Source organism: Erithacus rubecula (genome assembly GCF_903797595.1).
Source record: "Erithacus rubecula genome assembly, chromosome: 10".
NCBI classification, from domain to species: domain Eukaryota; kingdom Metazoa; phylum Chordata; class Aves; order Passeriformes; family Muscicapidae; genus Erithacus; species Erithacus rubecula.
Genome location: NC_136662.1, coordinates 8,912,405 through 9,025,631, shown reverse-complemented (window position 1 = coordinate 9,025,631; position 113,227 = coordinate 8,912,405). Strand labels below are relative to the sequence as shown.

Here is a 113,227-nt window from a genome sequence, read left to right as displayed (position 1 = left end):
GGGGAACAGCGGGAGGCGCGGAGCTATTTTCGAACACTGGGCCCGTTCTTCCGCCTTTCCCCTTTGGAAAGAATTGGTAAGTGCCAAAGAGAGCAGAGTGCCCGTCTCAGTTTTACAACTAAAGGAGAGGTTCCTTGAGGTGAGAAAAAAAAAGGGGTAAAAAAAGTCATTCTTCCCCCAAACAAATTAAAAAATCCACATCTGTAACACTTCTGAAAGATGTTGTAATACAAAGCCATATGTAGCCCTGAGGTCCACATTAGTGTCACAGCTTTCCCTTACACTATAAATAACCTACTGTAGCCACCAGTTCATTTAACTAATCTTGGTGTGTCTGCTAATGAGGTTAAAGATGGGTGTGAAACTTCTGACTCTTCAGTTTTTAATCTGGTGTCATAAGCAATGGATAATCTTTAAAGCTTTACAAACAAGGTGAAGTACAGAAGACAGTGTGGTTGTTTTGTGTGTGCTTATTTATTTTTGTGTTGATTCTAATGCTTTGTACCTGTGTTCTTACACTGCTTTTTTTCAATTTTTTTTTTAAAAGCTCCAAAACTAATATATTAAATATGACTGTTCGTGCCCGATTCTGAAACCTGAAAAAAGCTTCATTTTCAGTAGTAAGTACTATTCCATACAAGATGCTTACAAGAATGAGACTGCAGTCTTATGTAGCAGCAAATTAAATAAAGGTTGTTGGACAATATTTGCTTTTCATGGAAATCAGTGTTTGTTTTTCTTTAGATTGTTCTTTACAACTTTTACTTGTGTGTAACCCTTAACAAAATCAAGTATTTCACTGGTGTTTTTTTATTTAGAAGCAATTCTCTGAGGGGTACTATATACTGTATAAGAGATGGGGTATTAAGGTATATTGTCAAGAACTGCAGGTTTTTTAATGCCCTTTTTACTCAGACTTTCACTACAGTTCAATGGAACACATTTCTAAGTCAGTGCTGCACTCTGCTCAAGGGGAGTTTGAATGAGCATACTCAAAAGAGCTTTAGCAGCACTCTTATGTAACAGAAGGAAACATGGACCAGTCTACAGCCCACTGTCCAGTGTTAGAATCTGCAGAAACAGAGTTTGTGTTAAAGCCTAAGCTATGTAAACCCATCCAGCTAGACTGGTGAATCTAGGAGACAAATATGACTAGAAACTGAAGCCCAGCTGTCAAATTTTTGTATACTGCTTATATGTCTTCTGCGAAGTTAAAAATACAATTTTCATTAGAGAAGAGTTCTCATTTGTGGGAATTAGCTGCAGCCTTTGTAAGCATCAGAAATAAACTAACCTTAATTTTCTTCCCTGTAAAAATATGTACAAAATAACATATATGTTTTTTTAAATTCCAGTATTGTGTCTTTTAGCTATTGGTATGATTATTTAATGAATTTCACTTTGTAAAATGCTAGCTTGAAGAATATTTTCAAGTAGTAAAACTTAGTTATTCTAAGCAATACTATGTACTCGTTTTAACATTTGAGATCAAATATGAAGGCTGCAGTGACATCTTGTGGCATTTTTTTGTAAAGAAGCAATTTTCTTGTCTTGATTTATCATTTTAGCACTATATCCTGATTTTTTATCAAGGATTTTTAAAATATATATTTTAGATACCATATTTAAAATCCTTTTTTGCATTAACAGTAATTTCAACAGAACATTCAGAGGTGGTGATGATTGTTTGGACTCCAAAATATTACCAAATGACATATGGATAATCTCTCAGAAGAAATAATCATATACATATTATTTTGTTTAAAATACAATCTTTGGTAATGTATTTTCAGTCAAGAATCTTAAGGCATTTTTATAACTACCAAGGAATAAAAAAATTCACTTTTAAAAATAAGCAAATAATTATTTTTGGTTCCAAAGTATAACGAATTACAGCTGGAGCTTAAGTCTGTATTTTCTTTGCTAGCTAAGACTAAATGATTAAGAACTGTTGGGTTTTTTATGTCTTTTCTTCATAAGTAGGCCTGACCTAAATTAAATTAATGCATGTGCCAACAAGTGCACATTTTTTTAAAAAAGAAATCTTGGTGCTGCTCATGAGTATGCAAACTGTGAACTTACTTTAGAAATCTTAACACTGAAAATTTTGGTCAATAATATGAAAATAAATACAGCACAAGTCTGCTTTCTGTATTTTATTTTACAATGGTGCAAATTAAGTTTAACAATATCATTATAAGCTTGTTCTATTTATTCTCTTTCACTGATACAGAAAAACAAAAAAAACACCCTTAAAACCAAAACAACTCCTTTGCTCCAACAAAGAGCCCAGTACTAAGATTTGGCTGAGTTGACAGTTCATTTCACATTTCAAAAATAAGGTTAACAACAACTGTGAGTCTTCACAACTCTAGTTGATACTGCACAGAAAAGAAACCATGGTAGACAAGTAAGTAAATGAAATACAGGAAACTACCACTGGGAAATGTGCATTTCTGGAAAGATCATAGACCTGTTTTTATACTACTTAGCACTACAGCACAATAATTAAAACTACTTTTCACTATTACAACAAAATTAAGCACACTTTACATTGCCATATTAAGATTCTGCCCTTTAAATCTTGCAAAAGTACTAGGAAGACTTACTGAACAGAAATCAAATCCTTTAATACTGATAGAACAAGGCAAAAGAATCCTTCATTTCCACCAAAGATTCACACCCTGCTGAAAAGAACTTGTCATATTTTTCACTTTTTGTTCAGCTAACTTATTACAAAAAATGGTCAAATTATACACCATTTGTGCAGATGCTATTTGTGTACTAGGTGTTAGCTGTGACTGCTTGCCCACAGCTACCTTTGAACTGATTCTAAGAATCAATTAAAAGCTGATGCAGATGAAAACTAAATCTGCTTTGGATGCCAGATCTGATTCTGTGATCCAGGAAGATCACTGTCTTTTATTCTCTCCTCCATACCACGAGAAAAGCCCAACCTTCTGCAACTTCATTGGAAAAGGTTTGCCCTGTCTATGTCAATAGCAGGTTTCCAGAACTACAAAGTCCCAATTGAACAAAAGCCATTAAGAGCAGCTCTGTTTCTTGCTGTAATAAAGTCAGGGAATTCAGAGACTGATCACAGTCCATTCCTGTCAAATATCACTGTACCTTAAGATACTTTTTTTTAATAATGCTTTACCCATTTATTGTACATTTTTGCTCTGCTGTCGTAGCCATCAAAAACAGAGGGGAAAAGGAACTAAAAAGTAAACACTCATTAAACGAGTTGCTAAAAAAACAGACCTGTAAAATTACAAAATGTACACTGTAATAAATGTTAAACACCCTGATCTTACAGGGAACTGTAAATAAGAAGTTTTTAACTAATTAAGGGTTTTCCTGGGTGCATGTTTGTAACCATGTACATGCAAAATATCAAAATAAAACCAAGTACTAAAGAGAGTATTAATACAAGTAACATTCCATCCAGTTCTTCTGGCTGCTTGTATAAGTTTCATATTTCATGTATTCATATTTCTTATATTTCCAACCACTAGGATTTACCTTTCAGCTTGCAGTGTTTCAGCAACTCAAGGCAAATCAATAATAGAAAAAAAGCCACATCAGGGATCATTTCCCATTAACTCAGCGGGAGTAGATATTGTAGGCAATGGTTTAAGGACTATCTGAGATTAAGGTGAGGTACTCTTCTGGCTTTCATAGCAGCTTCAAGAACATCTCAGAACACCAAGTAGCTTATATACAAACTTCAAAGGGGTTTTGTACAGGAGGCCAGAAGCCTGGCTAGCAGTTCACTGTAGCTCTTCTACAGCTTCACTGGAAACTGGGTAGGAGCAGGTGAGGAGTGGGAAGGCAAGGAAGCATCCCAACATATAACTGTCTAAAATATGCCTCGACCTTATTTGACTGGATATGTATATTCAACGGAAAAAAAATCCAAACATTAAGATCTGATGAGTAGGAGTGCATTTTTGTCTGCATTGTTTCTGAAGAACTGGCCTAATTAATTAGAGTAGCTTTTCAGGTTTTAAGGAAAGAGGATGATTTTATCACAGCTAAGCATGATTATACGTTCTTTAAGTTTTCATAAAACTTAGCTTTGTGAATCAGTTAGAAAGGAAAGAAAATGCATTAAAAGCATAGTGGAGCAAAATCAGAGGCTGCAAAGAGGGATGGCCAAGATGCAGTAATTACACCTTCTTCTCTCCTTGAACTCAGTACAATTCACTGAGTATTGTTTAACATTTAACACCTTCAATTCATTGGCTTACATTTTATTTTTGTGATTGGCATAATTAGGAAAACCAAACTGAGAAATCATGATATTAGAATATTTTAAGGGCATGCCATCATAAATATTAACCAGTTTATTTACACAGTAGGATCTCTGTAACAAATGCTCTGCTCGGTGCCACATTCCAGAATAGCCACTGTTAGTGTCTTTTTCTAAATTTCTTATGTCAACAGGCTTCACAAACACTCCTGAAGGCTTTCCAGTATGCTTGGCTACCAGAAAATTCATGGCAATATCATCACAATTTTGAGTTTCATCTATTAAGGCATAAACTGCTTCTGGCTGCTGTTGAAAGTCTTCTAAATACCCACTGTGAAAAAATGCTGCACCAATAAGCACCATAGAATACTGATCTCCATTCCCAAATCCAGGGTTCTGCAATTCAAAGCTGCCATAACTGTACACGCCTGAAGGAGTAGAAATGTGCTTTCTAGGAACAAATCCCACTATATGCTCTGGGAATTGCTGAAAGAAAAAAAGAAATTCAACACGTATTTCACTGTGTGGAATTCACTTAAGTGCGTTCGTAAGACAGATTTACGCATTTTTTAAATGAAAGGAGGACAATATTATTGCCAGTAAATAATTAAATTGTTGGCATATGGTCTTTTGATCTGCATAAATGCTGCAATTAAATACAGTTTCACAAAACTGACAGTCTGCCTCATTCCACATCACATAGTGCCAACAAAACATCCACCCACAATTGGCAGCTGTGTATCTGGCATTGAAAATAACTTTTCAGACAATTTCTCGTGTTTTGAAAAACAAAACACACAGACTACTACACATTCAAATAAATTCAGCAGTGAGCAACTTCATGGTCTTCTAAAGTAAGAGTTAAAATTTTAGTTATGGATTACAGATATAGATACTATAAAGAACAATTTTGCAATTTCTACTATTCAACACTTCAAACTTCCTAAAATCTAACTTTAAAGCTAGAAAACCAATGGTAAAAAATATCGTACAGTACTGCTCTAATTAAAACTATTAATCTCAAGTGGAACTCACAAATACTGCTTGCCAAGATGCAAAACATTACCTGCCAAACAGAAAAGGCAAAAGCAAGGTCATGAGCACTGACTAGTGTGTCATCATCCATCATTAAAACAGCTGAAGGGAGAAAAACAAGAGAAAATCTTTTAATTGATAAAAGATTAAATAAGCACAATATTCAGCACAGTATTTGACAAATGAAATATAAAATTTCTACGACTATTAAGCTGAATTGCAATTCCTTGAAAGTAGAGTGATAAAATTAGATTTCAAAGCTAAAGCAAGATTACAGCTTTGTGGTAACTGGTAACTAGGTAATCTAAAAATAAATTTCAGATTATTTTCCAGGCTCTTACAAAACATAGCAACCTTTGATCACCTGTTGTACAGCTGGAGAAATATGTGTCAGAAAACTTGGGAGTTGTTTTTGTTTCATTTTGTGTAAAGATACAACTAGAATAGAGTTAGATACTTTTCTTTAGCATATGAGACTTAAAAAGGATTCCTAGTATAACATGTTACTTATCTCACTACATAAGCAAGTTAAAATGCCCAGGCAACATTCAGTGTTAATAACTACAGAAGGAAAGCTCTTTGCCTTAAGTTTTAGACAAAAGACTGCCAGGAAGTGGAAAAGGAAGGATATTCTTAAGATCTGAACTGTAGATGTACTAAAGCTTTTAAAGTTTACAGTTAGAATAGATCTTATTACAGTAACTAAAACAATTGGGAAGTTGAAGTTTCCAGAGTTTTCCTAGAAATCATGTGTCTGGACTAGCAGGCATGATAGGAAGGGGCAGTAAATAGAATTACCTTTACTAATCATGAGTAAGGTCAGGTCTGTAATGCAACATATAGGGTTTTTTTCCACTTGAAACAAACAGGATTTATTGTTGTACACCTCCTAGAAAGAGCTTAGGAAGAATATTTAGATGAATACCCAAGAGACTGGGGAAAGTACTCTTAAATAAAAGGGTGTGAAATTTGAGATAGCCAATAGCAAGGGAGGGAAGTTTCTCAGAAGAGCAGAACATGCTTGAGAGCTTAGTCTTAAGAGGAATGGACTAAATCAAGTCCTTACCAGATGACTTGAGTCCAGATTAGTGCAGACATTAACAAATACATGCATTTTAAATTTCAGTTTATGCTACAGAAGGAAGAGAAACTTAACTAACTACCTACGTCTGCCTCACAAAGGAAATGGTGAACTGTTGCACAAGACCTTGAAATGCATTTGACATTCCTATTTTTTCCTTTACTCTTCACTGACAGCTTGGTGGTATGCACCTGATATAACATATTTCCTCTGTACTACCCACACTCTATTAAGTGGTCCAAAAGATCCATTGATTTATTACACCGTATAACTCAACCATCTCTCTTCTAGAATTCAGGTTTCAAGCATGAAAATAATTTTAGTAATACTGATACTGACTGCTGCTTACCTTTTGTTTCTAGGTCAGGGAAATTCTGCAGTCTGTTTCTCATACGATTTACAGTTTGAACTTTAAAGACAACAGGGACAGGATGGGGCCCCAAGGAATTCCACATTTCCTCTGGTGTCTTCTCACCAATGTTGTTCCACACAACAATTACTTTATGTAGGTGGGGGATTGCTTGATAATGATTTAAAAGCTTTAGCAGTAAGTCAGTTCTGTTGTATGTCTGCATAATAAGAGTGAATGAATCCAAGGCAGACTGACTCTGGGTTTTTGGTTCCCTTCTCGAATTGGGCAACTTGTCATCTTTGATAGTGGGAAGCAAAGCTGTTAAAGCACCTGCCACAAGAAGCAAGACGATGATCACCACAGAGGTGAAGCGTAGTAGGCGGATTCCCATAACTCTTCCTGGAAGCTTACAGAAGTGAAAACACCTTTAAAACAATTAACAGGAAAGGATGTCAATAAACCTATGTACAGTTTTCTCTCTTGATCAAAACTCCCAAAATATTAAGTACATTTTCATTTAAGTAAGTAAATAAGGAGGACTTTAGCACATCGACAAATTACTTTCAACTATCAAGACAGTTGTTTCTGGTACACAGTTTCTGTGTTACTTGCTTTTCAATTTTTTGGGTAACTTTAGATTTGTTTTGTGAAAATAAATCTAGACTAGTTCTTGGGAGTGTTCAATGAAGTAGTAGTACTATTTTCTTAGTACTACATTTTTTGATTGAACATTTATGTACCGTATCAAATCTATGCAGCTGAAAGTAGAAAGCAAATTTGTACAGAGATTCAGTGTTCTCAGCATTGCAGGAGCTCTACCTTAACTGGGAAGCAAAAAGGAGAGCAGGTGCCTTCTCAAAAGCTTTGGCAGGAAGAAGGAAATAAAATGCTCACTCTTTCTGTTGCTCAGGCACCATACAGAAGGAACAATCTTTATAACTGATTTGCTGGATATGCTGTCAATAGTTTATATATTTGCTTGATAATGGTAATCACTACAGAAAAGATGATGCTCATCATACTAAGGTTATAACACACGGGTGGAGTAAAAGAAACACACCAAATGGAGTAATAGAGGAATGCCACAATCTCAGCAACAGCTGAACTGATACATCTAGAACTCGTGAGAAGATGGCAAGGTCAGATGCTAGGTGCTACCTATCAGCTAACAGTGAGTGCAGATTTAGTTTAAAGCAGAGGTTTCTGGATCCTCAGGATCTTGGAACTACACAGAAGCCCTTAGAAAGCAGCTTCTAGAAAGATAGCCCCTCAAGTGTTCTTCACAGAGTGACAGGATATCCTGAGTTGGAAGGGACTCAGGAGGGTCATTGAAGTCCAGCTCTTGGCTCTGCACAGGAAAGGCCCCAAAATTCCACCATGTGCCTGAGGGCATTGTCCAAACACATCAGGCTTGGTGCTGTGATGATCTCCCTGGGGAGCCTGTTCCAATGCCCAACCACCCTCTTGCTAAGATGGTTAGGTATTGCCTAATACCCAGCCTAAACCCCTGACACAACTTACTGCCATTTTCTCCAGTCCTGTTACTGGTCACCAGAGACAAGAGATTGGTGCTTTGCCCTTCCACTTCCCCTAGTTAGGAAGCTGTACACAGCTGGGAGACCTCACAGACCCTTCTGCAGGCTGGACAGACCAAGTGACCTCAGCTGCTCCTGAGATGGTTTCTTCTCAAGGCCCTTCACCATCTTTGTGAAGCTCTTCTTTGGATACTCTCTAATAACTTTATATCTTTAAGCTGCACAGAGCCACCAGGAGGTGGCTGCATCAGCGTAGAGCAGGACAATCCCCTCCCTTGCCTGGCTGTGATGCTGTGCCTGGTGCTCCCAGGACAGGGCTGTCCCTCCTGGCTGCCAGGGCACTGCTGGCTTGTGTCCAGCTTGCCATAGACCAGGACCCAGGTCCCTTTCCATGGCTCTGCTCTCCAGCCTCTCATTCCCCAGTCTGCCTGGACAATGGGTCGCCCCATTCTGGGTGCAGAGTTTGGTACTTGCCTTTGTTGCACTTCATACAGTTTTCCTTTCTCCTTTACTTGCAAGATTAGTATGAATTGACTAGAAGATGAACATTCTAAGCTTGCTATTAACTCATCTATACATATTATTGTAATATTATTACTCATCTATGCATATGATTCATGTTACTCTGTGAGTAATTTCTAGGTTTTCAGTGGGGAATTCTGATCAAATTCAGTGATCCAGGACAGCCAAACAAGTACAATTTTCAACAGAGTATCTGTGTGGGCTTTTTTTCACAGAATTTTGAATCATTGTTTTCCAAAGTGCTTGAAAAATATGAATGTAAATTATTTTAGTCTAAACCACCTCATAACTTACCTCATCATTGCCACGTAGGATTGTTTTCCCAGCTTGTTTTTACAGGGCAGCTTTTTGTGATCTTTGAATCTGCTGGAAATTAAAGGGACTCTATAACTGCAGATGAACAGTTACCCACATGCTACCCAGCATTCTTTTGCAAGTAAAAGTTCCCCTCAATTATTGACTGATACATGCATTCATGGCAATTATCCCATTCCTTTCCCTATTGCTCAGTTGAATAATTATCTCTGCCTTCCAATGAACACTCCTGAAAGAAATCATACACCAGATGGTTATAAAGAAAAGAACAGTCTGTTTATCTGCTTGCAAAATTGCTGCTTCTTCCAGTGCAATGTCTGTGTGTTCTATCCTTAAGTTCAGTTATGGAGATACAAATAGGTTTCCAGAACCTGACAGCTATTTCTTTGTTCATCAGGTACCACTAAAATACATATTTGGCTACCACAGTCAGGCAAATAAAATAAAATTTTATCCCAATAGTATTTTATTTTCTGGATCATCCCCTTCACACTCTCACTAAGATTATTAGTTTTATCAGAGGTTTAAGACACGACATTTTGGTTTTCCCATGAGGTTTGGCAGCTTGGAAAATATGAGTGCAAGCACATAAAAGAAGGATATACAGAATGCAGGACAGCAATATAAGAAAGCAGTGCACATAGGTTGTTGGAAGGATTTTTGTTCCTTTAAAACTAGCTGAACAACCAAAGAGTCACTAATTTTGATTTGAGAATGGTATTATGAAAACTCAGAACAAGAATTTGTTGAACTTGTTGGATAATTGAACCACTGTGAAATTTCATAAGAGTAGTTTCTTTGGGCTATTTAAATTTGCTTCTTAAAATTACTGTTTTGTCATTTGTGTGTATACCAATCTGAACATGTATTCAGATATCCACATATACAGGTCTTTACAAATCTGAGATAAAATCTTACTTTGTGACAAGAGGTCACTGAAACTTCTTCCAGAAGATAATTGCTTTTTCTGGTTGCTTCATTTCATAGGAACAAACATGCCTGACTTCTAAAAACTATTAGCAGCAGTGGCAACAAAGCATTTATGAGGTCTACTATATTCCCATCAAATGTGCTTCTGAAAAAGTGAACTTCAGATCCTATTTCAGCAGTTTGCAACCTAGTTGCAACACCTACCAGTGTTATTGTAATGATTAAGTAAACTTTAAAAGCATACCTGAAAAGGAAATATAAATACTGTTCGATGTTTATGAGACCTGGCTTGCCATACTTTCTAGTGTTTACAATAAGTGCAGTGATAGGCAATGATGACATTACTGTATATTCTCAAAATAAACGTCTATTTAGGTGTTTTAAAATTAGCATCACAGCACTTTCCAACAAGCAAATGCAGGTAAATGCTGCCATTTAAGTTATGAAATTGCAATGCCAGATTGACTTCTTTTTAAAAATCACACAATACTACCTGCAGAGAATGCAAAATTGACGAAAATAAAATCCCTACATTGAAGACTAATATTTGAATTCTCATTCCAAGAGAAAGAGTTCTCGAACAGTCTCCTCCCTTGGCGGGCAGCACCTCTGAACAGCATCCCGCAGTAACTGGGTGCAGCCAGGCAGCAGCATCGTCCAGCACCGCGCAGTATAGCACAGCACGGTATAGCACCGCGCAGTATAGCACAGTATGGCACAGCATCGTCCAGCACCGCGCAGTACAGCACAGCATAGCACGGCACAGCACGGCCATAGCACGGCACAGAACCGCGCAGTGCAGCCCAGCACCGCACGTCCCGCCCGCCGCCCCTCGCCCACAGCTTCGCTCACGTTCCGCAGGCGCCGCTATCGCCGCTCCCTCCGGCCGGGCTGCGCTTCCCGGGTGTCACCGGCAGCACGGCAGGGCAGGGCGAGGAGGCACCAGCCCGGCCCCGCCGCTCAGCCCCGCACAAGCCGCTCCGGTGACTCAGGGGCGGCCGTGCGGGACCGCGGCAGCGCTACGGCGGCGCCGCCGTGCCCCGCTTCCTGCGGCGCGTCCCTGCGCTTCCTCCCGGCAGGCTCCGGGTTGTAGTCCGGGGTCCTGCGGCGGGCGGAGCGCTCCGGCGGCTCTGGCTGTCACACACCGAGCGCGCCGCTCCGCCGCCCCCGCCGCGCGCCGAGCGCCGCCACAACAGCTGCCCCGGGAGCAGCCGGCATCGCAGGCGGGACGCGAGCGAGCGGCCGGCACGGGACGGAGGAGAGCTCACGTTCGGGGCGTGTTGTGTTTCATTACCGGGCGGCGCAGCCTCCGCATCCCCGGCCCGGCCCCCGGCGCTCCCCCTCAGCCCCCGGTGCCGGCGGCGCAGGCGCGGTGCTGGCCGGAAGCGGCGTGTGGGCCGGCCGGGCAGCGCTCCCGCCCCGCCTGCCCGTCCTGCCGGCCCGGCGCGCCGCGGCCCCGCCGCCGGAAAGATGCTGCCCCTCTCCATCAAAGATGATGAGTACAAGCCGCCCAGGCTCAACCTGCTCAGGAAGGTGTCGGGCTGGTTCAGGTGAGTGGCCCAGCGCCGGCCAGGCCGGGAGCTGCCGGCGTCGCGGCCGAGCCCCCGCGGAGCGGCTGTGCCGGCTGCTGCCGAGGCCGCCCGGCGAGCGGCTCCGGCCTCCTGGCTCTGTGCCGGCCGGTGACCCGCGGTTGCTTCGTGCACAGGTCTATCCTGGCGGACAAGACTTCTCGCAATCTCTTCTCCTTCCTCTGTCTTAACCTCTCCTTCGCCTTCGTGGAGCTGCTCTACGGCATCTGGAGTAACAGGTAAGCGGGCGGGGGCGCGGCGGGGCGAGCGCGGCTGCAGCGCGCAGGAAGCGGCGCGTCCCGCCCGGCCAGTGCCACGTCTCCTCTCGGCGGGGCCGGGCCTGCTGGCCCGCCGGCCGGAGGGGCCGCTGGCAGAGCCTTGGGGCCGCTGCAGAGCTTCCCCACACCGGCACCGCTGTCGTGGGCAGCGACCGGCGCCGCCGGCCCCTCCGCCAGGTCCCGGAGGCGCTCCGGCCGGGGGGCGCGACTCGGAGGAATGGTGTTGGGAATTGCTGTTGTGCTCGGTGCTTTGCTGAGGAGGAAGCCTGGCCTTGGCCCGATTTGGCCCGGGACTCGGCGGCTGTAGCTGCTGCTTGCCACGGAGATCCTCTGTCGGGGAGTGTGGTTTTATCCGTAGGTTGATACCTGGATACCTGTCTCAAACATCCTTGTCTCGAGGAAAAAACAGGATTTGACGCATCCTTGAGTAGTTGAGCTGTACTTTACATAGCACCAAAATTCACCGGAGTGCAAAAAATGGAAGAGACTTGCCTAAATTGCTACTGAAAAATCTGTAGCAAAATATAAGAAGAAATGCAGAATGACTTCTGAACTGGTGTACAGTATAAAGGCTGAGAACAGGCAATGGTGCTAGTATTTCTGTCATGCTTCATTAGTGACAGAGAAGTGTTTTATGATGATATTTCAATCTCTGTTAATAGTTCAGTTCAGAGTGGACTTGTGCAGAAATGTCATTTAAATCCAGCAGTGTCCTCCTTACCCAAAGCTGTAATATGGACACAAATTACTGGAGCTCTTAAAAGTTCTGAGTGAATACAGTGATGTGAATTTGGAAACGGTTGCATCCTAATATTTGCTATGTTGTTCTGAATCTCTCAAATGACACTATAAAATCCTCAACTTTGATTACAGTAATTGCTGCTGTGGCACCAGAGAGCATGCAGTGCTGTCATGGGCACAGACTATCTTGGCAGCACCCAGACCATTTTGCATGTGTTTGGTTTTGGCTTTGATGTTAATTCACTTTGCAGTTTTGAGAAGGTTGTTATTGAATGCATAGTCTGTCTATTTGAGTATGGATTTTTTTTTTTCTAATAACTCAGCAGATGTAAATATTTTTCTTAGCTGTTCTGATATAAATAGCTTTGTGTTTATGTGGCTTTTTTTCTGATGTCTGTCTTTAAAAAAACCAGGTTTTTTGTAATGTGACCTTAAACAGTCCTGTGTATGAGATAACTAAACTGGAAAACTTTAGTGACACTTACAGAACTTTGTCACTGAGGAATACTGCATATTGGAATTCAGAAGACACTTCTGTATGTACTTGAGATTAAGAATTAGGATTTACTGCATAGCCATTGGTTGAACCTTTTGTTCTATTTCAAGTCACAAGTTTTGGGTATCTCTAAGTCTAGATTTCTGGGCTAGAGCAAAACAGTGTCTTAGCAAGTACTTGTAGGACATGATGAGGAATGTCTTAGTCAAAGCAGATAGGGCATGCCTTAGAAGAGGAAACACATACCAAGCAGACAAGGAACCCTATAGGGTTCATTTTGTCATTTGGAAACACAGTTCCATTGCTCCTCACATGAGAAATTCTCCTGAGCTTCTGTTTACCAAATAGATTATTTCCTGAACTCATATAAGAGTGTTGTCCAGAAGCTTCTTGAACTCTGTCAGGCTTGGTGATGTGACTACTTCCCTGTGGAGCTTGTTCCAGTGCTCAGCCACTGTCTGGGTGAAAAACCTTTTCCTAGTGTCTAATCTAAACCTCCTCCAACTCAGCTTCATGCTGTTCCCTCGGGTTCTGTCACTGGTCACGAGTTTGCTGGCTGAGAGCTTGTTTGCTTGTTTAAGGTTGAAATTTGCTATGTGTGCACATTTGTTTAATTTGATGTTAAACTAAATCAGCTGTGGAAGTGTCTTTATTTAGACCCAGTGTGTTTGAGTACAGGGTTTCTACTAATTTATACTCTGGATGATGTGTTTGGTTCTACAGGAGTTCTTGCATGCATCCCGTGTTGCTGGTGGTTCACAGTATTGCTGGTTGTTGACTGGATCACTTGATTACTTTAGTAATCACATTGCACCCTTTTTTTCTAAGGTTTTGTTACTTTACAGGTCACTTTAAAAAAGCCTCAGATGAAATGAGATTGGTCTCTCTCTTGCCAGGCTTCCTGCCATTTGTGCAGCTCAATCACTTGTAGCTGTACCCATGATACAGAGCATGGTTATGCTATGAGGTGAATTGCATGGCAGATGCAGTCTGCTGACCCCTGCTGATAAATCCACGTGCCTCTGGCCACCTGGAATTGTTAGCTTAGGTCTTGAAAGCAGCACAGCTATATTGGTTTTGCACTTAAGGTAAGTCTTGCCTTAGTGAGATTTGCAGTTGTGAACACAGTGCCATGGTAACTGGCTGCATGATTTCTGCTTCTAGAACTTCTATGGGATTTTGTTAGCATAGCAGTCCTTATACACTTCTCTTTCACAGAAGGTTTTATTAAAAAATAAAAACAAAAAAACAAGGAAAAATCCCCCACCAAAACCCAAACACCTCAGAAAGTAGTAGCTGTCTCTGCTTAGCTGTGCTTATTCCTTCCTTTTCATAATCAGTACAACTTAGGGTTACTGTCACTAAATACCTTCTACCTGAATGTGTGACACCTTTTGTGGTGGGTTTTTTCCCTCTTCCTAAGTGTTCACAACTGAACCTAAAATGAGTTTTCCTAAAGATATCACCTGGTTTTGGGGAGGGGGAAGATGTCAACAAAACCCTTCAAGAATTCAGTAGCAGATTCCATTTTGCTGCTTCATGGGCATTCAGCCTGTGGGTCTTGTTTTAAAGTTGGTTCAGAGCAGCTTCATCTCTCCTGCTTTGGTGGCTACAGTACCTGAGGACAATATACCATGCCATCATCCCTTTGCCTTTAATGTTGTGTGTTAGGTATAACTCTGTATGTGTCCATAAAGTACACACATAAATATACAGAGCAAGACAACTTGGTCTTTCCTCTCCTTCAAACCCACTTCTTCCACTGTTGAGTGTTTCATCTGAAACACTTAAGATTAACCTTGTAATTGTTTTCTGTAAGGCTGAAATGGTTCTGCTTTTCAATGTGAGGTGGTTGGAACTTTGGCTAATGAAACTTTGTATTTGACTTCAAGGTGAATATTTGTCTATCCTCTTGAACTTGTTAAACTAGTAATTTCTTCCTGTGCTTCAGTTTCCAAGAACTGAGTTGTGTATGTAATTATTCTTAGATAATCAAAGAACTGGGAAAATGGAACTTTTGGAGCTGTTGATTAACAATTGTTCAACAGTACCTCTCTATCAAATGTCTTTTAAAATAAGAAGCTCTTTTTTTTTTTTTTTTTTTTTTTTATTTCAATGCACGTACTTCCCTACAGACTTACAGAACCTGTTCATGAGTAACTTGGGAAACTTTGGCAATGCTTGTGTGAGGTGTTAACCCCAGTTTACCTATAGGTTACAAACTGATACAAATTCTACTGACTGACTAACTCATGAATTAATTTAAGTTGCTTTGAACTTTTTAGCGTGCTGGTTTACATTTATTGTTTCTCATTCAAGATTGACAATCAGTTGTTCATTGGTCTTTGAAACAAGCCATTTAAGATGTGGTCTCTAGCCTCTGATTCCTTCAGCCTGTAGATATGAGAGCTGTGTAACTCCTGGTCAGTGCCTTGCCACTGCTAAGGCAAAGATTTGAAGCTGAATTATGTTGATGAGAGATGTGGCTGTGGGTAAATCCTACTCCAGGAATTTTGGTTTTTGGTCACCACCTTTCACTATTACCAAAATCATATGCTAGGAGGACTTTTTTTGCCAAGCACTCTTCCAAAGTACTTTCTCTAAGCTGACAAAAGCATTTGTAGCATCATATTTGTGTTGGTGATGAAGTGTGGATTTCTCCTCGGTGCTAGCAAAACCATGCCTGAAGCTTAGAAACACAGTGTATTCTGCAAGTGTGTAAAGGATTAATGTCTGTGGGGTGGTTTCTTCATACTCAACATGTACTACATGGAACATAACACTTTCTTCCTATTCTCTTTCAGTTTAGGTCTAATATCAGATTCCTTTCATATGTTTTTTGACTGTACTGCTCTATTGGCGGGATTGGCAGCTTCAGTTATTTCAAAGTGGAGGTCAAACGATGCTTTCTCATATGGGTAAGAAACTTCAGGCTGTTACCTTAATGTACTGTAGTAAATGCTTAGGTAGCCATTTTTCACTTACAAACGAAAGCTTTTTGCAGAACGTGGAAAAACTATGTTGAAAGTGAGGGTTTTTTTTAAGGTGAGCTATGTAAACATCTGAGTTAATAGAAATAATAAAAATATGAAGGCATTGCTTTTGGAAGAAGGTTTATCACTTCAAGATCTCTCTGATCATACCAGTGGAAACAAGTTAGAGAGCAGAAAGTTGCCCTGCATTGCCGTGTATTAATGGCACAAACAGCCACATCCTGGGTTTGTCCTCACAGTGCAGAGAGGGGCATTACAGGGATTCCCAGACTGCTGGTATCCCATTCCTCCTTTGGAACAGAAAGTTACAATTGAAAGGAGCCAAGTGTCAGTGATGCTGCATTGGAGACTATAAATCATTAATCTCAGAAGCAGCAGGATTCAGAGTGGTGACTGCCATTCACACAGATCCTCAAGGCTGAGGTGTGTCATCCCATACTGCCCTTGGTGGATTTACCTGCTGCAGCTGGCATTTGACAGGCACTTGTTTCCACTGAACGTGGCAGTTGTGCCCTATAAAACAATACCAGTGGTACAATATTATTAATTGGTAATACTGATCACCAGCAAATGAGTTGTAACATAGGCATTACCCATACCATTCTTGACCTGTCAGCATTTAGCTTCAGCTGCCTTGCTTAAGTGTGAATCATATAGTTTGAAACTTAAAGCACAGTTTAATTTAGGTGCAAGCTGCAGTGTGCATAGAAATCAATTCAGAGAGAATCACACCATTAACTAATTGCAGTGAAGGCACGTTCTGTATTAATTACAGCTGAGCGTTTAAACAGCTGGTGTTCCATTTATTGGAGAACAGCCTCACTTTATTAACTCTGATATTTGCTACCTTGAAATTACATATTATTCTACACCTGGCTGTTTGTTATTGTCAAAATTTGATGTTTGAAATAATTAATTTCTACTTAAAACTTTTACTGAAAATCCACCTTCTAGAGGGGAAGCAAATTATGCATGCCTGTTTGATATTAAACATAACACCAGACAACTTTGATTAGATTTCACATGCTTATCTTAGTTTGTAGCTTCCAAATTACATTTATACTAACTTTGAGTAGAGATAAGTGGAAAGTGGAAGGATTTTGACATATTTAAAGATTTCTTTCATCTGGATCAGGGAATGGCTGATCTGGATCAGGTAGTTTCTGTCAAAGTACAATGTGGTCAGTTTTATATACTCATCTGTAATTTTTATGCCACTTCTGTTTAGCAAATTCCTGTGTAATGTAACTGTTTGAGAACTAGAAGATTTCAATCCAGTCTCTTAAGTTCTGATTTTCAGCATTTAAATGGAAGTGGTAATATCTGCTATTACTTTTTTTGTTTCTTGCAGTTATGTTCGAGCAGAAGTACTTGCTGGTTTTGTAAATGGTTTATTCCTCATCTTTACAGCATTCTTCATTTTTTCTGAAGGTGTTGAGGTATGTTATGAAATCAATTACAGTACTACATTCTATAACTAATATGGACAAACATTTTTGGTTTTAATAGGAATAAATTTTTGAAATTTATGAAGTGAAAATTCAAATTATGTTAATAATTGCTAAAAGAATCTGTGATTTGAACAGAGAATAGGGCCGTCTGAAATTGTTGTTTAATGGCAGAAAACCCCAGCTTTTTCAGTGTATCTGTACTAGCTTCTTAAATAGTGTATTTTGTTTATGTGTAAAGATTCTGTGAGATGGAGCCTGTCCTTTTTTCAGCCAGTTAAGGATGACTTAGAAAGATCTTCACTTCTCATTGTTAAAGAACAAATGAGGCCAAGAAAGAAAGGCCCAAACTAGTCATTGAGAGAAGTTAGTCATAAGTAGCATGCTGAGAAGTTGAACTATCTTGTTAAAGAAAGAGCACTGTTCTCCAAATCTTGAAGTCTGATGTAAATGGCAAGTAGTAATAGCTTAAACATATACAAGAGCTCTTTTCTTGCAATTTTTTTACATGGTGGTTCAGGTAATAATTTCAAGATTAAAATTTAGACATTAAGGCAATATCAAGGATTAAGAGAAAAACTGATAACTATTTTTAATCAGCTTGAATTAATGCTTTTACTTTTTAATGGGAAATATGGTATAAATTTGTTTAGACTTCTAGTTCAGAGACGTCTATTAAGGTTTTTTTATTAACAGAGAGTTGGGAAGAGCTTTTTCTTCACTGAACATTTCTCTACATTGATAGGCTTGTAAATACTTTGAAATCAGTTAAAACTGGGCTGAAATTGCTGCAATCAGTTAAAACTGGGCTGAAATTGCCTAAAAGCCTGGAAAGACTTCAAATCTAAAAACAGGAGCAAAACTTACTAAAAAAATTAAAAACCATGACAGAGTTATGGGTAATATTGAAAAATAATTATTTTCCTGCTGATCTGAGCTCCCATGTTAAGTATTCTCTTTGCTTGTGATGGTGACTATCTTTCTCTCAGTTACTTTAAAATTTTATTGTGCTAAATGTTTTATTGTCTTGCTGTTTACTGCCTGTACCTTTCATCCTTGTGGAGAGATAGTAAATGTTTTTCTCCTCTGTCAGTAGTAATTTACACTTATCTACACTTAGCTTTAGATGCAAATTGCATTAGGTCTATTATGTCTCTGAGAAAAAAATTCCAGAGGAAGTAGGGTAAAAAAAAATTGAAAAAAAAATGAATCTAGATTGGAGAATTTCTAAAAAATGTCATAATTTGTTCTGAGTCTTTATTTTATTCCCCTCATTGCCTGACCTTTCTTAGGAGAAAGGAAGAAATGGCATTCTAGACTCTTAGAAGTCTTATAGGTGACTTAAGCAATCCACATACTGGAACAAGCCTGGTGTGTTCCACCATTCAGATGGTGTTGAGCCACATCCCACAGCATAACCAAATCTTATGATAAAACTGAGCTAGACTCTCAGAATTTCTACTGTACTTTCACAGCTTTAATAATAGAACTTTATTTTCAGACACTGAGAATTGGTCTGTGTGTCATCCCAAAAACTGGAAGTCCTGGGTAATTTTTCATTATGTCTATATATATGTTATGTATGAGAATGCTCCTGTATCTAAGCAGTTTAATGATGTAAAAGGATTGTAAACTCTACATTTGCTTTTTGGTTTGTTTCTGTTTTTTTTTTTTTTTTAGAGAGCGCTTGAGCCTCCCGATGTGCATCATGAGAGACTTCTTCCTGTTTCTATACTGGGATTCATTGTAAATCTTATAGGAATATTTGTTTTTCAGCATGGAGGTCATGGGCATTCACATGGCTCTGGTAGGATTTCCTTTCTGTTTCCTTTCTTGGCAGCCTGTTCCAGGTCCTTACTGTCCCCCAATGAGAAATCTATATTACATTTGATGTCTTGTTCATGGCAATCCCAGCTAAATGTGTATATGACCTCTTGCTATGTTAACTTGTGTTTTATTACCAGCCCTGCTATTCCACTGTTGTACTCCTCATATTAATATCCATTAACTGGAACATCTAGGAGTCCAGAAGCTGCTTTCTGGAGTTCATGTGCTCTCCTGCACTTTATTGAAAGAGGTTTACAGAGCAGCTTTTTGGACAAACTTAAGCAAGGTTCTGGCTGGAAAAGTTAGAAGCAGTACTTGAAACAAATTTTAAGAATGAGATGGTTCTGCTTCAGATGCTTCTCAGCTTAGTGTCTTTTGAGTTGAAATGCAGAATGTATTTGCCTAAATATACATGATAAACACTGAGTTGTTTTCTGCAAAGCCTGTGGGTCTCTCTTTGAGCTTAACATACAAATTCACATAGACTGGTAGAAGAACATAGTCTTTGGTCTTTAGGCAGAAATCTAAGCTTGAATTTTTAATCTACAAATGACAGTCAATTTCTGCTTTCTTAAAACAGCTGTTTTTAAAGTGCTTATATCTAATGAGGTATATATTTTTCAAATTCTACTAGAAGGCTAGCACAACAAGTTTCAGAAGTGGGAATGTATAAAAGCACTTGATTTCTAAAACCTGGTAAATTTATATATATATATATACATATATATAATATGTCTGTGCAGTAGTGCTGCAGATGAGAAACACCTTGTGTTAAGTTTTTTATTTAAAGCCATACCTTAAGATGACCTAAAAGATGAATAGGTTTTGAGTAGCTGAGAACCAAATGTAAGTGTACTTTTATTCATCATTTATGTACTCATAAGTTCTCTCTGATGTTTATATTTGTTTATAGGGCATGAGCACAGCCATTCTCTGTTTAATGGTGGTCTCAGCCATGGGCACAGTCACGGAGATCATGGACACAGCCATGAACATAAACATTCCCATGGACACACTCATGGTCATGGCCATGGACACTCTCATGGTCAGGATTATTGTCATGGTAAGTACTGAGTTGATACCATACACCATCCTGACTCAATCTGAATCTGCAATTAATAACTTACTGAAAAATAAAAAGTGTGTTGTCTGCTTCTTGTGATCATACATGGAAGTAGCTTCATTAAATGTCTGGTATGCTCTGCCACCACTATGTTTTGTGACTCGTTTTGTGTTTCATTTGCAATCATTTCAATGTTATTTTTTAAAGATTTTGCTTTACCTCTGGTTTTTGAGTGTGCACTGTAATGGTGTATAGTGACAAAGCTGGAACAGCTGTATTACAATATAGTGAAATTAGTTATCAAGTGCCCTGTTTCAGTTTTTTCATTAAAATCAATTGACAAAGTTGAGCTGTTTTGCTATTGTTCTGCATCTTTTCTGTATAATTTTACAGCTCAAGACATTAGAAAAAATGAACCAGTAATTTTTGGGTACTTATGGATTGTTAGTTGTACCTGGATTGTGATCTCAGATAAGACTTTCCCCATTTTGTATAGTTGTAATCTGTTTTAAGGTGGAAAAGATACTTGCTATGTTAGCTATGCCAAGATCTTTTCTATGAGGGCAAACAGTCTGAGAAGAGACATTCATGTAAAATGTAAAAACAGCAACCTTCACTATGGGTGAAGGGGCTGTGTAGGTACCACCTATTTGAAACAATGCAAATGAAAGACTTGTGGTAATGCAGGGCTCTCAGTCCTTCCTGCCTAAGCCATAAACTGAGATCTGATGTCACTCAAAATGTGCACATTCAGAGCAGGGAATAGCGTGGGAGCTGGCAGACAGGAGGTGACAAAGAGTATAAAAATATTTACTTGTCCCTTCCTTGCTATTCTTAGCAAATTGATGTTTGTTTCCCAGTAGTTCTCCTGGAATTTGCTTGGAGAACAGGAGCTCCCTGCTTCTGCCTCTTCCTTGCCTTCCTCATGGTCTACCCTTGTAGACCTGTGAATGTAGCTGTCTGTCTTGTCCAGTTTGATACTCAAATCAGCTGTTATGTAAATTATTGTGTATCTTCACTAGAAGCCTTTTACTGTCCTTTAAGAAGTTTTTCTTAAAATGTCTTTTAGATTAATGCTACAAAGGCATTAATCTGCTTGGATGAGAAGATTTTTTATTTGTTCCTTCTCCAAGTCTTATTGTTTGTTTTCTTTTTTTACATTAGGTATACATGCTTGCTTAAGTGAAATATTTCTGGTTAGCAAATTTATTTGAACCTACTCTTGTGGCTTGTGTTCATGGCTTGGGTTCTTAAGGGGTCTCATTTTGCTATATACTATCAAGGTCTTACCTCTCTGTTTTAATTTAGAACAAATAATTTATTTCTATATATACCTATGTAGAAATGTGTAAATGTGTAAAACAATGTTATATTTTTAAAAATGCACTTTAAAACTTTTAACTTAATTGCTGCATTAAAACACAATAGCTTGAGTAAAAGCTGGTCATTGTGAGCAGCCTGTCTGTCTAAGACATTTCTGAAAGGAAGAGTGTAACAGAAGGACCACTAGAGAGAGCCTTTGTCTAGGTTAACATGTCAATAATTGCCTTCACAGATGACCATTCCCTTGAAGTAATGCCTGGATCCAGCAAACAGATTTTACAAGGTACACTGAGAATAAGTATGATGGATTATTGGTTTTATCACAGTCTGCCTGCCTGGGTCTGTCACACATCTATTTTAGAGGGTTTCTCTGGATAAATGCCACATTTTTCCTAAAGAAGCTATTTAATGAAGTTCCATTTTCCCTGTAAACAGCTCTGCTGTATCCTGTGCCATGAAACTAGGAAAGAGTGGTTAAAAGCAGGAACCTAAGGAGCCTAATTGCAATATATGTTCTGTAACACAAGGATGCAGATTGATATAATTGTTAAAGAGTACCTGAGCTTAAAAATTGCATTTCATCAAGTTCTTAGGGTTGGTTTAAAGCAGATGGTAATGCATCTAAATTTCTTGAAGTAGTATTGTAGTCTCTGATATCCTGGGTGTTAGTTATGGATAATTTAGATTTTGGTTTTAAGCTTTAGTTGACTTTTTGTTGGGGTTTTTTTTTTTTTTTTTTTTTTTAAATATTCAGAAGTTAAAGAGGAACAATTATGAGATGTAGGAGGTATTAATTATTTGGCATACCCAAATGTCCATAGGATTTTCTCTTATTGGATGATTTTCTGGTTTGTTTGTAGTCTTTGACAAGGAAAATTTACAAGTTACTTCCAGAATTTACAGTACACTGTATTGTGTATGTGAATACTCAATACTTCGGTTGAAGATATTTGAAAGTCAGTCTTTTTATGAAAGACTAATTTTAATTGAAACATATTTAAAAGACCTGATTTTATTTTAGTTTCTTCAATACTGAGGGAAAAACCCAACCAAGTGGTGTGAAGTGTCTTGACAGTGACTATTGCTCACAAGCAATCACATCCCACCAGCAGATCAATGCCTAGGGAAGTCTGAGCAGCAGCTATTTGGGAAAGACAACACTGCAGTTTTATTGGGGAGCATGGTGTTGGATGCAATGTCCCTCTGTCTGTTTGGATCAGCTGTGTGCCCTCCCAGCAGCTTACCCTGCTTGCCTTCCTGCTGTGGAGCCATGAGAAGCAGAAGGCCTTGATGCAGGCTGTGGAGAAACCCAGCTCTGTCCCAGCCAGACCCAGTACAAATGCAGACTTGGAGAAATCCCCAATCCCCTGGTTTATAGTGTTGTTTTTACAAGAGGAGGTTTTCAACTCTGGAGAATTGCATTCAAAAAGCTGTTTCTGAGTGACTTCCAGTCACTGCCAGCAGAGAGCTCCAAAGGCCAAACTTTGACTAGCTGCAAAGTGTATTTGTTTCTTTGTAATTGAAGGCAGTGTTATTCTTCAGAATAAGAGTTGTTCTTCAGAATAAGAGTAAGGCTTTTCATGTCTGCAGTATTGTTTAATTCTCAAAACTATTTGTCTTGGATTTCTTTGCTAAATAACTTCTAGAAGGTGTTGTCAATTATACATTAGCACGTGTCAAACCTTTACAGAACTGTTCCTATTAACAGTCTGTCCATCTTACATAGAACTCACTACTGTAGGCATCAGGGGGTGAGTTTCTGTACTATAATAAGGGTGAGTATTGAATGAAAAAAGTCTAGCTGCAGCTGTTAATCACTATTGAAGTTAATAGCCTTGCTATGAAATACTCATTATTGTTAAGAGTGTTACAGAATGGAAATTCTTCAAATGGCCCATATTCTATGAATGCATTAAAATCTTTGTGTGTTTGACCCAAAACTAACCACAAATTTAGAAAGTATGGATCATATTATCTAGTTCTTAAAACTCTTTTTTTGTAAAATATCTCTGAGGTGCTCCATTAGCTTTAAGAAGAGTAACTTGTAATGGTATCACTTGATCTCTTTCAGGTGTATTTCTGCATATTGTGGCAGACACGCTGGGAAGTATTGGTGTAATCATATCTGCTATACTGATGCAGAACTATGGTCTGATGATAGCAGATCCTATTTGTTCAATGCTGATAGCACTACTTATAGGTGTAAGGTAAGTGTTGCTATCACTGGTATTTGGTAGGATTTTGATGCTAGTTACAGCAGAAATTGCAGCTCAGAAGAAGAAGGGAAGTTTGTTATGCTAATGACTTAAAATATTTGCTTTTCTTCCAAGAGTGGTGTGTTACCTCTGTTCTGTCCAGCCATTCTGGTGAGCTCTTACATGACCTGTCTCTTTCCTTTTTCTACAGCTACAACTTTTGCTCTTAAATCTGCATATTTTGTCCTTCTTTGGATAATACTACAAAAATGTCTTTCAGGTTCAAACTGTAGAATGCTTAATCTCTGTATTTAGTACATGCTTATATAAACCAATGTACTCCAGTAAATGGAGCAGAATGGTTTCAGGGCAGCAGAGTTGAGTCTGCTGGCACAGGATGTGCCCTTGTCCTTGACAAATCAAGGCTGCTAGGTTTTAATTTTGTTTTCTTGTCTCGACAAGAACTGTCTTTTTCTTTGTATTTGCCTCTGAGACATCCTTACTCCTTTTAAGATCTGATGAAAATGCTTCACCTACTTCTGGATTTCACAGTTGTTTCTTACCAAAATCACTGTGAATGTGAAGCAAATATTTCATTCAGTGATATTATGAGGCTTTTTTGGCAGCAGTTTCAATGGTGCCATAGGGCAGTGTGCCACAACTCCAGTTACAACCTAATGACTGAACACCTTTGTCTGTTCAGCAGGGGTGAGTGTCATCTGATGAACTGCAGCTACTTCTGCTGATACCATGTATGGCATGTTTATGGCTTGTGCATGGCAGCATTCACAGGATTATTGATGTGAATCCCCCTGTTAGTCAAAGTAGGGCAGCAGGCTTCAGACACAACACCCACAGAAATGGCTGTGCAAGAATTCACTATTAAATCACCACTTTAATATAAACTCTGGAGATTTTGACTTCAATATTCTGTAATTTCATAAATTATTACAAACTACTTCCAGTACTGAAATCTCAAAAAATGGGAAAGAAAATGTGCAAGTTTCCAAGGGGGCAGAAACTATTGCTGAGGTAGAGGTAGAGCTGAGTAAAACACAGGTTTCCATGCACTTTGTATTTTAAGGGTCCAGCTTTATGTACAGCAGAAAATACCACATGAATGACAATTCTTTTTTTTCTTCCATTCATACACTTAAAATAACACTGAATTCCATAATATAATAGAGGTATCATAATAATGTTGTTTATAGTTTTTCTAGCACAGATAGAAGAAACATTTGAGGCCCATGTTCTATGCTGAAAATACTGGAGGAGTTCACTATTTGATGTGCCTTTTGATCTGATGCCTGTAACGTTACTTTGTTGGTCTGCAATGCTGTAAATGATCAGGAGAATAATTCTGCTATCAGTGCAGTCAGCTGCATCATAGTTGATAGAAACAAGCTTGCATTTCTTGCCAACTGACACATCCTGGCACATCAGTGAAGCAAACACTAATTGCAGGGTTGGGTGCTTTTGTGTTGATATTTTATTTGTTTTCTAAGCAGTCCAACAGAACGGCCTATTGATGGTTTTGCTTGAAATGCACTTTAAGATCATAAATAAGATCACTGACAGTTTCAGATGGCTGTTGAGAACTTGAGTTCATTTTTGTGGTGTTTGACTTTAGTAATCTTCATTTACACTTCTGGATATAAAACCATTGTTAATTTTGCCTTGTTCTTCACTATGCTGTGTTTGAAGTGTCCTTTAAGAATTAGTGCAAAAAGGTTTTTCAGATTTTCCCATAAGATAGTCTTCTGTAACAGTAATATGGGAGCCCAGGTGATGCTTGTTGGATATATACTAGTTCTGTACTTAATCTTTTAAGTCACCTAAATCTAACCTAGACAACAAACAAACAAACAAAACCTACTAAAGTTTTGTGAAATTTAAAATTTGAGGGAAATAACATTGCAAAAATACTTTAAATTGGTAATGGCAAGAGCTGTGTCTAATTCGGGGTGCAGGGGGGGATGTTTGGGTTTTGGGGTTTGTTTGGTTTTTTTTTTAATTGTCTGCTCATGGGATACTTGTGGATTTGAGGTGGGAAGGACTCAGATGTTCAATTTCTAGAAGTAGCTGTCAATTTCTATCGAATTTGAAACTTGGATAAATAATTTTTGGGGTAAATTTGGCTTCAGATTAAATAATTATCTTTTGTTTCAAATGAATGTTTGTCAATTTTGTTTGTGTCCCTTTTACTGTTAAATCAACTTTGGTAAGGTGAAGTGGAGTAGGAGTATGTGTGTGCCCCAACAAGCAGACCCCACTCGTGTGTGTTTAAAAATCAGGATCTGTTCTGTAATCAGGATCTTTGTGGCTGAAATGCAAGAATTACAATTTTGAGCCAGAAATGCAAAAGCCAGTGTGATATAGTCACTCAAAAGTTTTAATGGTGTTTGAGAACTTTGCCCTAAATGGAACTGTATTCTCCAAGTTATTGATTAAAGGCCTGATTTTGACTTACAGAGTCTGCAGTGTATGAGTAGGGGGTAGGTTGAACTTCTGTTTCTCTCCTGTTTTGTTAGGGTGTTTTGTTGTTGTGGGCTTTTTTAGTTTGTTTTAGTTTGATTTTGTTTGGGGCTTTGTTTGCCTTTTTAAATCTATATTCTTTCTGTGATACTTTTGTATACAAAGAAGAAATAAAGGCAGAACAGAAATTCTTACTGCCTTTTATGGAACTGTGTCTGGTGAACCAGTAGAATAACAAAACTATTGCATGAGAATGCAGAGGAAAATCATTGCTCTTAATCCAGGATTGCTTGTGGCTATGTGAGATAACTGTTCATTCATTTCATATTGAGTGTTTGCTTGCTTTAGTGTTAGGCAGTTCTCTCTGGTTTATTTGAGCCTTGCCTACTCCTGTTAGTGGGTCATCTCTGTCCAGCTTTCTGCAATGATGGCCACACTCTCCAAAGAAATCACAAGAACACCTCTATAAGATGAATAAAAAACTCACTGGTGCAGTAAAAAGCTGAACAGACTCCACTTTGTAACCTGTTTTGCCTTGTGCATGTGCAGAAGGGTTAAGCAGTGCTTCTTCAGACAAGTCAGGCAGTGCTTTTAAATGAAATGGTGGAGCCTTTTTGTAGACAACATCTCTAATTAGTGCAAATTGTCAGCTGCTGACACAGTTGCTCCTGTGATCCTTTGCTAAGAGTGCTATAGGGTGACATTCTCTGCCTAGCTGCTCATGAGTTAGCACAGAACATTCTGGCTGCAGTGAAAATCCTGTGTGGGATCTGAATTTCCCTGGATGCAGTCACTGATATCTAGTGACTCTTTCTTCGATTACTCTGTACTGTCTCATGCAAGTAGAGCATAAATAGGATATCCTTAAAGTAGGCAAGTCTGTCTTACCAGCATTTTAATTTTTTTTTAACAAAAGCTTGATTGTTTCATTGTAGTTTAGGCTGACACTCTTCAAGCACATGATTATATGTGCCTTGAATCAATAAAAAATTTCCCAAGTCTCTAAATTGCTTTTAATATTTAAAACTATATGCTCAGTTAGTTTTTTAACCTTAATATTCTAAACCTTATTCTGAAATGTTGAAGCAATTTTGGTATTTCAGTCAGCTATATGAAACTAGTCACCACACAAATGCCACAACTCTGGTATAAATCAAGCTTGTCCTAAACCACTATTAGACCCACATGTTTCTAGAAAGGCACAGTAGACTAAACCTGATACTAGATTGCACCAAGCATGCAGACTGCATATTAAGTGGTCAAAGAAATGAGGCAATTTACTTGAGTCATTTAGTGGAGTGGTTTCCATGGGTTACATAATTTTTGCATAAACTCTTGAGCTGCTGGAACATGATAGAATATGAAAGAGCTTTGGAGGAGGATGTGCCAGTAATATTTGAGGCCTTTCATGTTTGGGGCATAGCAGTATAAAAAAATCACTTTTTTTAAATGAAGTGCTGCATTCATTAAGATTCAGAAGGAATTTTCTATAGCAAAACTCCTCCACACTAGTGTGTTTGTTGTTGGTGTTATTTTAAGACATTATTGCTAAATGTGAAGCACTACCTTTATTTACAGGGTAATGGTACCTGCCAACCTTGCTTGAGAATGACGGTACTACGTTTTTATGGGAACAAAGAATTCAAAATCAGTAAAGTATATGTTAAATCTCTGGTCCTTGTCTTGAGCAAAGCTTGCAGTCTGATTAACATTGCCATTGCCTAATAAAAACATCTTATTAAAATTCTGAAATAGGCCAAGAACAGTCTTCACACTGTGGCTGTGGATGGTGGCTGGGAAAATCCCCAGAATTTGGAAAACTGGCTGTAGATTTTTGAGCTCTATTCTTTGAAGAACCCTAGCTGGTCTTGATCCTTAGCAATGTTTGTTTACCTTCCACAAAACCTGTCACAAATACCCCCCTTTTCTGTAGTGCTGAGAGCACTGAATGAATTTCCTGCTGCACTCTGAGTGCAATGTCTGTCTAAAGGGTTCTTTACCCTGACTTGTTTTCAGCTTTGCAGTCCAAGATCATGACAATGCCAGTCTTGCTGGCAATGCCCAAAAACAATGGCATAAACAGGATGACACTAGAATGGGCATGAGTATTATCTGAATGTGATGCAGCTTAAAGAAAAGTCTGATGCTTTTACTCTTAATTTTTAATCAATCCATGTGTAATAGTGTCAGGCTGGATTTATTGGATTCATGTCAATAGTTTGTTTTGATTTGTTTGAGCACCTTTCACTTCTGTAACAGTGTTTGTGCAGATGTGATGTGCTGTAACATTTGCTGCCTTTGCTTTTCTGGCTTTTGTAGAGGATATATTTTTATTCCAAATCCTGCTGTGGGTTAGTTCCTCTTTCAAATTTTATTGTCTTGTAAAAGAGTGTGATATTTTAGATTTAAGGCTTGGTAATCAGAAAGTAATGGAATTGTGTCTGCTTTAATAGCAAAGCTTACTAACTGCTTATGCATGAGAAAGCTTTCTACTTGGTGAGAAATCAGCACTATTTGTTTTCCTCAATAATCTTATAAATTAAAACAAACAAGGGGGGAAGCACCAGTGTAATAGTTGCTGTGGAGGCAGCCAATTTTTTTTTTCCCTAATGACTAAGCAAAAAAAAAAAGGAGAAAGCTTGGTTTTATCATCTTCCTTTATGTTTTCTTCAGTCACATGAAGTGGAACTGATATTTTCCAGTGCTTTCTAGTGATTAAGCAATACTGGTTTTAGTTAATGTTTGAGAAAAGAGCTTACTTTGTGGAGTTCTGGTTTTTAAATTAAAGGTTTTGTACTTCAGTAGCATGCATGGAACAATGGAGAATACCAGGCATCATAACACTGGATTCTGTTACTTGTTGTGTTAGTTTAGCTTACAGTAAGATACCATGTGAGTTAATATCATTTTGGATGCAGATCCATGGCTGCCTTTGGTCTGCACAGCATTTCTGAGGGCCTGTCACATCACTGCAGCTGTCTTTTGGCTTTTCAGCTTTGGGAAAGATAAAACTTTGTATCTGAACACTGGCTCTAGGATAGAGGAAGAAGGTGGGACCTGGGATATGCTTCAACTTACACCAACAATATCAAGCCACATTCTGATTTACCTCTATTCTTTGGACTTTTAACATGTTCTTGTTTCATAGCCTGTCTCTTCAAATCTACTTTACAATTATTTTCTCTTCCATCACATAATGTACATCAGTTTTATTAAATAGTGCAAATAAGTTATACAAATTAGACATTTTTGTTAGCTTTCTTTCATGGCTTTTCTCACTCTTAGTGGTATGTTTCAATATCAAGCAACTACTAAATTCTCTCTTCCTTTAGTTGTTTCCCTGGGAAAAAAAATATGCAGCCTGTATGCAGGTGGTTTTTGAAGCCTTTGGATGCATATGCTGGAGAGGCCTTTTTAAATTTATGGGAATGGACTAGTGTTCAAAATACTTGCATTCAGTTTGCATCCTGAACTTGTGTATTGGTCTTTCAAGGTTTTTATTAAGAAGCAAAGCTGCATTTTAAATAGGGAGTTAAGCTGAAATCAATTCATCAGTGGAGTGTGTTGGCAGCTCCAGCTCCCTTTGATGTAATGCTTGTGACATGGACATTATTTAGTGAGATGGGTCCATTAATAAGAGAACCTTTTTCCCCTTAACTTCTGTAATCCACTGTAGAATGTGACACTCCAATTAAGCTTCCTTTGGACAGATTGACAGTTATTGCATTGCTAAATGTTTGTCCTGGTGACAGGTCTAGTTTAGGCAACTCCTCTTGTCCCTAATTGCTTCTTCCTATTTCTGAACTGATGCCTTGGTGGCAGTGCAAACGTGTGAGGCCATGTGCTGGAGAGCACCAGGCAGTGAATTTGGCTGGAACAACCTTTGTGCCTGCAAGAAGATTTTGTTTTAGGGTGGTGGTTTTTCCAGGGGTTCATTAGACAAGAGTCATGCAGCCTCTTGCTCCCTCCCACCCTGTCCAAGTCTTAGCCAGGGAGTGAGCTGAGCAATGCATGAGCTGCCCCATGTTCAAATGGAAACACTTTTAAAAAAGTGATAGGTCATTTGTTCACATCTGGAACTACACAGCTGGTCTGTGCCTTGCATTCCACATCACTTCATGAGATTTTAAACAAAGGTTCTGCAGTGTTCTTTAACAACTGATCCAGTTAATTTCTTGCAAATGTTTTAGCTGTGCTTTTAATGCCATAACTCCATGTACTGCAGCTGTGATGCCAGTGCTGAACTCTGAAATGCAGTTTACAGTTTCTGAAATACAGAATCACTTTCAGTCCAGAATGTTAGGTGATTTATATGCTCTTGAAATTAAATTGCTATTTATGCTTTATTGTTGGGCTATAGATATTTGTTATCCACTTGAAAATTTTAGAATGCTTTACTGAACCAGGCCTGATGCACTATTCCTAAACAAAAAATCACCATGCTGAATACTTAGTGTATAGCCTTTTAGTAGTAGCTTCAGGGTATAGGCTTACTGGTCTCCTGGTTTCATTAAAAACCAAAAAGTAATAATAATAAAAAAAGGGTATTAAATATCTTCTTAGTTTGCTGATTAAACAATACCATTTGGCCAGGAGGGAACCTCTAATTGCTTCCAAATGTTTAACCCTTGAGCTTGGAAGAGACCCTACACTTAGTTCACTTCAAGAATATGCCAAGTTGTCTGACAAAATAACTCTGTTGTAGCTGGACTGTGCCATGTTAATTTTGTTTTATGAGAACCCCATTATTATCTTAGTTCATAAGAAAAATATGCCTTAAACACAAAAGCAAACCAAATTTCAGTTGAGTATTTTTATGGTTGCTTGTGAATGATTTGCCATTGAAGTTGGTTTTGAGCTATACAGCTGTTTTGTTGTATAACTTTCAAGATACCAAGAGATTTAATCTCAAATCCTGTGATTAAACCATTAATCTTTTGTGACTGACCACCAGTTGACTCTGGAAACCATAGGGGAGAAATAATCCTGCCTCTGATAGGACACCATAGCAATTTTGTCAATCCTTTTATTTTCTGTACTGGGTTTCATGGCTTTCATGACTTTCTCATCTTTTGATGGAAGAACTAAAAAAAAATTTCTCAGCATTAAGAAATCTTAGATTGCTCCTTGCACCTTTTGAAAATGTAATAATAGCTAATATCCTTTTTCTTTCTAGTATTGTTCCTCTTTTAAAAGAGTCCATTGGGATTTTGATGCAACGAACTCCTCCTTCCCTGGAAAATGCTCTTCCTCAGTGCTACCAGAGGGTGAGCTCTTCAGCTGTTTTTGCTCTGACTGATCAAGCTGTTGACTGACTGAGCCTCAGCTGTGTGTATGAGGATATTTTATGATTTTCCAGTAATGCCAGTCTAAGGCACCTTAGAATACACAAATGGAGGTACCAGTTTATTTAATACTTTTCCCAGAGTTCTAAATTGCATATAGCTTCACTTCACTTTGTGTTTTAAAACTGAAGCTATTCCTTCTAAAGTACTTTGTGCTTATATAGAACACTGGAAGTATTATAAGAGTACAAAAATTACTCTGGAATTGACCTGTTCTCCTGCTTAACTTTTCTATTAGGATGCCATGAAGTGCCTTTGCAAAGTTAATACAAATTACTCGAATGAGTACTGCCTTTCCTTGGGTGTTACAAGTTGTAATCATCACATGAAAGGATTGCTGAAAGTGGAAAGAAGAAAAACCAAAGGGATTGGCAGGACATATCTAAGCCCTCACAAAATTGTAAATGATACATGAATATATTTCTGTTGAAGTTAAAATCTCACAAATTGGTTCATGGCAAAATTTGCACATTTGCAAAAAGGGCAGTTTTAACTGAATGCATCTCAAATCCAATAACTCTGAGTTTTCTCTTGCGAACACTTCCATTTTCAGAAATGGTTTCAGTAAAATAAATATATGTAGAATGTAAGTGCAGCAGGGTACAAAATCACAACACATACAGAAAATCATGACATGGACACAAATCCCTATATTTTCATCTTCCTTAAAATGACTGAGATAGTAATAAGAAATTTTGGCAAAGGGTGACAAAATGCACAGTGAACTAGAAGTAAAAGAGTGCATTGACTTTTATAATACTTTCTGCAAAAAAAAAATAGTACAGACTGTGGTTTTCTGAAATATGCTTTTAAAATATGCCTCTATTTTTAGGTGCAGCAGTTGCAAGGAGTCTACAGTTTACATGATCCACATTTCTGGACCCTCTGTACTGATGTTTACATAGGGACTTTGAAGTTATTAGTAGCTCCTGATGCTGATGGAAGGTGGATTCTAAGCCAGACTCACAATATTTTTACTCAGGTATGTCTTACCAGTGGAAATCACATCTCAAAGTGTGAATTGCTTGTTATGTGATGTGACATTTTAACTCTTATCAGGAAAGGTGTAATATTTCTGAGTTTGGTATATGTTTTGAAAAGCTTCCCTGCTCCAGCTGTCTAGAACAATTTCAAAATACTCAGTTGTGTAGATGGGATTACTGTACCTCTCTGCATTAGTTTTTCATGCCACTTTATGGAAATAAGAGATGTAATTGTCTCAAGTGTATCAAAGAGAGTTGATCTATATTGACTTACAAGGAACTAAGAAAACAGATGAGGCTTCTCTTAGGACAGAGTTTCTCACCACAGACTGGACCTGCTCAGGCTTTTCACTGCACTGGCAGCTTGTACATGTGATGATTTTCTGGATAGATTCATAATGTAGAACTGATTTGAACAAGTCCCATGTTACACTCTTGTCCTTAGCTCCATTTTAAACTGACAGTTCTTCAAGCAGCTTGCTTTTCAGGAAGTTAAATGGGCACAAAAGAAAATGAGAATTGCTTTTGTGCAGCTTCACATGTTGCAGTTATTTAGGATGAATCAGAAGAGGTAATGTGGCAAAGCTAATGTTAATACATCATTATGTGTGTGCACTTGACTGTGGGAAGAACTCCTTACTCATCTGGTGTTCTCTGAGTGGTGAGCTAAATGTGGAGATGAATGACAGAAAAATAAGATGTTGAGGTTTTTTGCTAGGTGACTTACTGATGTGGGCTGATGTTCAGGACAGGAAGCTGCTTTGGCTTTACAATGTTTTTAACCCTCCTTCCCTTTTCCACAGGCGGGAGTAAGGCAGCTTTACATACAGATTGATGTTGCAGCCATGTAGTCAATTTCTGGAATGGTGCTGTTGGACCAAAGTTTTCAGTACTGTACTGGTGTAACAACACTTCTTGAGACAGAGCCTGCCTCCACCACATCTGGAATTGACTGAATAGATTTCTGCCCTCGGGCTACGAAGGGAGTTCACTTCTAAGGAGTAAATATTGAATGAATGTTATGGACTTTGGGTCTTGTTTTTTTTTGGGGCCCCTAAACTTGTAAGTTTTTGAGGGTTTTTTACTTAATAAGGTTGTGGTACTGGAAACCCTGTCATGTCTTCAGTAAAGCTGCTGAAACCACTGCTCATTCCCATAAAACCAGTGTTATTGGCAATTGGAAACTTGTTTTGTAGACAATGTCACAATGGCTGACATGCTTCAATATAATTGTATGTTTGTACAATTGTTTGTACTTTGCAAACTTAATGAACCAAACCATATTGGGTTTTCAAAGTGCCTTTTATATCAGGAGATCTATTTGCCAGCATAAATATGGAGCATCAAAGGGTTTTATTACTTTTACAAATAATCTTGTATGCATTATTTACTAGTGATGTATTGGGGGGGTGTGTACTTACATAACTGTAGATGTTAGACTTCCATTATATTTGCATCTTACCAGACAGAAAAATTCTAAATGTAAAAGACAAAGCTGTTGTGAAGAGACTTGCTTCTGAGACAAGCTGGGTATTTTGTTGCACGTGTCTTGTGAAAATTATTCTAGTCCAAATACTAGATTTAATTCCAATGAGTCTCTTCATACTGTTGAGAATAATGAGACATTGTATGATGCTGCTTCAGTTCAGTCACTTAAACAATGGGCAGTTGAAGGAAGATGCTGGTTATGGAAGCAATGCTTGAAGTTTATTTTCCAAATTGTATGGTGGAAAAACTAAATCCTGAAATTGTGAAAGCTTAAGTCTCCTTGATTTTAATCGGTTGTTATAATTTTTATTAAAGCAATCAAGTTCAAATTTTGCATTTCAAAATGTTGAAAATAGTTGTTTCTGGCTGTTATACCCAAAATGGAAATAAGGACTGTTTTTCATGCTGTTTTAGCTTACACTTTCCCAGGCTGACAAATCTTACATCTTTGACTATTTTGCTGTAGCCATGTATGTTTTCATAGGGGACAAAGTTCTAAGTGCAGTAAGGGTTGTTAGATTGATGTTTTTTTTCCAGGAACATTCTTCTGTCATATGTTTTCTAGCATTTGTAATTATTTTACTCAGATATCTGAGTGTCACTTTCAAAAGCAATCTGCTATGTTTGGTATTACAGATGATAGTTCCACTGTGCTGTAGTAGTTCATCTAGTAATGGAAGACTTTTTGAGAGGACATTTTACAAACATAACATGGTGAAGTAAAAAGCAAGACGGGCATTTTCCTGAGAAATCAAAGCTGCCATTGATTGGTATGGATTTTGTGTTCATTTTGTACGTGTCAGAGATAATACAAAATCAAGGCCCTGAGAAGCTGATAATGTCTGTGTAGTAAGTGCTAGGCACTGTGAAATTACTGAAGATTGATTTGCAGAAATGGTTTGTTTGCCACTGATATTGTTGAATCCATCACAGATACAAAGAGTTTCTTGCATTGATTCTGTTGTTCCAATATAGCACCTGATTTATTTTTGTGAAAACACAACACTTGCCAATTTTGATGGTGGTTTCTGAATTTTCCACTTGAGATACTGAAACATGAATATTGATTTTATCCAAATCTTGGGGGTGTGCTCTTGTGCTTGGAACTGGAAACTAGGTGCAAAAAAAATGGCAGTACAAAGCCATCTATAATACTGGTTTTAATCTTTGCTGTCTCTTCCAGTCTTCAGATTCTTTCTTTGCCATGTCTGATCCTGTTTGCTTTCCCTGGGGATGCAGGCACAGGGTGCCCTCCCAGCAGGCTGCATGCTCCATGGCTCTCTTTGCTGGCCTCCTGCCTGGCACTCTGTCAGGCTCTCTCCCTGTGCCACCTGGCACATGCTGTGCAGCCCAGGCTGACTGAAAGATGGAATTGCACAGCACAGGGTGGGGTGCAGGAATCTGCTGAGCAGATCTGAGTGCTGCAGTTTATGATACCATGTGCATGTATGTTCACAGACAAGGTGATGAAAATCTGGTTGTGATTATAGGGTGGAGATACTGTTTTGTAGTGTGGTGCATATAGACTCTGCTTGCTGGCTGCCAGCAGGACTTCCTCATTTTTTAATAGTTACTATTACTGCTATTTGAAGCCAGAGAAGATCAACTGATACTGCACCAGACAGATTAATGCAATTGTGTACACTATTTTAGTTTCTTAATGAAAAGACAACTGCTACCATGTTTCCAAGTGAGAACCTGGCAGTGGCTGTTTGATAGTGGTGTTGGTGTTCTTTTAAATGGACATCTACCAAATTTTTAATATGGGAAATGGAGTGAAAAATCCTGTAAGCCTGTATAATGATACAATGGTTTTAGCAACTTCTGATTTTTTTTTTTTTGCTTATTATGATTTAGCTGATTGTTGGAAGTGTATGTACAAGTCTGAATTTTCTAGTCATGCAAGATAGCACTTCATTATGTTTAAACTTTTATAGTAAGAAATGTATCATTTGTGTGTCAAGTATAATTGGGGATAGTGTAGGGAAGTCAAATTCAAAACAGACTTTAATCTTTTTAGGCTTTCTAAAAAAGGATAAGCATCACAAAATTCTGCAAACACAGCGTTTGACATGTTCAGCCAGTAACTGCAGACACGTGTAGTATGTTAGTAAACAAGAGACATATGATTTTTTTTTCACCTCCTAAGGAGATACTTGCTCAGGTTTTAGCAGTATACAAACCATGCAGTTGAAAGCAAAAGTGCAGCTTTCCTTATCCTAAGAGCCAAAGCACCATTATTTGTGTTTTGCCAATTATTTATCACTGTACTTATGTAACACTTTGCTATTGACATTCTATTGGAGATGCAAGGCATGATTTAAACAAAGGCTTGTGTGAATGACTGACATCTGGAGCAGGGTGAATGTCTGCAGATATGTGATAAAACAGCTTCTTGGTATCCACTTCTGAATTTTGAATCAGGTTTTCAAAGTGTGGTTTTCTCATGTTTTCATGTAGCTGATATTTACTGTGGGGTTACTGGTCTGTCTTTATGGGTTATATTTTTCTGTGACAAACCAGTAACTTATAACCCTGTTGTTTCAATGACCAAGCCTGCAAACTGCATGATTTTTGCCACACCTACAACAAAATAAGAAGATAAAACAAATGTTACAGTGTCTGCATTGAAACACCTCAATGTTTTTTGTGCTAAATAACAGCGGAAGAAAACTCCTCTTATGAATATGCACAGTAAGGACTGGTCCTTTATAGCTAATCTGGTAAGTGTACAGCTCTGGATAGACTCACTCCTTTCATCAGGAGGGCCCCCACAGAGAGCTGGGTTACTCCTTTGAGTTGCTAAACTAAGATGAAATTAAATAAACTACTCTGCTTTTTATGTAATAATGCCTACTAAAGCAAAAGTTTAGTTGCATTATCAGTAAAAGCTGCTGACACTATTTCGACACAAAAATTGAAGCTGCTACTACTAATAAAATGGACCTTAGTGACTTAACATTCTTAATTTACTTTTTTTAAGAAGTAAAGCTGGGTTTAAAGGTGAAGGAAAATTAATGGTTTCTCTTTTTAACTGTTGTAAATGAACCTGTTTAGGAATGTAAACAAGATACAAGAGGAAAGAATCTGCTACTGAACTGCAGTTTTCCATCTTTTGCACATAGTGTGCAAACAAAGTGTAAAGTCCATGGCTTTTCTTTACAGTGCAGATTGCAGTTGCATGCTTTTATAAAATGCAAACTTGTATCTTTCTTCATGACATGAAGTCTTTAAATACCAGTTCAGAGCAACAATTTTAGTTAATAATTAAACTCTGTCCTGTTTTCTCAAGCAGCCATCAGATTGCTATGATTCTTGATTATCCTGCTCCTTGAAGCAGGATAATATTTTTTAATAATCTCTCTGATCTTCAATACTGACTCAGTAGTTAATTCCTCCTTTACACTTCTGTGAAAATCCCTATCTGCAGCTTGCTGGGGTTCCCTTTGGATTTGTCCCCTGTTCAGGCTTTGTTGCAATGCCCATCCCTGTGGGGACTTCCTTGGCCAGACACTGCTATAATGTGAAGCAATGCCAGCCGTGCTGTGCCTGGCATGCAAAGACTGAGTCTTACTGCTCAACCTACTTGTCTGTTTCAGTGAGCCACAAAGGGTTCCTGCCTATGTGGTAATTTGGCGGAAATAATGTGTAAAAAGAGCTGGGTATTTCACATCCCACGTGCATTGGAGCCTCTCACATGTAAGCTGGGATCTTGTACAAGAGTTAAGTGAATCGCTACAGTATCTTGGCTGAAGCGTGAAATAATGTGAATGAAGCAATTGCCAAAATCATTCCTGGGAGCATACAGCATATAGCTTGCCTTTAAATTAAAGGAATTACTTTTAGCAGTGAGCTTCAGTTCAATAACAAAGTGTGTCAAAGTACCTGTGAAGAAATCTTGCAGGCAACACAAGGTAGCTCACTAAAATTCTGAAGACTGTGTATGATTTTGTTCTGGAATGCTGATGTTAGTAGCTTAGCCACGGCTTGTCCCAAGTGCAATATAAAGAAATTTCTAATGTAATCTTTTCTACTTGAATACAATCTATATAAAATGTTAAATATCCTATATTGCTGAAAAGCTATGGGATCAATTTTTTTTCTTTCCAATAAATCTTCAGTTTTAAAAAATATGCATATAGGTCTGCTTTGTTTTCATCATACTGTGAAGAACAGTTGAAATAGCAACCACCATCATCGACAAGCTGATTTTAAAAAAGAATTCTTGCAGTCTGTTTGCTGAGAATTGACCTGAGGTTAATTGTGGTTGCTGCAGTTGAGTCTAGCCCTTCAGAAATGCTAAAATGCATAAATTTCTGCATTAACACATGAAGAAATCCAATTTTAGTTTAAGTTGCAATCTTCTGAACTAAGAAATTCTGTGCAGCTTCTTCTCCTCTTTCACCAGCTGTCCATAGGGAAAGTTCTTGGTTTTCTCTGGTTTAGAGCATTCTCACCTGTCTCTATTTGCTCTCCCAAGGCAAAGATGGACACAGACCTGACAGGTTTTGCACACTAATGTTTTCTATTGGTAAGAGAACTCCTAAGTTTCTGCAAAGTTGAAAATCAAAATTTAACATCTAAGGCACTTACAACAATGTATGCAGTAGGTTTGGTTAATGCACTATAGTAAGTGATGCCACACAGATACCTGGTGCTCTTATCCTAGTTAGCAGCCCAAGACTGGTGTGGATGCCAATGCCCTGAATCAAAGGTTTAGAAGCTTCTGGAGGTGTCTGCAGGGTAGAAGCTGATACCAGCAGTTTGCAGCCTTGGGTAAAAGCAGGTCCATGTTCCTGCAGTTGTTGTCCTCTGAAGCAAAGTGTAGTCTAACTACCATTAAACAAGTCTTAAATAGTCACAGCAATATCTTTATGCTGTTATGCAATTAAAGATGGAATAAAAATGTAAATGCCTCGTTTTTATTTAAGTAGTCCTTTGACATGCATTATTTTCAAAACTGGAACTATCTACAGAGAAAAGTTTCAGCATTTCCAATTCCAGAGGATGCATAGTGCCAGTAACAATTAAGGAATGTAGTGGAGCACCCAATTCCACAGTGGACATCTGCTGTAATGTGCCTGAAGCAATCTTCTCATCCAGAGCACCCACACGAGCAAGGCCAACACAAATTGTGTTTTCAGTAATTTCTGTAAGAAAGAAGATTAAATGTGTAATTTATTGACTAATGGTGCTATCATAAGGAAAAAAAGTACTCAAAATGCTTAAACATTAAGACTGCTTTCTTAAACCTCCAATTATTAAATTATTGGAGTGGCCTAGGAAGAAACCTACTCTTCAAAGAAAATAAAGCTTGAGGATGCTGATAAGGAAGAATTCGTTCAGGAATTTTGTTCACTTGGATGAAACCATGCTGCTTCTAATTCATTCTATGTAAAGGATAAAATTAAGGGATTTTCATTTTAACTGTATTGAAGGAATAAACTTTTTAAATTAGGAGTAGACCTAGATGAATTAGAAAAAAATTCTGTGATACAACTGCATCATCTTTATTAGCTGCTGTGATTTTACCCTTGGTCTCAAGAAATATTTCAGTTTGCTCTTGACTAGTGTTAAGAATCAAGGTAAAAATCACAGTTCTGCATCTTTGTGTTAACCTAGATTCCTGCTGGTGTTCACATAAAGTAGAGTGTGACCAGTTTAAGTAAAACAGAGCTGAGGTATTTTTGAAGCTTGACTGATCTAAAATGCTCAGAATCCTTCTGCCTCCTGCAACCCTAATGGCTCAAAGAGCTCACAGTTCCACATGGATAGAAACAGTGCAGGGTTTCCAGACTGAGGCTTTGACTGGACCTCCAGGAGCCACCAGTGAACCTTCATTGATGCTCACTGAACTGTGCTGGGCCCAAGCTTGGCCAAATCCATCTCGTGACTAGGATTTAAAGCAGCCCAAATCCACTGCAGAGCAGAATCTGGGAGTCAGAGGAAGGGAGTGGAGTTCAGAGGCTCATCAAGAGGTGTGGCTGGAGAGGGCTGGTAGCAGACAGAAGCAGTGTAGTCATACCTGGTTTTTCTCCTTGGGACCTTCTATTTTGAATAATGGCAAGAAGCTGTTCTGCAGCTTGATTCACACTCATGTAGCGTGGTGGCTCATAAATCTTTCTTCCTCTGCAGGGAAGGAAAAGCAGAGAAATTTCACATATAACCTGTTCTGTTATCCCCAGCAATCTTACAGCTTATTTCAAGAGACCTCTAGACTAGCAGGTTGAACTTAAACAGGCCCAGGGTCTCAGGCCGGGTCTTTTAGACAAGAGTGGAATTTTTAAAGAATACAGAAATCTGTTGTGTTCTGACCACACCTGTGAAACAGCTAGGCTCCAGCTGCCAGATCATTTAGATCCTAAAAGCAAATTCAGCTGCTAGAAGTAAGATGCAGGTTTTGCAGCTACTCTTGAAGGATGCATTACACTTAAAACCAAGGGCACAGAACTGTTTTTCTGTTAAATGCCCTGTAGACAGATGATTATAGACTAGAAATATATTCTTAAATGAAATGCTGCTTTCTTTGCCAAGTGTGGATTCAAACAGATTTTATTTTGAAAATCCAGAATAAACAAACCTCAATGATACTGTGGGACTTCACAAATGTTAATTTAGACCAGTTACAGCATGTGTATAAAGGAGCCATTTATATTCACCACTGTCAAAACATACAGATTGCAGAGATGAGTAAGATGTGGCAAAAGCTTTTTGAACAGTTAAATGAGCAGAAGAGCATTTTCTGTATATTGCTTATTTAACTCTTGAGGAAGGGTGTTATGTATTCTCCACTTTGCACTTTCCAACCAGTGTACAGTAGAATAAATTTAGAACACTGGTTCAGATATGAATCTGTTTCAGGAGGTGACAGAACAGTAGAGAAATAACACTTCATTCACCAAGAGGACAGCCTACCCCTTTCTGACTTAGTGCTACTTACAGGAACAGTTACAAAAAAGATCATGTTCTGCTGCAACTTCATTCGGTTACAGTAAATAAAGCCAGGCCCATTGCAAAGAACAAAAGAGATTCACTCCTTGTAAGAAACAAGTCAGTGGCCACCAAGAAGCAGGAGAGGAGAAGGCAGGTAAATTGAGTATCAGACTATGGGCAAAGAAACCTTTGTTCCTTGTATAAAAAAAGCCTTTGTAGGGGCACTGTGTGTTTCTATGTATTTTCAAAATGGTAACTCACTTCATGAGATTCTCCAGAGACTGCTCCTTCACTTTAATATCTGTAGAAGAAAACACATTAAAACACATGTTCCCCAGAAGTTTCCCACTTAGTTTTCTATGTAGATAAAGCTTTAACAACATTTTAGCTATTATTAATATTATAATATTATTATAGTTATTAGAATATGGATCACACTGTACTGTTTCATCTGTTAGTTAATCTCAAAATCCTGTGACTTTATGCATGTGATTTTACCCAATAATAGGGCAAATTTCACAGATTTCAGAGTAACACAGCCAAATAAAAATCCTGGTAAATATACAAATAGGGATATTTACCATAAGGCAGTTAAATTCTAGTACATTTGAGCACATCACTTCATTGGGACTGCTCAAATTATTGAGCACATTATGTCACAGAAGGTAGAACAGTCTGACTGCTCAACAGTGATTACATCACTGCCATGCAGGAACCTGATTTTCGTTAGCACTTCCTTGCTGTCCCAATCAAAATTCAGAACAAGCTTCTGTTATGGGAAAAAAAAAGGATTTGGACAAAACTGAAATAGAGAAGGGGTCAGGTAGGTAAGACTCTGCACAGCTGCAATTTTATGAAGCAAATTGACCATAATCTTTCCAAGAGGAATTCAAAAGTTACCTGTACTCAAATGCTGCCCCCAGCTCCAATGACTCAGACAAAGGGGGTTAAAATGCAAAACCCCAAGATTTTAAGTGCCCAGTTTACCAAATTACTTCTACATCCATGAAGTCACATTCAGTTCAAAAGTTGATCACCTTTTTAAGGTTACATTTGCTTATCTAGTGATCTAGTCAGTTGGGTAAACACTCAATGCATAGACTAAAAGGCAGGAGACTGGCTGCTGCTCACCAAGTAAGCACAGGGTGTGCATTCCATTCTGCCTGTTCTTTTCAATCTTGTCAAAGAAGCTCTCTGGCTTCCAGGTATCTGTCCAGAACACAATGGAAACAGTTTCTCCAAAATTGTACAACTGTAAAACAGAGCAAATGCAGTAACACACATGTGCAATAAGAAAAAATAAGAGCATGCAATCATGTCAAAGACCAAGTCATTAACTACCTGCAAAGCTTTTACTGCATTCAGCTTTCCAATGCATAATAAGTAACTTTCAATATACTTTCTATTATTACTTCATTATTTTAAAGGCAAAAACTTGGTAAGATTAGCAGCAAAATTATTATTTGTTATTTCTTACTTTGGTTAAGGTTAGACAGCTTTGAATAATGCCATAATTCAATGTTGTGATTCTACTGATACAGTAGTGTTTATATTAAAATGGCATTTTGCTGCAGATGGAAGCTCTAGCAGACAAAAGAAGTTACAGTCTAAGGAGACAGTGGATATGAAGATCTGAAGACAGACTGTGCAGGAAGCAGAGAGGTACAACATGGTTTATGCACATATGGTAAGAACATTGCTAGCAGAACACTGCTAGCAGATTCTATGTCAAGCATACTCACTGACTATTCTCTATCTTAACACATTCATTACCCTAAGTCCCTCATCTTGGTAAAGACATTTTGAAGCAACAATCTTGCCAATCATCTCTGATGATGCAAAAGTGAAAGTCATATGTAACCTAAGGCAGTATTTGGCTTGGAAGTATTTTTGCCCTGAAATAGGGGAAAACCATGCATCAGTTTTGGTCTGTTTAGCTCTGGAATGGGGCCACCCCAGATGAATTTTACAGCTTGCCAATATTCTGTCTGCTCAAGCCCACCAGAGAAACAAGAGCTACATGGACTTCCCACTTTCTCTGTACTCCTGGAAGGAAAAACTGCTTTTCCAAGCCCACAACAGGAGAGAAAGGCACTATGAGTGCTTTGGCAGAGGACCCTGTGTAGAAGCAGCTCTGGCAGCCCTGTGCCATGTGGGGATTCCCCTATACATCCTTCTCTTACTGTGCCATTAAGCTTTAACTCCTTTATGCTGGTAGAGCAGAACTTGAATCACAACAGAATGATATTTATTTTCAAAAGTTCAAGTTTTAACCATTCATGCAGATAAAATGTATTCAAAGATTCCTGGAATACAGCTGAAAACTTCCTCTTTTAAGTATTTCATTCTAGCACAAGGACAAGAACATACTGTGTACATTTCACAACCTAAAGGTTCTTCCAGTAAATACAGGTTGAATCAAATAAGTTACTCCTGATGTAACTAACTTGTTAGCTATCTCAAGGCTGTGTTTTAGAAAACGAAAAAAAAAATCAAACTATGCTTTGCCTATTTTTCATGTGTCTGCCCAGAACTCATTCCCATTTTGTACCAAATCTGTAGAAAAACTATTAATACAAGAAGTTTCTCTTTCTTGCCTTCACTGTTAGAGCATCTGGGAGCAAGATACCTATAATCTCCCTAGCAGCATTCCTGCAATGTTCCATAAGTGCTGCAATGTCTGATGCCAACCCAAGTGCTTCCCATCAGCACCTGAAACCACTGCAGCCACTTCCCTAAAGCAGCAGTCCTTGTTCAGCACAGAAAGTGGCCTCAGTCTTAAATCTTACCATGTCCCTTTGGCATTTTAATAATTTAAGGAAGAAAAACTTCCACCTCTGCCCTTTAGAAAAGGAAAGGATGTGCAGAAATAGGAAAAAATGTTATTATCTGAGAGGTATTTTGTTGAGAATCAGAACTCCTAAACCATTCTGCCACATGTTAAGAATGAGTTGGACATTCAACTTTAAACCCTACAGTGCTTGTTCTGATCATTATCATTCTCTTTTCCATTACTCATTACAAAGATTCCCCATCCTCTTTGCCAACAAGAAGTTAAGCAAGTTATCCTTTTTTGTACAAGCCCTGCCAGTCATTCACTAATCTGTCCTTTGTTTACTGGGTTTTGCATTAATAGTGAAGCCTGGGTGTCAAAAAACGAGTAAAACATTTTTGTTGGAAATTGCCTGTCTATTCAGTAGAAATACCTTCAAAGCACCTTCATGAAGTATTGATATCATACAAAACTGTACTCAGAGTCTCAAAAAAATACACCTGTTTTCTCAGCACCTGGAAAGCACAGTAGTTTCCACACCAATAAGAGTGGGACATGTTTTATTAACCTCCTAGAAATGCTCTTGCAGTTTATACCCTTCTACTAACTAAACTGGTGAAGAACAGATTTCCTAGGATTAATGCACATGTATTTTTACTTTCAATTACAGAGGGAGGAATGCTACTTTGGAAAGTCCCTGGTACACCATCAGTCTGAATGCTGAGCAACTGAAGTAGTAAGTGAATACCTCTATTGTGCTTGATTACTCACAACCAATTACCTTACAAACACTTCTACAAACACAAACCAATATTTCTTTCTCATCCAGTATTTGATCTCTGCAGATGTGTGACATTTAAGCAAACACAGGAACTGCCCTTCAGCAGGGCAAGCCTGCATTAAAGAAGAAACACATGACTGTATCAGAACTTTCACTTTAAACACGCTCCCTGTACCTCAGGTAGAATTCAATTTGTTCTTAATTTAGTTTCCACTGCTGTATTCTAATTTCCACCTCTTGAACTCGTGTGTGAAGCATCTGACTTTCAAGAAAAGCCTAGCAGCAGAGAGAGCAGTAAATGCCAAAAATTGTACTACTATCCTAAGGATTCAGTAGTTACAGAAGACAGCAGCTCCACTAAACACAAGACCCACTGAAATTAAAAAGCATTCTTTCCACCAACCATAAAAGACTGCAGAGGGTTCCAAAATTCCAGGAATCAAACTGTTCACTGAAATAAAGCTGTCTGAAAGTTTGTTAACCAAGGAGTGTTACAACACAGCTAAGGGCTACTGCCATGCTTTGAGACTGTTCACAAGTGCAGTACGATGATGAGCTGTGTGTTTGCAGAGACAGGATCAGGCTGGACAGTGGCTGGCACAGATCTAAAGAGAGGCAATAGCAAAAGAAACTGCACAGCCAACTTGTGTGTGCTGCAGTCTGCATGAAGCACGTTGGGTTTAGGAGTGGGCAATGTGTGCTCTGTGTATACAAGCCCAAACATCTGAGGCATCACGCTTGCACTGAGGAGCAGATTTGTTAGAATACATTCTGCTCAGGCACAGAAGTGCCACAATTTCAAAGGGATGTAGTGAAATGGTTGGACAGATATTTCATGTTTACAGCTTGGAAACCAAACTTCTTACCTTCTCAATGCTCAAAAACTTCACAGAAAAGTTTCAAAAGGTCATTTTGAAAGACTTCAGTCTTTGGAAATATCCCTTTCTCCACACCCTTACCCCAAGCAGCAACTGGCTTAAGCAAAACTTTCTGCACTCAAATTTTGCAATGCAATAGCTCAGGTCAGCAAAGGAAGTCAGAACTCTCTACTCTGAGGCAATGTTCTGCTGCTAGAGTTTTCTGCCTCAAAAAATACTGCAGAAAGCTGTTCTTCAACTCACAGTTACATGACCTCAGAACAAGATATAACTTCCTATTTTATTTACACTCATGATATGAAAGAATGATTGACAACTTTTGGTTTTTCTCTTAACCCTTTTTAACCCTTCTATTAATTCTATTTATTATTTTCATTTTTTTTTATACAAGCAGAATTGATTGCAAATTGAGAAGCCAGAATGAACTGTGAGAGAAAAAGTGCTGCACCATGGACTTGAAAAGCCTTCATGCAAGTGGAATTTCAAGGAAACTGCTGAGCTACTTTGTTAAAGACCAGTCTGACTGATATCAGACACTTGAAACTGTCCTGATCAATTGTCCTCACTTGAAATAGTGGTGTGGTCAATCACCACAAAAATTTAGGGCATAGAAGACGGAACAAGCTGAGACTAAATAGGGAAATTAAAAAAGGAAGATCCACCATCCCCTCTAAAAAGTACTAAAGCAAGCAGGAGAGAAGATCCAAAATAATATTAAAGGTCAGTTGGCCAACAGCTGCAGAGAAACCAAGAAGTAAACATTTCAAAACACAGACATCTATTTTTACAGCTTCTTTCCCAGAATTATTGCTGTATCAGCTTCAATGGTGACACAGCAATTTTTCACTTTTGAACGTACCTCCTTTCCTAATATTTCAAATAGCTTCAGAACTGGTCACATGTCTGGGGTTCTTCCCAAAAAAAAGGAATTACTGCATTCTTCATACCTGCCACCACACACAACCAAATACCTGAGACCTGTAGGGCTGAAATGCTATGGTATGTTCTGGTCATGGGTTACACTGCAGACAGTTCTCACAGCAGAGACCTGTGTGAGAACAGTTCTCAGTCCATAATAATTTTTTATGGATATGAATTATGGAAATTCAGACTCTTCTCAGCCTAATCACAACCCACTGGTAGGGACTAAGAGGCTTTTTCTCTTAAACTATTCCTCAATGGATTTAGAGACTGCAGCACACCTTGCATTATCCCAGGTTACTTCCTGATGGATTCCAATGAGCATACCCAGAAAAGCTAAGACATATTTTATCTTTGTCTGATGTGATGCTATGCAATGTTCATCCTCAAAGACAAACCTGAGTCAGGTTTTCCCTTTATTCTCCCTAACCTGTTAACAACCCTCCAGACCATATACATCAAATCAAAAGGCTCCTACTGCTCTTTGTATTATACACTTGATAGCAGCTTGAGAAGTAGTGCAATCGTCAACAAAGAGCTAGCAAGAATCAATAAATCTTTGTTTTTGCTTGGAATTGGTCATATGAAACAACCACAAGCCTAGCTCTAACCCTTTACACTACCTTATTTAGTACCACAGTTTCAGCAACCTCAAACACCTCTCATGACAACCTTCACATGAAACTGAAATGCTTTACCATTCACATATATGTGACTTTGACTCCTTTTTGTACTGCAAGCCAAGAGATCGCCCCAGCTGTCCCAAAATCTTCCAGTCTCCTTAGTACATGCCAGAGAGAAAGAAACTGTGAAGAAAACACATTTGGCTGAGAGAAACTCACTCCATAATTGCAGTCTTCAGAAGGCAGCTGAGAAAAATCACATAAAATCAGTCGAAGGGAGAGCACATTTTGCTTTGGCTGCCTCTTGGATCTGCTTAGGAAATAGCCACTCCACAAGCAGAACAAAATTCAGCTATCAAAATACTGAGAAAGTAAACCTGAATAGGAGAGGACTCACCCTCCACCTTATCTATAAAAATCTTCTAAGATTCTTTCCATCAATATCAAGCAATGTTTCCTTCCTGCCCTGAAGATGACTTGGGTTACTAATATGAAATTAAGATATCTAAAAGAAAAGAACCCCAAACCTGATTAAATAGATGTTCCTGGGTTATGTTTGCTGGTGACAAATGGCACTGAGTTGGACAGCAATTGTGAGTAATGAAGTAGTGTGACTAGCACTGATTTAACCATTAATTGGCTTGAGAAACAAATGCCAGCTTCTGAAAGGCTCAGAAGCTGTTGGTAACTGAAAAAAAACAATCAGTGATGGAAAACAGTTTAACAGTCAGTCGTTTTGTGTAAAGTCCCTCCTATTAGAGCACAGTGGTTTTGAAGATTAAGGCACACAGAAAGGGTGGGACTCAGAAGCTCCACTCCTGCAGCTACTACAAGGTTTCTATTTGACTATGAGCACAGTAATTAATGATAGCATCCTTCAGCTTCTGTATCTTTAATTAGTATTTTTCAACTTGACACTGGAAATGTACTCAACTGTTCAGTAAAAACTAAAAAATACCATTGATTTTGCATTTAAGTGATCAGTTGCTAGCAAAAAGGCTATTTTCTATTTTATAACTGTAATTGTCTTACAAGAATTAAATGGACTGCAAACAAAAAACCCGAGATGCGTCACTGCAAGAAACAAGGGCACATGCAGATGTTTGTACTGAAGCTATTCAGGTGGAAAGTGGGTACATCTCAAAAGAAAGGCAACTCTGCTGTTTTTTTCCTAGCTACTCAACCAAATGCTTTCAAAACGAGCAACACCACTCAGAAATGAGCGTCTCTTTTTAGCCTTTTATCTCATCCTGTGACTTGCCTCCAGCTTTGCACTGCAGTTCTCAATCCTCTTTCTTTATGTTAATGCCATGATCTCAAGCCATTTCAAGTTGCATCATTCCTTCACATGCACCACAGGTCAGCATGATGCAAACCCTTCTGGATGTGTTTGATCACCAATAGTTCTACCTCAAGGACACATTACCAGCACTGGGTCAGAGAGAATTCTGTCCTGAGAGCACCATTCTGGCCAGTGACCTTCCCAAACTAACCCAGATGTCTTCATGCAGGTTAGAAAGGAATGAAAAACATGCAAATTAGAGATCCTCAGTTTCCTGCCTCTTTATTCTAGGGCTAAAAGCCTTAGCAATCACCCTATTCTGAAAAACTGAGAGTGAGCACAGGTAAAGCCTGTGCTTCCCTGCCAGTGTGTGCAGATGCCAAAGTGCCTGACTGTTCTCACTGGTGGCTGTTCCCCACTACAGCAGGAGTCAGAATGACAAACACACCCACGTGGCAGACTCCAGACAAGGGAGGTGAACCTGCAGAGAACATGCTAAGAGGCACTGATGTGGGAACACTTTTTCTGGCTTCTCTCCCATAACCCTATTCATTTGTTTTTAAAGGAAAACAGCTTGTTCAACCTTGGAAAGCAAAAATCTGCAACAGTGAAGCATAGCAAAAACAGTGTAAAGGAGAGAGGCACAGCAAATCCCAGAGCCTTATGCACAGTCAGACTACCACTTTGCTAAGATATACTAGCCCAGCACAGTTAATCAATCTGTGAGAGCTTCCAAGAAGTTTAATTTTCAAAATTAAAACCCCATTCCTTTGTTCAGTATTCCAAAACAGCTTCACTAATTCTGTTAAATGAGAGTGACAATTTTAAAAAAGTATCTGAAAATAGATATGCACTCCTCTTTATTATTTAGCAAGAACTACAGCTATGGAATGAAGGCAACAAATCATCACTGATGTTCTACCAACTTCACTAAATCACTGTACAGGGAAACTGCACAGTACCAGAATGTTTTTGGCTGCACAGAAACATTGCTGTGATGACCAAGGACGTTCTTTTGTGACCAGACTGTGCTGTAGCTGCATTTCACTGACAGCCTAATCAGCAGTTACAGCTCACTATGCACATGGCCCTCTGAACGGCATATAAAGGTGTTTCCTGTTTTTCTCTACTGAGAAAGAGAGAGAGTTTGTATCACAATCAGATTAAAGCAAGAAAAAAAGCAAAGCCTTTTCTGTGGTGAAGCAAAAGAGGAATCCCTTCTATACTTGACAGGAACTTTACAATTTGAGACACAATAACTCCAAAACTAAATTGATGGCAGGAGACAGCCATGAACGTAAAGGCTTTTGAAAAAATTATAAACTTCCAACACAACTCTAGGTAATCAAAGACTGCTTTTTTGTAAGATACAAAAACTTGATACATAAACTTGCTGTTTATGCCAATAAGGAGCAATCAAGAATGAAACATACAACTGGTTATATTCTGCCTGGTAATACAATCACTATTTCCTAAAATGCCTTATACGACAAGAGGAATGTTGATTTAAGAGAAGGCAGCCCCTCCCAAGCCAGAATGGAAAAAGGGACTAATGTCAGAGTGAGTAACATCACATTTCCTTTATGGTCTGCTCCCTTCAATATGGGATAAGGAAATAGCAATCTAATCTCCAAAACTCTGCATATGTGAATAATCTTATGGACTGTTTATAGTATACTCACATTAGGTTTCTGGACTTCTTTTTCCAATTAACCTAAAAGCTCTATATTCCTCCTTCCTATGCCTGGCTGAATTGTGGGGGAAGCAAACCTTCAGAAAACTTTAAAAACTCTTTGGGCCTTGCATCTTCCTTCCTAATGAATGTAAGAGAACAGGAAAAAATAGAGCAAATAGTAGAAACTACTTGTCAACAGCCTGACAGCAGAAGCAAACTTTGCACCACCATCAAGCCAAAAGGGGAAGAGTGAACCCCAGCTACAACTCTTGTTTTACCCACCCCAGTAAGTGCAGTCATGCAACAGCTGCTATCTATCTGCTGTAAATGTAGATTTTACACACCAAGAAGCCTATTTCCTTCCCAAAAGATAAATTTGCCCAAGTCTTGCAGCATTAGGCAGGTATCACTAAGAAAGTGCTCACAAGAAGAATTATAAAGAGTGTGAATGCTGTGCAGCATTCTCTTAAGCATTAGCTAACAGGACAGGTGTCACTGCATTGGTTTTGAGCCAGGTCAGTCAGGGTACTCAGATTTCTAATCAAAACCAAAGATAATACATAAACTCATTGCAACAGATTTTCTGCTCTTGGCCAGCATTATTATTCTTATTTAAATGGAGTTTGGAGTATTAGAATTAGTCAGTGGAAATTTGAAGATACCAGGTATTTGCTGAAATTAAAATAAATTATGTTTTTTAATGCTAGGAAGGAGTTCCTCCTTTGGTGATGGAAAGTTATTGTTCAAACCCCCAACTTGTCTGTAGTGCATTTACATTCCTGTGCTTGCTTTTGGTTTTTGTAAAGTGAGAACTTGGTTTAGGGGTCCCATACACAGGGAACCATTCTGAACCTTGAGAGGGCAGGTTCTATGTTAAAGTGATGAATGGAAACAAGAAGGGGAAGCTTCATCTCATTCATATGTGATTAGTTATGATTTATAGACTGCCACATGCAATAAAAGTAATAAAAGACCTACATCTGTGTAAAAGGGAGTATTTTCTTGGAGAACACTAGACCTTTTCTACTTTAGCCATTCAAGATGCATAAAAACTATCATTTGTTTTACAAGTCTTAGTAAATCCCTCCTTCCTCATCAGAGGAGAAAGGGCAGAAAGTGGAGGTAGATCAAATTTAATAAAGAAAGAGTGCATCATATTCAAGATGCACTCTTTGGAATTAGTTATGATCTGAGCTGGACATATATGCAGGTTTGTGCAATTATTTCTTATATTACAAGATCAGCATAGTTCTCTACAGGATAACAACCTTATTTAAGAAAAACTTACCAGATATTATCTGATACCTGATCCTACCATCAGTATTAGAAGGAAGCTAACATGAGCAAAACTTTAACTGTAAAATAACTTTAAATACCAAAGGCTCCTGGGGCAGAGGGAAGTAAGAGAGCAGAGAATAGAAGTGTCACTATTCATTTTCATATGAGTTCACTGAAAGGAGCTTTTGCTGACATGTGGCATGCTAAAAGGAAGTGTTAAAAAATTCTAATATTAAGCATACAATTGGTACAGATCTTCAAAGTCAGGATTGCAACATGCACTGCCACAGCAGTTAGAAGAGTTCACCAATTCTAAGCTTAGCAGTTGTGAAATAACATATATGTATATACAAAAATCTTACCTGTAAACCACAGCAGCCCACTGCATTCATTATTGAAGCATTATGAATGACCTTGTAAGGAATCCCCAATTTTACTGCACGTAGCACTAAATCACTGTGTGTCGTGGCCCTGTGGTAAGAAAAGAAAGGAATTAAACATGGAAAACATGATGTTATTAAGTGTTACTAGCACTGTAGTTCGTTTTGAAATAAAATTAAACCCTTCACAACAAGGACAACACAGAGGTGGCAACAATATCCTAGTGGTTACAGGAAAATAAAAATTCCAGTAAGGCTTCCACATATCATCTTCCCCAGCTGCAATGCCAGACATCCCCGGTATGGTACATCTCTTTGCAGCTTTCTGGCATCATTAAAACTGCAACACTATTACAACTGTTACTTTAGAAGGTAGCTTTGGCAAGTACTTGAAAAGGAAAGTTCCAAGTATCCTTTGTCTTCTGGATGTATCTGTTGAAAGTGCATTGAACTGTAAGGTGAACTCTGTTTGGCACAAATTTCCACAAAACTCCAGGATTTTGCATCAGTGTGTGCCAGGAAAGCCCCATGCTCAAACAAGAACTCTGAACAGACAAGGTGAACTGCACGTTTACTTCAAAAAAACATCCTGAGACTGAATCAATTTTTATAATATTTAATCCAGATAACTCAAATTAACGATGCCTAAATCTGAGTGATCAAGTTTATTCTGAAAGTATTTATTATGTAGTTTCAAACAGATCTAAGTTCAGGTCTAAGGCTCAATAAACACCTTGCAGTGATTGACTACTGCATGAATTGGTGAGTTTGCAGTTAAGCATTGAGATTAGAGCCTTTCTAAAAGGGTCAGTACACACAGACTGAGCAGATCTTTGAATTGCAACAATGTTTGCATGTGTATTTTGCTTGTATGCATGCTTATATGTACGTGAAATATGAAAATGTGCCTACCCCTTGCCTAATTTTATCAAACCTGATTAATGACCTTAGATATCTCATTTCCAAGATGTATCACACACTTCTGTGTAGCCATTCCAAAGAAGGAAGGAAAGAAATAACATATGGCCATCAGAACAATGAACTAGGAAAATTGCTTTCACCCTGGCCTTGTTCAGTTACCCTAGCAGAATTCCCCTGGTTTTAGCCTGATAATTTTGGTGCTGTGTGTCTGCCCAGTACCCAGTCAGATCAGGGGCTTCAGACTGGAACATAAATGTGGCAGCAGCTGGCAAAGCTGTGAAGATCAATATTTTAAAAAAAGAAATCCATTTCAGTGGAAGAAAAAAATAAGAGGAATGTGAATTTGTGATATCTGAAACCCGTATACATACAGGCTCCCAGACCCAGGAGTAAATGGTTCTGAACCAATATTTTAATTACTACACAAACATTGCCCTGACTTCCAGAAGCAAGGGTGATTTAAGAATGTCTGCTCCAGGAGGAGACTGGTTTTACAGCCTTGTGTTATTCCCTGCACATACAAGGACAAGGAGCACTAGAGGACTTTGTGGTTATGCTAATACTGACCAAGGGATCAGCTGGTTTAATTCACTGAAATTTGCTCCAGTCAGTATTTTTTTTTCTCCCAGTAGATCTGACTATAATGACTATAGCTAAAGGCAGAAGTGCCCTTAGGAGCTTTCAGCTAATACCAGGAAAAGTTTCATGGAGTCATCCCTCCACAGCCAAAACTACAGCAGTATTTTCTTGTCACTGATACAGACATTAAGTTTTAGTAATAATATGAAAGTTAAGACCAGCCTAGAGTGGTAGACTTTGTATTGTACTACTAAAGTTGTCAGTTTCTTGTAGCACATCCACGGATGAGAGAAAACCTTGCAGAGAAGAACACTGAGGATGACAGGACACAGCCTGCTTTATTGCTTTAACCATTAACCACTAATACTGGCATCTCCTGTGGCTGCCAAGTACTCTGCTCACCTGCAAACAGACTTGAAAGTCTGTGATCAGCTGCAAATGGCTTCTGTTCTCCTCCCCTCTGGCCTCTCTTGGACAGAAACATTAAGTACTCTGTCCTAGTAACCTCACAAGGCCCCCCATAATCCTTAGGGTTCTATATGAGCCTAGGAGCAGCTCTAGCTGCAATAGTAAACAATAAACAATTAAAGAGAAGCAACTCATTTTAAAAAAAGGGGTAGTTTTCAACAATTACATAGTACGTTAACCAGAACTGAAGAATTTTGGCATTGAAAATAATGATAACTGAGGCAGATCAGAATACTGCTTACAACTAGCAGCTACATTTAAATCCATGGAGTTTGTGTTTTTAATCTTGTGTACTTGTATCACTGATTCAGAGCATGAAGGTGCAGGTAATGTGGCTCCACACTCTGCATGAATCTTAGTTTTAAAGTAAACATGGGCTGCAAGTATAATTAATATTTCTGAAATACAGGGTCATCTTCCCATAATTAGTTTAATGTAATATTCTCTTGCCAATTGCTTTCAACCTGTATTTACATAAATTATCAGCTTTTGACAGATGTGCATATTGCTCCTTTTTTCATAAACTCCATTTTTCCCCTCACAAATAACATACTCAGATTTCATTTTTCTTGTGCCCCTTAACACTGTGATATACATCTTGCATCACCAGCTGGAGATGAAAAGCTCTTCTGCATGGCTTGACATTACAGATTGATGATGCCTGACCAGAGACAGAAGGAGATCCTTCTGGTCATAGAAAAAGACTATGCTTTCCAGCAGGAATAAAAAGTGGAAACAAAAGGTCTAATAAACTAACACAAGAAGACATTTATAATGACAAAAGTGATTTTAAAAACCAGCATCTATTAAAGCAGATGATACAACCAGTGATCTGTATCGATTCTAAAACAACTGAGTATAAAAGCTGCAGTTTATAAGTACAAACAGCAACTAAAAGAACATTCCCCCAAAACAGTACATTTCTCACTTATGTAACATCCTAGAATTCCTTCTGTTAGACAAATCATGAGGCAAAGCAATTGTTATAAAAGGTAGCACAGAGAATAAAATGATAACAAATGAAATTATAAATATCTGCTGAAGGAGTCATACATCCTGGAGGGCCCACATTTCTATCTATAATGGACATCTGGGCAAGGAAACTCCAAAGCAAGATAAAGTGTAAACAACTGAATGTATATTTTGAATACAATCAGGAATATACAGACATAAAAACTGTTGTTGGTCTGAAAATCAGTTTCCTCATAAAGAATTACAGTTACAGAATTGGCTTCTTCCTATTGAAAAAAAGAGTGATGAAGCTACAGCAATAATTAAAGCATTGCTCTGTCTTACCCAAAAGGATCACCAACCACAAGAAATGCAACATCACAATCATCAGCTTCTTTTAAAAGGCTATCTGCTTCTTGTTCCACCATTTCTCGGTCAGCCAAAATCAATTCTTTTCCATAAAACTCTTCCTAGAAATTGAAATTAAGAATAAACATCAAAATAGGATACTTAGGAATGTTTTTGTATCTCTCTGGGTGCTCACTCAGGAACACAGCCAATGGAATATGTAACTCCATTACTCTCCCCAGCAGCCTGCCCCATGTCTTGGATAACCTCACCTCTGTCTGCAAGAACACACCTGAGCTTCCCATAAAGCAGCTCCTGAGATGACAAAAATTAGTGAATGTGAACTTTATCCTGATAGTAACTTGGTTTTTCCATGCTTTCTGTGTCAGCTGAGGAGCTGCACCTCCAGCAGCTCAGTGACACCTGCACACTGAGGGTACCTGGGTGGACTGCAGCAGAGTTAATTTAACCTGCTGCTGTAAGGCATCCCCTCTCCCAGCCTGAGCCTAGCTCTTAGGCTACTTACAATACTGGCACCAAACCAGATATAAATACCACACTAGCTACACCACAACCTGTTCTCTCAGATTTTTCCTCAGTACATTTTAGCTAACCACATCTAAGGAATGACTTCATATTAATCCTTCATCTTGAGTTCTCTTTAAGAAGTACTTTACCAAGTATACAGGTAAACATATATTTGATCACGTCCTTAATTTCTCTTCAGCAGCTCAGTAATGGCTGTGTCTCTTCATACACTTTAAATGCCTTTATTCCCAGATCACACATGTAAAGGAAACTTCAGTTAGTTCTAGACCATGTTTTCTGATCATACTAAAAACATCTGCCATGTTGTGTCACCATGCATTTTACATGCTCTTTACATGATTAAAGTTTGTTTTCCAGGGCAAAAACCAAGAAAGGTGTTTCTGTTCTAAGTAGTAGTCAACAAATTTAAGTGGTATCACAAATATTAATAAATTGATAAAACTATTAAAATCAGTTATTGCCCGGAAGTTTTCCTCTGACTTTTATGACTTCTTTGCCCACACAGAACAGCGAACAAGAGAACTATCATACCTGTACAGAAGTGGAGTGATGCTTCTATAAAAATATCTCATAGCAAGAGTAATAGGTATGGGATCTCTGTTACCAGGTTACATTCCCTTTCCTGAATAGGAGTTCCTGCTCATTTTTGGGTAGGTTTTTCTAACTCTATAAAATCAGGGTATTTTTTTCCTTGTGAAAAAGGTTGCAACCTGTACAGATTCAACAGAGAGGGGGACCAAATAAATGTGTAAGCAAATCTTGCCTCTGTGACTTGGAACCATTGACAGCCACCCTGGAGTAATGCTGAGGTCTGTACTAAACCAACTCCAGCACATTTTTACACCCCTCTGTTTTTCATTATGTACCTCATCCCAGATGCACATCAGCACAAGGGGAGCTGGTCTGTAGAGCACAGCACCCCACAGCACCAGCACACATCCCCTCCTGTGGGCTGCCATTGCACCAGGCTGGCTCTGGCCCAGCCCTGCAAGCAAATGCACGCTCCAGAACAGACTGGGTGCAGTGCCAGGAACACACCTCTCACTTTGGCTTCATCCAAGGGAATCTATTTGCATGCTTTGAGACTGCTCCACCACGCTAATCAAAGCATGCTAAGTAGAGAATTTATTAAAAGTAAAATGTAGACTCACTGGGAGATTACTGGGTCCAAACAGTTCTTTCACCAAACTCAGGGCCAATTTGGATGGTCAAAATCAAATAGCTTTTAATAAGCATTTTAGGCTGACCCAATAAATAAGCAGGTCTTGTCATTTGAATTTTATAACCTGATTTTAATACCATCAACACGGGAGGATTTCTGGGAAGTCTCTGCAGGCAAAGATCTGCTCTTTACTTCTTGAGAGTTTTCCTCTAACTTTTGTGGTGCTTAGGAGAGACTGACCTTCAGATCAGTAAATAAACTATTCAGCATTGTCACTTGTATGTAAACTAGGCTGCATTATAAACTTGGTTATTACCTCCTATATTCCCTCTTATGTGTTTCAGGTAAGACAACATTTTTACTTTATTTTTATTGATCTTTTTCCCCAGTTATCTCATCTTTGGTATTTCAAGGTTTACAAAAGACTTAAAACAGTAAGAAATACATGATAAGAAAACCCAAAATAACCACATCAAAAATAGTCAGCATTTTCCTATTATTCAGTGTTTTATTTTCAGATGGATAGGAATCCATTAATTTTTCTTTTGATAGCAAATGCTCGTTTTGAAAAGTAAAAATCTCCAAGTAATCCTTTCCATTTAACAGTTTTACAACTATCAAACAACCACAAAGAAGAACATTTTGTTTTGAATGGACTGACTACAATGCAAACTGCTTCAGTGTACTGAAAAGAAACACAAACCACAGACCATATCTTCATACAGCAGACAAACCAGAGATACTCTATATATTCTAGCCTACCTTGTATATGGAAACCATTGAATGCTGATTACAAGCTGTAAATCTACATGCTCTGTGTATATGCAGCTCTGCATACAGGTACATTATGGCCACACAGCATCCCAGACCCAGATAGCATCAGCTTATGCACAGGCAAGATCTCTGCTCTGTGGGCAGCTACACTGTTTTTTTGGTATTATTTCAGCATGAAACTTCATCTTTCTGTGAACATCTACGAACTCTTCAGGGTTATAATTTGCACATTTTTACTACCCTTCTCTTCCATCAGGTGTGTTTACTAACAAATCTGTATCTCCTTATTGTCCAACAGCCCATCTCTGACTGAACTGTGCCTGTTCTGGGAAACCCAACACGGGGAGGCAGCTTGGCCTACGTGGAAATGTGAGATAATCAAATTGTTATTCCCAGCAGGCATGCCTTAACACCTCAAGCTGATACAGAGGTGCAGAGCTTCAAAACGTATTTTTCTGGTATGATTTTTGGGGCTGTTTTTGTGGTAAACTTTCTAACCAAGTCCATCAGTATCTCAGGGTCTGCACATATTGGTAAGTTTTGAGATGAAAACTGGTGCCAACAGTTGCAGGAAGGAACATTTTATTTTTTGCTGCGGTCCTCTTGCCAGGTAGCAAAACAGCTTTTCCTATAAAATACAGTATGTGAAGGTACCGTACATGTTTCTCCCGAGAGCGGGCACTGCTCATTTCTCCCACAGACCCACCAGCCCCAGCTCGCCCCTGGCACGAGAGGCCTCGGGCCCTGTGGCCAGACCTACCAGCGCTTCCTTGCCCACGGTGAGCACGGACGTGTATGCCTCCAGGTACACCCTGCGGCAGCGCCGCACGGCCTCCAGCCCCTTCACCGTGATGTCCTTGGCATCCCCCAGGCCCAGCCCCACCAGGTACAGCATGCTCGGCAGCGCGCCCGGGCCGCCACCTGCCCCACCAGGGAAGCGGGGTCAGCGGGGGCGCCGCACGCCGCGACCCGGGCCCAGGTCCGGGGACAGCCTGGCTCCCAGCCGCTCCTTTCCCGGCTCCCGGTTCCCCGTTTCCCGGCTGCCCGCGGCGCCGTTGGGGCGCAGGGGCCGCTGGGAGTTGTAGTCCCGGGCCCCAGCCGGGTCATGGCAGCGGTGGGCACGCCCGGTCCGGGCGGTATCCCTGCGGTGCCGGTGGCCAGCGGCTACAGCATCCCGGTGCTGGGGCTCGGTAAGTGGCGGAGGGCCCGCCCAGAGCCCGCCTCCCTGCCAGAGGCATTGTCAGAGGGCCTGGCCGGCCCGCAGCCGGACTCGCCTCAGGGCAGCCCCGAGCGGAGCCGCGTGCCAGGCCCGGTGCTGCTCCCGGAGCCCCGGTGCGGCCCGGAGAAGCTCCGTGCTCCTTCCAAAGGCGAGCAGCCCGGCCGGCCTGCTGCGGAGCGCTGCTGCTGTGCCGCTCCCTCCCAGCTCACCCGGGCCGTGGGCGCTGCTCGGGGGGTTTGGGTGTTTGCTGCCGAGGCTTGCGAGCAGACTTTTCTTTAGAGCAGACTCTCATAGAATTGACCTTACTGCACCTGTTGAACTTGGATCCTGTGTAGTCTGAGCGTCTTTGAGGCACAAGGCAATGGTGGATGATGATGATGATGAATATTTGGTGCAGTTGTCTCTTACACATTTACTATGTAGTGAACAAAATGGCTTATGTTGTTCAAAAGTTAGTACTTTTTTTTTCTTTTGCTGTTTTTTGGTTTATTATTTTACCCTGTAACACTTACTGCCAATTTGCTTTTCTTGGAGATTTTTTTACAAAATTAAAGGAAAAATGATATAAATAGTCTCTTTACAGAATGGACTTGGCTGTCTTATGGCCATTGTTTCAGTATATGCTGAACTGTGCTTCAGACTCTACAGAACCACCTTTTTTATTGGAGGTCATAATATATTTCTTGGGTTATGGGAAGAATAAACTGACTAGAAAGTAGACATGCAAAAGGACTCCCTTGTGCTCTCCACCCAATAGCTGCTCCCTGTCCTTTTGCAGTATTGGAAGGTTCTGTTGTTGAACTCCTACCACAGTACATGGATAGTGGCATTCAAGAAAATCAAGTTTGAATTTTTCTGGCCCAGTAACTTCTTTCAAGTATGGCTTTCCAGGAGCTTCTCTTGGCTTTCAAAGAACTTTTCTTGACTTACAGTGGTGGTGTTGTCATGAGCAGGATTTGGTTCTTTGATTTCACTTACTTGTCTTGCTAGAGTAATGCTTTACATATTGCATTATACAGTCTGCAGTGTTGAGGATTGTGTAATAGATAGGAACCAGTCAGGTCATCTTAAGAAATCCTTGATACACACTGCAAAATGCTGAGAATTTAAGAAAAGAAGGGAGGAAAAAAGGTAAAGACTTGCCACACTTGCATTTGTAGTTAAGCTATAAATACCACAATATACAGCCCAACACAATGGGATCTTTATGGTAACTGTTCTCACTTTTCCACGTTAATAGCTTCTTTTTGTTACAGTCTTACTGCATTAACTAATATTTGCAGTGCAAAAAATTTGCCCGGATATGAAGTAGAGGCAAACTTTCTTCATGAGAATGCATTTTCTGCAGGATTTAAGATTTGTTTGTAATTTCTTATTCCCTCTAAATGCACACAGCTAATTGTTATCTGGTGCCTCAAAGACAATTTTAATAGATACAGATGTTGTCCATGTTGGTAGATAATTTTCTAGAAGCTTCAGAGAGATAAATATGCTAAATATGCATGGAGATGGTTTGAATTATCCAGTTGTGTCATCTGGAAGACAGCTCAGACAGCATTGCAAGTTATTTCAGAGTGATGAAACCCCTTTTGTAGTGTCTGACAGGTGAGGTGTTTCTTGGCCAGAACGTGTTACTTCAGAGAGTGCAACAACACTCTGAAATACCATTCTGTCAAAAATATCTCTTCTTCCTGGTCAAGCTTCAGTTATCAAAAGCTTGATGGTGGTTTTTTTGTTTGGTTTCCTTTTTTAAATGGGTTTCCATGCCACAGCTTATTTGTCATTTGTATAGAAGTTGAGTAAGTTGGTCAAGGTTCAGTGCAAAAGGGAAGATGGGGGGAAGGAGGTTAAGTCTTTCATTAGGTTACCATTCTCTTGCTGGGGCTCTGTGCTCTTGCATAAACTGGTCTTAATGAGAAGCATCCATAATTAAAATCTCTGGTGAGAAAGACAAATTTTTATGCCAGAGAAGGCCATGGAGTATGCAAAATTTGTGTTCAGTCTGAAGGGTTACTTGGAATAACATGCCCAATTGTGTACATCCAAAATTTTATATCTACTTAGATGCATATTCTTAGTGTTATGAGTGTGGCAAAAAGGTCAGTCAGCATTACTAGCAATGGTAAAACAAGCTGATTTTCCTGAAACACCATGCAGTTACTGTAAGGCAGCTCACCTTTATGTTAGAAATATATTGTATGGCTAAAGTTTTAATTAGAAGATAAAAATATTCTGCAACCTATTTATTGTTTATGAAAACTGCTGGTAACTTTATGTTTCATATGATTTAATGCTAACTGTTGTGTCAGCCAACATTATTCATGTGCAGAGGGTCGGGCATGTTTATGGTCAATTTTCATTACAAAGGCTGCTTTCTACTGGAGTAGGATTAACTCTAAAATGAGTTGGCATTTTGGCCCTAATACTTGTCTCAAGTGTAAATCTATGCCCCAGAGAGTACATTACCTCACAGTGGCTGTAGATTGTGTTAGAAAAAGGATACATTCACTATCTTGCTAGTAAGATTAGTGTTTTAAAAGTGCATGACAAGTAACTGATATAAAATGTAACATTGTTTAGAAGTTACAGATGTAGTTACAATTTTCTATAGGAGCTACACTGTTGGTGAGACTTTGTACTATAGAAGAAAGTTAAGTTTGTACAGTTTCTTAACTGCAGAATACTTGGTGCTTACCTAAAGCATCCTGAAAAATGTATCGCTTGTCAAAATGGCATACAAAGTATCATCCTTGTAAGGTTTTGGAAGAAAAAGGCATAATTTGAACTGCTCATGCTTACTTCTGTTAAGTAGGAAGCTCTCACTTAGTTGTCACTTCCTTTTTTTTTATGTCTGAGCATTTTATATATCTTTTTTAATATATCTTTATATATTATATTTATTTATATATCTTTATAGCATTTGATTATAATTCACTAGCACAAGGGCTTTTCTTCCTGTAAATATTGGGACTTTTGTCAAGGTTATGTGCTGAATGGTTGACATCTCTTCAGGATTGTTTTGGTACTTTCTATTGAAACTCTCTTCATCCCCTTTATATGTTAGTTATATTCCCATTAAAACAGAGTTTTATGTGTGTGTTTTTCTTTGTTAATTTGTTTTTGTTTTGTTTGGGGATTTTTAGGGATGGTAATAATTAAATTCAGGTGGCTTGGTTAAGTAGCCAATGATTTCTTGAAAAGATGTGCTGGTGATACCAAAAATACATAGAATCTTCTTGTGTAAGTTGCTTTCTATGTAATCTTTGGAGCAGCTAGAATTAATAACAACTTGAGATAAAAAAAATTCAAATGATACCCTCCTATTAAAAAATAAGCTTGTTTGGGAAGGGCATCAGGACACACAATTACTAAACAAAATAAAATAATCAAGTCTTTATACTCATTGTACCTTACTGTGGTCATACAGAGTGAGTATTTTATCAGTGGTAATAATGTTCTTTAAAGAAGGTCATTCAAGAATGCCCAGCATCATTACTGCAGCTGGGAAAGCTGTCAGGTACTGCTCTGAGCAGCTTCTGGTCAAACAGCCAAAGCCTGGAGGAAAGTAATACAGACACAGTCCTTCAGACTCAAGGGAAACCATTAAAATATCTCTGTCCTCATTTCAGTATGTTTCATAGATAACATTTCTGATACTCTGCTGTACCATTGTCTAAGTAAATAAATTTTAAAGTAAGTTTTGACTGATTTTTGTTTTGCTGATTGCATTAAGACATTGCATCATTTGCATTGCAACCACTCAGGATTTCTTATATTGTTCCCAGCTCTTTTTACAACAAATAAACCTCCTGGCAAAAAGCATAGGATCAGATTGCTCCACTTTCATTGCATCAGGTTGTGTTGGGGTTTTCTCAAAATGCTACATAAATTTAAATCTTAATGCTGAATGGAAGTATTTTAACATTACATTGTGTTTTGCTAATACGGTTACCAACTTCTTAATTATTAATTCTAGAGTTGCTTATTCTCATTCTTAAACTTAGCTGTGGTCAAAAAAAGACTCAGTCCTGCTGGACTGGGATAAAATAAGATTTTGCTTTTCAATTCAGTGGCAGTAGAGTCAAGCCTTCACTTTTTTTCATTTTCTACTGTTGCTGCCTTTTTTAAATTCATGGCTCCTATTTCTTCATGGCTTTGGTTCTAAAGGAAATTTATGGAACAGTGGTCCTGGTACCAAGACCTATGGCACTCCCTGCTATTAATCTTATCCTGTAATAAGAATTGGCTGTTTATTTCTTCCCTTTGTTTTATGTCTCAACCATTTTTTTTATTCTCTTGAGGCTGTGCTTCTCACCCATGGTTACCAAGTTGCCTTAATAGCCTCTTGTGATGAACAAAATGCCACCTCTATAAATCTTTCTGTCTCAATTCATCCACTGTTTCAGTAGATCTGACCTTGAGAAGTTGTACTTGATCTTTGAGGGCCTCCAGATATTGAAGTTCTCTCCTGTATGGAATGTGGCCATGTCCCAGGCAGCTGGGTGTTTATAGGCAGTGGAACAGAGCAGAGTCCTCTCCCAGCCTAAAGCTGTGAGCTCCTACCTTCCAGCTTCACCTCCTTCCAGCCTTGTGCTGTCTCACTCCCTAAAAAAGACTGAATGCTGTCCAAGTGTTGTTTTAAGGGGTACTAATTAATGCATCTGGGGCAGAATGCTGGGCCAACTTTTGCTTACATCACAGTCTTCACAGTGCAGAAATATTCTCATTTTTTTCTGAGGGAAGTTGCTGATTTGTCTCTGCTCTCTTGTACACCTACAAATCCATGAGGTCAGCTTTTCATATGTTTTCTGGGGGTTTTACCTTATATTGTGGCATATGAGCTGTGATGTAATAGCAGAAAAATAGCTTCCTTTCTCATGCTGGATTCTTTTTGGTAATCACTGTATTGCTGATGTGATACAGATGTATTTTAGATATCTCTCATGAAGTCTAAGTAATAAATCAATTTAGGATTCTACAACTGTTTAATAATTAGAACTTTTACCAGTGTTAGCAGAAGCACTTCATGTGTATGCTCTTAACTTTCCTTTGCCATTAAGACTTTTAAATGTTACAAACCTAATTGCCCAAGAGAAGAACAAATGATTTGTAAACAGTTTGAAATTAACAGAGAAGCAAGCTCCAGTATATATAGTTTTTGTATTTCAGCATGTTTCTTTAGTGTAAAAAACTTATACCAAACTTGGGGGGGTGTGGGGGTGGGTGTGGGGGGGGGGGAAAGAAAGCTAAGCTTTATCTTTCAACCTTCATGCAGCAGATTTTAGTCATCATACCTTTTTTTCTTTGCCAGAGCTTGCTAGCATAGTTTTGGCAGCATTGAATGATGTCACATGCTGCTGTAACCTGAATTGCAGTAGTTCCTCATGCCATCAAATGGGCAGAAGGGAGGTGCTAATTCCTGAACTCTCTTCAGTTCTAATGTTTATGCAAAGGACAGCACTGACAGTGATACAAAATCCTTGTTAAAGGGGAAGGAGGGAGAGGAGGGGGAGAGCCCTCTTGGTGGCTTTGCAGCAGTTTCATAATTTGGAGGTTCTTAGTGCCTGAGTGTAGGTGCTTTGCATTCTAATGCGTAAAGTTCTAAGGCTGAATGTGCAGTGTGGGAGGAGGGGCTAGAGGAGATGTTATTTGTCTCAGAAGCTTCTAGAAAATGCATTTTAAATTCTTAAGATGATGTGGGGGATAACGAGCATTTAATCATAAGTGTTCTTTCTGGCTCAGTTTAGTTTGCACTAAGGGGAGCTGTGTGCTGCTGTCTTGGAGCTCAGGAACACAATTAGTTAGCAGTGGGACACACAAGTCTTGTAGTGTCACATGGCAGAGCAGGAGGAGGATCTGTCATCATTCACAACTGCACTTTGCAAGGAAAGGGCACTGGTATGATGTCAGAAATTACCCATCAGCTTGAATTAGCATGTCACAGTGGTAATTACTGTACATACATTTCATTGTGCAAAGCTGAGTCACTACAAATCACAGTTCTCTTTATAATTTTTCCTATAATATTATCTTTACAGTACTTTAAGTGGCTTTGAATTATTGGTCTCGTGTTTAACTACAAATCTTAAATTTGCTGTCTGAATAGTTGGATGTTGGCTATGCGTAATCATAAATTATTTATATAATTTATTTTTAAGTCAACCTTTCACAGCAGGAATGATTTTGATAACTAAGTATAAGTTCTAACTAAGTATAGAATATGAGCTTAGTATTTTATTTTCTTTTGATCATTCTTTTTTGAGGAAATTTTATGGAGGTGAAAAAATTTGTCATGGGCTTGTCTCATTTGTAGTATTTGTCTCATTTGCAAAGTATGTCTAAATGTCTAATGTTAATTAATTAATGTCATCCTGATCAGATTGAGTAGTCTAAGGACATGTTTTAAAAAGGAAGGAAAATAATATTTTTGTTCAGTCTGTTTATTTGCTGCACATAGTAAATATCCTTAGTAATTATGAAGTTAAAGGTTCTATCAAGGTATGGTAAGTATTGGAAGTCATTTCAATTGAGTTAAGAAGGGAATAGAATAAAAATAATTTAAAACTGGTTCACACCAGCAATTCTTCGTGCACTATTAACTGCTAAGATCTAGTCACAAAACATTATTCTGAGGAGAAAAGGTTTAGTGAACCCTAGAAATTGGATTTGATTTATGCCAGAAAATCTGCCTTTTCACTGCTTGAGATTTCTATGGAAGGAAGCCACAGTCTTTTACCAAATGGTTTCTAAGGTAACATCTTATAGCAGAGCATCTGAAACCAATTTGGTTGTTAATGAGAAATAGTTCTCACGGTGGTGGGAAAGTGTGGAGTGAAAGAAAGGCTTCAAGATTTGGCAGTCTGTCTCTAAAGGCATTTAAATAAATGTGTGCTGCTGCTCTGCTTATGAAATTTTTACATTAATTACACATTAATAATTGCCTTCCAAATGTACAGGTCTCTTTCCAGATGTTATTGATAGATTCTGCATCATTAAAATATTTGACTAACACAGATGAATAATTTAAATAGCTGGCACTTTTCCAGTGGAAATCTCTTTACTATTGTTGAAAAAAAGAATTTGCATTTTTGGGGTGATAGTTATTTCTGCTGCCAGAAATCCACTGGTGAATTGGTGCCATATCAGAGCAATAGCATCCCACTCATAGCAGATACCACTTGCAGACTTGCTGGGATTGCTGTGAGACACATTCTGAGAAGTTACTCTTGCACCTACTCTCTAAGGTTCTGAGGAGATAAATGATGGGTCATTGAACAAAAATGTGTGGTCATTTTTCAGTAGATGGTCTGAGTATCCTGTACAGTCAGAGCCTCTTTGGGATGGAGGGAATAGAGTGCTTCTGTCAACAATGGCTCGTTGCCATTTCTTCCTTTCTCTCAGGAAGAGAGAAAACCAGCAATTCTGGCTTCCCTTTCCCTGGATACATAATAAACATGTAATGGCTCTCTCCTACCCTCTTGCCTTGAGGCAAGACTGTATTCCTGTATTTTTTTTCTTGGTGCCTGTGTAGACTTGCCTGAGTAGAATTGCAGAGTTTAAAATCGTGCTTGCTTACTTTTTTTGCTGGTGTTACTGAATTCTGTTAGTGTGTTCTGAGTTGCACAGGGGAAAAAGTCCCAGAGTGTCACCTTTGCACTAGTTCAGTGCAAAGCTTAATTGATCATATTTATGATCCATTGCTTAATAGATCATATTTAGCAGACAAACAAGCAAACAAAAGAATGAGAAGCATAACCAAAGTAAAATTTACATGCTAAAAAGCTTAAAGTGTTCATAATCCAAATAACTTTTACAGAGGCAAGAGAAACTTGCCTTAAATGACTGAGTTTTAGGTAAACCTATGTGCTCCCTTCTTTCTGACCAATTATAAACCATTGATTATATAATGGGAGTCTGCTCAGTGTCTTTCAATTATTGTTGATGGTGTCCTACCAGTTTTTCCAGAAGCCCATTGTCTCCATAGGCTCCATTCCCTCAGGAGTAGCTGCCCTGTTTTATATACACATTGGGTGCCAGTCTTGTACTCTAAATAAAATGTCTGAGTTACAAATTTAATAACAATTGCTTTTACAAAGTATCTCTTACCTTGAAATAGTCTCTAGCTCATGAAAATTGTATAGTGTAGTAACTTCATGGTAAGGTTGACTTTGGTTTCACCTGCTGCAGGGGGAAGCTCTACACTCTAGAAAGGGAGGATCCCTGAATACATTGTCATCAGATGTTGCATAGGATTTTCAGAGTAACTGACCCTGTTAAGATAAAACTGTGCCAAATAGTTTACTATGGCAGTATAAAGTTAGTGTGACATTATTGGTCTGTCTGAGAGTAGCTGCAGGGATGGTGTTGGGGGATATAACAGAAAGAAGGGCTCCAGGAGAAAAGTTCATGGAGAAGGTCTTTCTAATCCTTTGTTGATTGGCTAGGACAACTGTGATTTTATTTTTTTAAATTTAAATAAAAGCATTTGTTAAATCAAATTATTTAACTGCTTCTGCTAAAGGGGGAATTTGTTTTGCTCTATCACTTGCCTAATATTTAGTGGGTTTTCCTCTCTGAGGAATTATGCAGGTTCATGGATAATTCTGAAACTCTGCTCTCGATTTTTTGTCATTTAACAATCTGAGTCAGCTTGTCAGAGGATCATATGAATACAAAATCAGAAGGAGGATGTAAGACAGACAGCAAGGACAGCAAGGATTGTCTGTCCTTGAGTCTTTCCACAGAACAGGCATGTGGTTTTGTGAATGTGTTAACAATTAACCTTGAAATGTGTTATATATTCATTTGCATTATGTATGGCCATTTTGTTTTATCATTACATTTGCTCATAAGGTAGTTAGGAAATCAAACTATATGAATACCAAAAAAATTCAGTATATTCATAATATGTAATATTGAAATAATTGATGTAATACTGAAATTGTAAAAATAAAACTATTAGAATCAGGTATTTCAAGCCTGGTATGGTACACAATACCATATATACACAATGAGTGTGTTAAAGTTGAGAAAAGAATGTTTGAGCTTTTGCTTTTGAGATTTTTAAGTGATTACTTGGAGATAAAATCAGCAAGGAATGGTATTTTTACAGGTGTTTTCTTTATCAACTCTTTGAATTTAGTACATTCATCTCTGATGTGATCTCTAAATATTCTGGCAGGGGTTTCACCAGCAGGAGTTTTCCAATGTTATTCCACTGAATTCAAGTAGCCAAAGTTATTCATGTCACTGGGCATTTTTATATATGTTATATATTCAAATGAATAATCGTTTCACATTTCACAAAGAACATGACACTTCACCACAAAGGGAGGGAGAGAGCAGATCCTGGTTCTGTTTTGAAAAACTGTTGGTGCTTTGGATCTCTCTCTGTAGTTCTACAGCTTTGTGCAGGAGAACAGAAAGTTTAATGAGGCTGAGAGCTGAGATTGTGCCTAAATCTGGGAGGGGGGATAGCAGGGGGTTTGTTACTTGTTTTACATATTTGGTGAGGCCAGGGGTGGAGATGTTGCTGATTTTCTGTGTCTGAGGGGCTGGGGTGGTGTTGCTGGTTGGCATGTTGGGGTTTTTTCCCTTGTAGCAATGCATTGTGAACAGGAGTCTGTCTGCCTTTCTAATAATCTTTGTATCATTTTATGGGTTGTCAGAGCATTTTCTCTCTCCAGTTTTGATGGCAGTGTTCTTCAGGGTGCCAGGAAAGTGATGAGTAAGTGTGACTAAATAACAGTGTAGCTGATTAAGCCTACTGGATTTGTGTCCTCTGACCTATCCATATTTTCACTGCAGTATCCTTGTCCCTTACAACCACCAGTTTTTCACAAAATCCATAGGAATGTAATGATCTTGCATGTCTTACAATCTGCCAAATTTGGCTTAGTTCAGTCAGTGAGGTAACAGTGCTCTTTCCCTAGGAAACAAGTTAAAATATCAGCTAAAAAATAGGAAGCTTTTCCAAACTTACTTATATTGGGCATAGTTTCTTGAAAGAAATTCCTATTTCTTATCAGCAGATTCTGAGGAAAAAATGTATTAAATATTTTTAGAAATAGGAAGGGGATGGAAAAGATGCAGGTTCATATTAGTTTTAAATGCATTACTGGATTCTGTCTTTAAATATATATGTACAGTGTGAATTACAGCTCTACTGGCAAAGGGGAATCCCAAACCTGTAAGAATATTAATGTGTTCAAATAGCATTGTTTGAATTTCTAATAGAAAAATAATTAGAAAGCTCAGTCACTTCACTTTTGTCATGCTTCTGCATCTATGACTTGTAACTTCTTTAATCACATGTGTAAACAAAAGAAAACTCTGGTTCCTAAAGTCTAGAAGTGTTATATTAATAGCATAATTAACTTATCAACCTGTTGTTCATGATTAAGTTGGCTTGCAAAGTTGTAATATTAAATAATTGTTGATTTATTTTAAATTACTGTGTAGTGTACCAGGACTGTTGTAGTTCATTTTTAGGCACAGAAATTGAGATAATTTCCTCCAGATTCATCTTGCTGTCTTTATTTCTTGTGTAACGAGTGTGCATGCCATCACTGAATGGGGAACAATAACAAAATTATTCTGATTTTTCCTTCTTAACCACTCTCTCCCTTTAACATAAAGGGTTAAATTTAAAAAAAAAAGAAGAAAAGTTGTTTGTCCTAAATGTTCTTACTGAAATCCATTATGCATGAAAGGAGTCCGAGTCCATTTGCAAGACCTCTAAATGAACTCCATTCATTCTGTGCTTAGAAATGTCCATTCAGCCAGAAACAGACACAATAGTTACAACCTCATTTATTTTGCACCAGTACCAGCATATTAAAAGTGAAGTGTTTGTTGTGAAGAGTATAGTAATTTTTCTGTGCTAGTTATATAATTCTGTAATAAAATTCCTTTAGGATTTGAATAATGTAAAATTGCATATATATTCTTTGCCCATAGTTGTAATGTAGTAGCATTGCAATAATCTAAAATTTTTAAACATTAATGAGGATTTTGAAATATCTATTTTGAAAACCAAGTTGATTTAGCTGAAGTTATTTTGATGTAAAACAAGTTGCACAGACATTTTCTAGTTGGCTCAGAAATTAAGCCAAGTAATCATAATTAGTGGCTATAAAAAAAAGATTTAAAGTTTTGTCTTCTAGAACATTAAAACTTTATGTTTGATAAGTAAATTACTTATGATATGCATATTGAAATTGTAGGAATGTAGTATGCAGTTTCATCACTTTAAAATCTATGAAGAAAAGTCAAGAATTCACTACTCCACATTTTCTTGGCCTCAAATGTAAAGTGGAAATTGTCCTTTTGTGATCCTGACGTGTATGGATGGGAGATCAGACCATGTTATAACTTAGTTTAAATGACTTTGAGCAAGACTCCCTGGCTTTCCTTGTAAGATCAGGAATGAGCAAACATGATAAGCATTTAGGGAAACCTGGCTCACCTTCCATGCAAGTGGGACTTTTCTAAGTTCTCCTCATTGATCATGCTGTTCCAACCATGAGAGAGTCCTGCAGCCTCCTCTGGGTTTGTCACCTGGCTGGGGTCAGAGGCTCTGAGGAGGAGCATGAGTGGTGCTTTCAGTGGTGGCCTTTTCCTGCCATTTGCAGAGGTCATTTCATAGTGTGCAGGTAGTGTTTGGGGTAGGAATAAGTATGTGCTTGGAGGGAAAGAGAAGGGTAAGAGCAGGTACAAATTTCACTTTAAATAACTCTTTAACCTGGACTCCTTATTCATTTTTTTAGATTGTTGCAGTGGCCTGTCCAGGGCTGTGCAGGGCCATGTCTCAGAGCTGTTTCATGCTGCCTGTTGTTTATGGCATGAGGGCCTTTACCTACAAATCATCAGCTGGGAAGGAGGTGACTTTGGGAGCTGACTGGAACTGGCTGAGCATTTCCTCCAACAAACTGTAAAAATACTGTTTGTGGGAGGTGTGTAGAGTGAGGGTGAATGGGTGAGGGGCTCATGGCAGGAAAAACAACTAACAGGAAAGGGCAAGTAGAAACATCATCCTCCTTGCTCTCAACCAGTTCTTTATCTGAAGTCCTCCTGCTGGTTGCTTTTCCTGCTGAGTCTCCTCCTCCTTCCGTCCCCTTGAGATGCAAAATACACATCCAGTGAATCCCCACAGTGACAGTAACAGAATTTTGTTACTGAAACTCCCTGCATGCCCATTCTGTAACTCTTTTGTAGGATTCCATTGTTTCAGTTACTGCTGAATTTGACATTTTGTGATGGCACCTGCACTATGGCCCAGCCTGGGATTCTACAATGCAATAATGATTTCAAGTTACCAGGAATTCAACAGAGTAAAGGTTTCAAGATATGTTTTTTGCAAACTAAATGTTTTTTAAAAATTGTTGAGGTTTTTGGGTTTTTAAACATATTTTTGTCTGTAAATGTCATGCTTCTGTGTGAAAATTAAGAGACATATACTAATTTTCCATAAAGTATGTGTTTTCTCTTTGATGATTTTCAGCCTAGCTCCTTGAATCACTTCTTTACAGTTAAATGCTGTTGATATTTGATTTTGATAAAGTTGCTTCTGACTGCCACCAACTTCTCCCACTTCATGTATTTTCCAAGCCTAAAGATCAGTCAGTTCCCATTTCTTTACTATTAGGAAATGAAAGTTAAATAAGAAGGTTTTATGACAATTGATAAAAAAAAAAAAAAAAGGAAAATTGGAAACAATGATAACATATGCCACTCATAATTCACTGCTGCCAATTCACTTCTGCTTTTGTGTGTTTAGGTACTTCCCACCAGGGTGGCTATTCCCATGCAGCAGTGGTCCATGCCCTGCAGAAATGTGGCATTCGTCACATTGACACAGCAAAAAGATATGGCTGTGAATCCCTCCTCCAAAGGGCCATCAGAGAGAGTGGTGTGAAGAGAGAGGACCTTTGGATAACTACCAAACTGTGGCACAGTGACTATGGCTATGAAAACACAAAAAAGGCCTGCTTGGAGTCATGTGAAAGACTTGGTGTTGAATATCTTGGTAAGAATCTTCACATATAGCTCATTTATTGTGCTTTCCATGGGAGTGCTTGCAAAGATAATGAATTCTGAAAAAAAAATGAATGTAATACAGATGGGTCACAAACCAAATTCTGCCTTTATTTACACATTTGCAGGTTTCTTGTTCTGTTTGTTCTCTAGGAAGTTCGCGAGTACAGTTGAGAGTACAGAGTTCTTTCTTGTTGCTAATGTTTAGTAAAGGTATTTTTCTATTTTCCAATTATTTGAGGAACAAGTACATTAATTTTCTGTATTTAGCTAAAAGCACCCAAAACCTATGAAACAAGGATTCATACACTTTACAATAATATATTGGCAGCAGGGTGACAAAGATGACTGGTTCCTTCTGTGATCTGTTTTTTTTTTTATCAGGAATAGGGACCCTTTCTAAAACTTAGTTTGTACTTACTTTAACTTTTTAAAATTCTGAATACTGGCTTTGGTTTGGTCCGTTTGATTGAATAGTCTTTGGAGAAAATGTTAGAAGTATCTACAAGAATTTAGAAAACTAAAATTAAAACTTAACTAACATTGCATTTGTAAATTTACCCTGATCATGAACTCTGTGTTGTCAAAGATGTGATATTGTTACTCCCTTATTAGACAGGCAGAGTTGCAGTAATGATGCCAATTAATTCTTTGCAGCAGGTCACAGGAGAGGAGGTACCTGAAAATAAACATATTTACTTATTTTAGCAATAAACAAACTTCAATGAGGAAGTGAATTTTGCTGAATTAATAATGTATAGTATTAATGGCAGGTGTGTGCTGTATTCACTCCCTTTTTTTTGCTTGAGTATTTTACAAGGTGAACAGGGAAAGCTTGTATCTGTTAAAGACAGAGATACTCGTATGCACATCTTTGACTCCATTCTTTCTGGAAATGTATCCCTTAACTTCCTCCACAGGTACAGAATAATGCATGATTCTTTTTTGTTTGTCTTGTGCAAATGCAGGTCACTGCAATGAGATATTCAGAAACAAAGTTTCAAGCCCTGACTTTCTCCTTTAAACTGAGAAATAACATTATTCCTCTTCTCTGTTTTCTGCTTGTTATATTTTGTGTTTGCTTTCTTTTTTCTTCTGCTTGCTCTGGCACTGGTGCTGAATGTTGATGAGAGGAAAACTTGACTCACTTCCAAGAAGTCATTTGCAGTGATTCCTTCTAGTGCTGTAAGTTTTTCTTATTATCTCAGGTAGTAGATTAGAGTAGATGCTCACACAAATACTGAGTTTCTGCTATGCAGAAATGCCTGAAAGAAGAAAAAGAGTATCTGAGAGCAAGATGTGCTAATGCTGTCACTATGTTAGTGAGTCCTTGGAATGGCATAAACAGAACTTGTTTGTCAGATGTGTTCAGAGCTGAGACTTCTTGTGCACATGTTACTAAGACAAATTTAGCAATGTTACAGCTGCCTGCACAATTAGTCTCCATACTAGGTTTTTCCTCATTTATTATATTTTTGTTTTAATTCTTTAACATTCTCAGCTATCTTCCCTCCTTCACTTTTCTTCCACTGATGTGGAGATGTCTCAAAAATTTCCAGAGCTTTTCCTTTACCACTTAGTCTGTCATAGTGACCTGAATCAATGGTAATGAGAATAAATCAGAATTCCCTGATTTCATTCTATGGTATTAAACAAGTTTAATGTGTTGTAGGTAGTAGTAGTAATGTGTTAGTAGTTAGTAATTCGAAAGAGTGCAAACACAAAAAGCTACAGGAGCCCTGGGCAGCTAAATATGCTGCGAAGGTCTTTGTTGATGTTCATTTTATTGAGTTATTTTTATGAGTTATCCAGTCCATCCATAAAGACTGAATTAGAAATCTGAGAAATAATCTAACAGGAATTAATAAACCTGTGCATTATCAGTATATGGAATGCCAGCTGTTGAAAGCAGTCAAAGCTTTTTAAGAGAAAAAGTGCTCCATGTAAAATACTTGTGTTGAAGCATCTTCAATGAACTCTTTCAGACAAATGGTACTAGGAGAGTAGTGTTCCTGGATTTTTGAGCTGGTAGATTATATGCCCATGACATGATGGAAATTTGTATTATTTGTGGGCAGTGGTTGTAACAGATACTCTGTTCCTTGCATTTTCTAAATGTGATCCTCAACTAGCAGTCAGAGTAAACCAATATGGAATGGCAGCAGATTTTACAGGTTTGGCAGTAGCAGAATACATTCCTTGGGATTTAGATCCAACCTCTAAAGTGACTTCTTGAATGCTGATTTGCGGGTTACCAAATTCATAAAAAATTTTGTTTTCCTTTTGACTGTTTTGAGTTTGTCCCATTCAGGCAAATCTGGCCTATTACAGATCCCCAGTGGGAGCTGAACAAATGCACTATCAGCATTTTCACTGTAATAGATGAACCACATAAAATTAGTGTATTATCATAATTTAGATTCTGTATTGCTTCAAAATACTTTGTAAATTATTGCACGTTGATCTTTGTTCAATAGAAGGAACAAAACAAAACAAAAAGGACTGAGTGAGAAAGAAAAATACATCATATCAATATTAAGTACAGTGACTGTTGAGAAAAGCAAGGAAATATGATTCCCAGCATTGAGACAGCTGGGAAACAGTGCAGAATATACTTTTGCTTTTAGGCTTGATAGAAGGCCAGCCTTGTTTTTCATACAGTTAGGTTTGTTTTAGTCAAATTTGACTTTTTTAAAAATATTGTATTAGGAACTTGAATAGAATTGCAAACCTTTATTTCCACTACATCGTGTTCTCTTTTAAATGTTTAACATGGCCCTGTACTTTTCAGTTAAGAGGAAGTGTGCTGATTGTAGGTGCTGCAACCACTAAGAAGCAAGAAGCCATTCTATTTTAAAAGTCTGTGTGAAAGCAACTCAAGTGTTAGTTTTAGTTTTCCTGCACTACTGTGCATTGACATTTAATGACCTTCAGGCCTCTGCCCACCACTGCACCATTACAGCCTGTCTGCAAAGGATGTTTTAAAAAGCTGTTAAATACAAAATCAGATTGTGAATGTTTGGAGCCTTTTTTCCTTCTTTCTCAAGTGCATCCTGATACGGTGAATCAAGGTGGATTTTTTGATTTAATATAATATTTTAGAAAAACATTGTTTGAAGGCATCTCAAGATATTGATTAATCTTTCCCGTGCTACAGGACACAACCTCATTCTCAACAAAAATATAGTCTGTTCTTAAAAACCTCCAGTGATAAAGTTATACATTTCTTGATTACTAGAACTTCAGGCTATTTCAGTCAATGATTTAAAGCTAATTTCTTGCCTTCAAAAGGAATTTAAGAGTGTTTGTGTTCTCACAGTACCCCAGGAGGAAAAATATTTTAAGCAAAAGAAAATCTGTGTGTGGGTGTAGGGTGTGAATGTGTATACAAATAAAGATGAAATAATAAACCTTGGTTTGTGAGATTCTTATTGTTTTTATTGGCCTGCAGGTATGATGGAAAGTTTTCTAACAGCTGCAGTAGAAGTAAGGTCCTGCCTGTGCTGGAGTGCTTTACACCTGACTGCCAGAAGGACTGTTCTGCTCTTTGTCTATGAGATAAGGCACCTTTGCCCCACATCTTTCATGAACACTTCTTGCAGTCAGGAAGATTGTACTTGGGGATTCAGTAGATGCTTTCTAGCCCTAAATGCCAGTATTTTTTATTTCAATGAAAAAGCCTAAATTGAAATAAACATAAGATGGGCATGGTGTACCTGGTAACAAAACCTTCCTAAAAGAGAGGACCAGCATCTTATTTGCATCAGAGGCCTCAGACACTAATAACAGAGAAGGGGGATTTGTTGTATTTTTTCAGATGTCCAAGGCCAGAGATCTTTCAGTTATCAACTCTCTTACAAGTCTTTCTTTGGAGAGTGTTTCAGTTTCCTGAGCTGAGTACAATGCATCTGTGTCTGTGGAAATCTATGATGTAACTATTTCTGTGAGCATTTGTAAACTGTGGTGTTTAACTGAATAGTCAGGCTTTTGGAGAAGTAACTGGTGGTGAAATTCTGCTGAAGTTTGATTATTTTTGCTAGTGACATTTTTCTGCATAGTTAAGCAGTTCTTATTAGTCTGGTTTGGAGAACATAGGAAGGACCAATTAAAAATATATAATTCTTTCATTTTTCTGTGAGCTAACTTACACCTACTTATATATCACACTTCCTTTATACAAGCAAAAACATTTAAATACAAACATGGCAGTGTCTATGCAGTAAGTAACCCCAGTAGCATATATAATTTTGGATCAAACTGAACACTTGATATTAGCAATTCCTAATGCTAATCTTTTGGGCTTATGTCTAATATAAATCAGTGGAAATTTTATTAGCAACAGAATGTGAGAAGTCCTGAGGCTTGAACATAACCTCATCAAATGCTTTAAACAATTTCCCAATAGTTTTCAGTTAAACATCACAGAATTGGTATTTATTTCAATACCATGTGTTGGTATTTACTTTCACTAAATAGAGCTTTGTTTCTTAGAGAAATTAGTAAAGAAGTAATTAATGATAGATTGGTGATCAATAAGACTGCATGTGGAATTGGAAGTGGATTTTATGGATAAAAGGACAAAGAGTGAGCAACTTTCTCCTTAAATGTGATACAAAACCAGATGCTGCAGATGATTATATATGACTGATTATTGGCTTGTCTGAGCTATTGTGTTTAAAAGTCTAAGTGTTTAAAATTGTATTTAAATGGGTTATTGATATCAGGAAGAGCAAATGTAGCTTGTGGATTTTGTGACACATCTGAAATGTTTGCCTTGCTACATCTCTAATATATTTTACTGTACAGAATTCTGTACTGTTCTAATTAGATTCTTAAGGTAAGTAAAGCACTTATTGTTGCAATGATTGCCAAAATTGAAGCTGGTATATTATAATGAATTTCATGTTACATTTTCATCTTCAATCAAGGTTGAATTTGTATTTCTAGAGGAGAAAAGCTAATATACCAGTCCACGGATACAGTAATCATTAGTGTAGTCTTTAGATTGTGAAAAAAAGGAAATTTTTTACTTCTCCCCACCCATTTTTTCATAGTTCCCAAAGCAGAGGATATGTATTTTCACAGAGAAGTGCTGTAAATGAATAGTATGATGTATTCAAAGAACAAAACACTCTTCTCATTGCGAACAAGTTGGGGTTTTTAATTTCTTAACTCTGTTTGAACTGCCAGAAAAGGAATATTACAAAAAACACACACAAAAAAAAATGGTTCACATCTCTGTCATCTATTTATTTTCTTTTCCTGTTTTTCATCAGACTAATATATGCAACAGAGGCCAAAACCTGTTTGACTGGGATACCTGCAGATACCTGTTTCATCTGCAGTTAGAATTTGAATAGAAATGTAATTGTTTTCCAAGTATCTCTAAATTTCTTCTTCAGAATGTCTAGCAGTATCTACAAACTCGTAAAGGAGTTACAGATCTGTCATTTTTAAAATTTAAATCTGATTTGGACCTCTTGTGTCCAGTACATGTACATTTCTCAATTTATGTTGGCAGTGCTTCCTTTTTCAATGGAAGGATAGTTCTTCTGTTGCAGGACGACAGCACACAAAGAGCCTTCTCACAAGGGGCAGTGGAGGGGCAGCACTGGTCCCTGCTCTCTGGCTGACATGAAACTCAGAAAAAAAATCTGCATAAAGAATGTGCTGTAGTTTCCAGTAGAAATTCATAAGTGGAAGTATCCTTTAGGAAGGAAAAAGACAGACTCACTGCTGAGCTTGTATAAAATATCTGCAGAAGTGTCAAATGTGTTTATCTTGCGTGAAATGGAAGACTTACAGCACTTAATAACTAGTAGTCCACTCATAATTCCAGTGACCAAAATCCTTTTGATTTAAATAGGGCTTATTATGTGTGGAAAGTTTATTAAGTGCACATGTGGCCATGAAATTCTGATTACAATGACCTAAATGTGTGGAACATGTGCAAGTTCTGCTACCCTTAGCTGTTAATGTGATGTTACAGAATCCATTTATTACAACTCACTGGATACATCCAGTAATAATCACTGAGTAGTAATTGCAGCTGTTATGATGATAATCTGTTAGGGACCACTCTGGAGGCAAAATGCTGTCTCATATGGTTTGATATATTTATTTTTTGGTCACTTAAGTAAGCAGTCTTGTTCTGTTTCTTTTTTAGATCTCTATTTAATTCACTGGCCTGATGCACAAGTTCCAGGTAAAAGTAATCGAGAGGTCCGGGCTGAAACCTGGAGAGCAATGGAAGAGCTCTATGAGAAAGGTGAAAAAATAACAAAGCCTGTCTTGGAAGAAGGAATTATAGTGTGCTTTGGGATTGGGAGACTCATAGTGAGAGATGTTCAAAAACTTAATTTGAACTGGATGCTCATATTTTGGTGGAATTTGGGTGTGTTAGTTTTGAAAATGTCTTTGAAAATTGCAGCATTAGCAATTTGATCCTTGTAAATAATATTTTATCAGATTCTATCCATGAGATTAGTAATAGTGTGCATACTTTCTTGAGGAAATCTACTGATTCATTGAAATCTCTATGCCACCACAGAACACCACTGAACACTACAGAACATCTTTGTAGTAACCTCCTCTTTAAGTATAAATCATGCCAAGTTTTGTCTCCTTTAGATTTTTTTTTATAATTGTATGGTGTTTGTCCAATTTATCATATATTGTGGAATTTTATAACCACATTTGTGTTTTAAAAGTTAACAAAATAAAATGGCTAGGTGAGGAACAAATACCCAGCTGCAGATTCTTTGGTACTAACTTTTGGGAAGAATATTTGAAGAATAGAGCTACTCTCTGAAGTTCAGATCACTCACTTTGATTTTCGGTGCACAGCAAACAAATTTATGTTTGTAGCTATAGGAAGAGTAGACTGTAGATTTAAGAGGAGGATTTTACTCCTGAATTATATAGAATTGTTAGAAGTTATGTGAGAGAAGATCCTGTCATGCCATTCTCAGGCCATGTGGGCCACCCTCTTAACAGCTTAAGAGAAGTTCCACAAATGAGGAGATGACTTCTTGGATGAAGTGATTTGTCCACTGACCCAGAGCTACTGAAAGAGTGATTGTCTTGGTTTACTTTTGCTGTGCTTCTGCAAACACAGAAGTAAATGATCTTTGATACATCTTTTGTTCTTTTTATACTGAGCATGAAGGAAGTTGTTAAAAGTGTTTTCTGCCACGTAAGACATTACGATATTCAGTTTTTAGGGAAGTGCTTCACTGCCCTAGTATTTAATAACACTTACATCCAAAGATGGATTATTCCACGATGCATTCCATCCTTCTGCTGTGAAGATTTTTTCTGAAGTTACTACATGCCATTTGTGCCTAGATATGCCATCCTAATTTGCTGCAAATAGGTTGTATTTTCCAGATTCTATTATTATTCCTATCCTGTGGGATTTATTCTGCTTTTGCTTGTGTCTTTGTGATCTTTTGTGATCTTTTCTGCCTTACAGGATCTTTCTTTGTCCTGTAATTTGCATGTTGCTACTCTCAGACTTCTTCTGAATTTAAGCATTCTGTAGATTCATGATTCATTTAGCTGAGGATAAATTTTCCAGCTCTGGTTGTCGAAACTACCTCAGATCATTTACAGGGGAAGGAAAATGTAATGGTCTGGTTGACTCAAGTGCTTTAGAACCCTAACTTCCACACTTTTGCTTTAGGGGATGCAGACTCTGACCATAACTATGTGTTGCTGAAATGACACGCAGATGTTAACCACTCTGGAGTTGGAAATGCAGTGATTCCTGAGCAAAATGTTAAATAATTTGTTTGCATGGTTAACCACTAGATTTTCCACTGAAGATTTAACACTTGCTGCATATCTTTGTGACTTGCTATGTGTTATGTGAGCATTGGTTTGAATTGAATGTAGAGTTTGGTCAAAATCCTTACTTGAGGAAAAGAATAAAATCTTCAATGATTAGGGGAAGAAATTACAAATTCGTCCTATGAACAGGGGAGTTCTTTGTCTTCTTTGAACTTGACATTAGTTTAGATAGTCATTGGTTCTTTTTTTTTTGTTTGTTGGGGTTTTTTTGAGGAATTGTTTATTCTGTAAAAAAAATCATAAGCTAAATGTCTCACATTCAAAGATCAACATTTTAAACAAATAAATTGCTTCTGCAGTCAATTAACAAAGGTAATATTGAAATTATTCAACTTGGTAGTGGGTTTAATAGCTAGCTGTGTCCATCCTGAGGAGCAAAAAGTGCAGAGACTGTAACCACTGTCCTCTGTAGAAAGCAAATTGGTGGTGTGGAACTGTCTGCAAGAGTTGTGCAAGATTGTTAAAAGATGTCAGTATTGACCTAAGTCTTTGACCTGACTGAAGTTACCAAGAATTTCCTCAGTAACTTCTCTGTATTCACAGATAGTTTGAATGCTGGTATTTGTAAATCTCATTCTTCAATTTAAATCCAGGTTACTATTTATTCTGCAAAATTCCACCTACCTGGAGCATGAAGCATTATTGTAAAGTAATGTAAATTATTTATTATCTATTATTATCAATTACACTAGAACAGGAGTAAATAAACTGTTAGTACTCAAGACTGTAAAAGTCTTCAATGGATGTGGTTTTTTTTAAAGATTATATTAACTTTTAGATCACATTGGTCAAAAGTTGACACAAGCAAAATACCAACTCCATCTATATTCACATATCTGAGAGATTTTTTTTTAAAGTTATGTCCACAAAGATTCATTCAGATTCATCAGACAGCCCACACAGAGCTGCTGGGACACAGAGCTACTGTAGCATGACTTGCAGGGCTCTGGCCTCCAGTGTCTTCCCACCCAACTACCTGAGGAGAGACCCAGAGCTTCTGGGTATCTGCCCAGTTCAGGTCAGTGGGCACTAATTTATAAGACCATGTCCCCAAATAATACAAACTTTGTGCAACAATTTTTTAAAAATCTGAATATTTGTCAGAGTTATTAAAATAAATATTTTAGAAAGCAGAAAACCTGCATAAAGAATTAAACAAAACTCATACTCTACTGAGCCTGATTTTCATAAACTCCCAAGTATGTCTGGCTCTAGAGGATTTATTGTTGCAGGTTTGTTGGTATTTGAGGGCAGCAGGTGCCAATGAACTTGGTATGGAATTGGTAGATGTGCTTTCCTTGAGACATGTGGGCATCCTTAAGTTTATGGTTTCTTAATCCATAGCTGCTTAGTAATGCTTCTTATATGTGCTGCTAATGCAGGTTTGGAGTTGAGCTTTAACATCAGAATAATATTATAAACAGGAAGTAGTAGTTTCAAGTGATGAGAGAGATCCTTTGCTATCACTGAAAAATCCCCTCTCTGGTTTACCACTGTTCTTGTATTTCATCAAAAGGGATTTGAGGTTAGCATTTCATGAAAGACTCTTTTGTCCTGATATGATGTGAACTGGAATTACAAATGATTTAAAATGAGAATCTGAGCAGTGTTTGTTGGGGATCTGGTTACCCTCTCCAGTTGATTGCTCACCATACTGAAGTTTTGGGCTGCACTGCTTGGATCCAATGTACTTTGGAAACTTAAAGGAATGTGGTGACTGCCCCAAGGCTGGAGTCTCAGGAGCACTTGAAAGAAGGTTGCATGTTTTAGTACTTTCCCCTGTTCTTGGATCCACTGTTCAACTGCCTAAGGCAAGTGAGCAGCTATCTCAAGATCACACTTCAGGTTAAAAACAATTTCCCAGAATCCTGAGGAGTACCATGACAGATATGTGACCATGCCCAAAAGCACTCCTAGGGATTCTAAAGCCAGTGTTGTCTTTTACTGTAATAGTATGACATGCTACATTAATTATATGTGTTAAAATAACACACCCTGGAAGTTTTACTTTCTTCAGGTGTTTTAATCCCTCTGAATTGCATCTGACACATGGTCCTGTGTCTTTCTGGTTTGCCCTTGAGCTAGTGAGTCTTTGTGAGGCTAAACATACTCATCTTTTCTCTTGGCTAAATCCTTCAGTAGTTTCTTAGAGTCCATTAAATGTTCTACCAGCATCTTTCCCTCTTTAACCTGAAATTTGTATATTTATATCCTCTATCTTCCCTTTGCTACAAAGGCAATATTATATTTTTAGTTTGTTTTTGTATTGTTCCTCTTGTATAGACAGAGCCAAGTCATTAAATTTGTGGATTTCCATTAACACCTTTCCAGGGAAAAATGTGATACAGTTCTGGTCAGCAAAATTAGATATTTATTATAGTATTATAAATAATTTTATATTTATAATATAACTATAGCAGTTATATTATTCCATACCATGAACCAAACAGACAAATTTTACGTACATTTCCCCAAATCATACTAAAAGTATTAAAATGCTTATTTCTCACAGTGATGAATTACAACACTGCTTTATTCATGAGACCTTCATGTGCTGATTAAGAGAGTTCAGTGCAGAGATTTCTGTTTTGTCTTACAGTCTGGTGTCTTTCATATGTCTTCAGACCCTGGGATTTGCATGCATTTAGGCCTGACCTTGCTTCCAGAGGGAATTGTGCCAAGTCTTACAGTAGTTCAGTAGCTCAGGGATCAGAATTCTGCACCTGGTCTTGGTATTCAGCCCCGGTGATCAGAAGATTTTTTAAAATTAATTGCCTCCTGGGGATCTTCTCCTGATCAGCCATTGCAACTTCCTAATGTTCAGAGTTAAGAGCAAGTGAATGGCAAAGGAGAATTATTTTCTTTACTGGTTTTAGAATTTTAGTAGGTTCCTGAAAGTATAAAATAAAGGACTTGGAATGGAATTTAGGATAGTGTTTACCTGCACTAAAAACTGCCATTAAAAAATCCTGTGTGACTTCTGATAGACCAATTGATAGTTCTCTATGCAGAAAAGTAGCAGAAAAGATATTGCTAAACTGACTTCTACTAACTGAGGAAAACATACTTTTAATAATAAGTTTATTTAAATGCTGTTAACTTTTTTATTATTATTGCTTTTTTCTCTGACTTGTTAATGTGCTCCAGTTTGATTGGAGCTGTTTCACAGGAGCCAGATGATTCAGGTCACAGTCAGAGTGAAGGAGACTCTACTGCAGTCTTGTGAGGTAGAGAATTCTACACCTGTGTCTTTGTTCAATAGTCTGCATTTGTGTTTGCCTTTAAAGAGTTATGGGATAAACAGTGCTGAGGGAAAAGGGAGGAAAAAGATTCTAAAACTTGGTCAGTGAGACATTTGTGCATAATAACTGGTTATTTCTGTTAGAACAGCTGAAATCAACTAGAATGCTTGCAATATCAAGGCTATGGTTTAAATTTTTGTGGTCTCAAAATTGTCCTTTTGTGGAATTATCTTCTCCAGTACCTCAGAACAGAGGCCAGGCTGCCTACAGAATCCATTCCAAGACACATACATTGAGTCATATATTCCCTTGACAGCTGCAACATTCCTGTATAGGCATTTGTTGGCTGGCAGATGAAAGCAGAGTGGCAAACTGCTCTGACATGGGGAATAGTCACTGTTTGTGCTTTCTGGTAATGGGGCTGTTCCTGGCATAGTCACCCTTTCCATAAGCAGTGTCTTTGATGACCTTGATTTTGGCCTTGTGGCTAGCCCATCATCTCAGCAAGCTTTTCATACACACATGCACATGATTACTTGTCCCTCTGTCTAAAAGTGCTGGGAAGTATGAGTGCTTCCAGCCAGGACTTTTGCCTGAAGTTGGCAATAGTAGTACTGTGGTGGTTGTTGTGGGTTCAGATCCCACTAGAACTTGCTGCCATTTTACTAAAATTGTTTGCTTATCTTTTTAATGTTTAGCAGTGCTGCTTATGCTGACATGAAATATTCTTACTTGCATCAGAAATTCATTGATGTGTCTTGACATATATTTTTGTTATGTGTGTGATTTGAAGAGAGTCTCATAAAATAAAGAAATTGTTTAGCCTGGTAATTAAAGCCATGTAACTTTGTTCTTGGAAAAAAGTTATAGTTTTTAGTTCCAAGTGAGAGAAGATACCGAATCAGTGTTAATATTCTTACCATCTCCATTGTTGAATGTGGACCAGTTCAGTCATATTTTCTTCCTCCATTTTCTATCAGTTCTTAAAAGTAGGAGGGGAAAAGGTTCAGTGAACCAAATACAGTTTTTATGCAGGTGGCGCAAATTTTTAGCACATTCTTTACTAGGTGCCATATTCAGCTTTAAGTCAATATGATGAACACCTGACAATTCAAACTGTTATGTTACAGCTCCACAAAATGTTTGCCTCAAGTGTGTTTATGGTGGTAGAAGTCATATGTGAATGTGTGTTTATAAGTGGCACTGACGTTTTAATAAGCAAAAACAAATAACTTACTAGCCTTAAATGGTTCTTTTTCACGTTGATAATATTTTGTCTGCGTAGATGAGGATGTCTTGTGGGTTGTTATTATGAGAGCCACAGCTCAGAGATGTGTTTTCAAGGGAGGTGGTTGCAGATTGGTGAGGATTTTGGTTTTGCACCACACCCTTTTAATCAGATAAGACAGCAAAAAAGACGTGGAAAAAAACTTTAGCACATATTTATGTTAAAGATCATAAAGAAGTCTTCATAATTTTAATATCTCATTTAAAAATAAGAAATTACCTTAGAAAAATTCTTTTGTGAAGATATACAAGTGAGAATGAATCTAAACTTGCATTAATGTCTGTGCTCATTTGTTTTGCTCGTTTTTCTCTCTCAATGTCAAGGACTTAATAGGTAATTCTAAGTGTAAAAATAAACCTTCAGAAGACCTTGTTTCCTGACTTATTGTAGTGTATGGTTTATGCCTTTTCTGCTAGCACGTGAATCATTTTTGTCAAAACTGTAAAAAAAAAAGCAAGAAGATTTCAAGCAAATGTTCAGAGTTGTGTACCCATACAGATGGGCCAAGAGGTCCCAGGGTAAATACAAGAACTCTTATAAAGAAAGCAATGTTGAAATATATTTCAAAGGAAAGTCCTTGTCCAAAATAACTTTTTTCCCCATAAATAATGTACATGCTTTGTGGAAAAGGCATAATTTATTTGTTCTGCATATGTCAAGATAAAGCCTTAGATTCTTAACTGTTTTAAATCAGTGTTGATTTACTAACACCAGTTAGATTATTGTTGTTATTAGTACCACTTGGGAATCATATCTTCTCTGATACAGAAATCCAAAAAGTATTCCATCTCAGGAAACTGTGCCATCATAGTTATAGGGGGAACAAACTGTTTAGAATCTTACCCATGTGCTGTCTGTAATATCTCCAAAGTGCTACTTTCAGGGTTACATACTCTGTTAGCCTTTGGGCACATAGCTGAGTTGCTGGTAATTTTGATCACATTTTCACATCATAGTGTGTGATGTCATTATTGAATTAAGGTATGGTGGGATTGATTTTGTCCCATGTCGTGGATTGGGTTTTTTAATCTGGCCTGGTTTGTAATGTCAACTATAAGGATAAAAATATGTCAACATAACTAAAATAACATTGTATTGCAGTAGTTAGAATGAGCAGCCAGGGTCAGAGACAATGTGCATGAAGCCAGTACTGTGCTGCATTATGCTGTTTAGTTAGCCATTTAAGAGTTGTGGAAACTGGCTGCTTGTAATGAGTTTGCAATCAGGAAATTAACAATTGGACTTGTACTCCTGCCTGCTCTCCTGTTGTCCTCACGGTTTATCGTGGTTCACAGGTGAGTGCAGCAGGAGTAATGGTTACAGAATTGCAGACAAGCACCTGTATTATAGCAGTGGATAGGCTAAAAAGAAATCCTTTGGAGGAGGAAGTACAATTTGTGAATTTGCAGTTTTGCCACAGTCTTCCTCTCTGTCTCTGAGAGGGGCACTTAGCCTTCTGGTGTCTGTGTGTTTTAGCCTGTGCTGTGGGAACACGTGTTATTTCACAGATTTAGAAGTTAATTCCTCATTGATTCTGTCTAAGAGTAGTCTGCTTTATTTATCAAGGCTTTGGCTTTCAGTTTGCATGTGGGGCACTCTCAGCCTACAGCTTTGATTTAGCAAGTTATGCTGAAATCAAATCTTGTATGGTTTCTATGAGTAGTGCAATTTACACCCAGCATGTGTATCAGAGAGAATGTGGACCTTTCCAACCTGTGCAACCTTGGCTAATAAAGATACAGTGACTGCAGTTGACCTCTTGTGAAAAGTAGATCCATTTGTGTTTTTATTCTGTGGCCTGAATAGAAGATACAACAGAATGGGCACTGTTCACTCAACGTGGGAATTCTCCCTTGCTCTGACTCATGTAGAGCAGCAGGGAGGGGGAGGAAAGTGGGCTCCACAAACCCGGGTTCCAGTTTTGTAATTTACAAAATCTTTTTGATCTGAACTTTGTGCATTTTATATTCCAGAGGGTATTTAGAAATTCGATAAAAATCCGTAGTGGTGGTGGAGAAAGATAAGGCTCACTATTGTACTAAAAAAGTGTTGTGGTGCCAAGGCAGTATATTTATGCTTTTCTGTTGCAAGACTAACAGTGCCCATCGAACTTTGTATAATTTGGTATTGTACAGAGTAAAGATAAAAATACCCAATCATTCTCTAAGTTGCAATACAAAATACTTTAAGCTTAATACTCAACTATATTTCAAACCAGTCCATTAGCATGATGTAGTGCTTTACAGTAGCTGGGAGAAATACAGTGTAGTGAAATTACCAATGTGGTGGAGGCAAAGATTTTTTGTGTAGAATACAAAGATCCTTACTTTTTTTTCCCATTATAATTAACTTTTATTTTGCCCGTATTTTTTCTGATGTGTCTTGCAGAATTTCACGATAGGCTTTCAAAACTGGATGAAATTTTCTATTCCAGCATTGTGGTCAGTCAGTTTTTAGCATGCATAAAAGAACCAGTGTTCCTACATTTTTCTTAGAGCCTGTGGAGTTGCAAGGAATAGAACAAAGCCTCAGAAGATATAACAGGAGCCTTTTGGAGCTAATGGGGAATTGCAAACTCTTTGTTTATTGCACCTGGCAATTTCTCAAGATCTGCTTCATTGGGGCCAGACCAACCATTTCCTTAAGCAGATAAGGAGGATGCTTTCTCTCCCTGAGTCAAGGCTCTGTAGGTGTGTAAATAAGACAGTAAAAATGTGTATTTTAAGAGTACTTTCCAGAGGGACTATAGCTGATATATTGCAAACTTTTAACTCAAGAAACCTGAATTTCAGGACTAGTTAAAATGGTTAAGTTAAAAAGAAGTATGGACTTTAAAACCACCTACAATCACAACAGCTGTAACAACATATATTGTGCCTGAATTGTCTGAAATGAGTTTTAAAGCATTCTAAAAAGGTATTAAATTGGGGGTAAAAAATTAAAAAGCCTGCCCCCATTTTCAAGAGCATTCTGGTGTTTTTGAGAGCCATGGAAGGAGCTCTGGGGAACTTATCTCTGTTGGTGCTTCACGAGAGAGGAAATATAAGGAAGTAGGAAATGTGTCCCCTGCATCTCTCAGGTTGTTTCAAGGCAATGAGTCAGGACCATTTTACACAAGTTTCTCAATATGCAGGTTTTTTATTTCTACTGTTGATATGATTTAATGGATGTTGTTTGATAGACATAGTCACAAGTGTCAATCTGTCAGATAAGACCTGGGAGCTAACCAAGCCTTCTGTTTCTTATCCAGCATTTCTTAAATCTTCATTCTTAGGAATTAATCCAGAAGATGTGAATGTGGAAATAATTCTGTATAATCTTCTTCTTAAAGGCAGTCTTACTGACATTTGGACAATGAAGAGTAACTGTCTTAATCTTCCATCAGGCAAATGGAAGCATTTCTCTAGAGTAGAATCCATTGACTGATTGTTCAAATCTAAGCTCTGTTTTCCAGTGTTTTGAATTCATGTTTCCACCATGCATTGAAATAAGATTTTTTTAATACAGTTAGACTGTGCAATTATTTTATTATTTTTTGTATTTTATATTGTAATTTAATGCAAGAGTAAAAACATTTAACTGTCATATATTAAACCGTAACTATCACCAAAGCAATGGAGTTGAAATGAAGAGTTCTACTTTCACCCAAACCAAATATGTGTATTTAATGAAAGTGAAATGTTTTAAGTGTATTCCCTTTAAAAAAAAAAAAAAGTTTCTTAAAAGAAATTCACTTTAGAAAACACTGGTTCTATAAAAACATTGAAATTCTAATTATTTCTCTGTTTACTGGGAAAATGTTTACTTTCTTGACAGTTTTGAATTAAGCTTTCTTTGTAGGACATCACTCTGAAGACATGAATGCTATAATACTGATTTTAGTGGGAATGGCTCAGATGACTTTTAATGGAAAACATAACTGATCTGAAATTTTATTATGGGAAATCTAACATGATGGAGCAGACTTCAAAGTCTCCTGTGAGAAATATGTAGAAGCAAAACATCTTAGAGGATACTGTAGGAGGAAAAAAAAAAGAAGCTTTTTGTGGAAATGTGCTGTTTCATGTCTGTGGCTGCATTTTGTTTTATATCAACCTGAAATGAAAGCTTTATTCTTCAAGGACAATAATGTCATTTTTTGTAACTCCTTAGCTTTCAACAATCCAGTGTATATTTTGTTTCACTGTTGTGTTAAAACTGTTTTTCTGACTGCTGTGGCATAATGATTTATTAGTGTTGACACTCCAGGGTTGTTTGTCAAAAGCTCAGCTTTTGCTCCTTCTGGCAGATTACATATAAGTTATGTAAATCACTATAGTGCAGGTTTTAACCTAATTTGATATACATTTTGAACCATGATAATTTATGTTGCTGGAGAACAACTGGCCTTTTAGTTGTTAATATATTTTTTCTTTTTTTTGGTACTCCATGAAAGAAGGCACATTAAAAAGTGATAGTATTTGGGCAGGGTTTTTTGCTTCAGTTTATGCTTTAGCTTATGCTGCTAAAATATTGAAAGTTGGTTTTATTCTTTTTAGGACTTTAACAGTCTGTTTATACGAATTAGCAATAAACTGTAACTTCACTTATAGAATTTCATAGAGGACTAGAAAAACATAATTTCCTTTTTTTTTTTTTTATATAGATACACACATGTCTATGCACTTTATAGAACTGGTCTGCTCAAATAAATACTGGATTAACAACAGTGATCAGACTTCTGTGTTCACACACAGAAACAGACTTTACATCTGTAGCATTACAAACTGCAGCTCAAGTCAGTCCAGACAAAGTTCACATACTGAAGAAATGAGTCTGAGCTGTGGTCCACAGAGTGCACAGCCCAAGGAGACCCCTCCTAGCCCAGCCCCAGCTGCCTTCCTTGCCAACTGTGCTGAGCAAAGCAGGACCAAACTATCCCACACCAGTCAGGGCTGAGGGGTGTGGCAGGCCAGGACTGGGAGTTGGCCTTTATCATGTCTGAGGTTTGAAGGAAGACCTCTGATTTCTGGCCTGACAGCTCTTCATTTATACACATGCATGCCCACTTGAGGTTTATTTAAAAAATAGCCTTCATATCACCTAGATCCCAATTGACTTCATTTGCTTGTCAACAGGAACTGAGAAATCTAGCTACAATTTTAAGCTTCACAATTCTTGCTAGATACTGGTCATTAAATTGAAGATTTTACACTGAATTTTATGTAATACCTTGTAATGATCTAATAGAAAACAGGTAGTGTGACATGGTTTATTTGGGCTGTGTGTCCTTGGGTTGTATTGCTCACACCTTATTAGTCTTCAGCAAATGTTCCACTTCTCTTTAGTTTTGGCAAGCTGCTTGGAACACCATTTCCTTCTTTTCATTCTGGTAGAGTCCAATTGTTCTTTGCTTATACTACATTAGCCTTTCCCAGAATTTAGCCCGGAGTTTTTATTCACTGGGGAGTTTCCAGTGTGTTTAAGTTATAAAATGATTTCCTAGGGTGACTGTGACACAAACACACTTTCAGATAATACTGTCAAACTAGATTTCAGTGCTATTTTTCTGTGTTTCGTGGTGGTATTTTGCTCTACAGAAATGATGTGAAAAATAATTTTTTCTCTTGAAAGTGGTGTTTTTCCAATCATCCACCCAAATAGTTAGGATTGTCCCAAAACTTTTTCTTGTTCTGTTTTCCTTTAGGTTTGTGTAAATCAATTGGTGTAAGCAATTTTCTTATCAGCCATCTTGAGCAGCTGAAGGAGGACTGTGTGATTACCCCACATGTTAATCAGGTGAGTGGTTACATGTATTTAAAGTATTTGGGTTTGGGTTTTTTGTTGGTTTTTTTTGTTCACTACCTCCTCCCCACTCCTGTGCATGAAAGGTTACACCCAAACTATTTCCTTAGTCAGACAATTTCATTTTTCATTTCTATTTGCATATTGAAAACTGTTCAGGAAGATGACCTGAAGGGTAGGGAAGTCCTTCCTCATATTTCCCCCACTCAGTTTCTCCCAAGCTACTTGTTTGTGTCTGGGTACAAGACACAAACAAATTATCTCTCTGACACTTTTGTGATTATAAAACAGTTCAGAAATAAAATTCAAGAATCACAGAACATTTAGCATCTTCAGAGTGAACCAGTTTTTGGAAAGCCTGTGTTCAAATACTTTTGTACTTCCTGTAAGCAGCACTGAAAGCCTCATTTAACTACATATCCATGTAAGGGTGCCCTTCCCTTGCTCCCCCCTCATTTCCTATTTCACATAAATTCAGTGAACTCCTGGTTTAGGCAGGTGCTGTGACAGCCCTGGCAGAAGTTTTTTTTGCTGCCCTAGGCAGATCCAGGATGGCCACCTACGTTCAGGCAGCCTGCCAGGACACTCGACAAATGTTCCCTTGTTGCAGGTTTCTGCCTACAGCTGTGCTGGAAGTTCATGCTCCCATTCCTTCCACCTCCTGCCAGAGAAAGTGTGTGTATGCTGACATGGATGTGGGAACTGGAATGGATGGAGTGCAGGCACATGCTTTTCCCCTTTGTACAGGTGGTCAGGATTTCTGGCAGCTGTTTATAGTTTAATGTCATTAGCAGCCATAAAAATGTTGCTCAGACTGTGACTGTCAGAACCAAAAAACAGCTCTGATTTTAGCTGTCCACTATACTAAAGGTTACTAAAGGACATTTAATTAATGTTAAATTAGCATAAAACCATATAAAATATTTAAATTTAGTTATTCAAAATAAGCCATTGACATATATGTTTAGGTGGATAGGTTGATGACTGTTTAATAATTGGTGAATTTACCAAGGTTCAAGAAATACCCATCTACAAAGACTTACTAGAGTTTGGCATGAACTGTTGATGTCTGTTAAATGATAGTAGCTTTTCAGTGTTCTACTAAATCACTGCAAGGAAAAATAGTGATTTTTGTTTTGAAATCTCATCTTACCCACAGTGTCAAAATGTTACCAGTCTTACTTTTTCAGTGGTGTTCATGGAGACAAGCTGTTTCTTGGTGTTATTTGACAAAACTCTCTTTCCAAGGTTAAAAAAGAGACAAAGTTGAGGTGGTGGTGATACTGAGGGGTGAAGGAGGACCCCTGCTAGTGATTTCTTTGAGGTGCTACACAGCAGTTCTGAATTGAAAGCAAAAAATAACAATGAATTACCCATGCCATTGCCTAGTGCTCCAATTTAAACAGCTTTATTACAGCATTAATTTATACTTTTTTTAGAGTTAAAGGAATTTTATAAACCATACTTCAGCTTATTGTCAAAAAGTATGTATTCTGTTTCTTGCCTGGTGTTGGAGGATTACTGAGACTGATGTTGAGATTACTTAAGCATCATCAAATAAATAAGGAATTTCTGAATTCAGATTGGGACTGGAAATGCTGTACTGAGCTCTTATTTCACTGTACATAATTTATAATGCAGTTTTTGCACTATATTTATGCATAAAATTATGTACTGTTTCAATGGACTTACTAAATATAAAACATTTGCAATAGTCATTGTATACAAAGTCTAAATATTGAAGAAACAAGTGGAGGGAAAATGCTGCTCTTTTAGAATTCAGGGTTTTCTTACAATTACAACAGTCCCCTTATGATGTTAAAATTGAACCTTTTTTTTTTTTCTGTGAAGAAAAGAAAGTAGGAAGGCAGGAGAAATAAGCAATACTTCTATTTTACAAACCAAATTTTAAGTACTGCCTTTCTTCTCAGTTCCTGGGACAAAACCAGTGTCATCATGTCTTTTAAAGAAGTAGGAAAAGCCTGTCTTTTCAAGAATATGGTATTGCTAAGTAATTCATTAATAAGCAAGCATCTTTTAAAATTTCATTATACTATTAAAAATACTGGTAAACACTGTGAAATTATGGTACTTTATTCTAGCATCATGTAGAGTGAAACTTACAACCTAGAAGTTTCAGGTTTGTGTGCCAGAGTTTTGTAGTTGACTTGGCAGTAGGAAGTTTGGATTTATGCTCAAAGAAATCTTTGAAGTCTCTCTGAAGGCTCATAGCCCTGTCACTCATTATTGTAAAAAATATGTATTTTACAAGTATTTAATAAATATATATGTTTCATTTACTAAAGTCATGTGCTGAACCCAAATATAAACTGTTCCTCTGTGAATTCAATGTAGGAAAGTTCATCAATACTTTTCCAGTCTGGAGATGTGTGAATTACAGTGTATGACCTCAGAGAGACTTGCTTACCTTGTTGATATTGCCATTAATATTGAGGTCTATTGTGTAAACTTGTACAAGGTAGAAATGCATATGAGACATTAGAAAACAACTCCTTTGTACATAAACTCACCTAAACTCTTCTATATAGAAAATATTCATAGGCTTGTATATCAGTTTCATAAAGAGAAAAAATTGTAAGACAACATTGAGACATTGAGAAAATTACTGAATTCCATATGTGCAGAAACTTTATCATGTGAAAAGGACCACGGCAGGATGGAAAGAGTAAGGTCTCTGGACCATCATCTGAGGTATGACTTCCTAGGGCCATGTGTCAGGGTTGTTATTAGGCTTAAATTTTCTCCATTTGTTATGAGTGTTGTAAAAAACCAGTGCTGTAGTTGGAGGTCCCCTGTGGCTGGGCATGTGGCAGCTGTGAAGTTCTGTAATGTGAAATGCAAACTTTTCTGTTAAGCAGATGCCAGTTTTTACACGCCAGTCAATCAGGATAGAGTGCCAGAGAAGATGAAGATCTTCCTCTGCCATCACTGTGAGACAGCCTTTGCCTGAGAAAAGACTGGTGATGAAAATAGCAAGGGTGTGGCAAGGCAGGAAGCAAGAATTGTTGTTTTGAGGGGAAACAGATGTTGACCACTCACCTTAAGCCTCTTGTAGCTCAGGATCTTAGTGCTTTGCATTCAGATTCTTCTAGAACCTTCCAGAATGTTTTTGTTAAAAAAAAACCTAAATTAAAAAGTGCTTATTTTATTTGATGCATTTGACTAATTTAGTAATATATTTAAATAGAAAAATACTTGCTTCTACCAACACAAAACTGCATGTGAAAAATTCTATTCACAAAATTTGGGAGTCTCTAGATTCAGTGAATGGCACAGTGAATGTATGACAGGTGGGAAGTAGTTGTTGCTGTGTGTTCTGCTTGTGAAGCAGACAGGTTGTATCTCAGCATACTGCCCTTGATTTAAGCATTTCTGGTGTAACCTGGAACTATGCTGCCTGGAATCTCACTAGACCAGCGGGTAAATTCTACTTGCAGTTTAATTAATAATAAATGCTGAGTAAGTCACATGATGCCGTAGAGGCACTGCAGATGTTTCAGCATTTGGTCCTAAATATATATATTTTTTTTAATTTAATATTTTCTGAGCTATGCTATTTGCTATACTTACTGTAAGGAATATCTGCTAAAATTTGTTATTACTCTTTTAATAATCCAGTAATATATCTGGCTTGTTCTTTCATTTCTCCCCTCCTAGTTTTGCTTAAATACAATGAGAATATTTCATATCCAGCTCAGGTGCAAACAAGTGAATAATTGTATGACCTAAGCACTGCTCTTACACATATAAACATGAAATACAAAGGGTACTCAAAGGTCAAGAAACATCAAAGGTTGAAGACATGGATGTCTGCTGCCTGAACCTTGTTCCCGAGTCCACCTAGTAATTTAGATCATAGCAGCTTTGGGCTGACTCAGCCCAGCCTTCCAGGGGCACAGTTTTTTCTTAGCTCACGTTGAATGACTGCCAGCCTATTGTTCCTGACTATTGTTGTCTGAAAAGACAACATGTACTAAAGATGAGAAACAGGAAATGTTCATTTGTCCTCTTTGTGTCAGAAGAAATTTTCCAGATTCCATGTATTGAGGTAATTGCTCAGAAGAGTATTTTTCTTCAAAATGCGTAAGAGTTCAATCCCTGGAACAATGCTGATGACCTGTCACAAAAATACATCACATGATTTTGTATTTTTAAAAGAAAACGCTACCCACTTTCATCTAAATGCAGAGTAATTTATGCTTCTTACAATGAAAAGACTGTGAAATACTTATTTAAATAACTTATTAAGGAACATTACAGATTTTCTTCTCTGGTTTCAGCTACATGCCAGAATATGTCTTTCCTCTGAGATCATTATTGTCTAATAACTTCTTTTTCCTTTTGCTCTGAACAACTGTGTCTTTGTAGCTTATTATTTTTCCTCTTTTAACTGGTTGTTGGCAATTTGTGATCTTCCTTCCTACAAAGGGTCTCCTTCACACGTCATTCCACAGCATGATTGCTTCCCTGCACAAGCTGATGGTGACACTACACACAGAATACAGGATTTGCCATGTGCAATCCATGCCAGCAGGCTTTGCTTCCAAGGTCAGCTCCTCACCCTAAGCAAATTGTTCTGGTTGGTTGCTTGCAAACCCAGCCCCTGCTCAGCCCCCTCCCCTTGCCTGTGCAACTCAACGAAAGCATCATTAGTAAAGAAACAGGAAAGGACATAGATGTGGGGAAGAAAAAGTAGTCTCAAAATACCAATAAAAATGACCTGATGCTTCCACTGTGCATTTGTATATATTTCTTAAAAACAGAGCAATAGTGAAAGTCCAGCTGCAGGTCAGGCAGATAACTGCTCCTTGTTTCTGAGGGAAACATAAAGTACAGTTAACTTTTGTGCCAGTTACTGGTAGAATACGTGATTAATACCCTTCATTTATCTTCTAAAACTAATACCTTATACCTACTTCCCAGAAGCAATGACTTCACTCATTCTATTTTTAAAACAAGAGAAAAATTATTTTCATTGATGTTTTCTACAAAATGTATTTTCAGGGCTTTTACTAAAAGTTTATTTCTATTTATCTAAGGTTGAATACCATCCTTTCCAAAGACCTCAGGAGCTGGTTGATTATTGTAGGAGCAGAGATATTGTTTTTGAAGGCTACTGTCCTTTAGCCAAAGGTGAAGCACTCAGTCATCCTACTGTCATTCAGCTGGCAAGGAAGTACAGCAGAACTCCAGCACAGATTTGCATACGCTGGAGCATACAGGTAATGGAGGGTGGTAATAAAAATGTGTCTCCTTTCTCAGGAAAAACATGCAGATAAGTTAGTGTGTTGATATTGTGTGAATTGATGGCTGTACTGGAAATTTAGAATGTAGTACAGAAATTTTGCCAGTATTTCAAATATTAATTATTTTAAATAATCTGGTTGTAGAGAATAAGAGCCACCAATAAGAGATGTTTCCAAGATAAATGTTAGTAGCAGTATCCCTCATCATTCCATCTCTGTCATTCAATACAAAGTACTAAGCAGTGAAATAATGTATTGAGTTGATATACACCATGTAATGTGCTGGAAATGTCTGTAACTGCAGTTGCAAATGGTGTAGAGAAATGTCTGTATTCCCCAGAAAATGAAACTAAAACCTCAGAAGATGCAAGGAATTTCTTGTAATGGTTTGAAGATAGATAATTTTCTTAAAATCTGCATATTTTAGTGATGAGAAGTCTAATTCTTTTCAGAATGGGATTGTCACTATTCCAAAGTCAACAAAGGCAGAACGGATAGAGGAAAACTGCAAGGTAAGATTTGGTTATGTACTCAAGTCTGACTAATATCCAAGTAAGAGTTTTTGATATTTGCTTTCCCATTTTCCTTCCCAGCTTTATACTGGGACAACTCAGTCAAAATTGGCAAATGATGATACCATGAAATGACCACGATGTAGGAAAAAGCTATAACTCACAAATATCAGAAAATACCTGGAGAGCTAATCACTGTGTATAAAGAAAAACCCACAGAAGACCTTTTGTAGTCAATTTTTGTAATTAATAGTTCTATTTATTACTTTCCTGGTTGTAGAACATCCTAATCTGGTTATGGCTATGTTCTTTTCGTGATAGGCACATAGGTCAAGTGGAAGGAGATTGGTTGTTATGCATAACCATTAATGAAAGCTTTCACTTGGGGATAATTCCAACATGAAGACCTTCCAAGGAAATCAGTCTTGCCAGAGCTGACTCTTCCCCTACCTTCTCCTACTCAATGTACAGAAAAGGTCCCAGCATGAAGTGACTGGACAAAGAAAAGTGGGAATGAATGAGAACTGGCAGTGTGATTCTTCCCCCCACCTTTTTTTAATTTCCTTTTCATACTAAATAGTTTTAATTTATTACTTGCTTTGTCTCTCTGTTTCTCTAACCTGAAAGTGCTCTTTCTTTAGGGTAGGCAAACCACAACTTATTTCCAAAAATATCATAGGGGTATGAACTGCTATGGCAAATCTGAAAGAAACTTTGCAAGACAGGAAACTTCTGTCTGCCATTTTCATCCTTCTGTGTGTGTGTGTGTGTGTGTGTGTGTAGGTGTGAATCAATATACATGTAATGAGGATTTGTGCTGGTGGCCATGCCTGTTTATACAGCTCCTGGACTGTTTATTCTGACATACACTCTGCCTTCTGTGGTATAAGCACAGCTGCTTGTGGTACTGTATTGGGAACCAGATCAGAGAACAAAACCAGTTCAAAAACCCTTCCTTATGCTTTTATTTTTCCTAATAATATTTTAAATGCAGATTAATTTCACTTTTTACAGAGTTTACTCTATGGAATCACCAATTCCTTTCACACAACTGAGGGAATGTGTTACATCCAAACTTAAAAACATAATATGGAGAAAGGAAGGAACTGGCACAGTCATTGAGTGTTGTTTATTACATCTGCCTTCTTTTTCTTTCCTTCATGTTTCTGTGTTGGCCTGAGTCTCTACCACTTCTGGTCAAGTTGGTCTTCATTGAACCCTCAGTGTATAATCCACAGGGTTTCTAGTTCTGTGACTGGACTCTAGTGTAAGCTTAAAAGGCTTGAGAGAGCACTGAGATTTGACTAAGGATCATTCCAGAAAACAGTGGTTGCTGGATGATGCAGGATGGGAGGAGCTCATTTGGCTACAGTTCAGGCTCCACAGAATCTTTTTATTGAGCACAGAGGAGCTCTTAAAAAGAGAACAGAAGCAACTTCTTGATGATAATGTCTCAATAGGACACCTGCTAGGAAAGCACTCCATCATTCACATTGCAGGTGTGGCCACGGGAGAAGACAGTGGCTGTAAGAACCTGTGTTTGAAGACAGGTGATTGCTTTCAAGTTTAGTTAGTACTGAGGCACTGTAGCACTGTTTCTGTACTTAGCTGATTTGTGAGAGTTTTGTTAAAGTAGTGTTATAGATAAGAAAGATGCAGCCTTTGGCTTTTTAGCTTTGTAAATGCCCTGATTCTAAAAAATCTCTCTGTCAAAAGTTCTGAGAAAGAGAACTGCAACACTCTAAACTGAACATTAGGATGTAAGTGAAATTCTGGGCTCATTCTTCCAGAGAGATTGCTGTCAGGGTATTCCCATACCTACCTCTGGCAGTGACAATAGAGAGTGCTGTCAATACAGCTTTGACACTACCCTAGTCTTGGATCCTTGCCTGAGGCTGGAGTGCTACAAAATCATCTTAACATAAAAATGAGTCACCCAATGGAGCCTGTCAATTTGGAGTATTTTTCTATGACAAAATATAAGAAGAATTTTCCAGAGGAAAAATATATAAAAATTTGGCCTCACATTTGAATGAATCTTGGTCAGTTAAATACTAGAATGTAAATCAGGTGGTTGATTCTCTCTGTGTTCATGAACTCAACTATGTATGCTTTCCCACAGGTGTTTGATTTTACAATAGCAGAAGATGATGTTGAAATTCTGAATGGAATGCATGATGGGAGACATGTTTCCTGGGATCCAAGTTTTATTGTGTGAATCAAGGTTTGAGCTTTTTTTTGCTTTCTCAAGGATCAGTGAATCACACAATGTATTTTCAATTCAGAGGTTACAGTAAGAATCTAATCAAGACAGTGATGTCTGCTGATAATGATCACTGATTTGAAATCCTTAACATTGGCAACGGACAAAAGATATTTTTGAGGGTAGCACTTTTGTACAACACTCAAAGAGATTTTATATTTCCATTTCAAATGCTGTTCCTCAGTTTATTGAAGTCCATGCAAAGACTCCCATTTATACCATGGGACCCTGCATCAGGTCTATATTGAAAAATATAGTGCAAAAGTGCTGCCTGATAGTGTGCAATATAGGTGTTGGGTATGAAATAATTTTTCAAGTACTTTGTTAGAGAGATACAATATATAAAAAAGAAGAAAAAGCTGGCTTAAAAAAATGTTAATGCTATTATCATAATAGTATTTATGTTGTACAATATGCTGCAAATCTCCATTAGAAGTGTAATCTCATTGTAATGCACAATACCATCACAATGTCACAGCATCACCAAAAAAATTTTATGCATATCACAGCATTACTATGGCATTGACTCAGAGAGTTCTATGCATATTAGTTACTAGCCTGAAGAGAAACTAAAGTAGGAATCATTCCAGACAAGTCCAGGTACAAATAAACTATTTGCAGGGCTGAGAGGTGAGCAGCAAGTTTCAGGAGCCAGAAAGACATCTTTGTTATTGCTTACTGGAAATTGGGGTGAGGGTTTTTTGTAGCTTTTTGTGAAAATTAGTTTAGCTTTCATTTTGGGTCTGTTCAGGAAATCCTATTAAGAGACTATACTGTTCCTTCAGATTTTCTTATAAAATAGGTATCTCTATAGGGACATGAATATGGATCTGTGTAGCTCACAGATCTGTTTTGAGAAATATGCCTGCAGAATCTATTGGCTTAGTATTCAACTTGTAGTCACATTGGTTTGATATTTTAGGAGTTCCTGTGTCTAGAAAGGTATGGAAAATCTGATAATGATTTATATTGTGTGTGGACTTCCTGAGGCAGTTTTCCCAGTGCTGTTGTGCTTTAGTCATATTGTGAAACAAAGCTCTTTAGCTTTTTATCAAGAAGTGACTTACACCAGTCACATATTCTAGGCTGCATTGTTTGTCCTCCAAGTGTAGAGCTTCTATACAGCTTGGCTAAAATCCAGAAAAATTTACCTTTTGGATAACAGCTGCTCCGATTTATTGTCTATTTTTTTTCTGGTAACATGTGCACAAAAATTTGTCTAGATTTGCCTCTAGAATAATTTCTGTGAAAAACAAGATATTATATGAAATGCTGTTCACTAATACCTGCACAGTGTGGTGTTCTGAGAAATATACAGGATCTCTAGAGCAAGATTATTTTCTAGTTTCAAGCATGGCCTGCAGTCTGGGGTACTCTAGTACCTGGGAATTCCACTCTAGGTATGTAAAAACCTCTAAGAACCTGCTCTGTACCTGACTCAGCCCTTGTCATGAGGGATTCAACAGTTCCAAACAGTAAAACTAGTGTAGTTTTTAGGGTTTTTTTTAGTTATTGCATGGAACTGTGGATATGACTAAGTGACAATTGGAAAGACTGTCCAGAAATAAAACTTTCTACCAGTGGCTATCAGCTGATACTGCTTTTGAAAAGTCACTTTCTAGAACAATGCCTTAGCAAAATGAAAAAAGAAATTGAACTGTGCTGTTGAGGGACTCCTTCACAGTGTATCTGAATTAATAAAACAAGGTGAGTCATGTGCCTGATATTCCCTAAATAAGGCTTTTGGCAGTGTTGACTTTCTAAGAATTTACAAAACACAAGTTGGAGTTTCACCTCTAAAGGAATAGACATCACATCAACATACTGCTTCCAACATAAATGATGTGTCAAAGCAACAAAATTTTTATGTAGGTTAGCAAATTCTAGCTCCAGTATTACCAGAACAGGGTCAATTAGGACTAACTACAGCTCCATGAGCACTTTGGGAGTTTTTGCATTTGATTCTGACTGATCACCTCCCTGTTCTGAGCTAATTGGAATTAAACCAGATTTTCTTGCTAATGCTCTACATAGGTCACCTTAGGCTGCTGTGAGAATGGTTTTGAATTAATCAATATATTTCAGTGTTCCTTCTGTCAAAGAGATTTTATAATGATTTTGGTGTATGCACCTGATTTTGCAAGGAAGACAAGCCACCATTTTCTCAGTCTAGGTCTAGGACATGGTATCTAAACAGTTCAGTGAGTAATGAGAGAAATAGTATTACTCAAAAAGCATTCTTCTTAAGGAGTAGTTGTGGCAGCTGTGGCCATTGCAATTTTAATATTATACTTTTCTAATTACAGTCAGGGTGAATTGTTGTTGATTTGGGACTTTTTTCTGTGGTGGGGGTTTTTTCATTAATATTTTGTAATCTTTCCTGGCATTTCCATTGCTGCCAATTAGTGCCTTTAGAACAACAGGGAAGTTTAATTTCAGCCATGTACCAAGTGAGGTGTAATTTGAGATGATACAGGTTTTTAAGTGCTGGGACTCAGCTGACCCAAGCTATCTTTCTCCCAGGTTGATGAGCAGTGTTGCACATTGTGCCTCACTAATAGCCATTGTTTCCTGCTATAATTGCCCAAGAGTCTGAAACCTTCTTATCTGTTGTGGCCTTGGGGATAGTTCACTGAAGCCTCTTCCTTTGACTGTGGTATTCACAAGATTTATATCATGTTTGTTAATTTAGAATCATTGAGCAAGTTCTTTTTTACTTTTGGTGAGGTTGCAGAAGGAACAACAAAATTGATGGTTCATATTTTATGCTCCTATATGCAACTACATTGGCGTTACCCTGGCAGTAATAGTTTTCTTCTTAAGCAAAGGCTGCTGAAGAATAAGTCCACATCACCTCATCAAAATGAACCTTTCTAAAGTACTCCCAACACTGATTGATGAAATAAGACAACTAATATGAAATTGGCAAGTGAACACTAATGAGATTTAGGAGTAGCGAGGAGGAGTGATTTACGGTAAGAGACCCAGAACACAGAAGACCAAAAGGGTATAAAAGTGCTGGATATACAAAACCAGAAAGTTCATTTCTGTTGTTTATTTCTTCTTTGGTCAGTTAGCCTAGAGGTGCTCATTTTTTAAGATTTTGCTTTGTTTTAAACTCAGAATTTATCCCTCAAGTGAATTCTTGGAATTATATGCATATTCTTCCCCAGGGTTGAAATTCTTCCTCTTGTTCTTATTTTTATGAAACAAACTTCCCCTAGAGAGGAAATTTGTTCACCTTTCTACAGTGACCCTTTTTGAGATACATCAATGCATCCATTTCATCTGTATAACCCATCATCTTGCCCATAGGATCAGGGAATTCACCAGAAAACTGAAGGCACTTTTTCTTCCCTATCATTATGTTATTTATGGTAGTGACTGATTGGGACACTCCTTTTCAGTTGAGATAAACCATTACTTAAAGTAAGGTGCAGTTTATCAGTGCTATCTACCTAAATGAAGTCAGCTGCCTTTGCCAGAGCTCTGTGTCTCCTAATGGACGGAAACTCTTGAAACAAATAAGGAAAAGAAAAACATAAACTAGAAGTCAGTGGAAAGGGTGAGGCCATTTTCTGTGCAGCCAAGTAACTTCCTGCCTGACTCTGAGTAGCTCCCTCTCCTATTTTTCTTGCTTCTTTCTGGTTTTTATCTTTTACATTACTGGAGATGAAGGCGTCTGAGAATGTTTCCTTGGAAAATAATGGAAATGGGTTTTTTTAAGTGAATATTCAGAATTTTTTTTAAATCAGGATGCAAAAGTGTTTCTATCACACCTGTTCCCCCAACTGACTTCCAAGGTGTTATTTTCTGAATAGCATGTATAGAAAATAAATTGTAATACTGGTAGGTTCACAAATCTACTAGGCCAAGGACTGCATTATATTCACACTTCTGTGGTTAACCCATGCTTTTGAAAATGGGGGTAAAGGTGGTGTAGCTCTTGCTGCTGATTGAATCCAAGGCAGTTAACTCTTTCCACATTGCCACACCTCTCCCAAAGCTTTGTAGCTCACCTCTCACTGTTGTGCATTGGGTAAAAATAACAGATAAGCCAATCTTCTGATAATTTTTGTGTTGCTGTGTTTTTCTGTACCTAGTTTTTTTAATTTTTGCAGCCTCTAGTAAGATATCTACACACCTGAAAGAAAATGTTGAGATCTGCACTGTGTATCCCTCTGTAGGGCACCGTAGGTGTGGCCAGAGTTGTGGGATGTGCTGTTCAAAGGAGCACTGCAGGGATGGGTCATAGCAGATCTCAGTCACTGTGCCCAAGAGGCATGAATGACTAAATGAATTTCACAAAAATGAATATAGTAAACTTTTTACAATTGCCTTTTAAAACAAAAAATGCCATTTAATTAATATTATTTATCAATATCAAGAACTTAATACTGTACCATCTACGTTATAGAATATTAATACTGAAAAAAAATGTGTGCTTTAGTCTTTGCAATGTTCTCGTGACGTTTTTTTTTTTTTCTCCCCAAACCAGGTTTTTGGTTCTAATCTGAGGAAAGAAGATGTGGAAATTTTGAACATAGTGAATATCAACAGAAAATTAATTCATCTAACCTATTCCCTGTGGAAAGAATAATTTAAAACCAGATTGTTCCAAACTGGAAAAGTGATGTAACTGAGACATTAATTAATTTTAAACTGAACAATAAATCTGAATTGTTCTCTTAGGTACTCAGTATACTCAAGAATCAATATAAATGGTTTGTATTTACTGTTACTATAACAAATTAATAAAATAATTTAATTTACTCTTTGTAGCATTCTTACAGCAGAAATACTGTCAGCATCTTTTCTGCTCTCTTGGAACTTTCTGTTATAGTCTCCCAGTGTGGGTTGCATTATCTCACATTATAATTTTCTTCTGCCTGCATGTACTTCACTTAAGGTGTCATTTGAGCCCATTTGAACAAATTAGCTAGACGTATTTTTTCCCTTACAGTTTTTAAAAAGTATCAATTACTTGAAGGCACATAAGAGAATGCTACAATACATGTAAATCTTGACAAAAGATTCAAAATATGGAATATTTGTTGAAGGACTGCAGAAGAATAATGAATCTAATGTTTATATTTGTTCTAGTCATGAGAATTTTGGGGGATTCTGCAGGGCATTCTTGATATTTTCCTGGTGACCAAACTTGCACTCTGGTACTGTTTCACAGATCTGTCATGACCCAGCACTTCAGAGAGGAATGGCTCCCTTTGTGACCTAAATTGCATCAGAATGAATAAAAGTAGTTTTTACTTATACGGACAAGGACTCTGAAAGTGCAGAAGAATGACATGTTGGAGAAAACTCCTTTGCTAATCTCTCCTGCAGGGATTGTCCCTATCTTTTTGAGATGGATAGTGTTCAGACACTCCTCTGATGCAATTGTGGGTTGTCCAGCTGCACTGGGAGAGTTTGGTTTGGTGGTGTCAGAGGCCACTAGTCTTTTGATATGCAGGCATTGGGTGGACCCCAGCTTACAGTTTATTTTCTGACAAGATCAAAGCATTTTCCTGCAAGGAAATTGCTCTGTGACTAGCCAGGTTTCTGCAATCCCCATCACACTAAGCTCTCTGGAAGTTCTATGAGAACTTTGGCTACTACACACAGTCAGTATTATTTAGTTGTTGTTCATGACATTCCCTAAAACATGAGTTTCTTCTCGTCCTGAAAACTACCTAAGAGCATGTACAGACTTAGGATCCCTGTGAAAAATGCATCTGCCTCTTTATGCTAGTAGACATGTGGAAGAGCATTTTTTTTTAACCAGTTTAGCCAGTGAGACATCTGTTATGTGTCAGTTTGGTGTCCTGATGTGTGGAGCCTTCCTGGTGGCATTTGACTGAGACTTACATTCTGGTTATTTCTGAAATGCATTAATAACATTGTTTTGTTCTTTCTCCTTGTTCTGACCGTAGGGAATTCCAGAATCAATTCTCAAAGGAGCTATGTATACACTGGATTTCTTCAGTAGAAGTGCCAGCTTCCTTGCTAGTGGACCAGGCAGTTGGAGAGGTACTGAGAAAGAGTTATCCTGTTGGTGGCTTGTTCCCTGGATGAAGCTGAAGTATAACCCTGGTGTAAACCCCCTTGCTAAACACTCACCAGCAACTACAGTTTTGGTAGAGTTTGCTGGACCAACCTGAGCCTTGTGTTTGTGTTTCAGCCCTTGTAAGCAGGTTAGAACCTGTGCAGCTGAGCCATGTTAACCTATCTTCTCCAAGGGTTTAGACAGCCTTCAGTGCAAATCCAACTGATCTGACTCCATTTGCCTGTCAAGACTGAGGCTGTATTTGTTTCCCCAATTCCAAGATGTCAAGAAGGCTGTAAATGTCTGTGGTCATCTAAGCTGAATGATGTTTTTTGTGATACAAATACCCACCTTTTGGAGTGGAAGTGAAATTGCCTGCATATTTTGCCCAGTGCTGCACCTGGGTTGGGGCAACTCTTTGTATCACTGTAGGCTGAGAGAGGCAGAGGTGAAGGACTTGAGGGTGGATGAGAGGCTGGACATGACCCTGCAAGGTGAGCTTGCAGCCCAGAAGGCCAATTGTACCCTGGGCTGCACCATAAGCAGTGTGGGCAGCAGGTCAAGGGAGGGGATTCTGCTCCTCTGCTCTGCTCTGGTGAGACCCCACCTGCAGTGCTGTGTCCAGCTCTGGGGTTCTCAGCACAGGAAGGACATGGACCAGACATGGTCAGAGCAGGTCCAGAGGTAAGATGCAGATAATGATCACAGGGCTGGAGCACCTCGTATGAGGAGAGGCTGAGAGTTGGATTTGTTCAGTCTGGAGAAGAGAAGGCTCTGTGGTTACTTTATTGTGGTGCTTCAGTGTATCAAGAGAGCCCTACAGGAAAGCTGAAGAGAGACTTTTTACAAGAGCATGTAGTGTCAGGACTGAAAAAAATGGATTCAAACTGAAAGAGAGTGGGCTTAGTTTAGATATCAGTAAGAATTTCTTTGCTGTGAGGGTGGAGGCCCTGGAAGAGGTTGCCCAGGGTGGATATGCCCATCCCTGGAAGTGATCAAGACCAACCTGGATGGGACTTTGATCATCCTGGCCTAGTGGAAGGTGCCCATGGCAGTGGAGTAGGAACTAGGTGATCTTTAAGGTCCATTCCAACCCAAACCATTCTATGGTTCTGTGATTTTACACAGCCTCTGTCAATTAATTTGTTGGATGTCACATCTCTGAGCTGGTATCCTCTCAGTTGGTAACCAATAGCCTGAATATGAAAGCCTGCACATCTGACTAATGAAACCCTGAGTCATTCTATCCTTTAATTAAAGCATGTCCTTTAATATGTTCCTCTTACTTAAAATTATGTGAGAATTATTTCCTAGAGGAAAATGCCTGGTGAAGGCACTTTTATTTAGTGTTTTCTATATATTAGATAAATAAGGAGGAAGCTTGAAATATCTGGGATATGTCAGGCAGTTGCAGGGGATACATATGTCAACCTCAAGCTTGATTTATCTCATGTGCCTTTTCTGACAGTTATAACTTAACGGCTGTGTTTTCCTCCAGATTCTCAGGAGGCTAAATATCTTTTCAAGTTTCTAGCTTTGTGGTGGAAGAGTAAATGTCTGTTTGCGCGTGTAATTTATCTGAGTCATTCTGGGAGAGGCGTGGAGCAATTGAAGCATGACTATTAGCATAAATAAGAGAGGGACCCTCTTCCTGAGGGTAGAATACTCTCAGAGAAAAGCTGCTTCACCATACCAACTGCTATCGCCTAATTGACGGGCATGATGCTTTAAACTGAAAGACCCAATATATTGATCTTTGGCCTATTGTGATACTCTTCTACATTTCAATTTGGAGTTAACAAGTGCAGAGCAAGGAAGGCAGAGGAAAAATTCTGCACTAAGTGCAATGATAGAATACCATCAGATCTGGCATTTCACATACAGCAAAGGTGTTTTTTATTTCAAAAGTCTGAAGGAAGAAGGAATTGTAAAACTTAAACTCACTACTGTATCTATCCTTATATAATACAGTGGTAGCAGAGTTAAGTACTTGCCATTGCCAATTTTGTTTCTAAATAATACATTAAAAACTTTCCTTCATACTTTCCAACTTAGGTATTTTACATGCAGAACATGCAGAAGTTAGTTTTGGTTTTTTTAGTTTCTCGGGGTTTTGGGGTTTATTTTTTTTTTGGTTTTTGGCTTGGGTTTGTTGGTTTGGTTTTTGGTGGGGTTTTTTGTTTTGTTTTGTTGGTTTTGTTTTTCTTTTTCCACGTAGAAACACCAACACCTGGTGCTGTTCCACGGTGGCAGGAACTGAGTTTATTCCCCATGGGCCAGTTCTGGCTTCTGCCCCGCAGAGCGCAGCCTGGCACCATGCTCGCCCGTGGGGCTGCAGCCTCCCCGGGGGGAGCCGCTGGTGAGTCACTGTGCTGCCACGAGTGCCAGTGCGGGTGGCAGCCACCGGGCCTGCCACGGCAAAAACACACCTTGGTGCAGCGAGAAAATGGAAGAGCTTCTTCCAGGTGTTTCCTTAAGCATGACGTACGCTGTCCTCTGAGAGGGAGAACGGAGGTAGCACATGGGATCCTGCCTTTGGCCATACCTCTCTGTACCTGCTCGGGGGGCAAGAGGGACGGGCGGGCGGGCAACTGCCCCCGGCGCCCCGCGGAGCCGGCCGGGCCGGGCCGGGCCGGGCCAGGGCCCCTTCTCCGGAGTGCGGGCGCGCTCGGCGGCGGGAGGCGGCGGCTCGCAGGTCACGGGCGGCTGGAGCCCGGCAGGGCGAGGGGGTCCCGCGGGGGATTCTTCGCCTCACGCCTTGCCGGGCCCCCCGGCTGCTCACGCCCCGGCGGGCGGGGCAGGGCGGGCGGGAGGCAGCTCCCGTCGGCGGTGGCTGGGCCGGGCTGGAAGGAGACGGGGCGCGGAAACGGGGTGGAGAGCAGCGGCTGCCGAAACATTAAAACCACCGAGACCCCCAGCCCGCCCACCGGAGTTGCTCCGCGGGCACGCAAGATGTGCGGGGCCGGTTCGTGCTCCGCGCCGCGCTTGAGCGAGGTAAGGCTCCGGGAGCGGCGGCCGCGCAGCCCCCGCACCGCGGGGACGCCCGAAACCCCAGCGCTGCGGTTCCCGCTCGGCGAGACCCCCGGGGCCACGTCCCAAAAAGCAGGGCTGGGGAGGGGGCTGCCTTCCGCCGGAGTGCCCGGCTGTGAGCCGCGTCCCGCGGAGCTGCGGGACCGAGGCGCGGCAGGAGCGCTGCGAGTCTCAGCTCCGAAGCGGCGCGGGACAGAGGATGGGAGTTTTTGCCCGGGGGCGATGCGGGCTGGGTCTCGGGAATAGAAAGGGAGCCGAACCCACTGGTCTCGCACCTCTTGCTTTGCCCCGCTTATGCTGTAATTTAACAAATCTGCCAGTTCTTCTCTCCTTGCATGATATTATGGGTTCAATACTTTTTAAATGTCCACTACGAAACCTTTTTATATAAAGGGAGTTTCCTCCATATGTGTATTCCTTAATTATGCCCATTTCAAAAGCTTGCAATACTAGTTATTTAAATGCAAGGGGTTTTTTTTTGACATTCTTTGTTTCAGACCCGTGGAATGGGCTTGCTCTCTAGCTTAATTATATATTTTTCTTGCTTTTCTAAACTTTTTACTGCTGTGGGTTTTGTAAAGCATGTTCTTACTTGTATTTAGCAAGGGCACCCCTTACCTGTTTACTGCTTTGAGATGATCACTTGTTTATATTTACATCAGACCACTGAGATGGCATCAGTAAATTGCATAACTACCCCCTTCCAAAGTGTATTCAGACTTTACTAATGGAGGAGAATACAGGTCTCCTGTCAAGTAATTTCTGTGCAGACTTTGATACGTTTGGAGTTAAATCTAAATCTAAATTTAAAATCTCTGCTGTTGTATTTCCCGCTGAAGAAAAAAAGACTAGAACTTACTGCTGGGGAGCTTTGAGGTCTTTTGTATTGGAAGAAGTCCAGTAATGCAGTCCTTGCTGACTCCAACTTGTTCAGTTCTGCGTGACAGAACTTTTTTTGTCTTATTAGCTTTACCTATTGAATATGCCTAACCACCTTTTAAACATATTTTACCAGCTGAATGAAACTGATTCATGTGTGAATACATTTATGACTGATGCACAGTTAAACCAGCAGATTATTTTAAACCCTTTAGCATTTGCTACACTGTTTGCCTTCGTTCTTTTAAGTCTGGGTTTTGTGCCTCCTGTTTCTCAGGGCTGCAGTTTGTGAGGCTGTGCAGCAGTGCCGGGCAGGCTGTGGGGCCAAGGAGCTGCAGGGCAGCCGCCGGGATTGCGGTCAGTGTCACCGTCCGGTGGCCGCTGGGGAAGCCTCCCCAGCCAGGCACCATGAGCTCCGGCACCGCTGCCCCGCAGAAGGTCACCAGCAACCCCACCAACACTGATGTCAACTATGTCATCAAAGAGCATTATAATTACACGGGAAAGCTAAATGAGAGTGTGGACACTGGAATTAAAGTGACGTCGGTGGTTTTTATCATCATTTGCTGCTTTATAATCTTAGAGAACATTTTTGTCTTGCTTACCATCTGGAAAACCAAGAAGTTTCACAGACCCATGTACTATTTCATTGGGAACTTGGCTCTTTCAGACTTGCTGGCTGGTGTGGCTTACACTGCCAACCTCCTGCTATCTGGACACAAAACCTACAGCCTGACCCCCAACCAGTGGTTTGTAAGAGAAGGCAGCATGTTTGTTGCCTTGTCAGCTTCTGTGTTCAGCTTGTTGGCCATTGCCATTGAGAGATACATCACCATGCTGAAGATGAAGCTCCACAATGGCAGCAACAGCTTCCGCTCCTTCTTGCTGATCAGTGCGTGCTGGGTCATCTCCGCGATCCTTGGAGGACTCCCCATCATGGGCTGGAACTGCAAGAGCCTCCTGTCCTACTGCTCCACCGTGCTGCCTCTCTACCACAAGCACTATATTCTCTTTTGCACAACTGTTTTTACTGGCCTTTTGTTATCTATTGTGGTCCTCTACTGCAGGATCTACTCCATGGTGAGGACTAGGAGCCGCAGGTTGACATTTCGGAAAAACATTACCAAAGCTACTAGGAGCTCAGAAAAGTCACTAGCCTTACTCAAGACAGTGATCATAGTCCTGAGTGTCTTCATTGCCTGCTGGGCTCCTCTGTTCATCCTGCTTTTACTGGATGTGGGGTGCAAAGTGAAGGCCTGCCCAATCCTCTATAAAGCAGAGTATTTCTTAGTACTGGCCGTGCTTAATTCAGCCACGAACCCTATCATCTACACCTTGACAAACAAAGAGATGCGGAGGGCTTTCATCAAGATTTTGTGCTGCTGCAAATGTCCCCCAGCAGATTCTGGGACCAAATTCAAACGGCCAATCATTGGGGGGATGGAGTTCAGCCGGAGTAAGTCTGACAACTCCTCACACCCACAAAAGGAGGACGGTGACCATCCTGAAACCATCATGTCTTCGGGCAATGTTACCTCATCTTCTTAGGAGTAACCATGGGGGTGTATTTCAGAGTCTTCCTCTGAAATCAGGGAGCTGGGACGCCTCCTGCTCACAGCAGCAGCGTTGGGCTGAGTGAGCAAGTAGCATTAGGTCTAATGAGGCAAACGGTGCATTTGCGAGGCTGAAGTTCAAGAAATGGGACAGACTGTTCTGGCTTGAAAATCTTTCTCCCTGGAGCATGTTTTGTCTTTGCGCTGAGGCAGCTCAGGATTGTCAGGCGCATTCATATCCTGAAATCTCCTTAGTAACTCTGAAAGACTGATGCCTTGGTGAAATGATGCCTGGTGTGTGTGAGAGAAAGAGAGAGGGGGAGGAGGCAAAGAGAGAATGAATCTTTTTTTTTTTTTTCCCCTGTGAGAAGAATGTGAAGTTTTTTCTCTTCACAGCAAACTAATGACACAAAGATCTTTCTGTACTGAATTTAGTGGTGGCTCTGGTATCATTGGTAAGAAGTGTGTTTGTTTAGTACATAACGTGGAAGGAGATCACACAAATATAACTTAGACCACATACAAGCATAATTGGCATAATTTTGCAGAGCTTTTAGTTAAGTCATAAGGTTTTATTTGCAGAGTCCAAAGCTCTTGGGGTTTTACTTAGCAAGATCATAGCTGTGAATTTTTGCTGTCAGTCCGTATTACATTTGAAGACCATGAGCTAGATTCTGCAGTTACTTTTGCCTGTACAAATCCATTGGCTGCATCAGGTTTAATGGAGTAGCTCAGAACAGCGTTTGGCCCCATATTTTGATTGCCTTTTAATTCTATAGCATTAAATAAACTGCATTATCATTAAAAATGCAAGGAAGACCTAAACATCATTTCTCTTCAAGATGACTTGAGAGTCTACAAAATAGTAAAAAATACTATTGACAATGGTGGGATTTTTGCCTGAGTAAGAAGAGCTAAAAACTGAAGGGGTGTTTCAGTGTCAGGTTCGTGGTCTTTCCAAAAGTATGGATCAGTTGGAAAATCAGAAAAGAGCATGTCGGGTTTCAGAAAAAATTAAGAGAAAGTTGAAGTGAAATGACTATAGATAAATGCATTTCCATAACAAAATGCAATACCTTTTGGCACATTTTATTAATGTTTATAATTTCAGCAAAGATGTCTGTATTGTATCATGGAAGAAGTACCTGTCGTTAAATTGAATGTATTTGTATTTTTACTTCTCTGTTTTTCTAACCTGTGCTAATGGGGTTGAATGTGTACAATGTAAATAAGATACAGGAGTCTTCATGTGCCTAGAGTATTACTATAACAAATGTGGTATATCTGGGATAGCTGAGAACCATTGACTTATCTACAGTCATCAGCACTCCTAGGACTGGTATTTTGTAAAGAAAATGTATTGCCTTTGTAGTAAAATTTCCAGTGCAATTAAACTGATGGGATTTTTTTCTGGTTTAAGAAAATAGTATTTAAAATGTTTCTGACTTTTGTTCAATTTGCACATAGCTTTATTGACTTCTAAACATTAATAAACTGATTTTTTTAAATGATTCTATTATCAGATTACTAGCAGTTTTATATTATTGTGGTGGTTTCATGCCAGGTGTGGTTTCCACAGAAGTCAGTGACAGAATTCCTTGATTTTAGTACATGCTGGGATTAAGTCCATTCTGTGAGGACATAAGGTGTAATGTCACAGGATCAAGTAAAATACAAAATGAATTTAAACTATAACTTTCTTGTCAGCATGTGCTATGTGGCTGAAATGCCACTAGAAGAATCTCTGCAATCCTTCTCCAACAGCCAATGGAGGAAGTACAAACAGGAGGAAAACCAGATGGCTGCCAGTGTTACCATGACTGCCTAGCATAGAAGAGTGAAGTAATTCACTTGTATGACCTATATAATTCATAAATTCAATTCTTAGCTTACTGAAAACATCAAGGGAGTTTATGAAACATAGAATGATGGCCTCAACTGTGTGAGTGTTGCAGCTCCGTTGGGTCTGCCATCGAAGACCGCAGCAGTGTAGTTGAACGGATACTGTGTTACTTCTTCCAAAGATTTGACTTCCATTTCCTTTCTGGTGGCCATTCCCTCTCAGAATTACTTTTAAGTTCCATGGAGCTCATACAGGATGCAGTTGGAGAGTGAAGATAAACCTCACCTTCTCATACTGTATGTCATCGTGCAGGGTTTACTGTGGGAAATGAGAGCCTACTCACCGAGGAAGGCTCTGGGTCATAACCTCACTTCCTGAAGGAAATTCCAAAAATGCCCTGAAGACAAAAGAGTGGAAACGGGCTGGAATTTCTCTCCATCTGTCTGCCTGTATGGAAGGAATGATTTCATGTGTGCTCACTTCCTAGCCTTTTAATTAGTGACCTGAACAGGGCTGGAAAAAGCGTCAAATCTGTATTTGTGCACAAGATAAAGTGTCTCTTGGCTCAGGTTTTCATTTGGGCAGGCATGGTTTACCCTGGGCTCTGACAGTCATGAGGGAAAGCACTGCTTTTTCCCAGGGATAAAGTCACTTCAGTGCAGAGCACCAATAATGTATAAACCATGCAAGTCCAAGTTAAACCCTTATGCTACCAGTGAGTAAATAAAGGCAATGTAAGGGGATGAGGTGATGCACAGGGACATCTGCCTTTGTAGAGGTGTTTTTATCCGAGTAACTGGGGCCCTTCTGCTCCCAAAGCCTTACAGGCATCCAGGTTGTTTGTCCCACACATCTGAGATCCTGGGACGAGGGCTGGGCTGTGTCATCACAGCATGGTGCCACTGACCCCTTGTGACTATCACCTCGTTTCTGTAGTGGGAGTTGGTAGCCCACAGGTGAGTCACTTCCCTTCCCTTTGCTGGTGTTTCTGTATCCCTTGCTTATCTCATCTAAGCACTGTGGGCCTTTGTGGAAAGAGTTTCCCCTATGGAAGTGACTGTGTGATGGGAGCTCAGTTCTGGGAGGGAGCTCAAAGCCCTACGTAATTCATGCAATTAAAGATGTGCACACCCTAGAGTGTGGCACTGGGCCATGGGAAGCATTTCCTACACACTGGTCATGGTGACTGAAATCTGCTTCCTCCATAGGCGCTCCACATGCAAATAGATAAGATTCAGACAGGCAATAATAACTGTAATAAAATAATAACATTCACAACAGTAAGGGTTCCTGTTATGAAAGGAATGAAAAGGCCATTTTGTCCTGCTCCTGGGGAGAACCCTGCAGCTTCTCAGCTGTGGCCATGCATTCCCATACACTGGCAGCTTAGGCCTGAGGTATTGTGCAGTTTTGAGGCTGCAGTGTAGAAAGAACCTTTCCAAGCCTGGCCTGCCTTCTGTGTGTATGGGAAGGGCATGCAGCTTTGTCCTGGTGATGGCCATGTGACAAACAGGCAGAGAAAATGAACTGAGAACAAAAAAGGTGCATTATACTGAATGTCTACGTGAAATAGAATAGCCTGAATTATTCAGAGCAACCTGGTCCTTTGATGTTTATTCTTTTTCCTAGCTGTTCTTCCAGTGCAAGGAATAGAACAGGGTAGAAAATTATCATAAAATCTGTTACTTCCTGGGCAGCTCCCTGCCCAGGTATTTATGTGTGAGAGGCAGGTACAGCACAGTGCACATTGAGCAAGAGAGGAGCAGAAGCTGGAATGCCCCATGGACCACTCAGCAGGAACTAACCTTGGGCATACTGTACACTACAGACTGCCAGGACCAAAAACTAGGACAGGAATGTGTAAAAATACTCTTATCCATCCTTACCTTACCCT

General features: G+C 38.6%; 5 protein-coding genes and 1 long non-coding RNA gene across 11 annotated transcripts; 4 read left to right on the top strand and 2 right to left on the bottom strand.

The window, feature by feature from the left end:
- Window positions 1-2,141: 2,141 nt before the first annotated feature.
- Window positions 2,142-11,013, bottom strand: EXTL2 (exostosin like glycosyltransferase 2). 4 transcript variants are annotated; one of them, XR_013775334.1, is made up of 6 exons: window positions 10,878-11,010; window positions 9,075-9,146; window positions 6,721-7,148; window positions 6,089-6,189; window positions 5,322-5,392; window positions 4,674-4,741 (listed from the first exon to the last, which is right to left on the bottom strand). XR_013775334.1 is itself a non-coding variant. In XM_079314219.1 (5 exons), exons 2-5 carry the CDS (start codon window positions 9,080-9,082, stop codon window positions 4,250-4,252), a joined length of 999 nt encoding a protein of 332 aa, XP_079170345.1. In that variant the 5' UTR covers window positions 9,083-9,324; window positions 10,878-11,013; the 3' UTR covers window positions 2,142-4,249. The 4 variants fall into 4 exon arrangements, 3 of the variants coding, with proteins under 3 accessions (XP_079170345.1, XP_079170344.1, XP_079170346.1); XM_079314219.1 differs by lacking the exon at window positions 6,089-6,189 and having other exon boundaries at window positions 2,142-4,741; window positions 9,075-9,324; window positions 10,878-11,013; XM_079314218.1 differs by lacking the exon at window positions 6,089-6,189 and having other exon boundaries at window positions 2,142-4,741.
- Window positions 10,626-11,118, top strand: LOC306805924. The gene is made up of 2 exons (XR_013775335.1): window positions 10,626-10,725; window positions 10,823-11,118. It is a non-coding gene; the product is annotated as an uncharacterized lncRNA (long non-coding RNA).
- A 260-nt stretch (window positions 11,119-11,378) lies between these two features.
- Window positions 11,379-39,014, top strand: SLC30A7 (solute carrier family 30 member 7). Of its 3 annotated transcripts, none has more exons than XM_079314211.1 (11): window positions 11,379-11,575; window positions 11,731-11,832; window positions 15,913-16,026; window positions 17,453-17,540; window positions 19,230-19,356; window positions 20,290-20,439; window positions 21,995-22,045; window positions 23,834-23,969; window positions 31,609-31,699; window positions 32,610-32,759; window positions 33,564-39,014. In XM_079314211.1, exons 1-11 carry the CDS (start codon window positions 11,496-11,498, stop codon window positions 33,609-33,611), a joined length of 1,137 nt encoding a protein of 378 aa, XP_079170337.1. In that variant the 5' UTR covers window positions 11,379-11,495; the 3' UTR covers window positions 33,612-39,014. The 3 variants fall into 3 exon arrangements, with proteins under 3 accessions (XP_079170337.1, XP_079170339.1, XP_079170338.1); XM_079314213.1 differs by lacking the exon at window positions 11,379-11,575 and adding an exon at window positions 13,954-14,196 and having other exon boundaries at window positions 11,740-11,832; window positions 33,564-35,855; XM_079314212.1 differs by lacking the exons at window positions 11,379-11,575; window positions 11,731-11,832 and adding an exon at window positions 12,168-14,196 and having other exon boundaries at window positions 33,564-35,855.
- Window positions 39,015-39,148: 134 nt separating this feature from the next.
- Window positions 39,149-58,440, bottom strand: DPH5 (diphthamide biosynthesis 5). The gene is made up of 7 exons (XM_079314222.1): window positions 58,285-58,440; window positions 55,037-55,161; window positions 51,755-51,863; window positions 42,313-42,433; window positions 41,443-41,482; window positions 40,274-40,377; window positions 39,149-39,398 (listed from the first exon to the last, which is right to left on the bottom strand). Exons 1-7 carry the CDS (start codon window positions 58,417-58,419, stop codon window positions 39,175-39,177), a joined length of 858 nt encoding a protein of 285 aa, XP_079170348.1. The 5' UTR covers window positions 58,420-58,440; the 3' UTR covers window positions 39,149-39,174.
- A 164-nt stretch (window positions 58,441-58,604) lies between these two features.
- LOC306805922 (putative oxidoreductase ZK1290.5) lies at window positions 58,605-102,757 on the top strand. Its single transcript, XM_079314221.1, has 8 exons — window positions 58,605-58,714; window positions 71,522-71,770; window positions 77,945-78,046; window positions 89,846-89,937; window positions 95,004-95,186; window positions 95,663-95,722; window positions 97,845-97,946; window positions 102,484-102,757. Exons 1-7 carry the CDS (start codon window positions 58,630-58,632, stop codon window positions 97,938-97,940), a joined length of 867 nt encoding a protein of 288 aa, XP_079170347.1. The 5' UTR covers window positions 58,605-58,629; the 3' UTR covers window positions 97,941-97,946; window positions 102,484-102,757.
- Window positions 102,758-106,861: 4,104 nt separating this feature from the next.
- Window positions 106,862-111,020, top strand: S1PR1 (sphingosine-1-phosphate receptor 1). Its single transcript, XM_079313816.1, has 2 exons — window positions 106,862-107,022; window positions 108,215-111,020. Exon 2 carries the CDS (start codon window positions 108,346-108,348, stop codon window positions 109,483-109,485), a length of 1,140 nt encoding a protein of 379 aa, XP_079169942.1. The 5' UTR covers window positions 106,862-107,022; window positions 108,215-108,345; the 3' UTR covers window positions 109,486-111,020.
- The last annotated feature ends 2,207 nt before the right edge of the window (window positions 111,021-113,227 follow it).

Bases quoted from the DNA above. Each gene is read 5' to 3' on its own strand.
- S1PR1 (XM_079313816.1), top strand. From the start codon at position 108,346: ATGAGCTCCGGCACCGCTGCCCCGCAGAAGGTCACCAGCAACCCCACC.
- EXTL2 (XM_079314219.1), bottom strand. The intron at 5,393-6,720 runs GTAAGCAGCAGT...TTCTCCCTTCAG, and splicing joins CCCTGACCTAGAAACAAAAG to CTGTTTTAATGATGGATGAT. The intron at 4,742-5,321 runs GTAATGTTTTGC...TTTTTCTTTCAG, and splicing joins TTGCCTTTTCTGTTTGGCAG to CAATTCCCAGAGCATATAGT.
- DPH5 (XM_079314222.1), bottom strand. From the start codon at position 58,419: ATGCTGTACCTGGTGGGGCTGGGCCTGGGGGATGCCAAGGACATCACG. The intron at 40,378-41,442 runs GTGAGTTACCAT...CCTTCCCTGCAG, and splicing joins TCTCTGGAGAATCTCATGAA to AGGAAGAAAGATTTATGAGC. The intron at 39,399-40,273 runs GTATGACTACAC...TCTTTCTTACAG, and splicing joins GTCCCAAGGAGAAAAACCAG to AAATTACTGAAAACACAATT.
- LOC306805922 (XM_079314221.1), top strand. From the start codon at position 58,630: ATGGCAGCGGTGGGCACGCCCGGTCCGGGCGGTATCCCTGCGGTGCCG. The intron at 58,715-71,521 runs GTAAGTGGCGGA...TTGTGTGTTTAG, and splicing joins CATCCCGGTGCTGGGGCTCG to GTACTTCCCACCAGGGTGGC. The intron at 89,938-95,003 runs GTGAGTGGTTAC...TATTTATCTAAG, and splicing joins TTACCCCACATGTTAATCAG to GTTGAATACCATCCTTTCCA.
- SLC30A7 (XM_079314211.1), top strand. From the start codon at position 11,496: ATGCTGCCCCTCTCCATCAAAGATGATGAGTACAAGCCGCCCAGGCTC. The intron at 22,046-23,833 runs GTACACTGAGAA...GATCTCTTTCAG, and splicing joins CAGCAAACAGATTTTACAAG to GTGTATTTCTGCATATTGTG. The intron at 23,970-31,608 runs GTAAGTGTTGCT...TTTTCTTTCTAG, and splicing joins GCACTACTTATAGGTGTAAG to TATTGTTCCTCTTTTAAAAG.